A 144,179-nucleotide genomic window follows, 5' to 3' on the forward strand; every position below is an offset into this window, starting at 1 on the left:
CACCAGGCTGTATCTCATGAACCGTGATAGTTGAAATTTTCACAGATAAATATATTTCATGCAATAAATTTTCCTATTGTAAGGAATAAAATTGCATGTTTATGACATCAGATCAGCATTCCGCTTGTTTAACAATATATAATTTAAATTAACAATATACACGGTAGCTAGAAATAAGTGCATTCCCGTTTCCAGGGAGGTTTTGGGATTATACTGAGCAAGTTTTACTATGGAACCAACCCCGAAGTCGCGAAAAAAAATTTGGCTGTTTCATACATTTTGGGTGGTCCATTTTCTATGGGAGGGTAATTTTTTTCGCGATTTCGTGGTTGGTCCCATAATAAAAGTTACTCAGTATAGTCCCAAAACCTCCCTGGCAACGGGAATGCACTTATTTCACCTACATTTAGATTTAGATTCATTTATTTCTCAATAAGTATTACATGTTATGTAATTGTTAAAAAAGCGCTGATAGACATAAATATATAAAGACTCACTATAGCATGTAAAATATTTAATTAAAATTTAATAATGTAAGCAGGGGTTGCATCCCCATATCCCTTAGCCCATATAATCTTAAAAATATAAGATTGGAGCTAAGAATATTGTAATTCTTGTTCCTTATAAAAAATAAACAGTTCAAAATTTAAATTTAAATTTTATTTATGTTTCTATTACAATCGAATATAAAAATAAAAATAAATCATTTAAATTTAAATTAATTTAAAATAGATACAAATCGTTGCACTATAATCTCGCGTGCGTACCAACCCCGGTTCAAAGCGCGGCACTCCACAGTTCGCCGCGCCGCCGCGACCGCGACGCCCGTGCGACGTGCGTGCCAGTTACTCGCACCGCTACTCGACTCGCGACACTTATGCCATAAGTGAGTATAGTGACAAGTTGACAACCCTAGTGCGAGAAAAGTTGAAAATCGAAAACGGCCGCGAATTCGAAACAAATGCGCGTTCCAAATTTAAACCGTTGGATTTGAAATGATCTCGTGTAATAGAATTAGTCCGATTCCAGATAATCGAAATGGAATGCATTAGCGCAAAATACTAATAGGTTCCTCTAGTGTTTTCGTCAATCAAGCTTTTCGATAATTGTGTATTTAAATATTATCAAACAGTATTTGGATGACGTCCAGGTACGAAAATACAATACCTAACTGTCTCGGCGCTCGTCTGGGTTAAATAGTTCATCCGGGAGACCTAAGATTAGGATCTGAACAAGCTGGATGTCCTGTTGTCGTAAATATCACTTAAACCTAGGTCATTTTATCGTCCTAGATCTGTCTCGTTCTAGTCAGGTGAGTGTGAGAGGAATAAATTGGGGATAAGTGGGCTGCCAAGTGCTCTGCGAGAAATGTGTGGTATGTGTTCGCATTCTATCGCATAGTTGCATCCCTCTCGCTTGTCAAATTCGTGGTCGCATAATATTAGTATATCTGTCTATATGTAGGCAGGTACCAATGATTGATTGATTTAAGTAAATACATAAATGGAGAAAAAAGTATTTAGAACTTATACCGAGTGTAGCATGAAACAGGAACAAAAATTTTACTTCCTGCCTCACACTCGCACAGCTAAACTGTTGATGTTGCTGCGTCCCTGGGGGACGATAATCGCTTACCATGAGGCGGTTCGTCTAGGTACCAATGATTGACTGATTTAAGTAGGTAAGTATGTAAATACATAAACAGTGTAAAGCTTTGAACTATACAATAATCAACAAACTTCAATCATACTAGTACTTATATATCCCGCGCAGCGCACGCCTGCAGTATCCTGACATTTCGCTACAAAAGGGATAAGCCACAGCCTAGACCGTAAGAGAAGAGTTCTGGTTTTTTTTTTCAAAATGTAGCCTAAATACCCCGAGGACATTATTTTATTTTTTCCATATCGCTTTTCTTTTTCGAGAAATTGTCGATTTAGTGCGAAAGAACACCGAAAAAATGCGACATTTTTCAACATTCGTTTTTCGAAAAAAGTTTTAGACTTTCAAAAATGGACCATTCACGTAGCCCCATAACTCTCGAGACCAGGGCGATGTCTCACTGGCTGAAATTGGGGGGCTATACTGAAGCGATCAAAAAAAAATTTTCAATGTTAAAAAGCATTAAATTTAGAATAGAACTTATACCGAGTTACCCGAAACAGGAACAAAAATTTAACTTTCTGCCTCGCACAGGTAAACTGTGGATGGTGTTGCGAGTGTCCATAGGGAACGATAGACGGTTACGAGCGTTTCCTTTTTTTAGCCATTTTTTTTATGAAATAAAAAGAAATGTATTTATTTGTCAGAATATGGTACATTGATGTGATCTTAAGTTAGAGTTAATGCAAGTTCCATCATATTCTACCGTGAAGTCGGTGTACAAATATTTGTACTTATATCTATTTCTTACATCTATATCTTTGGTCTTTTGGTTTGGTCTTTGGTTTGGTTTGGTTTGGTGGTTATGTGACCTTTTTTGCCACTTTTGTATTATTTCTACTCAGAATCACGAGCTCTTTCGGTCCTAATGGGATAAAAATATGTCCCAAGGTTTTTTCCTATTGTGTTACCATTTCACCATATACTTTGTAAAATGTATAGAAATTTCGGGACACTTTTTTTCTCCTATAAGAATGAAAAGGGCTAGTGATTCTGACTAGAAATAACACAAAAGTGGCAAAAAAGGTAAAAAATGGCAAAAAAACTCTTAACCATCAGGCGATTTCCTCCTACATCATGAAAAAAAGTGTAACTCCTAGGATCATATGACCATCTTGTAATATTCTTAAAGTAAAATAAAATTCTTCAATACCCAAAACGGAGAATTAACATACACTTTTATCTACAAAGTTGAACCTTGACATTTTAATATCGTAGGTAACTTGTTTAAGATATGAAGTTCATTGAAAGAAGAAAGAAGAAAGAAAATACATTTATTTGACGCCACAACATAGTACATAAAAAAGAAGAGCATGCAGACAAAAAAAACATTTGGACGCCAAAAAGGATCCCCACTCAGCATAGTGCCGCGGTAAACCGTGGCGCTGGTTTTCTGTGGGGACCTGTCTTAATCTAAAACATTGGGCAGTGATAATTCGATTTTGTGTATTCACGTTTTAAGACGGTATTAACAAACAAGTATGGCAGAATAACTATAAAAATGTGATAATGATAATACGCAAATCAGTGCACTGAGCCAATGTCAGGAGGGGACGGGACTAATTTACAATATATGCCTACAAATTTTGTTCAATTAGGGGCTAGGAACCTAGGTGGATCGGATTATCCTTTAATAACAAAATTTTTTACAAGTTTTTTTTTTATAAGTTAGTAAGTATTATTAGTTGTAATTTCGCGCATCATGCACTTTACGCAGTTTCTATCTGTGGAAACTTGTAATTGGCTCACTGCTTCTATGTTATTACCTAACGTGTTACTTCAGCTGTAAGTTTTCCTAATAAATAAAATAAAATAAAATAAATAAATAAAATAACGGTTTATGTAGCTACCTTATATATCATAATCCGCTTACGTTATTTGCCGTCTTAAAAAAAAACTTTTAGCATGTGGCTTGTAATATTACGCAGCGTACTACGTAAGTGAACAACGCGCGAACGATGCGGTGCGGGGTGAAAATCCTTTGATACATAGAAATGTATCAAAGGATACATCAATACAAGGCGATCTCGTTGCGAACGCCGTGGGCCCGCCGCGCCGCGCCGCTTCGCTTCGCGTCCGCGAGTTGTTCGCATACGTAAGACGCAGCGTAAGGCCACACTGTATACCTGAGGATAGTATATTCAAGACTTGGCCCAGTTATTAGCGTTCAATGTTTGATCAAAACACTTCAATCGTACAGTGAAGCATGTAACTGCGGCATGGTATTAGTAGCAATATTATGATGTATTGCAACATTGATTAATATTGTTTACTTTGAGTTTGTACTCGTATATAACTGAAAGTTGGTGACTTGACTACTAGGGTTGCCACCCATAGTATCGTACTTTATATTAGTCACTTGTACTATATATTATACAAAAACAATATAGTACGAAAAATACTATATTTTCATCACTCAAGAATGGGGTATACAAATGTCACCGATATCGCCTCGTATGCGACTTGGATTTTTAATTCGCCTCAAATCGGCGTCCTATTTTTTTCAAATTTCCCACTAAATACTATATTTTTTCAATATTTTGACAAAAATACTATATGTGTATAGAAAAAAGGTGGCAACACTATTGACTACTCGCAATAGTTATGTATAAAAATACGCAACGTGGGAGGACTATAATCACGCATTAGGGGGTTTTAAGAGAAAATGGTAACATTTTCTTTTTTTTTTGAAAAACCATAAACTTTTGGGTTATTTAGACTCAGAATCACGAGTACTATTGAATGTGACAAAGAAAAAAAGTGTCCCCAGTTTTTCATACAAATTTTGGGTCAGTTTTGTACTGGTCTATAGCATAGTATAGTATAGTATAGAAAAAAAATTACAGTTTTGTAACGCATTTCCACTTACATTTTGTATAGACTCTATACAAAATGTAAGTGGAAATGCGTTACAAAACTGTAATTTTTTTTGGGACACATTTTATAATATTAACCCACGTATCTATTCGGAAAACGATCGATGCAATGTGTATTTTTCTTTCATAATTAAAATCTCAGGTAATTAAAAAACAATCTATAATTAAACTTTGACTTTGATAGAAATCTAACCGAAGTTCTCCAGAAGCCATTACAAACAGGCCAATTCCTGCTTTAGTTATTCAATCTGTTTCCGATATGATACTGATATGTCTGTGTCAAAACTGACGTTTTTGGTTGAAGAAATGTCGCTTTTGACACTGACGGATCAGTAATATCAGTATCATATCGGAAGTAGACCGAATAACTAATACTCGAATACGCCTGTTTAACTCGGAGGTTATTCACCTATATCCGTATAATTTGGGCCGTTAAGAGGCCGGTAACGATTTGAAAACGCGCGAGGGAACGACTTTTACACAATAACCGAACTCCGGCCCCTGCGTGAAACAACGTGACCTCCATAATAGTCATGCGTATTATGAAGCGCTTTTTACAAGCGCTCCCGCACTACTGAGGTCGCGAGCGTGCGCTGCCGGTAATATATGACGAGAAGGACAGTTTTTCAAAATTCATCAAAAAATTATAGTGGTAAAAAATGATGTACTTATAAGAACAGTTGCAGCAAATGTTGTAGATTATTTAAGTATCAAAATTACGTTGAAATTAAGTCGATTTTCAGAGAAATTGTCACTTGTTTTGAAGTAATTTTTGGAGAAAATTGATTTCGTCTAACTTTAATTTACACTACTTCAAAGTCGTAATAACTTAAATGTAGTATATTAAAGGTGGAGTAATACGTATTTACCAATTTCAGCAGTCCAAACTTTACGAAATTTACAAATAAGAGCTACAAAATCAGTGCTTTGCGCGAGTTTACCTAAACGTCCGTCAGAAAAAAAAACTACTAATTTAGCGAGTCTGTTTTCAAAAAATTGAGCTATTAAAAGGTAAGACAAGAAGACGTGCTAATAGAAACCAGTACTTGTAATTTTTATTAGGTAACAAAAGGTGTAAAATTTCACCGACTAAATCTATCTATTTTACATTTTTTGCGACTAAAATCGTTACCGGCCTCTTAATATTTTCTGGCAGCCAAGGCCTTTGGGTGACCTTGACTGAGACATTGAATTATTTAGGAAGAGTAATGTGAATAATGTGATTCTAGTGACATTTTGATTTCGCTGCCCCAATATTACAGGGTTCTATGTTACATTTTCAAGATAGTTGGAATTCGACAATGTCACAATGATAAAGTTCAAATTTCAGTTCGATAAAAGTGAAACATATAACCCTGTAATATTCAATTGGGCTAGCGATTAGTAAGAGGCCGACACACGTTTGGCCGGATTTTAGAGCGTTGTGATTGTGACCCGAAAGTTTTCCAAACAGTTTTATCCCAGGTTCGAATCCCGGTAAGGCCATTTATTTGTGAGTTTATCACGAATGTTCCTGAGTTATGGATATTATATGTGCCATTCTCAACCAAAAGGGTACTTATTGTCGCTTGTCAATAAGGTGCTATATCCATAAAGATTGAATTTGAAATCAACCTAACCGACAACCGGTCTGACCTAGTGGGTAGTGACCCTGCCTATGAAGCCGATGGTCCTGCCTTCCTGGGTTCGAATCCCGGTAAGGGCATTTATTCGTGTGATGAGTTAAAAAGCATATAACGATTCATATATACTTACATAACTATATATAGTTAGAATTTTTCAAGATGTCCTATTGTAGGAAGCTTAAAAATCTGTTGCATCTCTAGTTAATATACATCAAAATATGTTAAAACATTTTCCATAATATCAATGAGAGGAAAATGGGGACTACGATTGTATAAAAAGACGATTTCGTGCGGGTCCTCCACTTTCGTCTAGAAAGTAACATACGGTCACTTAAAAATATCCAAATACCTAAAAGCACTCTTTATTTTACTACCCATCATTCAACACATTAACGGACGGTATCGTCTTGGCGCTGGTAACTAATTAAAATAGACCGAATTACTTCGGCACAAGGTCGAAATTACAATAACCGCGATTGATGGCTCTCTTAAGCCATGTTTAATTGTTACGAGCTGACGAACTTTAACAGACGGCGATATAAAACGTTCTGAGAAGTTAGTTCGTGCGAGTTGAGAAACTTGATCTTGGTATTTAAACTGTTTACAATATGAACTTTGATGTCATGATATGACAATGCATTTAGGTACCTAATATAAGTCATGTACAGTGGAATCCGTTTATTATGACTCCGCTTATGCTCACCAACCGCTTATTATGACGTAATTACTGTGCGAAGTTTGGTTTTTATATATAATTCTTTGTGACAAAGTCGGATAACATGACTTCGCTTATAGTGACAAATCGCTTACTATGACCTATAAATACTATTTTCATGAAATTATATCCAGTTATGCTGACACATTGGCTGATTTTCGTGGCCGTCCCCACGTCTTTCCCTGCGGGGACGTTTGATGCGTGCGTGGCGTGTAGTTTTGTTTTAGTTTTGATTCTCAGTGACAAGTTGATAATTGCTACAAGGTTAATAAAAGTCATTTCTCACAAAGGAATTTGAGATTAATTTGGAAAAATTTACAAAAATAAGAAGTTAACCCACTATGCTTTTTATGACATCCGCTTAGTATGACGTGTTTGTCACTTCCCTTAGATGTCATTATATGCGGATTCTACTGTATCAATAAAATTTTCTAGATATCTGTAGTAAGACAAGATTGTACGATTCCATACACGATATATACGCCATCTACGATTGGCCTTTAACGGCAGTCAAATTCTATACAAGTTATATAACATCGTTGAGAGTGCCACCTACGTTTAGTTTTTACCAGCCTTCTTCATTATATTATTGACAATAACCATTTTAAAATAATAATTTATTGTTTTAAAATGGTTATCCGTAGTATAGTGGCTATACTTACTTCGAAAGTTAATCCAAATATGGTGACTTTTTTAGGATTCCGACTTCCGTACCCAAAGAATAAAAACGGGACCCTATCACTGACTCAGCTGTCGGTCCGTCTAGTCAAAAACAGAATAAAATAAATATTTAAGTGGGGGCTCCCATACAACAAACGTGATTTTTTGCCGTTTTTTGTGTAATGGTACGGAGTACGGAACCCTTCGTGCGCGAGTCCGACTCGCACTTGGCCGGTTTTTTGTCTGACTATCCCTGGGGATTAATACGTGGATCATATTATTATTATTTTAAACTTTATTGCACAATTAAAACATGTACAAATGGCGGACTTAATGCCTCAAGGCATTCTCTACCAGTCAATAGGGCAGAACATAAATTCTCGAATGAATAATTCATACTGAATAATTTTTACTATGGGGGACAAACCCCGAAAAATCTCAAACATTTCGGTGAATCATATATCAATGTTTCTATGGAATAGCAGTTCCTGTTTTCGCTATTTTGGGGTAGACTTCATAGTAAAAGGTGTTCTGTAGGACCTACACCTACACACTCAACCTAACACGAGCTAATTTATTATATTTAGTAACTTTATTGTTAAAAATAAAGTCTCACTGTAATTATACTCAAGTATAATTACAGTGAGACGCGTCATTCGGTTCCCGTATGTTTCTTTTCTCTTAATTATGTTAATTATACTTAAAATAAGGAAGATACATAAAATTAACAGCAAAAAAATTAGGCAAAATACCAGAGTAGTCGATGCTCTCACACAAGCTTTATCCCTAAAATGGCGCTGGGCTGGCCACATATCACGCTATACTGACAAGAGGTGGACCATAGAAACAACAAAATGGAGAGGACCACCAGGAGGGCGGCGCGCTGGCCGGCCGCAGCAGCGTTGGGCTGATGACCTATCCCAGGCTGTGGGAAAGCAATGGATGGCATTAGCTTCAAACAGAAGCAAATGGATTGAGTTGGAGGAGGCCTTCACCCAAAGAGGGGTTCACCACTAAGCAAATTAAGATAGATTCAACCTACAAATGTAACCTAAACTTAGTGTGAATAAACGGCTTTTTTATTTTTTATTTTATACAGAATTATTAATTATGACTCTTGGAGACCCTATACATCTCTGAGGATAATTTGATAACTAATCTTAGGTATACCTAGTTCTGACACTTACGAGAGTTACGAGACATTTACACCTCTAAAATAATTTGAATTTTTTTATGTATCTGTGTTTTTAAAATTATTATTATAGTTTTTTATGTAATTCGACATTAGGAGACCTACATCTATAAGTAATTGTAATGCGTTAGTTTATAATTGTTGATGTATTATTAATTATTATTTTGCTTATATGCGAAATTCAATGTTAACGTGTAAAAGTGCCCTTGTGGCCTATTTGCTCAATAAATGTTGATGTTTGATATGTTTGATGTTTGACACCTAAGAGTATGGTCAGACATAACAAAATAACCCAGTATTATCAATCTGTAAAACATTTATCATAGCTGGTTGTTACCTATATTTTCTCAATAGGTAGCAAAATATGAATTGTCTAAGCTTCCTACGCCACTTTCGAAACGAATCTGTTTCGGACATTGTTTCGTATGCCTACGCATTATTTTCGGATCTATAATCGCAATATTTCATAGCGTGTTTATTTTTCTTGCTGGTAACACATACGGCCGTAATTTCCCAAGAATTCGTGCTACTTACAACTCTTTCGCAAAAGAAATGGGGTATGGCTAGTCGATATATTTTACAAATAGTGTTAGCATAGATTTTACCTTACTACCCTATGAATAGTGTTTCAAATTCGTGTTTATTTTATTTTATGTTCTGGGTGGGCCAAATCTCATAGAACTATTATACAAGGGACATGAGCATGACGTAGTCAGAATTAATCTTACTGTTCTTAGTTCAGTTAGGCATTCGGATGACGACTGCAACGTGATTGCTGCAACGTTAACTGCAATAGCGTTAGAAGTTATAGTGTTATAATGATTTACTATCGTAGAGCGATACGATGATTCGAATTTGATTGACGTAGCCAAGATAGCTCAACCAGCCAAGTATGTTGCGTGCGTTGAATGAAAATACTTCAACCGCATTTGTTTTTCAGGTCAATAAACTTCAGCCATGGGGGACATGTTCAGGAGCGAAGAGATGGTGCTGTGCCAGCTTTTCGTACAACCGGAGTCCGCATACGTCTCCATGTACGAGCTAGGGGAGGCCGGCATCGCGCAGTTTAGAGACGTGAGTAATACTAATTCATCAGCTATGAATGCTCATGACTAAAGATGGTGCTATGCCAGCTCTTCGTACAACCCGAGGCCGCATACGTTTCCATGTACGAGCTAGGGGAGGCCGGCATCGCGCAGTTTAGAGACGTGAGTAATACTAATTCATCAGCTATGAATGTTCATGACTGAAGATGGTGCTATGCCAGCTCTTCGTACTACCCGAGGCCGCATACGTCTCCATGTACGAGCTAGGGGAGGCCGGCATCGCGCAGTTTAGAGACGTGAGTAATACTAATACATCAGCTACGAATGTTCATGACTGAAGATGGTGCTATGCCAGCTCTTCGTACAACCCGAGGCCGCATACGTCTCCATGTACGAGCTAGGGGAGGCCGGCATCGCGCAGTTTAGAGACGTGAGTAATACTAATACATCAGCTATGAATGTTCATGACTGAAGATGGTACTATGTCAGCTCTTCGTACAACCCGAGGCCGCATACGTCCCCATGTACGAGCTAGGTGAGGCCAACATCGCGCAGTTAAGAGACGTAAGTATTACTAATACAAAAGCTGTTGATGTTCAAAAGCGAAAAGATGGTGCTATGTCAGCTCTTCGTACAACCCGAGGCCGCATACGTTTCCATGTACGAGCTAGGGGAGGCCGGCATCGCACAGCTTCTCGCGTCGGCCACCGGTGGACTTGGTCACTTTTTCTTTAGTGTATGTATGTGTATTTCAGTTTATAATTTATATATAGTAGTGTGAGTGTGACTACCTAAAAAAACACTAATCTTATGATTATTTATAAAATGATTTAATTTGTTCCCTAGTTGAACAGCTGTTGATGTTCAGCGAAGAGATAGTGCTATGGCAAATGAGCCTCGTAATCAAAATCATCCTTTTTCAGCGTTTCTGCTACTTGGGTTCCCCAGCAAAGCTGCTCTGTGCCCTACATCTGACAATAATACTCATGACGTAAGCAACCTAATTGCCAGTTGCTCGAGAATATTTAATTTAAACTAAACGTCTTCAATAGCTTTCTTCGTCATATTTTATCTATTTAAAAATACGGACAGTTGAAAAGTCCACTCATTCGAATATCGGCTTTGAATTAAAAGATTGAAGGTTTATTTTTAGTTGTGTGGAAAGCGATAGACCGGTCGAATGGTATCAGTAGTGATGACCTTTACTCCCGATAGCAGTTAGTGTTTATCTGGATAAATATTAGGTTAAATAGTTATGTAAATGAATACTGATAGGCATTAAGTATATGCGTGGACTTTAGAAATGGGGTTTAAATACATTTGCATTTCACCTTTTTTTATGAAACTAAGAATTAGTATTAGAAATTAGAATTATCGAATGTCACTTACGATTGTTAAGCCTCATTAAGACGGTTCAAGAAGTTGCATGCAATAAGTATTCGATACATTGCTGACTACAGAGTTCAACTCAGTCGATTGATCGTCTAACTGGAACAATAATTCCATTTCATAATTAGAACAGATAGCTCAACATGAAACCTAAATGACCTTAAAAGCCCTAGTTTAGTGTTAGACCGCTGAAAGTGCCACAAAGGTCAAAGTACCATCGTTAGTGTTGTGAGGAGTTATCAATCAATCAATCAATCGTTTTTGTATTTTGTGCATGTCTCTAATAATGTAAGTAATATCTGGGAGACCGAGCTTTGCTCGGAAAACATATTAAAACTCAAAAATGCGCGTTTTCCCAGACATAAGACCTAGCTAGATCGATTTTTCGTCCCCGAAAACCCCCATATAGCAAATTTCGTCAAAATAGTTACAGCCGTTTCCGAGATCCCCGAAATATATACAATTACTCGTTTAAAGGTATAAGATAAACAGGTAACGCTTTCTGAATAAAAGTCAGTATTTACGCAATAACTCGTGTTGTTTACTTACTGCCCTACTTCCCGCTCCACATGTAACTCCTCACAGTGTCTAAACTCGGGTACAAACTGTGATTTGGACGTCTCGTCTGCAGTTGTGTTGTAGATAGTATTTATAAAATAGTTATTAGAAATCTTAGTAGTTGATTGAGCTTTTACCGGCTTTTTCCATTATATTGTTTTTTTAACTACCGGCAATATTTTGCGAGATGTACCTATATAGGTCATACTGAGCAACTTTTACTAGGACCAACCCCGAACCCCTTTTTTCGCGATTTCTGGGTGGTCCCATAGTAAGTTGCTTAGTATGACCTATACTTAAATTTACATCGCAAAATATTGCCGGTTATTAAAAAAACCGGACAAGTGCGAGTTGCACTCGCCCACCGAGGGTTCCGTTATTTTAAGTATTTGTTGTTATATCGGCAACAGATATACATCATCTGTGAAAATTTCAACTAGCTATCACGGTTCATGAGATACAGCCTGGTGACGGACAGACAGACAGACAGCGGAGTCTTAGTAATAGGGTCCCGTTTTTACCCTTCGGGTACGGAACCCTAAAAATTACAACATTAGTGCTTCGTGCTTGGGTGTGTTTGTGTGACCAACTGACCACCGACTAAACCTCAGCTTCGCTTTGCTACTTCGCAAAATGTGACGTTTTCAAGCAAAAGTTACCACATTGTCGCTTACCATAAGGACGAAATTGGATTGTATCTTTATACGAATAACATGTCAGAGCGTCCTTATGGCAAGCGACAATGTGGTACCTTTTGATTAAAATCGACACAAATGTTTTCCTTCTTAATTTAAGTTACAAGCAATGCATAAACCACAGACTAACCACAATAAACCACCGTCTCAAATTAGAGCTGCGGCCCCAAAATACGAAATATGCGTCAATCGATATGACAGGTCACGGCATGGACGCTCCCTGATGCACGCAACCGCGTAATGAGGTCTTGGCACTTTTGCAGATTGAGATATGACCTGGCTGAAATGTCGTGTGACAATGGCTAGCAAACTGTGCCGATAAAATTATGGTCGCACTTGCAGACAAGCGTAATGATGACAATGTTACGCCATGAACCCCTAGGCCTTCGAGGTCGTGGCGAGGTGGCCTACGGGTTCATGGCGTTAGCCGCGATAGCTAAAGACGCCAGTTTGAATCCGGCCTTCACCACTGGAGGGCTTCGTCACTTTTTCTTTAATATATGACATCTATTATAGTTTATAATCTAAATTATTGTCAAAAATTGCTAATTTGCTATATATGTTACTAGATTTTGTTATAAAATTCAACATGTGTTATCATCCTATAAAAGCCCTGTCAAAGTAAAATTAGCATTTGCATTCCCCCAGACACGCACTTGGCCCATTTTTCGTGGGACACGTGCGTGGATAAAAATAGATGAGGAAATGTCACGTTTTCGTGATTCGAAGGGTCAAAGGTTTGATTAAGAAAATACTGTTACAAAGTTACCGAACTTCTTTTTTTAATGAGTAAGATTTATTAAAATAGTTGTTATGTTATTTTATTAAAATAATATAAGTGGACAAAAAAAAATGTGATAAAATGAGGGACAGGGGATTTCGTCTTCGTGGAATCCAGTAATTAGCAAATGTAAGGGGGACAAAACATCCCACCACATACCATCGGATGTCGTGAGTGTTGTGTGTAGGCAAAGTGACAACCCTAGCAAGTGCGGGTAGTTCGCAAAACCCGCGCGGCAAGAAGATGTTGATACAATTCCTCGCCAGTCTGCCTGTGACCACGAACGTAACGTCACGCTCGTAACGTCAGGCCATAAATAAACGTAAGTTTGTACGCTATTAAGTCCCGTATTAGTTTTAAAATTAGCTTATTATAAAGTGCTTATTGCTACGAGTAGGACTAAGTACTTGAATAATAGTACATTTATACAACTAGGGCAGCATTTCACTACCCATTTCATCCGAGCTAATATTTTAGGTCATTTTACCGTATTTATTCAAGACTACGATTTAGTAAATAGTACTCGGGCCCGCGCGGCTGCCGAGTGCGTACCTAATGGCGTCATGGACTGATGCTTTGTGAAGTCGTTTCGTTTTTGTAAAAGATCAGTTTGATTTGATTACTGTACTCATAACTTCCGTGTAATATCGTAAAATTACAGTAGTTTTATAAACACACACAGTACAAAATACATTCTTACCTACACTACATCCACATATCAGCCCCACATATCCATATACGCACACTAATAACACAAATACACATAAAGTTATAAATATAGAGCTGTACCTAAGAAGGGTACATTATGATAGTAGCGACCGACCCCAACCGTCCCGGGACCAGTCTGAAAATCAGCGCGGAGCCCTCTGGCACCGCACATGCTGAGATTGGGACCCTTTGCCTCACCATAGATTTAAGTTAATAGTTATTATGTTATGTTAAGTTGATATTTAAGTTTAAGTTTAGTTTATATTGTATTTTTAAGCTATCCTTTCATAAATTTTAGATATTTTTTTCCTAAGGTGTGGCAATAAAGATTTTTTAATTTAATTTAATTTAAACAGTTTGAAGCAACCTGTGTCATGTGATGCGTGACGAGCGAAGATTACTGAGCTTTTTCATAATTAACGATACGACGGTGGCAATGCTTCAAGTGTCCTCGTTGAGACTTAGTTAACACGCTATCTGAACAAGTTTTAAAAATATTTGCTCGATTAGGTATTGTTTATATTTTTAATAAAATGGGTCATGTCTCCCATCCAGGTAAAACTCCTGCGGGCTTAGCACGGCAGCATTTTTGTCACCTGTCACCATGCCTGTCACGTTCTAACAAGTTTGTAAGTGCGAAAGTGAAGGACATAGTGACAGGCGATCAAAATGCGACCGTGCTACCACTGCTGGACACCCCTGTGCCTTTTTATAGTTACTCCAATTAAAAACTGTAATACATACAGTTTTTAATTTATATATAGTAGTGTGACTACCTAAAAAACACAAATCAAAATATTTAATAAAATAATTTGATTTGTTTTCAAACTTGTTGTTACTCCAATGTTATCATTAAAAATATAAAACCCTGAGTCTCAATCAAAAGTTCAGAACAAGCCCTTGGAGTCATCGATTGGCATTAAACGCCCACGTGCCCTTTCAGGGCCCATTCTGACCGAAACGCTGAATAAAAGATCACCTTGAATTACCTAGGCAGCCTTTAGTTGGTACTTGATTAAAATGGAATTAGTGAAATAGGTTTGTTGACAACTTTTGTAACAAGCTTGTAGTTCAGTTTTTTACCTGAGGGGAATTGCTAGCCACTTTAGGATTCATTAAATTGCCCCTTAGTACTTAATCCTAAACTTATTTTTTACCCTATTTCACCCCGTAAGGGGCCCACTGACTATCAGTCCGCCGGACGATATCTAGCTTACGATCTAGCTCTGATCTCACGCTTGCTATTCCTCATAATTAGACGCGAACGTATGCAAATTCTTACACTTGTGATATTTAGATATATTATAATACATACTTCTTCTTCAACTTCAAAAATCGTTGATTCAAGTAGGCTTAATAATAAATTAATAAGCACTTTTGACTGTTATACAAAATATAAGTAAATATTACAATCATTAATAATAATAAAAAAGAATAATAATAAAAAACAATACAATTGGTAACAATTAACAATAAATTAAAAAATAATGTCAAACATACATAAAAGGAATAGGAGTCAGCAGAGTATAATAAAATATAAATAAATATTAAAAGTGCAAAGTCAGGCATAAGTCAACTCGGTCAGTATATTTAGTATTGTATTGTATGCTAGTATGTATTTTAATCCATAATGTTATTTCTGTATTTTATGAGTAGACAAAATGTTAAATAGTTTACTTTTTTAAATATAAACTTGTACACCCCGTAAGTTTGTCTATCTGACCTGGCAAAAGCTTCCACTCATCTACTCGAAGGTTAGCTGGAAGAGATCCCTTATAGGGATAAGTTCGCCTTTGTACTTCCATTCCTGTAATTTATTTTTGTAAACCTGTGTTGTGTACAATAAAGTGATTACTACTACTACTAATAGTAATGTAGTATAAACTCATTTAAACCAATTTCACTCTACATCTACAACACGAATGTGGGGACGCACCTGCCCACTGCCCAGCCTTCCTCAAATATATTCGTACAAATATTATGCTACATTCACTGAACCCTTTTAGCCTAGTTGAGGAAATTTCCCGCCTTTCGGGCAATCTGGCCAAGTGACATGTTAATGTTTTTGTGTAACGTAACACATTTTGAGAACATTTTTAGGCCAGCAACCCATTTAAATAACGGGTGTTTTTCTAGTATCCCATTGTTAGAGACTACATCCATCGTTGACTGATTTCGTTTGGCTTAATATAATTATTTTAAGCTTGGGCAAAGTTGCTTTCGTATATCTGTACGGATGTTGCATTTTATCATCAATCAAGTCGCATTTCTCAATCTGTTCTCGTCAAAATTTGTATGCAGGATGGATATTAAAATTTTATCGTTTCAGTTTTTGGCGTTTTTTTTTTCAAATTTTACTTATAATATAAAGAAAGTTACTCACTTTCTCCGCTAATATTAAACGTAGACCGACGTCAGTCAAAATATTTCGTTATTTGGATTTAAAAAAAGTTTGTGGTGTAGTTACAGTTCGGTGGCTATAGCCTGGCCCCTCCATAAGGACAAACGCTCACACGACCCGACGCCGTATTTTAATCAATTTAAAACGTCAAGATAATTTATGAAGTGAGCACACGTTTGCACGTTAGGCAGCAGTTACACTTACATTATACATTCGGTATTGATTGTAATTTTCAATAACATCAAATAAAATGTATAACCTCGCGTTTATCTTTATAACGACTAACCGGGTATAACGACAAAATTTTGAGGTTCCTTATTGGTACAATATGAATTTTTAATCTTGATTAAAGCAAAACTATCGGTTATAATTATAACGATCATAATTCCTCGGTCTCTTCGAAGTCGTTAAAAACGGTTTTGACTATAGGTACTGGTCTTGTGACAATGGCAGTTAAACCAGGAAATGCCTAATTAAATTAAAATACTTGATTTATTAAAAATACTTGAAATATTAAAAAACTTGCCTAATGAAATTAAAATACTTGAACAATCTAACTTTGGACGTAAACTTTATAAATGGTGCTTAGACAAAGCTTAGTATAAGATAAGCGACCACCTTATGTCGTCGAGCAATAATTAGTACCTATGACACATTAATTATTAATTCATTTATTGTATTGACATAGCTAACCATTTTATTCGCATGACATCACATGTAATGGCATGATATTTGTATAACTATTTAGCTGTAAGATTAGATTTAGTATTTTTATTAATATTGTACGCCGTATCACGGTTGATTGTGATGATTCTACCCTGACATAATTTTAAGATCACTGTACTCAAAATATGACAATAAAGATTTCAATTTCAAAAAAAGGAACCAAGAGTAAGCGCAGCGGTGTAAATGGTCTGTATATTCCACGGCTGACAATTTTGATGATGATGCTATCAGATAGCTTAGATAGCTATTAGGTAGCCACGAAACAAGAAGATTCTTATCTTCTTGTTTCGTGGGCCCTTTATACTTACACTTAGATCCATCGGTATCTTTTGTGAAATTGCCCCCTCAAGAGCTATCTTATGCCTACTCAAGAGCTTTTTCAACCATCTTTGTGTGTCTGATGATAGAGCTAAAGCAGCGCTTTGAATTCCTTCGGTTCCAGATTGCCTGCTCCAAAGTCCTCCCTCTGGCGAGGGCGTGAAATTCACACACGCTAGATCAGCATTAGTACTTCATTACTTATATATTCGATTCGATATTATCATAATCATATCCCTCGACATGCCCGGCCCGTTAAGCATTTCCCAACTCCTCCGCAGAACTGCTCTCGCTGTATAGCAACTGTAGATTATTGGGGGCATTTTCTTCTGCGTTCTCCGGTGTGTGGTAATCGTCCATAAACTTTTCAGTCCCAGTGCCCGTCTTGGAACAGTATAAAACGCTTATACAAACATCGCCTTACCGCCTGTTCTCGCCTATGAAAATATTGTTTTAATTGAAATGACAATGGACCACGTCATCCAGTCACGAGGGCACTCATACACGGCCCATAATAACCTTACTGCCCATTCAAACAGTCACCAAATCTGCCTGAGCATACGTCGGTAAACCTTCCGAAATTAAACTTTAAACTGTTGAAAATAAGGACTTGGTCATCCGCATTTATAATTTTATGCTATGTTAAGTGGTATACTGAGTCACTGGATTTTGATCCTTAATAATTGTGGGATAAAGTCGTTCTCAAGCGTATTTAATAATGTCAATCTAATTTGATGTCACGTATGGTCAAGCTGTTGTAATTTGATCCTTAATCCATGACTGATAAGGTATTTGTTAACGTTGAAATTGTATGATGGTTCAGGTCAAGTGATCATGTTGGCGTAACTGATAGTCTGGAGTTAATGAATGGCGAATTCTTCATGTCAAAGGTTAAAATGTTATTGTTGAGGGGAATGTAATGAGTAAGTCCATTTTCAATATAAAACTGAAGGTATCCAGGGTAGCGGCGTACAATTTAATCTTGCTAGAGAAGTACCTTATAATGTGCCGTACGTAAGTTTACAAAAATGTGAAATTTTCTACATGGAAAAATTTCGGAGACTTCTCATATTTTGTAGGGGAATCGAAATTATCCATATTATGCACACTCTTCTAGAGATCCCGGTATATAACCAAAATGAATTATTCCTTTTCTTCTGTGTAATTTTCCTAAAATTTCTAAGAAGTTTTACAACTTTTTGGAAACTCCGTTGTGTTGTATTCCTTCCTTTTACTTTCTATCTGTCAATACGGGGAATATAACAGAGCCAACCGGACCCCTCTTCCTTAGCAAGCCGTGGCAAAAAGCTGAGTCAGCACTGAAACTGATATGACCAAAACATAGCAAGCAGATTCGGCATCAAAAGAGCATTAAATATCCTTAAATTTCGACCTCGTCCATGTCTCGCACCTTATTGGAGCCCGTCAAGGGGCCTAGCCAAGATACCAATCGTACATTGAAAATCGCTAGTAGTAGAAAAAATGTATCGCGATGACAGATGCTACGGAAAGTCACATGCGTCTTAATCATGATTAGAATTTCTTAAAACTATCTAGTGACTACCTGGAAGTCTGATCCTGGTTTTCGAAAAAACAAGCACTGGAATTCCACTAAGTACGTCATGTGTAGCATCAATATTTTTTATACCTATCGGTCTCCTAGCCCAGTCGGTAGTGGCCTTGCCTACGAAGTAGGAGGCCCCAGGTTTCAATCCTGGTTAGGACATATTTATCACATATATTTGTGCCTATAGTCTCAGGCTATCTGTTATCGTCTTCTAGTAACCACAACACAAGCACAGATTAATAAATAGTTACATTGAGTACTATGGAATAGTTTGATTTGTGTAAATGTGTACGATTATTCCATTTTTATAAGCCTCCTAGGGCTTACCGTGGGACTTAGTCAAGCTGTGTAGTGTCTTTTAATATGTATTAATTATTATTTATTTATATCCCTGATTATGACCGGATTACGATCGAGAGAAGAGCAATAAAACCGGAGGAGACTCAATAACAGCGTGACCAATTGATGAGAGCTAATTTTAGACGAGGTGCGGCTTGCAATAAAACATTCCATATTTATCGCTTTCCGCGCCTATCGATGAAATAACTTATGAGTGTTATGACAGGAGAAACCCATTTGTTCAAGGACGCCCCAACTAGCAAAATCAGTACTTATAGTATTGTCTACATTTGATGTACTTATAAGATACCTGTACTTTTCTGCAAAGCTGGATTTGGGCGCAGACCTATCGTCCCCTGCGGCCAGGGACCGGCCCGCTATCCCTTATCGGGGTTTTATAAGGGTATTGCATAAGGCTTAACTCACCATACCCTTTGCCAGACGAAACCCTTTGTTTTGCTTTTAAAAACCCTTATATAAAGCTACCACATTTGAGTAGTAATCTAATCTAGTACCTAATCGGTAGCCCAAATACCCTTACAAAACCCTTATCATCCGCTCACCAACACCTTGCATATTGCTTATAAGGGTTAGCCTTATAAAGGGCTTCCCTTTTAGCATATAAGCGTGCTAATTTAAGTCGTCTACCTCGTTCATAAAGCACACATTACTTCGAATCCGCGCGATCGTCGCTTCGGCGGCGACGGCGGTGTTCTTTGACTAGGCACGTATTTTCTTTCCTTTTCATACACTACCGTGGATATATACTAATCCTGTCTCTTTCACGCAAAGGGAAACCTTTATAAAAAGCGCTTAAAGATAAGGGTAACCCTTATTAAGAGCTAGCCTAATTTTTGGTTAGCTTTTCGGTAAGGGTTAGTCAAAGGTAAGGGTATGAATGGGCTTGCAGTTCAAAAGGAAAAGTCTTTCAATGTGTTAGCCGTGTTTAAATGTCGCCCATTGAAAGGGTTTTATCGCGGAAAGGGTTGTCCGGTCCCTCTGCCTACGGCCACATCTCAAAATTTTTAATTATTGGAAACTTAACTTTATTCCTTTTAGTTAAGATTAAATCTCCAATGATCATAAATTTTGAGATGTGGCTGTATAGCAGGCAGGGGACACTATATTATGTTATATGTTAATGATTACTGCATGTCGAACCAAAGTCAAAAAAACAGGTTTCGAATCGATGAAGTCACTTGAGGAAAACCTCAAGAATGCTAATTTTTTTGTCAACCGTATTGTGATCTAAAGGGGCCCACTGACTATCAGTCAACCGGACGATGTCGGCCTGTCAGTTGTTCAGAACTGTCAAATTTTTCTTCTAACTGACAGGACGATATCGTCTGGCGGACTGATAGTCAGTGGGCCCCTTATAACAATGACAGCGACCATTTATTAAAAGTCATTGTCGCATATACACCCTAATTTTAAGTTATACACTACCTTATTTCCAGAATCACGAGCTCTTTCAATTTACTTTCAAACATTTTTTAATTCTTCCATTCAATTTTCGTCATATAACTTAAGGGGCCCACTGACTATCAGTCTGCCGGACGATATCGGCCTGTCAGTTAAAACAAAAATTTGACAGATCCGAACAACTGATAGGCCGATATCGTCCGGCGGACTGATAGTCAGTGGGCCCCTTTAAAAAAGTGGTACGATTTTTCAAAAACTGCGCTCTCTGAACCTACTGATAATATTCGACTAGACTTCATTTCTTTTATTTCACTGTCCTGTGTTAACGTCGGCATAAATGCGTCTGGTGCTGCAAAACGGCGTTGCCCTGATGGCCGGCTCCGTTACAGATGTCAAATTAGCCGCATCCTGGATATGCTGACACGAATACACAATGACTTCAATAAACTACTGCTACACTAATAAACTACACATGTACTTTTAGATGCCTGTGATTTTAGACAGATAGAATACTTAATACTAATACTATCATCAGTTGGCGTGAATATACATTCATTTGAACTTATTGTACCTAATTAGGTTAATTGGCTGCTTAGTTTGTTCTCAAAATTAGATGCAGGTTGAAATTAGAAAGATCACAGATGACGAATTTCCACTTGCTATAATCGCGATACAACTCTTGACCTGTCTTTTCTTTAGTTTCTTAGATTTAATCTAAGTTGTCGGAGAAAAGAACCTTTTGTCTTTTCATGTTGCGTGTTAAATGTTTACTTCAGTAAACATTTCCAGAACTATTAATAGAAATAGAAACCACAAACTAGGACCAACATCATACAAGTATAGGTATGAAAATAAACATTCTTAAAGTAAAATACTTAACGCTGATAGTATTAAATTATGTCTACACAAGACGTGTTATTTTGCGTGTGTCCTTTCCACACAACTACCTAATACGCCAATTAACAGTATTTTTTTGTCCGCAGCTGAACCCCCACGTAAATGACTTCCAACGTCGCTACGTCACAGAAGTACGGCGTTGCAGTGAAATGGAACGGAAGCTGCGATGGGTCGGCTCCCAGCTACCAGAACCCCCTCCACCTCCTCAACCGGGGCCTACGAACTTGACTCCGAGGGAGATCAACATACTTGAGGTAACTGCATGGACTGTTCATTTTCAATTTCAACTAGCCTTAGGTGAAAGACTTCTGGCTACGGAACAGAAGAAAGGTGCTGCTGTGATATGGAACGCAGCTGCGATGGGTCGGCTCCCAGCTACCAGAACCGCCTCCACCTCCTAAACCGGGGCCTAGGAACTTGACTCCGAGGGAGATCAACATACTTGAGGTAACCGCATGGACTGTTCAGTTTCAACTAGCCTTAGGTGAAAGACTTCTGGCTACGGAACAGAAGTAAGGTGTTGCAGTGATATGGAACGTAAGCTGCGATGGGTCGGCTCCTAGCTACCAAAACCGCCTCCAACACCAAAACCGGGGTCTAGGAACTTGACTTCGAGGGACATTAACATACTTGAAATATCCATCTCTAATGCTGGATTATTTGTCACGTGAATGACTTTTGATATGTCACGTCGTTTGCAATGGTGATTCCTATTGCCAATATTTAAATGTGCAAAGTAGTCTTGGAAACGGTCACTATTACTATAGAATATGTCTCCTATCAGTGTTTTGAGCTCCTGATACGTCACTACGTTGATTTTCTCTTTGGCTTGGTCCAAAAACGAACGTCTCGGTCTTCCTCTGCCTCTTTTTCTTCTATTCTTCCTTCTATTATACTCAGTATCAGAAGCTCAAAACAGTGGCAGAAAGAAGAACGTGGCGGTTACTCCACCAACAAGAGCCAGGCTCTTAAGAGTTATGATGACTCCTATGGCGGTCAGCAAAATATTATCGGCGCGTGTCGATAACTTAGTATAGGTTAGAGCACGCGCTGATTGGATTAAGATAATGTCTGTACCGCCGTAGATTAGAGATGTATAAAACACTTGATTATGATTTAATAAATCAGTCTAAGTCTACCAGTCAACGGTACCTTTTACTCACCCAACTATGTTCCTCTAAAGTGGTGACCCCGAGTGGGGTCCCTACGGGGACCGACGTGCACGGGTGCCACTTCCCTACAGTGGTAACCCGCCGAAGGAACACGCACCTACTGAGATGTCTACACGAAGAGCTCCAGTGAAGAAGCCTCGGAAGTAAGTGACTGCGACATTCAATTGCTGGTCGAGAAGGACTGACAAAGTGATCTCGTCTCAATTTGATTTCGCCACCTTCCATCAAATGACATCACCGACACTACCAAATAACATCGCAGGAAAAAAGCGGCTACTCCCATTATATTCCGATTTCCGGATTCTTGGACCACAGAATATCTTCAGAAAGAAGAAGAGATAATTACAACGAGCCTGACATGACCTCACCATGACATCAGATATCCACCAACGCTTTGTGGCAAGAGGATCCTGATTAATCCTGATGTGGCACGCAGCAAACCTAGCGACCCGACTACTCTACTCAACGCTCCACTACTAGTCGTCGCCCTCAACGCTCGCCTTGTCGGCTCCGAGCACCCCGCTCGCCACAATGGCTCGAGATTCTCCGCTCGCCACCCTGGCTCGAGCATTTCCGCTCGCCACGCTGGCTCTGAGCACCCTGGCTGCACTCTTCATACGTCCGCCCAGACGTATTAGAAGACATAGGCACGTCTCCGTTTCTTCCAAGAACGACAAGTTTAAGGAAATGATGCAACGGGGAGGACTGTCACAACGCATCAGGAATATATTCAAGGGAATTCACGCCGAATTGCAAATTAATTAAATGAAGTCATGCCAGCTACATATTATAATTGTTTTGAAGCCGCACTCAAGAATGCAAGCAAGCACAATACGCGACACGCGCGAGGAAATTATTGTCAACGCAGCACGCGTCGAGACATGCCGCAGCAAATCATTTTCAAGTTCACGGTCGCGGAGCCGTGATTGAAGCTATAACGTCGTGGAAGTGAAATAATCGTATCGTAATTGTAGGCAATAATCGTATCCTGTTCAGGACAGCTCCTGCGAAGGACCTGGTCGTCAACCCTACCGGTTGACTAAGGGGGGAGTACTATGGCGGTCAGCAAAATATTATCGGCGCGTGTCGATAACTTAGTATAGGTTAGAGCACGCGCTGATTGGATTAAGATAATGTCTGTACCGCCGTAGATTAGAGATGTATAAAACACTTGATTATGATTTAATAAATCAGTCTAAGTCTACCAGTCAACGGTACCTTTTACTCACCCAACTATGTTCCTCTAAAACTCCTATATTCTATAGAAATAGTACCTAACCGTCTCCGTACACCCTTTGCTGGACTATGCGGAGGAATGAAATGGGTAAATTAACGACTAGTACAACCCCCATTAAAGCCTCCCCCGTTTTGTACACATATTTAGTGATTACAACGTCTAACGCGATATAATTTCATTATTTGTAATTTATCTGACGTTCCAGCTGGGTTGCACCAGCTATGGTCACAGGTGACGATAACGACGACGACGAAAGACGGATAACCACAACTGGTGCAATGCAACCCAGCTGAAACATCGGATAAGGTAAAAATAATGAAATTATATCGCATTAAACCCGTTAGTTATAATCACTAAATATGTATGATGCATGTTGACTATAAACATGTTTCTCTTCCAGGAAAGAATCGACTACATCGAATCAGAAATCCAAGAGATCACCCGCAACGCCCAAAACCTAAAAACCGACTACCTATCCCTCATCGAGCTGAAGATTCTCATCGAGAAAATGCAGACGTTCTTCCAAGACCACAGCGCCCAGAGGAAGATATCAGCATCAGTCCACATATATAATGGAGATGGGGTGTTGGCACATCTTGGGTTTATAGCGGGGGTGGTCGCGACGCACAGAGTGCACTCGTTTGAGAGGATGTTATGGAGGATCTCGCACGGAAATATTTTCTTTAAACAAGCACATATTGAGCAGCCGCTCAGGGACCAAGTGACGGTGAGTTGACTTTAGTGTTTGTAGTTTGTTTAGTTCACTTGACTGTAATGGTTAGAGTTAGACCAAGAAAAGTCTGCAACGATTTCTTGATAGTACACGCAGCGCAAGTGTTATTTTAAACGTCAAACTCTTATGAAATTATAACACTTTCACCGCGTGTGCTATCAAAATCGTTGCAGACTCTTCTCGGTCTAACTGTAACCTATTGCAATCTACCACACATGACAGCTGAAACAGGAAAGAGAATTTAACAGTTTTCTCGCATGGCTGTTATATGACTTCTTAATAGCAGTAACAACTGCTTACAGTATGCTGTTTATGCTTTGAAGGGTAGCAATCCGTAACCACAGGGGACCAACGCAATGCGACTAATTTAAAAAACCGGCCAAGTGCGAGTCGGACTCCCGTACCGAGGGTTCTGTACCTTTTAGTATTTGTTGTTATAGCGGCAACAGAAATACATCATCTGTGAAAATTTCAACTGTCTAGCTATCACGGTTCATGAGATACAACCTGGTGACAGACAGACGGACAGCGGAGTCTTAGTAATAGGGTCCCGTTTTTACCCTTAGGGTACGGAACCCTAAAAATACAAATATGCGTCGACGCCTTATGAAGCTTGTTTTTCTTATTCAATAACCACAACACTGTTTGAAAACTGTTTTGACTTGCTTGCCAACATACAAGTGACACTGGGGTCCCTTTGTTTGACATAATTATTGAAAGTCATAATATAATGATTGCCATAATTATCATTAGTCATAATTCTGAAACTGTTCTTTTCAGGATTTTCCTAAGCTTATCCTATAGATAGGTTAGGTTAGGTTCTCAGAAAAACTAAATTATGACTAACGAAAATGTGGATAAACAATACATTAAGACTTACAACTATTTATATGGGAAACAATAGACCCGTGACACATCACATGACCAAAACAAAAGACAATAACTCACTTTCTGTCATTCATATTAAAATTCCAACACGGCTATCTCGTCCGGTCTCGGTTGTCAAATTTTAAATGACATTAGTATGGGTTGTAAAGTTTTTTGAATAATGATCTCGTAAAAACTGTAATATATGACATCTATTACAGTTTTTAATTAATATATAGTAGTGTGACTACTTAAAAAAACACAAATCAAAATATTTAATAAAATAATTTGATTTGTTCCCAAACTTGTTAATGATCTCGTAGTTTTTTTGACCTTTACTGCCCTAAAATAAAAAATCGACCTCCTCGCAAAAACAATTGGGTCCTTCAAAGTATAACTCATTTCAAAATATTTAGATCATCGTACTGATCAAAATATTTTGAAATATGTCTCACGATAGTTTAAGTTCGATTACGACTCATTTATGAAGTTACTATGAAGGGGTATCTTCTAAAAATCAATACTTTTGTTTGACATGTAATTAACACACCTCTGCATTTTGGGCCGCGTGGCAATAATGGTAAAAGCAATATGAAATTTCGTGTTTTTTCGACATCAATGTCCGAGATTCGTATCTGATTCGAAACTACTGCCATTAAAACGTAATCAAAGTTCGTTAGAAAATGTGAACATGTCAAATGTGTTCCAGCTATACTAATAAGTAACTATACGTTTCGTTTTAATGTTTTACTGAAAAAGTACCTACATCAGAAAATCATCCCGATTCTAATAGGTATAAAATTATATAGAATGATAGCGGACGGGTTAACTGTCCCTACTTGTCGCACTGCGAGGGATTGGATTCTCCTGTCAGTGTTGTTTTGTTTATACTTAAGGTTGGTTATACCTACTAACCCCTTTGTAAGTTCTACTAATAAAATGTGTCCATGGTTACATGAAACAAGAATTATTCATTCGTTCATCTATACTCTGGCAAGCCAACATTTTCAGAAGGATTTGTGACGTATGTAAGAAACGGACGGGACGTAATCGAAGATATTTAGTTTTTGCCATTTTGGCTATTGAATTGATAACAACCTACATACCTAATCTATGGCCATTCACCGACGCGTAATTAAATTATGACGTACTGTAAAACCACCCAACTATACATACATACATGCATACAAATAATCACGCCTATTTCCCGGAGGGCATATGAATTTGACATACCTCGTTCGCTTCCTTCACTTTTATAACATTCCTCGTACACGCTCGCCGGTTTAGGGTGCTCTCGACCCAACAATACGTAGTCCAAAAGCCAACTATGGTCCTAAATTAACGAATATCTTCGTTCAAGTTTGACTATTATTTGAATATCGCAGTTTTAAGGTACAATATTTTCATAAATGGAAGAAAAAATTCAGAAAACACCAAAAAGAAGATGGGTATATTTTATTACAGCCTAAGCTTATAGACCATATATGTGTGGTTTTAATAACATATGTTGTGTTGTTATTATCACAAATTGCTGTGTATACACAACCAGAATAACCACCATCAGTTATAATGACGTAGAACTCAGGACGTTAACCTAAGCGTTTATTGATTTTTTGAGTTATATCGTTAGCTTTACAAGCATTAGAATCTTTTATGCCTTCAACTACTTGTAAAACGTTGCACTGTGCTATGAGTCACTGGGTTGTGCTCAAATGGGTTTAGGATGATAATTTGACGATAAAAATGAGACCATTGTTCGCTTTGATGTTCTACAGTATAGCTTGTTTCTTAAGTAGTCAGTTGTCTGTAAATATGTGGGTTATAAACAGACCATTTATTGTATTATGGCATTTTTGACAAAAAACCAGTGAAACGCTAGAATGATGATTGTATTATATTTCTTAAATAATTATGAAAGTAAGACCATACTATGGTCACAAGTCACAACACACAACAAATTAACCAATATGTAGGTACATAATAATATGGAAACAAAACTTCCTCCAATTGGAGAGAAAAATAAAGAAATACCATTAATAATATTATGTTTTGTGAACATAACTTCTTCTGAATTACTAAAAGAAATTCGACAAAAGTTGTAGATGCTCTTCGCGGCGTATTGTTGTTATAAAGCATAAACAAACTTAAATGCTTTAAGCAGAAAAAATATAGATACCTAGGGAAAAAAAAATTGAACAGAACTTGTCAAATAAATATCATTTTCAAATAAATATCATTTTTAATACATACAATTTGTTTGGAAATTATTTTAATTTCAATTCTTGTACTTTCTAACACTATATGGATCTATTATGATTTAAAAAAAAAAAATCAAATCATAATAGATCCATATACCTAGTATTAGTAAGTACAACAAATCTGTCTATTTAAAGTTGAATTTCAAATTATTTCAACCGTCCATTGATTTTAAATTCCCATCCCCAGGGTCACGACCTCCAAAAGACAGTGTTCGTGGTGTTCTTCCACGGCGAGCAGATCAAGCTGCGAGTGAAGAAAGTCTGCCACGGTTTCCAAGCGACGCTATACCCTTGCCCTGCCACGTACAAGGAGCAACTGGACATGTTAGCTGGAGTATCTACTAGGATACAGGACTTAGACTTGGTAAGATAATGATTACTCCAGTTGTGAGCCGAAACAGGTCAGCTCCGAGTGAGTCTGCCACGGCTTCCAAGCGACGCTCTACCCTTGCCCTGCCACTTACACTGGACATGTTAGCTGGAGTATCTACTAGGATACAGGACTTAGACTTGGTAAGATAATGATTACTCCAGTAGTGAGCCGAAACAGTTCAGCTCCGAGTAAAGGTCTGTTACGGCTTCCAAGCCACGCTCTAGCGTTGCCCTGCCACGTACAAGGAGCAACTGGACATGCTGGCTGGAGTATCCACTAGGATACAGGACTTAGACTTGGTAAGATAATGATTACTCCAGTAGTGAGCCAAAACGGTTCAGCTCCGAGTGAAGGTCTGTTACGGCTTCCAAGCCACGCTCTACCCTTGCCCTGCCACGTACAAGGAGCAACTGGATATGCTGGCTGGAGTAGCCACTAGGATACAGGACTTAGACTTGGTAAGAGAACATTTGTGCGTTTCTCTAGAGTCTAGTCTAGACAATTCCTGCTTCGCACAGCTAAACTGTGGAACTATCGCCCGCGGTATTTCCGGACCGATACGAGATACGACCTTTAAGAAAATAGCGTACTCCCATTTTAAAGACCGGCAACCTAACTACTCCTCCTTATATTATATAAGAGAATATTTGACTTAGATTTGGTAAGAGAACGTTTTAATTCGTTTTCATCTTAATTTGGGAAACATTAAGGTTACCTTAATCAATGCTTGTCTGATAAGATGTTCTATTTGCAGAACACAAGTTACCTACTGACTTACTTCAAACTTCAAACACAGCTTCAAAATGACGTTTCGCCACTGTGTAGTCTAACCAAACCATTACGAACAGCAACATAAAACATGTTGACTGGTACTACTGGTAGCACAGGGCGGACACGCTATACATACATCAAAAACCACTTGCGTTTCATGTGTGAACGGCACGTCTGTACACGCGGCATGCGTCATTGTGTAAGTTGCTAAAATAGTACTTAGCGGCCGGCAAACGGCCGTCAATCTGTTGTCGCGAGGCGAGGTAATTCGAATCGGGGCGGCGCGGTTCGTGTCCCTTCTGTATGATAACACTATTATTCTGTGCTTGTAGGCTAGAGAGTTTGGCAAGTGACCGAAGTGCGTCATACAAATATTATCAAAGTATGACTTTATATAATAGTTCGTTTGTCTCGGTCGACTTAGACAAAACAATTCATAATAGCAAATATAATATAACAATTCTGATAATCCGCACACTTATAATGTCGATAAAGAACAAACGTAAAACACGCGTACCTATTTATTATTGCTATAAAAAGTTGATTGGGTTAAAATAGTAAACTACCTACGTCAATATTATATACAATTTAGCAAGAGTAGCAAAACTCATGGATAAGAGTTATTATACTCTATATTATATGGCTATTATTTGTTATATCTGATTGTATAATAGATGCAAGATTCCAGTCTAGAAAGCAGTTGCATTTCGTCTAAAAATATAGATGCAATTCACACGTGATTCAAATAGCACCCCACTAGGCTAAGCACACATTCATTGAGTTGCTCTAGCGCAGAATTTAAGAGGATTTTTTATTATTATTATAAGAATAAAGAGCGAAAAATAAATTCCATACCTAATAAGTAATACTTAATTCGAAAATTCTAAAAAAAATCTAACGAAAGGGCATAGCAATGGTTGATATATGTACATCACCTGTCCAATATTTGATTAAATTTGTATATGCGTCTCACAATTTGCTTAATGAGAGAGTGAGACTCAATGCACATTTGTGTCGTTTTCAAGCAAAAGGTACCACATTGTCGCTTGCCATAAGGACGCTCTGACAGGATTTTTTTTTATACTACGTCGGTGGCAAACAAGCATACGGCCCGCCTGATGTTAAGCAGTCTCCATAGCCTATGTACGCCTGCAACTCCAGAGGAGTTACATGCGCGTTGCCGACCCTAACACTCCTCTCCCTCGAGCTCTGGCAACCTTAGAATTTTCGTATAAAGATACAAGCAATTTTCGTACTTATGTTAAGCGACAATGGAGGTACGTATAACAATTATTTCGGTTCGATTTTCATCGGAAAAAGGTAATCACATAACATTTAGTTTACCCGAGGCAGGCAACATACTAACTAACTTTACTGAAAATACCACGAATCACCCGAGGCATATGTTGTTCGCCTTAATAGGGAATATTACGTAAAACTGCGTAGAGGGCGTCACTAGCACAATCACAGAGCTTGCCGCGAAACACGAAAATCGAAAGTTCGATTTCTGCCTCTCTATCACTTGCATTTTCGATCGATAGAGAGGCAGATAACGAAATTTCGCGTTTCGCGATAGGACACCTGTAAACAAACCGTCTTTATGCATCAATGTCATAGCGAAAACTTGTCAAAAAACTGTTTACAATGCATGTGCTCGAAAAGTGCGTTTCCTACGGAGCCATATCATGCGGAAAGTACTACTTTTCCGCACTAGTGCTTTTTGTTTTCAATTTTTTTTTACAGTACACATGGTGCTACTTTCTCGCACTAGTGCGGAAAAGAGCACTTTTCGTGCATAAGTCGAAAGTTTAAAGGGCCATATGTACTGTAAAACGTTGTACGATACACGTGCGAATAGGTAATTCGCAACTCGTGTCGATTTAAAACACTCCTTTTAATAATTAAACTTATTTGCCATGATATGTTTTTTTATTTACTCGCACAATGCATAGTAAAACATTGTATGATACACGTGCGTAAAGATGATTTCCGCACTTGTTGCATAAATAGCTATTATTATATAGTATGTATAAGTTACTCTATGATTTAGGATGTGCAATTGTGCACTAGTGCTGCACTCTGGCGGCAGAACATTGCAGTAATATTCCCTGTTGGCAAAACATTAATCATTGACCAAACGAACACAAGGCATTGTACTCGTCTTTCTCTTATCTCAATGAAGAGTATCCAGTAAGTCTTATCGGCACTTTCGTAATAATCCTTCCATTGCTTCTGAGGAATTGCAATGTGGTTAGTCGATGTTATTTGAGGCATTGGCCGATTCTGTCATAACAATTTGATTTGGTTTTAATTTTTTCATAGCGATTTTGAGGCTGAACGTAGCAGTAAGCTGGACAGCGAGATGAAACTTAAGGCTCGGCCGCCAACCTCAATATCCAATATGACACCACTTACTCGAAGTACGACTCGGGTATCGTAGATTTGGAGATTACTGAGAACTCAAACTAGTATTTATATTTAACTAGTATTTATATTTATCCGCCATTTCAATATATACGGATATTGTCTATGTTGAAACGGTGTTGCCGTGATTATTTTATTGAAAATAACAATCAAATTAAGGCTTCTAAACGCGAACCCTAACACCTACAATGTTTAGGTGGTGTGATCACGTGCCCAAAATGCGCTCGAATATTTAGCAGGAAGATAGGGTACGCGAGCCACCTAAAGGGACAGTTAGACCAAAAATTTGACAGTTCCGAACAACTGACAGGCCGATATCGTCCGGCGGACTGGTAACCAGTGGGCCCCTTAAGAGTGGATCATCCTAATTAAAAATGCCATGCAGTTGCTGCGGCCAAAATCAGTCAAGAGTATCATCATAGTTTTCATGTCATTTTGAGTCATATCATCAAATGATACATTATTAGGAAAATAAACCTTGAAATCGAATAAAGACAAACTTGATTTTGAATACTTTCGTTAGTTTTTTTTTTCAGTATGTTGCACCAATCATAATCAATAGATTTTACGTATACTATTTTGTAATTTATATGATTTTTTTCGTAGGTGTACCTTCACTAATACTTGTTAGATTCATCAGAGACATATCACACGCACCAATAAGTGCGAACGAAATGCTTTATGGGACGATTCATAATGAATTTCGTTAGCAGGGGTATTCCATAAAAGTGTCGGGTGCTATTTTTTTAACACTGTTAAAGCTAAGAAGCCAATATTTGGCATGAAAACGTTTAATAACTAAGCTTTAAAAACTGTAATAGATGTCATATATTAAAGAAAAAGTGACGAAGCCCTCCAGTGGTGAAGGCCGGATTCGAACCGGCGTCTTTAGCTATCGCGGCTAACGCCATGAACCCCTAGGTTCGGTGGCGGGGTGGCCGTGTTCGAATCCGGCCTTCACCACTGGAGGGCTTCGTCACTTTTTCTTTAATATATGACATCTATTACAGTTTTTAATTTATATATAGTAGTGTGACTACTTAAAAAAAACACAAATCAAAATAATTAATAAAATAATTTGATTTCTACCCAAACTTGTTCAACTAAGCTTTAAATTCAAACGGTATGTAATAAAGATTTAGATACGCGTCACGTACCCGAATAAGTATAGACTAGTTTGTTGAATGCCTCAGCACTACTCAGCGAGTCGCTAACGTATCAAAATAAGAAACCCATATCTTATTAGTAAAACAGAATCAGCCTCTGTGTTGAGGGTTTATCACCGAGTTATCTTGAAATGCAACATGTCACGACATAGCATTTAAATGTCTTTATGATATTTACTTACCTGGAAATATAGTGTTGAAATGACGGTATTTAGATTTTATTTATGTTCATACAAAGTAAAAGTTAAAAATAAAAAACCATAGAAGTCTGACTAGAGCTCAAAAACCGGACAAGTGCGAGGCAGACTCGCCCACCGAGGGTTCCGTACTTTTTAGTATTTGTTGTTATAGCGGCAACAGAAATACATCATCTGTGAAAATTTCAAGTCTAGCTATCACGGTTCTGGCGACAAACAGACAGACGGACCGACAGATGACTCTTAGTAATAGGGTCCCGTTTTTAGGGTTCCATACCCAAAGGGTAAAAACGGGACCCTATTACTAAGACTCCGCTGTCTGTCTGTCTGTCTGTTTGTCTGTCTGTCTGTCTGTCCGTCTGTCTGTCTGCCACCAGGCTGCATCTCACGAACCGTGATAGCTAGTCGAAATTTTTATAGAATAAAATAAATTTTAAGTGGGGCTCCCATACAACAAACGTGATTTTTTTGGTAATGGTACGGAACACTTCGTGCGCGAGCCCGACTCGCACTTGGCCGGTTTTTACCCTTTGGGTACGGAACTCTAAAAATGACTCCACGGGAATTGTGCGCGAGCGACTTAACTGTACAGCCCGCATGCTGACAACTGCAAAATATTATAATGCCGCGCAAGAGGTTTGACATTTCATTTTATTTTAGCCAATCTGAACTGTTTATTGGCCAAGCACGTCATTTTTGTTTAGATCCATGTATTGGGCAATATTCTAAGCTGCGGCAGAGGTGCGAAACTCTTAGCTCCTTTCGGGTATTCTCGGCTTCGTTCGGCTCAGCATTGGTCCGAGCAATTATTAGGGTTGACACAACTTGACGTCCCTTTGCGTGCACGACCACAGAATAGATAAGATGATGACTTAAATTTTGACAACCCTAAATAGCCGAGAGGGATAGTGCCATACATCAGAAAGGGACAGCATAATTCGTCCCTGAACCGCTGTCAAGCTTCGGTTTTGTAGGAAGTTTCCTTTCTGTACGGTAATACCATTATTTATTCTGTGGCTGCGGGCGGGATACATTTATGGGGAAGGGATAACTTTTTTTAGTGATATATTTCAGATAAGCGTCATTCATATCGACCGTTTCTCGAAGTCAAAAATAGATTGAGAGCTATTCCGTAGCCAAAACCAAAATGACAATTGTTAATCGCCAAAATTCAAATATACTGAATTGGTTTCTGATTGGCGAATCGGAAAGCCAACTCAACCTATTTAAATTACAAATATGAACGAACAGTCACGTCATCATTTCCATATCGCCGCTATACTTACTCAACCTCGTATCTGCAACACTCATTTGATGACAAAAACACCCGTATTCCGAATGAAAGAAAAGCGACATTTCCATCAAATTGAGTAAGTATAGCGACGATATATTATTTAAGCTTCGATTAGCGTTTACCTAAACGATTTGTCATTTGGCTAGGTGCCCAGGCACTTGAAAAAGCACATTTGTGCTTGAACGCTCTTCATCTATGTACTAATGGACCGCGAGCCAGGCGCAAATTTCGTCAGTCATCGCCTCCCGGGCGAAAACTCGTATAGCGGTTAACGGCTATGTATGATGAACCCTCGTGAACGTCAGCTGCCGCTCCGTTGGTGGGTTGAGGAATGGCAGCTACCGAAACGCGTACCACGGTCTTTCCACCGCGATACGACCGGCTGACGATTTGTTTTATTAACAATAGCATCTAAACTATCATCTGACAATGTATCAAACTGGAGGCGATGACGCCGATGACTGAAAAGAATTTTCTTTTTTACATGTTCATGTGACCAGCTGACGGTCTTTCCACAGCGATACAATCGGCCGACTATTTTGTTTACTCACAATAGCATCTAAACTATCATCTGACAAAGTATCAAGCGGGAGGCGATGACAAAAAATTTTTTATAGACTTTATTTGCTGCCATTCCTCAACCCACCAACGGAGCGGCAGCTGACGTTCACGAGGGTTCATCATACATAGCCGCTAACCACTATACGAGTTTTCGCCCGGGAGGCGATTGGTCATGGAAATCTGTTCCTGGCCCGCGGTCTATAATATTATTAGGAATGCTTCTCAATTGAACAAACAAACAAAACAAACAAACAATAATTTATTTGCAAAAATGGGTAAATATTATTACGTTGAAGATTCAATGTCCTTAGTAATAAAGACGCGACGGATAACACCCAATAGCATTTAAATTTAGACTACTGTCTGCGCGCGAATTCCGTGCACGGCTGAGGTATGTTAGGAATGTTGGGCGTCATCAAGAGTTGTGTCATTTTGTACGTACGGGTGCGGCGCACACCCCCCCCCCCACTTCCTCGACCTCCGAATGCACGGAATTGGCGCGCAGTAGTGATGATCACGATCTACAGTAATGGATGAAAGACCTGCAGCGGTATCATAGTCGCGTTTTTATCAGTTGTCATGTCATGCGTCACTTTCGCACTTACATACTTGTTAGAACGTGACAGGCTCCCTCTGGACCGCATCCAGCGAAGAGCGACTCGAATTGTCGACTGCCAGCGTATTTCGGAAAGGCTTGACTCCTTGGCGCTGCGTAGATGTGGCCTCGCTCTGCATTTTCTATCGCGTGAATAAGGGGGAGTGCTCCGAGGAATTGTTCGGATTAATCCCTGCCGCTTCTTTTCGCCATCGCCCTACGCGACAACATTACCATCCTCACCACTTAGATGGTTGGCAGTCCTCAACTGTGCGTTTCTCTAGAAACTTCCTGCCTCGCACAGCTAAACTGTGGAATGAACTGTCGCCTGCGGTATTTCCGGACCGATATGACCTTCAAACCTTCAAGAAAAGAGCGTATTCCCATCTTAAAGGCCGGCAACGCACTTACAACCCCTCTGGTGTTGCGGGTGTCCATGGGCGGTGGTAATCGCTTACCATCAGGTGATCCGTCTGCTCGTTTGCCTCCTATTTCATAAAAAAAAAGGCATGGTGACAAATGATAAAGAGCCGGCCATCTTAGCCCTTCAGAAAGGGACAGGTATTTATTTAATGAAGTCGCTTAATATCTGTAAGGGGTAGAATTCCTTAAACACGTTGATGTTTTTCAGTTAATAGGAATGTCTGTACCTATATAAATGTACCATTCTCAACCAAAAGGGTACTTATTGTCAGTTGTCAATAAGGCGCTATTTCCATTTAGCTTTAATTTGAAATCAACCTTATCGACTAGCGACAATGTGGTACCTTTTGGTTGAAAACGTCACAAATAGCGGACTCGGTGTGGATTAGGGCCCGTGTATTTATATACGAGTAAAACAAAATTCCACGTGCCTAGTTCCATATTAACTCTGTTTAATTTTGTTCCGAAAAATTTTTACGTCTTATTATTAAATAATTTAATGTACATGCAAACAAAATGTACCTAAGTTAAAGAAATACTACTTACAAAATAAATCTAATATATAGCAAAACCTAACAAAAAATAAAGGTAACTAAAATCTACCCTCCAACCCTTGGCGTCTCGGCAAGGTGCCCATCACGCAGGCAGCATTCCCACGCTGTGTCGAGTGTAAATATCTTGATATTTACCGCTATTTTAGTTATTAAGACGGTGTAGTGATCCTTTAAAAACGGATAAATTGAGCATTTAAGCCATTTTCAATCAAAAGGGTACTTATTGTCGGTTGTCAATAAGGCGCTATTTCCATACAGCTTCAATTTGAAATCAACCTTATTGACAAGCGACAATGTGGTACCTTTTGGTTGAAAATGTCACATTGTAAAGACTAACAGTTGTAATAAAAGTTGCAAATTAGACAAACTTTATTAAACCCAACAAGAACAATTTCAAAAATTAAGTCAACATCGTATTTTTTCTAACATTTTTTTTAAATACTTCCAGGTGCTTCAGCAAACAGAAAACCACCGCCGCCTCGTCCTCCAGAATATCGCGCGTGACATCAGTACGTGGATGGTAGCAGTTCGCAGGGAGAAGGCCATATATCACACGCTGAACATGTTCAGTATGGATATCGTCAAGAAATGCCTCATAGCGGAGTGCTGGGTGCCAAGAACAGATCTTGGTATACTACAGAAAGCTCTGGATGATGGAGTGGTGAGTTTTTCACACACAACATAACAGTTTCACAATGCACTGGGTTTTAGTTTCTGGATGGTAGCAGTTCGCAAAGAGAAGGCCATGTATCACACGCTGAACATGTTCAGTATGGATATCGTCAAGAAATGCCTCATAGCGGAGTGCTGGGTGCCAAGAACAGATCTTGGTATACTACAGAAAGCTCTGGATGATGGAGTGGTGAGTTTTTCATAACATAACAGTTTCACAATGCACTGGGTTTTAGTTTCTGGATGGTAGCAGTTCGCAAAGAGAAGGCCATATATCACACGCTGAACATGTTCAGTATGAGTATCGTCAAGAAATGCCTTATAGCGTAGTGCTGGGTTCCAAGGAGAGATATTGGTATACTACAGAAAGCTTTACTATTAAAATTGTTGTATGGTTGTTTTGGGTTAAATAACTCTTAATTTCTTCTTCAGAGAGCCACGGGCAGCCTGATCCCCTCGATCATGCACCACGTGAACACACAAGAGATACCGCCTACTTACAACCGCACTAACAAGTTCACTGCCGGCTTCCAAGCCCTCATTGATTCCTATGGAATTGCGAGCTACAGAGAAGTCAACCCAGGTAATTTACCTATTTAAAACATATTCTTTTTCTATCTTTTTATTCGACAACGTCCAAAATACTTAAACTTTTACCCCATTTTTGCATTTTTTTCTAACCAAAATCAATTTAAAATTAGTACCAGGAGGTTTGAACTCACCACCCTATTTTTTTTTTGTCAAATTACTGGTTGAGGTTTTATGCATCATGTAGAAAGTAAATTAGATACCTAATCATATTTAAAAGCTTATTAATATATCGATCCCAATGTTGAAATAAGAACACTCCATAAATTTGTACTCTTTCGACGCCAACGAGGTATTTATACCAAGAGTTCCGAAAACTCATAAAAACGTAAAACCCCACGTAATTGTATCATTTTATCGAACGCTAACCCATTATCATTTATGCAAGTATAGGGTTTATGGCGTATACGTAACATTTTTGATATAATAAATGGCGTTGAAGATATAAAAGGTTTTTCTATTCTATGTCACCATCGTGTGCAATAAATTGTAGGTACAATAATTCCATTATGAATTTCTATTGAATAACAGAAGGTTTCAAATTCAGAATCTAAACAATTGCATCTGGAACTGGAGGTTAATCTTAAATAAGTTCATTTTCTTTCCAGCTCTATACACGATCATAACATTCCCTTTTCTCTTCGCCGTGATGTTCGGCGACTTCGGCCACGGAATTATCATGACCGCCTTCGCCGCCACCCTTGTCATCATGGAAAAGCGCTTCCTAAAAATGAAGAGTGACAACGAAATCTGGAACATCTTCTTCGCCGGCCGCTACATCATCCTCCTAATGGGGATATTCTCCATGTACACTGGCTTAATATACAACGATATGTTCTCTAAAAGTTTGAATATCTTTGGGAGTAGCTGGATAAATTTGTATGATCAACGGACGCTGAATACGTCTCATGCGTTTAATTTGGAGCCGGCGGAAGCGTATGTTCAAGTGCCGTATCCATTTGGGTTGGATCCAGTGTGGCAAGTAAGTTTGTAGATGTATTTGTTTCATTATTTAAGTTGTATTCTTAATTCGATGTGAATTTATCAGATTATTCTGAAATTCAAGTGTTCACTAGATAGTACGAGTAGTATTTGATTAAGATTGAATTGAAGGTTCAGGGTGTGGCAGATGGTGATATAAAAATTTAATATATTTTTATTGAGTAACATACTGTATTTGTCGAATTTAAACTGTTGTTAGATATACTAACAATAGATAATTTCACAGTTTAGACTCACTTGTTTTAGTCACTCGCGCGATATGTTTCGGAGAGCCTTGGTCTCCTTTCTCAAGCACTAATAGTGCGAGCAGCGTTCACGACGACCGTGTATTACGTACTGCCGCGCGCCGCGCTGCCAACATGTCGCGCAAGTGACTAAAACAAGTGAGTCTAAGCCGTGAAATTATCTATATTGTATTTGTGATGTTTTGAATAAAATTTAATCTGTTTTATTATTTTTCAGTTTGCAGAGAATAACATAATATTCCTAAACTCATTCAAGATGAAATTATCAATCATATTTGGAGTGATACATATGGCGTTCGGTGTAACAATGAGTGTGGTAAACTTCAAGTAATTACTGTATTCATAGAAAACTAGACCATGTATACTCGAAATTCTCTTAGAAGACCTATATATTGATATAATTCTTGAAGTCGGCATTGAAATAGCTGTTAAAATTCAACTTATTGAGTGCCAATGCAAACAAGTAAAAAATTAAACTATTTTTCTACTGATTGATTCGGATGTCATTAATAATCTTACTAATGTGATTACTGTAAATATGAAAATGGTATTCAAAGAGCATTTTGAGTGTAGTAAAAATGTAATTAATACTTTGAACATGACAGCAGTAGTAATAGATGTTTTCGTTCAACAGCTTCCTGAGGAAGAAGCAGATGATATACTTGCAGTACATACCGCAGATACTGTTCTTGTTGCTGCTGTTTTGGTATCTTTGTATACTGATGTTTATGAAGTGGACGATGTATTCGGCTATTTCACCAGGTATGTGAAAGCCTTTAAATAAATCATAATTATGATTATTTGTGAGAAACATAACAATGTGAATTCAAAAACGGAAATAAAATAAATTACTAGGTTTTAATTATATGTACTACCAAGAAAAAGGTAACCTTGAAAAAAAAAATATTATTTATATTATTCAAGCTCGCATAAAATCCTTATTTAACAGACCACCATTTCTGTACTTATTTAACTGATTTACATTTTGTACTGAGATGTTAAATTCGTTAATATTCTGAATTTCGACATTATTGTCATGGAACTACGAGTGACTTCCGAAATTATCCGACATTCTCAATTAACTAAAAGGTAACATTTGCATTCAGATGATACCACCATTACTGCTTTTTAGGATTGTTGCAATTCTGCCGTATGCATTGCTGCAGCAATGTTGATTCTTGGAATTTTGATATCGGAATCCTAATTAAATGTTACCTTAGTGCCTCAATGGCACTTTACCAATTTTTCAAATTTCTGTAACACTTATAACACTTTAAACTCTGCCGTTTTGTACACATAATTAATGTCATTAACGGCTCTAACGCGATTAAATTTAATATAGGTATATATATTTTTCTGTAACACTGCGATATTTTCAGACCCCGCCTACAACACGCACTGCGCGCCCTCCGTCCTCATCCTCTTCATCAACATGATGCTAATGACTGAGACAGTGGCAAAGCCGCCATGTAAAGCCTACATATTCCCAGGGCAGGGCGCGCTGCAGTCCACATGCATTGCGATTGCGTTGCTGTGTGTTCCCGTCATGTTGTTCGGGAAGCCGATATACCATATCATGGCGGAGAGGAAACGAAGGGTGAGTCACAGTACAGTAGATAAAAAGATAGATAAAAGATATTTATTCGTGACGATCACAACACAAGTACGAACATGTACAGACAACAACAGCAAGAAAAGAAGAAATCATCAACTCAGCATAATGCTAGCTATAAAGCCAGCGCTGGTCTTCCGTAGGGCCCATTCGGTGATGCCACGACAGATAACACACAAAGATACATATTAAAACATTACAAAAATACACACAAGGAATAATTACAAACATATTAACTACAGTAAGCTCTGCACTACAGAGATTACTGATCCCCCTGCAGCTTGCTATAAATGGTTAAATATTCCTCGTCATTAGACTTTCCCTAAATACTAATGATCGTGACATTCAAGTTCTTCTCTTATAGACTACGTTCCTTCTTCTTTGTCGTTATACTCTTTGCAGTGTCGTGGTCAACTGCTGACATCAGGCACAGATATTGATTGCTTGATTTCACGCCATTTTCCACCTTAGTCTCCTGTATCAACTGCAATTCTAATGGATGCACTTTCCTTAGCACTGCCTCTGACTTTAATTTAGGTATACATAATTCACATTATATTAATTAACAGGCTATACGGAGAACGTTATTAGACGAGAACAAGGAGGGGAAATGTTCAAAATTATGTAACAACGATGTGATTTGGTAATATGGTTAAGAAAACAAAATTTGTCAACCGGCCGCGACGTCGTGTCTTATCGCAAAAGTATCCATATTGTAGACATAATAGCCTTATAGATTACACTGTTAAATTAAAAACAACAACTTATACAACAATCGCTGAACTTTAAGTCTTTGCAATCAATTTTAAGAATTGTCATATCAGCTAAGTATTATTACTTACGTATAGAACCGGCAAAGAGAATCAGTATTTTGCGCCACGAGTTGATATTATTTTGACATAAAACCATAGAAGCGGAGCGTGAATCACGCGACCTAAATGCGTAAGCGCCATGATTTTGACAGCGCTTACGATTTTTTGATCGCGTGGTACACGTGTGATTAAGACAATTTCATTGTTCGAATTTAAACTGTTGTGAGACATACTAACAATAAATAATTTCACGGTTTAGACTCACTTGCTTTAGTCACTTGCGCGACGTGTTTCGGAGAGCCTAGGTCTCCTTTCTCAAGCACTAATAGTGTGACGCGGCGCGCGGCAATACGCAATACACAGTCGTCGTGAACGCTGCTCGCACTATTAGTGCTTGAGAAAGGAGACCTCGGCTCTCCGAAACATGTCGCGCGAGTGACTAAAACAAGTGAGTCTAAACCGTGAAATGATTTACAATTTCATTGTTTGGTATGGCTTCTCAATAGTAATAATAAGGCAATGGTTCAAGGTACCTACATGATTGTATTTCTGGCATTTGAAATCAACGTAAATGTTTTCAGAAATACCAGCAAGGTGTGGAAAGCGGTGAAGTTACAGAAAAGGACCCCCATGATGGAGGCATGGGCGAGATGTTGATCACGCAGGCCATACATACCATCGAGTACGTGCTGGGCACCGTCTCACACACGGCCTCGTATCTGCGGTTGTGGGCGCTCTCGCTCGCGCATGCACGTAAGTTTCCTGACGTTGAGATAGATTTGAAATTAGCTAGCTATATCTTGTTTATCAACTATCACTGGCAAAATAAAATTCTCTCTTTTGCAGAACTCTCAGCAGTTTTGTGGCAGCGAGTGCTAGTAAACGGGCTAGGAAATTTCCCCATGAAAGGGATCGTCATGTACTTCGTGTTCGCCATATGGGCGTTCTTCACGCTCGCCATCTTGGTGCTCATGGAGGGGCTTTCGGCGTTCCTACACACGCTACGGTTGCATTGGTAAAGGAGTATTTGTATTTTTATTTAGAGACTTGACATTTTCATCACACTTGCTCGTAAAAGGTGTTATAGTCCGATAAGAAATTGTAGAAAATTATTAAGGGCACCACTTCCTACGTAACTGTCACATTTTTGACGTGAAATACTTAAACATGGCAACAATTTAGTATGGAAATAACGTAAGCGTGAGCGAGATGTATGTGCGTGCTCGGGGCCGCGGATATCATCTTTGAAATTTAATTTGTTTTGTGTTTTAATAATAAAAAAAGTATTCGCCGAGTTCCCTCAAGCATAACATTGTTCGTATTTTTTTTTCTATCGAGAGAACTCAGGATTAGAAGCGCTGAAGTCCCTAGAGAAAGGCTTCAAGATTGCAAATAAAAATTTTGGCAACCGTATTGTGATCTAGAAAGCAACTTTTCAAAAACCGTTATCTGAACCTACTGTACCTTAATTATTTCCCTTTTTTCCTCACAAGTGTGATGAAAAACATTGTGTGTACCGCGGGCGGTATAGGAATTACGAACTCGTCTTAATTAAGCCCTCGACTTCAGCTTCGGGCTTTAATTCACACTCGGTCGTGAATTCTTATTTACCGCCTTTAATACACAATGCACAATACTCTTAATATATTGGATGCCTTAATATACTTGCAGCGATGTGGTCGTTAGAGTTAGACCAAGACAAAGTCTGCAACGACTTTGATGGCACACGCAGTGCAAGTGTTATTTTAAACGTCAAACTTCTATGACATCAGTTTCTTTTTTCGAACTGTCAAAACGATTTTGCTACTATGGAATTTTTATGAAACACTAGCATGTGACGTCACGATCAAATTACCTACTCTTTAAAGTTTTATAAGGGTTTTAAAATAGAAATTGTGTATAAATAACTGACGTCTACGTTTTTCTATGAATCTTCAGGTGCTTTATTTTATGCATGGTTTAAAATAATTTATTTTAAATACAGTCAAATACCCTATTATGACGTATAAATAACACTTGTACTGCGTGTGCTATCAAAGTCCTTGCAGACTTTTCATGGTCTAAGGGTCGGTTGCACCAAACTATTTGTCATCGTTAAAGAGTTCGCAAAATTTTATTGTATGGAAAGTTTCATAGTAAACCGCCGCGGTGCGCCGGGTGACGTTGATCAGTCTGTCAAGTGCGGATGGTGCCACTGGCACTAACTCTACAATGCTTTAAAGCAACGCTGCATCAGTAACGCAAGTGCACTGAATTTCGGATTTAGACTGGATCTGAATCATATCTGAATGTACTAGACTTATATTGACCGGGATATAGACCGTGATTACCTTTTGTATTATTTGTGAGCTCCCGATATTTCGACGCAGTTACATGCATCATGTTCACGGGTGACTGAAGATAGCGGGTGGGTGTCAAAGTTGTGTAGACAGCGCTCTGTCTACCCTCATTCTTGCGCGTCGGCTGCGTTCACTTTCAACGTTACCAACGGTCGCATTCACACTTGTTGGTCCGGTCGCGTTCACACTCGTTGGTCTGTCCAAACACACTACACTCACGGTGTCACTACGCGTGTTTGATTCGGATATCACTGGTTTTTGACACAAACAAATCACAGGATTCCACACATTTGACAGTTTAAACCCATCTTCACGATTGAAATTTATCTGAATGTAACTTTCAAAATGACGTTCCCTTTTTTGGGTCATACCCTTAATCTCTTTTTCTCTTTCCAGGGTCGAGTTCATGAGTAAATTCTACGAAGGGCAGGGCTACCCATTCATGCCTTTTTCCTTTTCCGCCATCTTGGAGAACGAAGATGACGAGATGGGGCAGGGGAACAGCGCGCCCCCGGAGACTCCCATCAGCTATTAGAGGCCCCAAGGGTGTGTAAGTCACCGGTCAGCTCAACTGGTTATGGACCACTGAATCAAATACTATGTAATTATCATGTTTGACAGGGAATTCACGTTATTCTTCTAACGTATGAGTCGCATGACGCGTTCTCCTTCACGATTGATTGATTGTTTCAGTGACAGCACTCGTCTGGACTTTCAAGTAAAATAAGGTGTATTGGAATAACTTCGAACGCGGGATATTTGGGATTTGAAAATCGCTAATTTTTACTAAACAAGAATCATTTTCTATTGTAGCAACAATTAGCAAGATGTTGATGTGAATGATGATGATAAGCGTTGCAGTAGTGTAATATATATACATTATATAGATAGAATATTCACGAAATAAAAATAATGAAAACGGATTATATCGCGTATATTGAATTTATAATACATCCCTACGTTTCGAACCCTTTACAGCGTTGGTGGTCAACGGGTGACTGTTAAATTTCTCGTATTTAGTTATATATTTCATAGGTTTAGCGTTGAGTGGTCCAACCAACATTTTCTTATATTAAAGACATGTGTTCACATATTTTGAGGTCTTTTTTGAGAAATTTGAAGCTGACCGGCTAGTATTAAGCATATCGCTTGTAAAAGACTTTCTTATATAATAAGTTCTTCAAAACACCGTCATCACACAACGAAATATCTGCATATTTTGGGTCACTATGCTCGATTTTGAAGTTTCACAAAATTAAATTTCAAAGAACAATCAGAACATACGATATTCTTACTAAAACTAAAAATACTTGAAATCATTGTTAATCATAATCATTATCAGGATAGGTTAGGATTCTAATGATATAAATGATGGTAAAAATTGAAAATTAAGTTACCTGCGCCAAATAAGGCCATCGTTATTTTTGTTTATTATTGTTCTTATTTTCAATATGAACTTGCAGTTTTTCTATGTTACCTACTAGCGGACATGGACGCAAAATTTGCACCCATTCACACTAATAAAAGTATGAAATTTTGGAAGTTAGCACGCTTAAGAACCGGGCCTTATTTGGTGAAGGTAAAATGCATTATGTGAATAATCATGGAGATTGAACAAAAATAAATGTTTGCGAGCATGTTAGTATGTATGACAATGTGTGACATGGTCAATAAACTCAAAAACATACAAAACAGATCCCAACATAATTTCACTCATATCCGAAGAACTTTTTATCATATCTCACTTCAGAAAAAGGAAAGTGTCATAGCCATAACCGAGAACCTCTTCGATTATTCGTCTATTAGCCTCTATGTTGCCTCGATTAAGTAAGAGTGATAGAGAGGCAAACAGACGAGCCACCGACTAGGTTAGCGTTAGACCCCAAACATGCAATTTAATGAGCTGTATAAAAATAAAAGCAGAGAGACGTGAGGTGTAGACAAGATTATATTTGGCCCTGAGATAGTGTTGCTACAAGCATGTGGCAATAGTATGTGTAATAATTATTGGAATGCATTCCTTTGTCCTTTAATTGATGTAAATGTTTTATTGTAACAAATATTTTTTCTTGCATCTTTGTGTTTATTGGCATTTTTGTGGTAAAATCGATTATAATTGCGAAATCTTGTCTTCTTACTTACATCACCGACATTGGACTTCCAACGTCTGCTGTCAAACAGTCTTCTTGCCAGTAAAATAAATAAGTGGGTGCCACCATGTGCCACTGAAAATCCGCAGCATGGCAAAGGCTCTAGGAGGATATAACCAAATGGAGTAGCCAATTAACAGGCGTTCCCCTCTGTCGAAAATAGTCGGCCAATGGTCATACACAATGTATGGACTGACGTTTATCTGACATGGCTATTTTTACGTTACGTATATATACATTTGACGTTCCCCTCCCCCGCAGAAATCGATAGACTTTTTGTCTCCGTCTCCGTTTGGTTATATCCTCCTAGCAAAGGCCAAATAAAATCTTGTCAGGGTTAGTACAATGATTTGAAAGATTTTTTGAACGGAAATCATGAAAGGACACCATTAATTTTAAACAAAGTTATTGTTGAAAAGACCTTTTTTACTTCTAGACTTAGTGTTTACACATTCGAACAAATATTGCGAGTTGATTATATCATTAATATATTTTAGTTGTAATATATTTTAATATATATCGACGATATAAGAAATATATGTTAAAATATCGTAAGTTAAGAAAGTTTGTTATTTTTGTTCAAATCTATTTATTGTTTGAAACCAAAGATTAATTGATTTTTTATTATTTTAAATTTTTCTATCTGTGCCTTTCGATAAAAACTATTTAAAATATAATATATGTTATGATGGTCGAGAATTCATTGGATAAGTATTCAGGGGCCTTATATTATATTACATTTGGATTGCTATGATCTATCATAAACTGTAATAATATATTTAAAAAATCCTAAAGTAGGTACTATAGAATCGTATCGTAAAATTTATTACTTGCCTTTTTTCCACTTTTTTTCGACTACGGCAAAAAAGTTTACCATTTTAGTTTGTGGTTGAGTTTGTGGCAAAAGTGACAAAGAATATTGAACCCTTTGACCGCCAAAGACGTCAACTGACGCGCGCAACTACCGCCCAATATCAACTAAAGATGCAACGGATAGTTATTTGGCCGGATACCGGATACACCATGGCTTGACCATCGGCCGCCGAATATTCGGCCGGCGGAACTACACCGACATTTTGGTTTTTCAGGTGCGCATTGTGCAGGTTTGATATGTTTTGTAGTGAACGTTCGCGCGGACTATTAATTTCTATGTTCGAAATGAGTGCGCGTGCAAGTGAGTGATATGTTTAAATTGTTTTAAAATAATAAATGAGTAGTATTATGACCGTGACTTTTTTAAATTCAATTTGTTTACTCCGACATTAACCAAAGTTAGTATCCGGTATCTGATGGCCGGATAGTATGTGACTATCCGGTATCCGACCGGATAGTAGGTGACTATCCGGTATCCGGTCGGATATTTAAAAAAGGGCCGGATAGGCCGGATACCGGATAGTAACCGAATATCCGATGCATCTCTAATATCGATCTTTGTGAATTCGGACAAGGTTCACGATGACGCGCCGGACACGACATGCGACGAGTTGGCGTTAAAAGGGTTACAGTTTGTAAACATTTTAACTTGTGATTATTGATTTGTAATAGCGTTATTTTTATTTTATTTTATTTGAAAAGTTTAAAGGAAGGTTATAAAGGAACGTTTAAGAGACGAGAACCCGCCGCCAAACAGCCATCCATACAATCGAAGTTATGCTCTCATTTTAAAACGAGATGCTGAAATAACATGAACTTGGCATAACATTAAAGTGCGCGGTTGTTTTGGTCGGGGAGCCCAAGAGGGGATTTTTGTAGTTACTCGAGCGCGTCAGATTAAGATATGAGTGATATCTTGCTACCCCGCGGAGTCTACCTTTACCACTTTTAGCCGTCTATGTTGAGCCGTTGGTTGGTGGGGGGTTTAACAAATCGTTAAGCAGATTGTGGATTTGGTCATTTTAGTCCAAATTAATGCTATAATTGTGCTATTACTAAATCTGACAATTATTTGTACGCATTTCCTTAATCTGACGATTACAATGTGAAAATCGGAAGTCGAACTGTGTGTGTATGTGTGGTCGTCAGATTAAGTAAATGCGTACAGATGTCATATTAAGTTATTGAAAATTTATAGCATTAACTTGCACCAAAACGACCAACTCTACAATCTACTTAACGATTTTTTAACCCTCCACCAACCCCCCGAAATTTAAAAAAATCTATAGACGCTTTCCTGCTCGCTGGGAAAAGAAAACTATGTAACCTTTTTTTCTTATCATCTAATCTTTCGATTCCAATAGGTCTCTACGACGCTCGAGTAACTACATATTTAGCATAGCCGGCTCCCCAGCTATTTTATGCGATAAACGCAGCGTTGAACGCATGCGATCAACGGAATGTAGTAGAAATAACAATGCGTTTACCGCTGCGTTCACCGCGTAAAATAGTGTCATTAGATTGTCTGATGTAAAATGGGTGTGCGGCAAACGCTATGCGTTTAACTCTGCGTTTATACACACATAATACACATTACATATGTAATACATTACGGTGTAGACACTTGTTTTGGCCCCAGCTGGCTTTCTCGGCGCGCGGCAGTACGCGATACACGGCCGTCGTGAACGCTGCTCGCACTATTAGTGCTTGAGAAAAGACCTAGGCTCTCCGAAACATGTCGCGCGAGTGACTAAAACAAGTGAGTCTAAACCGTAAAATGATTTAATGTGAATAGTACCTATATGTTGTCTCACAACAGTTTAAATTCGATGTAATACATTATAGCGATTTATCTATGAATTGGTATTCGTTTTTGTTGTAATGTAAAGAAAATAAAGTAGAATGTGTAACTTGTACTCGCTTGTATGGCGGCTAGTTTCTTATGACTCGTATCCTAAACTAGTATTTAAAATAAAAGCGATTTAAAGAAACAACAATTAGTACTCTTTGCGACTTTTATTTAAAGTTTCATCTACAGTTTAATAGCACATAACATGATACATCAAATTACGTTTACAGACGATATTCACTTATACATTTCACGAATCCATCAATAAACAAATTTATACATAAATTTTGTTTTATTTATTGACGTCACTTAGAAATAAGGCTTAACTTTTCAGTAACCAGGCATTTATATACATATACAATTATTTTTATACCGATATCATATGATGCCTATGTGCACCAAAGGGTTAAACCTTGTTTGGTTACATAAATAAATTTTCTAAATCCACTTCTTGAAACGAGTATACCAAAAAGACATGTGAATCATATACTAATAAATAAAGAATAATAATTATATCTACAGATAGTAGAAGTTGGCTTCTTCAAAAGTTAAAAAGGTTGGTCTTAGCTATTGTAGTCCCTCAACTACATACCGATACCTCAACTGACCATTGAATAAGTCAGAAAAAACAGCCTTAGGTAAAAACCGACTTTACACTGTATAATTAAAATATCAACTCTCATCTATAATTAAACTAGAGAAACGCTATCCAATACCGCGTTCATAGTACATTGGTTTTTTTAACATCCTATCCACAGTTATGGATGGTATATAGGTAGAAAGGATGCCAATCTCTTATGGCAGAATTGTTGCAAAAGTAACCGCTTTCAGCTTTAAATAATAGTTCCTAATCTCTCCGGTGGCGCTAGTTAGGCTCTGGGACCATATAATGATATAGGGCAACAAATAACCCGACCAAATTACGTAGGTTGTTTTTGGTAGTATTTCGGTGTATGGTGGCGCCGCCTAATTACTGTTTTTTGATGGACACTTTTCATACATAGAGAGATTTGGCTCCTTTATATAGTCTCCATGTCCACAGTTCTAATTTTAAAAGTCAAATTACCTATTTTAAATTAATGATCACACCCGATCGAATGATAGGGACATATTTTAAAAGACAAATGAATAATAAAAAGCATAGTGGTGTAAAATATCATAGGGTTAATTTTGTGAAGTTATACGGTAAATTATTTTCCAACCGACAATTTTCGGTATTCTGATATGTATCCGTATGGCCGTACGGTATGATGCCATTCAGCGTCCTCTCGTTTAAAAGTTATGACTCGTTTACAAAATTATGCATTATTTGCGTGTGCTTATTATTTCCTTGCGCATGCGATGGCTACTTAAATTCATATTTTTTCCGTAGTAGGTACGGCTATTGTAGAATGTGACAATATATTTGACGATTTCTATGCATTTGCTGCCTCCAAATCACGTTACTTTTGATCTTCCTCTAAATTTAGCCTTTAGCTCACTAACTTATAATATTGTTCATTTACATTCAGTCTAGCCTAGGCACCATCTGAGTATATTTACTACATATGTATTTAAATTAATTATTACCTAAATCAGATTCTGCCCGTAGCTAGTATATTTTAAATTACGATTTATCTATAAAATAAGACACCATATGTGTCAAGTATCAAACATGTTAATTCTAACGCTTACCGTTTAATTATCAACAAAACACATCAATTTTACAAACGTATTTATTTCAATAATGTAAAAAAACTACTAATATTTTCTTACAAGATCAACTGCTATTTAGTTAGGTATGAATATTTTATATAAATTTGACTTTTCTACAACGTTAGTTGCATCGTATTTCAATTTGTAAATTATTCTAAACATTGGAGTCTAAGGGCCACCCCACTACCAAAATGGCGTCGCTGCGCAAATGCGCCAATTTTGCATCGATCAGCTATCAAAGTTGACTAGACGCTGGCACACGACGCTAGTGTGGAGTGGCTCTAAAACCTGACAGGTAGACAGATGGTGCCTAAACCCTGAGTTTCATGAGCAGCGCGTGGAGCGCGCCAGCCCTATGCTAGGAGCATCCATGGCGTTGCATCCATCCAGTGTACCTAGCCACATCGGCCTGTGAGACCGTACGGCGGGTTTTCTCTGTGGCAGCTACTAGGTCTTCTTTGGAGACGGGGGCTTCGAGCTCGGAGCGTTTGAGGTGGCGGATCTGGTCGGGGGACTTTCCGGCGATCTTGCGGCGCATCGTCATCATGGCTGCGTCTCTGGAAATAGTATTGCTGCATAAGTGCCTGCGAGTCCCTAGATTGACGATTTAGAGGCGTTTACGGGTTATTTAAAAAGTTAAACTTATATTGGTAAATTAAATGGACCCGGTCGTTGTGGAGATCCCTGGGGGAGGTCTATGTTCAGCAGTGGACGTCTTTCGGCTGATATGATGATGATGATGACTGATTACCAGTCCGCCGGAAGACATCGGCCTGTCAGTTGTTCGGAACTGTAAATTTTTTGTTCTAACTGACAGGCTGATATCGTCCGGGGGACTGATAATCAGTGGGCCCCTTAAAACTTAACAAAAACATTGGCACAAGAATCAAGTATGAAAAAGGTCGAACGTAGCATCCCGTAAAAGACTAGTTTAAAAGTTCCGCGAGAAAATGATACGATTGAACGAAATTAATCGTGCATTCATCATCATTCACCCAAAATCAACTACATTTCACTCTGACTCCGATTCCATTCCACTTACAAGCTTATTAAGGAGCTCTCATCCTTTGGTGCTACGGTGCTAGTGAATACCCGGCTTAATTAGACAATACCTGCAGAGGTTGCAGATGTCCGATCCGCTGTAGCCCTCTAGCTTAGTAGCTAGCTCAGCGAGGTCTACGTTAGAATCTAGCGCCACTTCCCTTAAATTCAGCTTTAGTAGTTTCACGCGTGTGCTCTCTGAAAAAACAACGCATTTTATGAAAAAACTCTAATCTCTAGTCGAATCCACACAAAGTGGTCTGTTCCAATAACAGTTCGAATCCGAGGTCCAAGGAAGCGAAATGTTACCCCCACCTCACGCCACACACAGCAGCGCACACACTCCAGCTTCCTCAGGCTCCAAACCCACTGTTTTCTTATTCGAACTGTCTCGAGTACCTACTTCAAAATCATCACAATTATTTAAGTACTAATGCCCGCGTTTATCCCTTTGAACGCTTTACATTATAAAACTTATAAACAAAAACTTCACTGACACGCCAAGGTGCCGGTTGCGTGTTACATGAAAGTGTGAAGGAAGGTTACTTTGACAGCGTACGTCATAACACCTATAGTTGTCCATGGCTCGGTGGGCACGGCTAGTAACGACGACTTTAGGTGTTCTTGGCGTTCTGGCGTTCAAAAGGTTAAAATGATTTACGAGAATCTCCATTTTACAGAGGTGACAGACAGACAGATAGACAGAGTTACTTTCTTATTTATAAAATTTGTGGGGACTGAATTGTAAAAAAAAAGAAGACAAAGAAGGCAGCCATACCATCAGGCAGTCCAATGTAGATCCTCTTCTCGAACCTTCTGCGGAAAGCCTCGTCGATGTCCCATGGATGGTTCGTGGCTGCGAGAACCATGATTATCTTATCTCGGTGGCTGAAAAATACCAATACCTCGTAGCAAGCCACAGACAAAATGTACTGGTCTCAACTACATTTAATTAGTGTTGGTACAAAAGTTGAGAAAAGTATGGTATTTGTAGTAAAGTTGGTGTACTTCCTTTAATTTCACTTGGCAACCAACTTTTCGCCAAAGTTTCATTTGGCAAACCCCAACCCCATACTTGCGAAATGAAAATGACGTACTAGGTTGCGTTAGGTTACGTTGGATTATGTAAATTTGCGAAATGAAATTTCGCCCAACTAAAAATATGGGATAAATAGTTTGGGAACTGAAAGTTTGTCAAGTAATTTTCGCCGAAACATCAGTAAACCAGTAAAGTGAAGTAATTTAGCCTAGTAAGTAATCCTTATTTATAAAAGCAATGCCAAATTATTTTGATAATACTCGTTTAAATACTGTGTCCTTCAAGCTGGCTGAGAAAACGTGCCCCTTCCTTCTTATTCAACAGACGAAATTTCTCCTAAGTACAAAGCCGATTAGGTTAAAGTGATGGAAGACGTGGCCTGCTCATTGCCTTTGAATTCAGTATGCATGACTTTTATTTGATACCCAGTTTGATTGACTGACAGCTTTCTTTCTGTAAACAACACTTACAAGGCAGCAGCGAGTCCATCCATCTGTATCAGCAGTTCAGCTTTAAACCGACGTGAGGCCTCATGTTCTGAATCTGCACCCCGCACCGCGCATAGAGAGTCCACCTCGTCGAGGAATATTGTGCTTGGCGCGTGGAAAGCAGCCTGTATAGATTTTTGCAGCTTTAGAACGTATTTACAGCTTAAACATTTTTACCGCCTTTTGCAAATTCAACTCATTAGAAAATTATTCAATAAAACTATCTTTTTGGACACAAGTCGGACACAAGAAATTGCTTAGATCAACTGGAGTCGCGCAGGAGTCGGTCCAGCTTTTCACGAATCTCCACGATACTTGGACGTGAGAATGGCTAATGATGATCGTCTATTAGACCCACAACACTAGCCTTTTTGAGCTTACTTACATATTTATTTACTTTACTTATACTTCAAAGCATTTGACCCGGCATCGGTGGCCATCACCCGCGCTAGCAACTTTAATTTAGTACATTGCACAAGCTCTTAACAACATTCACGCTGATAAAACTAACCATGTCAAACAGTAGTCGAACCAGCTTTTCCGAATCTCCACGGTATTTTGAAGTAAGTGTAGCAGACGATACATTGAAGAAAGTAGTTCGGCATTCGGTGGCCACCGCCCTTGCGAGCAACGTTTTGCCGGTACCAGGTGGTCCAGTCAGCAGCACTCCTTTCCATGGTCGTCGAATACCCTGAAATAATTTCCAAGCTAATGTTGTCAATTGACATCATAATGATCATCCTAACCTACGGTGCACAAACTTGGTCATTAACTGAGGCTTTAAAATCGAAACTCAAGAGGTTTGCCAGCGAGTGATGGAGCGTAGTATATTAAGGTGTTCGTAGAACTGATCGAATCAGAAACACGGAACTACGCTCCAGAACTAGAGTTGTAGATGTAGGCGTCAAGACCGCTAAGCTGAAGTGGGACTGAGCTGGACATGTCTATCGCATGCACGTGGAAAGGTGGGCCAAAATGGTTACTAAGTGGGACCCACGGAACACCATAGACGGTGCAGGCCGGGGTCCAGGCAGACCAAAAAGGAGATGGCGGGACGACTTGGACGCATTCTACCCCAAATGGTGAGGAAATGCCGATGATAGGGTCGAATGGAGAAAACGAGGGGAGGCCTTTGCTTAGCAATGGGACACCAAAGTAGGCTAATAAAAAAAACAAATGAAACAACGATGTTGATCCATAAACAAACTGTTTAGTGGAGGTTGCAAAAGGTTATTAGAAAAAGGACTTAATTGTTTATTGCAGATTTATTGCAGGTGTTTTAAGTAGATTGATACATAATATTGTCTTCGGTTACCGCGATAGTTACTCATGAAATAAAACTATGAAAACGGATTATATCGCGTATATTGAATTTATAATACATCCCGACGTTTCGAACTCTTTAAAGCGTTCGTGGTCAACGGGTGACACACTTAAAACACATAAATTTCACGCCCTGCGCAACAGCGAGCTTATTTCCGCTCATCATAATATTGATGTTGAAATGTAGTTGTAGATATAGGTATATTTATTCTCAAGGCTATAAAACTGTTGCCTTTTTTTCCTGAACTAGCATTTTTTTATTAGAATAAGGCGCACAGTAATACATATTCACATGAATTAGAACCTTATAATCATAGAGCCAAGCTCTCAATAATAGCCAACAATTAAGTGACATTGAAAATATTATAGTCATGCAAACAACACCTACCGGGTTTAAAAAAACTGTATATTCTAAGTACATTCAAAGCCTGCAGCATCTAGTACTTATACAACTAAACCTATCCAGGTAGTATTCTTCCATCTAATAGCCAAAATAAATCAAGGTAGATAAAATAATGATTTACTTGAACATTTCCTACAATACGAAAATTTTGTATTAGCACTGTAAATCACTTGATTGTCATCCTATCAGCTCTAACCAACCATTTTTTAGTATTAGTAAATAAGAATATTGTGTAAGGGTGAATGGGTAAACTCGAGCCAACTCAGGCACGATACCATCTATCACGCAAATCTCCATTTACCGGAAAGTAGGCTAAGATTGCTGTTTCTTTGGGTCATTACATACAATTCGAGTGTGCCACTTTTTTACGACAAATTTAATGTATCAGATATTTTCTATTCGAACTACACTAAAATACAAAGTTATGGAGGGAACCAGTTGGGTTTAGTTTATTCAGCTGATAACTTGGAGAAACGGTTTAGACCTTGAACCGCATTCAATGCAAACAACTAAAATACAGCTTAGGTTAAAGTACAAGACAAGTAGCTTACCTTAAAGTAATCGGGCATCACAAGCGGCAGCACCATTGCCTCCTGCAGAACAGATTTCGCATCATCTAAGCCAATGACATCCCTCCAACGCACGTCAGGATTCTTCTGAAGTATATCCCTTTCCAATGTTTCTACAAGATGCAACTCATACCCCGTCGCATCGAAAACTTTCTCATCCTTCTCTAGAATCGTTACATCCCCCCCTTCATTTGGTACATCGTGTTTTCGGATCATAGGCTTGATGGGTACCAGCTGTCTTACTCTGGAGGTCTTCGGCATTCTTTCAACGGATCGTGTCTTCCGCCCGCTGCTTATAGATGACGCTGTGGATGTTTTTCTAGTAGTAATTATAGAGGGCAGTGTTGGTTGAAGGTCAGGGTCCCTTCGGCGTAATGTGCCAGCCCATCTCTCTGTGGTCGGGTCTACTGGTTTGGCCTGATCCATGGGCTGCTCTTGGAACGTGTTAACGTTCGTTGGTCTTACCACTGCAACAAAGTGCCAGATAAGTTGTCGTTAAAGCCAAAGCATGCATTCTTATGTTATAAATAGTCAAGGAATTTTTGCATCTTATCTATGTGAGAGTGGTAAGACCGTCAAAATTTTACGATTTGAAATCTAGGAGTCTAACATAATTAAATAAATAAAAAATGCTATAAATTTCTGCTGAGTCTAACGGGTCCACCGGGTCGCTTGAATTATTTAGGTCGAATTTCGCTCGATTTGTTTCAATCCATTTTGAGGATTCCTTACATCCAAAGCCAGGAGGTCACGTCAAGTGATTGTCGAGCGTTCTCGTAACAGATCTAAACATATCGAGCGAAATACGATATATTAATAAATAGTGTCATATAATTGTCCATCTATATTATACATTTTTAATAGAAAGTGGGTCAATTAGCTTAGAGAAACGTACCACTATCCTCGCTGACTAGAAGAATAGTTAGGTATTTGAATAAAGATAAATTGATTACTGTGAGGCGGGAAAGCGAGCGGATTGCAGCGATCGAAAAGGAAAATTCAGAAGAACAAACAGATAGAAGACAGTCCGTAAGAAGGCAAGCATTCTTGACCTATCGAACCCGAAGTGCAAGCATAACTTCTCCGTTTCAGCTTGGATGCTGCTGCAAATGCTTTCATTTTCGTATGTCTATCCAGCAGTCCGGCTGTTCTCCTCTACAGGTCGCATTTCTCAACTAGTTCTAATGAAATTTGTGAGCAGATTCCATAATTATATGGATTGCTTTCACCGATTTATGTTTTTGAAAGTTTTTAAAAATTGCAGAGCCATGGAGTTCACAATTTCTACAGCTCACAGAGCTAGTAAATACCTTGTGTCGGCGGATGCCTCGTCCCAGTAGCCGCGTGTGTATCAGACTGTCCAGCCCGCTGTCTACGCGTGTCACTCCTCTCAGTCCTAAGACCATCTCTAGGAGGTTCCTTGTCGCGTCTGGTGCTCATGCGGGCGAAGCCGAAGGGCTGGAGGCTCTCGTGCATCATGCGGTCCATCATGCGGGCCATGTGGTGGAAGCTTGAAGATGGGCTGGGAAGCAAATAAAATAATATTACTGGCTTGTAAAACTTGAATTTTTGAATTGGTATACTTCTACTTGACCGGCAGCAAATTATGCCTCAAAGGATAATTAAGGACAATCTTATGGCTAAACTAACAATTGAGGAGTGTCTTTTCAAAAGGGCTTATTTTGTATGGTGTTCATAGAGAAATAAGCCCTTTTGAAAAGACTCCTCAATTATTAACGGCGATATAACAGCAAAACGCGTCGCTAAATAAAAATGTAATACCATGGTTGCAACAAATAAATGAATATTCTAAGGTTACGGATGCTATACAATTTTCTCCATGCCAAATACCTACTGACCAATAGCAATATTAAAAATATGTGACGTTTTCAACCAAAAGGTACCACATTTTCGCTTGTCAATAAGGTTGATTTCAAATTGAAGCTGTATGGAAATAGCGCCTTATTGACAACCGACAATAAGTACCCTTTTGATTGAAAATGGCACACATATCTACACAAACCTCCGCTTTACGACACCAGAAGTAATTTACTTAGATCGAAGATAATTAACGTTATATTAGTAACCTATTTCACAAATTTGCAACGCAAACTTGAAAAATCATTCTTAGAAAATTATTTCTTTGCCTAGTTCAAATCTTGTATACCGCGTAGTTGTATTTAGCCGTCTAATTAATTCTTGATGTTAGTAATATTGTAACAGACCCCCTTACTTGTGTGGTTCATGTTCAAAGTACTGCCTCAACCCCCTAACATTGGGGTACAAGAAGTCACCAAAACCAAAATCCATCGCCGTTTTCCAAATCCTGCGGAAACTTGCTAAAATCATCGGAGAGACGTGAGAGCTACATTCAGTTTTATTGTCATGAAATCATTGCTTGGTCGACTTTGGTTATTGTAGGATTGCTGGGTGTTTGACAGTTTTGTTTGACGGCGGTTGCCTTGGCAACGTTGCGGAAATGTTCCTTGACGTTGACCGTTGCGTACAGCAATAATAACTTTACCGGTCTTTATGGCTTTTTTTAATGAATTTGTACTTTATTTCTATAGGCATAAGAATGATAGAAATAAGAATTGAAAATGAAAGTGGTTTTGTAGTAAGGAGGTCCTTGACTGGACTAGTTACGGAAAAGTAGGTGAGTATAGCATAATTTATCAGATCATCATTTCAATTCCTTTCATTACCGTTTGATTTCTTGTTCAGCTTTAGACTTCTACCATAACCTGCTTCGAGTCTGTTATATATTTTTATTAACAACATACTTCTACCTATGACTTCGTCTGGGTGGGATGATTGATTAAAACTAATCCTATGTACTTCCTCGGGCCTCAAACTATTTTCATACCAAATTTCATCTTAATCAGTTCAGCGGTTTAAGCGTGTACAGGTAACAGACACAGACAGTTGCTAGGCATTTAATTTGAATCTTTATTGTGTTTGTTTGTTTTTAGCCAGTATGCCTGTTTTTAACTGATAAGATGAAAGATATTACTTATAGGCCAGTCAAATTTGTTTTTTTCCAGAAATTAATTTCCAGCAAGCTGGAAATAGCCTTGACACCTTCATTTGGTTCTAAATTAGTGTAATCCGACTGCTTCATTCCAATAGGGAATATTACGCAAAACTGCGACCATTTGAGGGTCTATCCCGAAACAAGAAAATCGAAATTTCGTTATCTAACATCTCTGTCACTTCATATTCGAGCGATAAAGAGGCAGATAGCGAAATTTTGATTTCGCATTTCCCGGTCCTCTGTAAATAAACCGCCTTGATGCATCAATGTCATATTTTATTATCTCTGAAAACTTGTAAAAAACCTGTTAAAGGTACAGTATGTATTAGTTGCTCTATGGTTTACTAAAAAGGCTGCACTATGGATGGTATAGAAAGGATCGCAATCTCTTATGGCAGAATTGTTGTAAAAGTGACCGCGTTAAGCTTTAAATAATAGTTCCTAATATCTCCGGTGGCGCTAGTTAGGCTCTGGGACATGAGTATAACATGAACCATATAAGGCAACAAATAACCCGACCAAATTACGTAGGTTGTTTTTGGTAGTATTTCGGTGTATGGTGGCGCCGCCTAATTACTGTTTTTTGATGGACACTTTTCATACATAGAGATTTGGCTCCTTTATACAGTCTCCATGGGCTGCACTCTGGTGGCAGAACAATGCAGTAATACAGTATAGGTATATTAGTAGGGATTGACAGCCTTTGCAATAATATCCCCTATTATGTAATTTTCACTAGTTCTACCGAAATTCCAGAAGCCGCATATGTCCTTCCACCACACAGGCAACATTGCATTTAATTGTCGCTACGATCCATCAAAGGTAAACGAATATTGTCACTAAAAGCCTGAAATGAAAAAAAAATACTATTGAACACCTAACCTTTGAAGCCAACAAAGGGTAAATTCAAGGCTCACTTCTAGGTCAACTGTCCCATTCGGTCATTGTAATCCATGTGTGTCAAAGGTTGTCGAAATTTATTCGGGATGCCTTTGATTATCTTTGCTGACACGACACGGTTCCATAAAGGTATCGTAGGTAAAGCTGTGAGTCATTGAATGATCGAATCGATAAAAATTAAAATGATTGGAGTTAATGAATCTGGATTAAATTTAGTTCTACGACTTCTAGATAGCAGCAAACTCGGTTCTCCATACAAACGTAGTTACGCTCACATTTTAAAACGAGTTGCTAGATTGTTCTGAAACTTTGTACTTAGAATAGGATAAGGTATATCTATACCGGTAATTAGTTTATGTATCTTCAATTCTTCAGATACCATAGTTAAAAAATATAGCGAATTTAAGTTTTTATACAAAACTGACTGACTTTCAATCCGGACGTCGCGGTCGTCGCGGATTAAGATCCTGACTCGTACCAATGAGTTTTTCGGAAGTTATGTACGGAGTATCAGTATCATTTGACATTTACCACTAGCTTTTCGGTGAAGGCAAACATCGTGAGGAAACCTGCATACATCCGCGAAGAAATTCAAAGGTGTATGTGAAATTCCCAACCCGCATTAGGCCAGTGGGGACTATAGCCCAATCCCTCTCGTGCATGAGGCTTGTGTCCAGCAGTGGGACTTATATAGGCTTAAATATAATATTATTATCTCATGAAATCATAAGTAAATCATCAGCCTATTCTCGTCCACTGCTGGACATAGGCCTCTCCCATTGCATGCCATTGAGCACGATTTGCGGCAACTCTGATCCAGCTCTTGCAAGGTGGCTACCTTGCGAAGGTCATCGCTCCATCCTGTTTGAGGGCGTCCTACTCAGGGACGTACCTAGAGGATATGGCGCCCGGGGCAGTCACCAAATTTGCGCCCCCTGACGACTGACAAAAGTTTCCCTGCTGCTGCCTTTTGCCCATTTTGGCGTCCCTACTTGGATGGCACCCGGGGCACTTGCCCCCTCTGCCCCCCCCCCATCCTAGTTACGCCAGTGGTCCTACTACACTTACTATAGGGACAGCTTAAGCGTTGTCAGCATTCCGCGCGCCTACGGGAGGTCTAACGCGTAGCCTGTGCCTCATTCGTCTCCCGGTCGTGTTTGAACTAATACATACCAATAATTAAGTACTTTTGCATTTCATATTTATACTCCCAGATACCCCTAAACCTACGGCTACAACTTCGAGAAAGAGCCGAATAGAAGGATACAGCTGGGCTGGGCAGCATATAAGAAGCTGCGATCACGTCGTCAATCCCACAGTCTGAAGACAAAAGTCTTCAATCAGTGCGTCCTACCCGTGATGATGTACGGAGCCGAAACGTGGACACTCACTGGCATAAATTCAAAGTCCATAAGTAAATAATCGCCAGCAAAACAGTGCACTCTCATAAAAATGCACTAGACACTAAAAACCCTTCCATCCACTAAACACCATATGTAATCCTTCATCTCATACGTACTTACGACTCTTTGGCTTTTACATTGTATGTCCTTCCTTGAAGCCATCGATTGTATTAGCTATGAATGAACGGTGCAATGAACTCCGTACAACGACCTTTGGCACAGATATCGTGTAAACAGCCAGATGAGGTAATGGGCGATCAGTCTATGGGGTGTAAATTGGGGCGGAAATTTACGGCTTCAATTGAAGGGTACAAGGAAAGAACATGTCTAGTCACTTTTTTCAGAAAATTAGATAGATAGATAAAACGTTTATTTGGATGCTGCAAAACACACAATTTTATAAGTAGGTACATTGCAGTCAGAACAAAACTTATGTACTAAATTAAATTAACAAAAAAAATTTACTTAAACACGAAAAATTAGTTTTTAGTGGTTAGCTGTACGCTGTGTGCATTGCAGCAATAACAAAAGGGTTCCGACTCAGCTATACGCTCCACTCTATTGAGCGAAGCACTGATATTCTGCCGGAACCCAGATCACGTTACAGTTGGGTAAATATGACGGTGATAAGTATACGGTACTGTAAAAAGTGTGTAGTTGAGTGGTGTTAGAAAGTTCTGAAATAAAATACGTAAATAAAACAGAAAATAAGCATAAACATAGAAATAAAAATAGAAGTGGCCATAAAATAAGAGTGAAAAAAGGTTGAAGGTTCGGTACAAGATCTCTTAGCAATACCGATTAGATTAGATTTTCATTTCAAAATGTAGAGCTCTTAATGAACTATTAGTTATATCTTTTGCGACTACTGTATAATATATGTAACACTTTTTTTTTTGTTAAAAAAGACCTGGTCACGGAATTACCATACATTTTGACATGGTTCCATAAAACCGCGATTACTCAAAATGTTACTAAAGTGACTAGACATGTTCTTTCCGTGTACCCTTAAATTCTCAATAAAGTGTTAAAGCTGCTGGGCATACTTTAAACCCTTTTTTTTATTTTTCCCTAACCAGACTTTTGTGCGCTAAGGTGGCGGTCTTCCTTTTTAGGGTTCCGTACCCAAAGGGTAAAAACGGGACCCTATTGCTAAGACTCCCTGTCTGTCTGTCTGTCCGTCTGTCACCAGGCTGTATCTCATGAACCGTGAAAGCTAAACAGTTGAAATTCTCACAGATGATGTATTTCTGTTGTCGCTATAACGAAAAATACTAAAGACAGAATAAAATTAATATTTAAGTGAGGGCTCCCATACAACAAACGATGATGTTTAATAAAACAGTTGTTTATTTTAGCATATAAATATATTTATATTAAAAGCCTGACCAGTAATATATGATCATTGTCAAGAGGGCGCTGTTCATTCTCATGTATAGTGTGACAGTTCAGTATAGTATAAAAATTAGTTCCAGTGAAATTCCGCAACATGGCGCGTGATCATATATTCCTGGTCAGGCATTATAATCATGCGTAACGCATGAAACAGCTATAAAAATAACAGTTACAAAGCAGAAGTGTCAATCCACTAAAACAAGTGAATAACGAGGCAACGCAATTGTCAATGTCCATTAAACTTGACATCCATCCCACGGGACAATTATTCTAACGTTAAATTAAAAAGTCGTATGTTATTATGAATATCGTTTGTACATACGACCTTTTGAGACAGCAGACAGCATCACAGCATGGCCGTAAAAAGGCTGAAGACTATAACGTTTTGAACGACGCTTCAATGCAAACGAGACTCAATGTATCCGCCTTAAGGTTTATTTTTCTGGAGTCTGATCCTATTGTCTCAATGATGAAGCAGTGGGCGTAGAGGACGTCTGATGCTACGAATTAAAATGTGACCTAATTTCAAAACGTAAGGCATATATTTCTTTACCAGCCTATTGAGATGATTCCAACTAGGAGTTTTATAAGAAGCGTTATTGCCAATTTAATTTACCCGTGATATAATTTGCAGTGAAACAAAGGATAAAAGGATGTGCACTTAGCATGATTAAAGTTCTTGATTGCGTGAAATGACGTTTCTATTTTTATTTCCCTTGAGACAATGGGAAAAATTGCATTGTTTTGTTATTTATTTCTTATTTATTTAATGTAAATGCAGATATGAGATATACAACAGATATGCGAGAATGTAACAACAAAGGAGTAACACCTTCATAATCCGGTTCGGAGGACCAAAAACTTAATAAACCTTTGTTAAATTTTGTCTCTTTCTAACAAATACATATGTCAAAATGACAGAAGAAAGATAATGAATAACGCCATAGAATATGTCATAACCAAGCAGCTTTAGACGAGAATTACTCTCTACGTTTGCTAACTGTATTCCACTCTACATAACAGTAGGTAAAAACTTAGTAAAACCAAACTTCACCAGTTAGGTAAAAATGTTACGAAAATAACTTAATCAGTCATAACCTCGAGGTCTTAGCTGTCAAACTCATTTGTTTACAGAACCACGAAATTACCCTCAAGGCTAAACCACCCCGTATTTACACCCTGTATGATTCAGATCAGATACGTACGATGATATATGGACACCCCTTTACGTTTTCGACATTTCACATGAACGTACAAAAGTTAAAACCATTTCATTCTAGAACATAACGTGCGGCGCTAAGGGAATCACCATGTTAGTTTACTATGACAAAGTTCTAATCTTTTGTGGGGTATTTAGGTAACGTTGACTGGACGTCTAGACGGCTAATGGTAATAATTTTTTTTTTTTAATGGCTGTGGCCTGTGGTGTATCAACTATGTATGGTCAAGGAATAATTGACGCGATTGTAGTTCTTACGTCTCAAACAATAAGTTCTGATGTGTGCTGGACCTAAATTTGTAAAGATAACTTGGAAAGGATGTTTTTTATTGGATTACTTCTGTGAATTTTAGTGTGTCCAGTTAGGTAGGTCCAACTTCGAGAAAGAGGTCACTCGTCGAATCCGACTCGGTTGGGCAGCGTTCGGGAAGCTCCACAGTATCTTTTCGTCCAAATTGCCGCAGTGTCTTAAGTCAAAAGTCTTTGACCAGTGTGTGTTGCCAGTGATGACATACGGATCTGAGACGTGGGCGCTAACGATGGGCCTCATAAGAAGGCTCAAGGTCACGCAAAGGGCAATGGAGAGAGCTATGCTCGGGGTTTCTCTGCGTGATAGAGTCAGAAATGATGATATCCGCAGTAGAACTAGGGTCACCGATATAGCTCGCAGAATTGCAAACCTTAAGTGGCAGTGGGCGGGGCACATTGCTCGCAGAACTGATGGCCGGTGGGGCAGGAAGGTTCTGGAGTGGCGTCCGCGTACCGGAAGACGAACTGCCGGTAGGCCTCCAACGAGATGGAGCGACGACCTGGTGAAAGTCGCGGGAATTCGGTGGTTGCGAGCGGCACAGGATCGGTCGGAGTGGCGAGCCTTGGGGGAGGCCTATGTCCAGCAGTGGACGTCTATCGGCTGACATGATGATGATGATGACTTCTGTGAATTTTGGTGAGACATAGCCTTTTTTAGGGTTCCGCACCCAAAGGGACCCTATTACTAAGACACCGCTGTCCGTCTGTCTGTCAGCAGGCTGTATCTCATGAACCGTGATAACTAGACAGTTGAAATTTTCACAGATGATGTATTTCTGTTGCCGCTATAACAACAAATACTAAAAAGTACGGTACCCTCGGTGGGCGAGTCCGACTCGCACTTGGCCGGTTTTTTAATGTTGATTGTTACTTTCTAATCGAGATCGCTTTTTAGCGATAAGACCGCGTGTTGTTACCTAATTGTAATTTATGTTCTCTCTGTATTCTCCTTTTCAATGTGTGGTATAAAATTAATAATTTTTATTATTATTATTGAGAAATCGAAACTAAGTAGTTTCTTGTTTTTTGTATTAAAATATAATAATACGTGTATTTAAATATCTATAAAGACCTTTGATCGAGACAAAATAGCCTTACTAAAACTATTTAGATAATATGAAATGCATAAACATTTGACTTATACGACTAAACAAATGTATTTATTATATTCTTTATTTGTCTTAGCTCTTGATATATTGATTGCAGGGACCATTTTAATAGTAGATTGTTAACCAAGGGATGAAGGGCACTCATTCCTGGCGAGATATAATCCGAGGCTGAAATGATTCCTTTCACCCGAGTTAAACACTACTTTTCATTTCGAATACAAGGAAAGTAAAACGCATGTGTTTTTTTAAAACATAACTAAGTATACATTTTTATAGTATTTCTTGAGGGTACTACTCAATTAACAATTCAGACAAAAGTATCGTTATTAATGGAATGGAGAGTCAAATATCAGAATGGAAATTGTATAACAAATTTCAATTGCTTATCGTAAAAAAAATACAAAAATCGTACTTCGAACGTAAAACGCTCTAGTGCAGACACGTATCATTTTCTGCACACCTTTACGAACAACATGCTCTTCCAGGGCATGAGAAATTAAAAATAAGTACCTACATTATTTTACATACTTACATAAGTGGCACCTACAAATAATTTGGTCTACTTCCGTTTGGTATAATTACTCACGGGGCTTTCTTTGCGAACCCTTTGTCCAGTTTCCAGTAAGTTAACATTTTGAAGCTTATGCCAAGGAGGGAAGACTGCAAATTGCAAAGAAACTAACAATTTGCGCCTTACGACTTACGAGTAATTGGGGAAGGCTCACGCGATGCCCGAAGGAGGTCAAATCGAGCCCTGTAATTAAGTTTGTATTTAACAAATAGAAAGTTTGAAAAATTCTAACCTTAATAAACATATTTGGAAACTTTCAGATAAGTTGGTTGTTATAATGGTGATGAAAGAAAGACGAACTGACTTTATATAATTTATTCTAATTAAATATTTGTGGAGCTCAGTCTCGACACTTGTACAGCGACGCCATCTTGGGTAGAAGAGAGAGTTGCCATAGATAACACTAAATGTCAAACTAAACTAGTGATGTTATTACCAACCTAACATTGGTATCGGAGAGTCGAATGTAGTTTTAAGTAAAACCAAAGATTCTGTAGATGTGTTATATTATCGGTAGTCAAGTATAAAGAGAGAAGAATCTAAACATTAGTTATTTATAGACTATTATTGCTTACATTATTATTGGGTGAAGAGTTGCAGGAGATGGTAACTAGAATACATGGATCTTTTGAAAGGAATATGAAAATAAATGTAAGCAAGACGAAAGTAATGGTATTTGAAAAGGAAGAATATATGACAAATTGTGAAATTTTGATTGGTCAAGAAAGAGTAGAACAAGAGAAAGGCTAACAAAGAGAGTGTATAAGGGAGAGGTAGAAGCGGGAGTTGGAAGGGGCAGACCTCGGCGGACTTTCTATGATCAGATCGGGGAAATCCTGAAGAAAGGCCAGGTCAAGAGCACCCCAAACCGGCGAGCGTGTATGAGGAATGTTATGAAAGTGAAGGAAGCGAAAGAGGTGTGCCAGGATCGTAGCAATTGGAAATCCGTGATCTCTGCCTACCCCTCCGGGAAATAGGCGTGATTATAATGTATTGCTTACATGCTATTTATGCAATTCCGTGCGTCGCATAATTATGTTGCAGGCAGTAACGTATAATTACTAGTACAACTTCTCATATTTCAGTAAGGGAACCGAAATTTTCCATTCGCAAAATAGCTTGTGGTTTTATGGTAATAGATTTAATTTGGTTTATTTTATGAGTCACTAACTGTGATACCTATTGGAACTATATTTAGTGTTAGTAATGCATGCTGAACAAAGAACTATTTCTTTATGAAAGATGTTGTTACGACAAGCCTTGGAGGCTTAAGTAGAAAATTGCTCAATTCAAGTCATTCCTTATTTAAGTTAGCTACTCGTACGAGCATTTTGATGGTGATTTATTTCCAGTTAATCTGACTCATTTTGCAAGCTGAAAATAAATTACTGATTGTACAAAGAGCCTGTAAGTATCGTCTTTAATAAGTTTTTGGCAAAAATTTCATTTTTGGTAAAAGCTTTTATCACTGACTGTACTTTTCTTTCCACATGCAACTAATATTCATCGAGACAATTCTAAAAACCCCAAACACAATTTTGTTGCGTTGTTTTATCACAGTTCCTATGACCACCTCCTGTCTCCATCATCAGATCAGCTCGGTGGTACCATAATATTGCATTGTCACCCGACTTACATATGTATGCAAATTTTCAGCTTCATCGGAAACCGGGAAGTGGGACAAATTTAACTTGCAAAATTTGACCCTTACAAACATGTTACATACATATTACATACATAGGTACATTGCAAGTTAATAAAAAGCTTGTAATTAGAGAATTGAGGTTTACAAATCAACTGATGATAATGATTTTTATACAATTTTATTTTTAGATTAAGATTGTTTTGTATAATAACATGTGCATACAGATGTAGTGCATAATTATTTTCCATCGTATTTTCATGAAAATGTACGAACGTGTCTTCCTATTTACATGTACCTACATGTACATGTACAAAAAGTACTGAGGTTGACTGAAGTAGCAAATACGACCGTTTCCGAGCAAATACGATGGAAAAGGCTGTTATAAGTAAAATGTTATATAACATCGTGTTGAGGGACAACATGATTGTATTAAATAAATAAATAAATATTATAGGACATTCTTACACAGATTGACTAAGTCCCACAGTAAGCTCAAGAAGGCTTGTGTTGTGGGTACTTAGACAACGATATATAAACCTATAATATACAAATACATAAATACATATAAAACACCCAAGACTCAGGAACAAATATCTGTATTGCACTTATAAATGCTCTTACCGGGATTCGAACCCAGGACCATCGGCTTCACAGGCAGGGTCACTACCCACTAGGCCAGACCGGTCGGCAAATGTGGTGTATTGATAGTATTTTATTATGTTGTCCCTGTCACACAATGTTATATAACATTTAATAACAACTAATGTGGGAGCACCATTAAGAACAGACCTTCGATCATGATTTCAGGGGCACTTACCAGCAATTTTTAGGGTTCCGTAACCAAAGGGTAAAAACGGGACCCTATTACTAAGACTCCTCTGTCCGTCTGTCCATCTGTCCATCTGTCCATCTGTCTGTCTGTCCGTCTGTCTGTCACCAGGCTGTATCTCATAAACCGTGATAGCTAGACAGTTGAAATTTTCACAGATGATGTATTTCTGTTGCCGCTGTAACAACAAATACTAAAAAGTACGGAACCCTCGGTGGGCGAGTCCGACTCGCCCTTGTCCAAAGGGTAAAAACGGGACCCTATTACTAAGACTCCTCTGTCCGTCTGTCTGTCACCAGGCTGTATCTCATAAACCGTGATAGCTAGACAGTTGAAAATTTCACAGATGATGTATTTCTGTTGCCGCTATAACAACAGATAAGTACTAAACAGTGCGGTGGGCGAGTCGGTTTTTTTAAATCTTTAAACTAACCATGAACTTTGAAACTTACCATCCAATGTCCCAAGCTGAGTGAAAAGCCGGATGTGCTCCCATAGCTCCCAGCGGGACCCCGAACCCGAACTCAATCTTGACATCTTCAGACCTCCTCGGCCACGAGCCTCTTGACTCCTTCGCCTCGGACCCTTTGTCGTCGTTTGTCATTTCGTTGTCGCGATATGCTTTTGTTTTTTTCTACGGATTATTGAGACTAGTCGATTTTCATTTGTTTATCTTTGTTTGAAAAAGTGCAATTCTTTGTTTTTTTTATGATAGTTTTTAATGTGTAATTTTAATGATGTATTTGAAATGTATTACAAAGTATTTACACTTAGTCCATAAAATACGTAAAAAGCTGCTAGATTTGAAAAGATTTAAATTTTCAAAATCATTTTGGAGGTTTTTTTAACCAAATACGACTGAAATGCACAGCATTAGCTAGGAAATTTTTATAGCGTTACCAAAATAATAAAAATATTATTGTTTTTAATAACTGTATAAAATAATATTAACACGTAAAAATCTAAGCAAATAAATCAGTGTACAAATATGTTTATTTGTGTATTTTTTATCAATATTTTTATAGTTTATCGTTGCACTGTTGAAGCCTTCAAACCGTAGCGTGCTACGACGCTACGAGCGTGCTACGAGCTACGCGCGCCGACACCGACTGACGTTTGGACCGGACGATGACCGCTTGGCGGCGCCGTTGCGGTGCGGGTTGAAATGTAGGTTTTTAGCAAAGTTTCTAGACGTTTTCATACTATCTATAATTTGGCAAAGGCGGAAAATAAAAAAAACCGGCCAAGTGCGAGTCGGACTCGCGTACGAAGGGTTCCGTACCATTACGCAAAACTGGAATTGTTTTCAGTATTTGTTGTTATAGCGGCAACAGAAATACATCATGTGTAGAAAATGCACGTTATCGCATTATTTAATAATGAGAAATGTAATAGCAAAAATCTAACATCAATATAGGTATTATGTATAAATCGTTTTTCGTTAGCTGCTACACAAAAATGCTATGGTTTGCAATAGTAATCAAAATTGCTACTAGGTACAACTCCAAATTCGAATAGAATTCTGCAAAAACAATACACACACATTTGAAATCTAGCCATTTCCATAAATGTCCCATTCCACCAATTCCAACCACAAGCCCATTTCTATTTAACACTCGGCCCAATTTAGAAATAACTAAGATACCGCAACAAAACGATGCTAAACCTGGTTACATATTAAATTTCTCGCTCTTCACAAACAGACCAGAATACGTAATTATTGTAAATTGGTTACCTTATTTAAGAGTCCCCGGCAAGCTCGGTCTCCGTACAAACGTAGTTCCGCTCTCATTTTAAAACGACTAGCTAGATTGCTCTGAAACTTTGTACATACAATAGGATAAGGTATATCTATGTCTGTAATTAGTTTATATAGCTTCAGATACAGAGGTGTTCATCCTCACACCCTAGCACCTAAATGGTCGCGTACTGTGCGGTTTAAGTGGAATTTCCTCCCGCGTACGCTTCGGCTGTGGAATGAGCTCCCTGCCGAGGTTTTCCCGAGGGGCTACAGTATGGGGTTCTTCAAAAAAGGAGTGTACAGGTTTTTAAAGGGTCGGCAACGCGCGTGTAATATCTCCGGTGTTGCAGGCGTCCATAGGCTACGGTAACTGCTTACTATCAGGCGGGCCGTATGCTTGATTGCCACCGACGTGGTATAAAAAAAAAGATACCATAGTTAAAAAAATACAGCGAATTTAAGTTTTTCATAGAAAACTTGTTTTTGCTCTCTTTCGTTTGTTTTATAAACTCGAGCTATATAAACTGATATTAATAATAATAAATAAATAAATATTATAGGGACATTCTTACACAAATTGACTAAGTCCCACGGTAAGCTCAAGAAGGCTTGTGTTGTGGATAGAAAACATCCATGACTCAGGAACAAATATCTGTGTTCATCACACAAATAAATGCCCTTACCGGGCTTCGAACCCAGGACCATCGGCTTCACAGGCGGGGTCACTACCCATTAGACCTAGACCTTTCATTATAATCCAACACGTAGTTTTTAAATGAGAGCCGAACTACGTTTGTATGGGAAGGTGCAATTCGGCCGAGCTTGCCGGGGACTCTTAAGTGGCAGTGGCGTAATTATGCCTGCTTAAGTAAATTTGTCATGTGACGTATTATTAAATATCATGTGTTTTCCACAAGAACACACAACTCCAATAAAAATGGGTCACGGAAGCTAAACACATTGAATTATATATCGCTCATTCGTAACGCGATTTTTAGCGTCAGAGGGCCTACCGCGAACCACGTTCGACGTGTGGCCTCTCTGTCGCACTTGTAAATTCGTACGTAAGAGTGACAGGGAGGCAACACGTCGAACGTGGTTTTGTATGGAAAGGCTTGGAGCCCGATTCAAATTAAATTTGACTTGTTACAGTTGTTACGGTTTTGATTTTATTTTGAAACCCTTGAAGACCTCTAATGCTGACTGGTGCATGTGAAATGAAGTTAAAGTCGTGCGTGTGATGCGCGCCAATCATCAAAACGATCGTCAAGTTCGTATCAAAACCAGTTCAAAACCATAACAAATTGTTACATTTGAATTGACCTCATGGACTGTGTCAATGACCCTTCCGACTTTTTTAGTCACACAACACTATTTCAAAATTTTTATCAATGGTTAATATGAATAAAACAAATCAAAGATAATAACACGAGCTTTAAAAAAATATAGCAAATACAAATACAGTTTATAAATAATACAACGAATTACAAAACTTAGTCACAATATCTCACTGACAAATATAGGTTATTTCAACTAGGTATACAGCGATAAAACAGAATTAAAGAATTATATTTGAAAAAATCAACGTACTCTCGTAAGCGTTAAATGAACTGGGGGTATTCCACAAAAAGGTTTACTTAAAAAAAGACAAAAAAATCGTACTTTATCGGGGACGTGACGCGTATGGTAAGTATCTTAATAAACCGCAGAAATCTGTATTACATACCGTTGAATTCAAAGCTAAGCTATGAAACATTATCATGCCAAAAATCGGCTTCTTTAGCTATATGCTTGGCGTTATCCGAAGTGTCAAGAAATTGAGTAAGATGCCCAACACTTTTCTGGAATGCCCCTAAATCGATTTAAAGATGCTTATCTTAAACGGTAAAAAGATTGATGGACAAAATACAAACGACACCAATGGAAAGTTAATTACATTGTAGATTAAGAGGCCGGTGTCGATTTTAGTCGCAAAAATGTAAAATTGATAGATTTAGTCGGTGAAATTGTACACCTTTTGTTACCTAATTGAAATAACAAGTACTGGTTTCTATTAGCGCATCTTCTTATCTTACCTTTTACCAGATCAATTTGTTGAAAACAGACTCACTAAATTAGTAATGTTTGCTTTTCTGATGGACGTTTAGGTAAACGCGCGTAAAGCACTGATTTTGTCACTCTTATTTGTAAATTTCGTAAAGTTTGGACGGCTAAACATGGTAATTTTGTATTACACATATCCTGTACTTGACGTTTATCAGACTACATTTTTATTATTATGACTTTAAAGTAGTGTAAATGAAAGTTAGACGAAATCAATTTTCTCCAGAAATTACTTCAAAACAAGTGACAATTTCTATGAAAATCGACTTAATTTCAACGTAATTTTGATACTTAAACAATCTACAACATTTGTTGAAACTATTTTTATACATCAATTTGTATAGTTCACCACCATAAATTTTTGATGAATTTTTAAAAACTGTCCCTTCTTTTCATATATTACCGGTGACGCACGCTTGCGACCTCATTATTAAAAGGCAAGATGAGAAGACGTGCTAATAGAAACCAATACTTGTTATTTAGATATTACGTAACAAAACGTGTATAATTTCAACGACTAAATCTATCAATTTAAAATTTTTGCTCCAAAATCGACTACGGCCTCTTAAAGCAATCACATTTTATTTGTACACGAACCGGAGCTATGAGCCTTCGTTGTCTGAAAATAAATAATATTTGACCTGATTTTTGATTTATCGTACCTAGATGGACTCTAGTTAATTTATGTTTACAAACTGTGTGAAACTAAGAACCCTAACACCAACACTTCTAAACTAAGGGTGGTATTTGATGCATCGCTTCGTCTGAAAATGTTTTCATAGCTCTTTATCAACGGGGCGTATTTTGTCAGTATAGCCATGATTGGAGCTGAGTCGGGAGTGCCGATTTCTTTAAATTTTTGGGTTTGTGTTTGCTCTTTAGGAAGCTCTTTTTGTGGTACTGGCTCGTTCTCTCTTTGCTCTGGTGTATCTTTAAATTCTTTTGGTTGACGTAAATCCCGACGAACCTAAAATTATTAACTTAGCTAAGTCAAGTAGAGTAAAGTATCAATCTTTACTAACAAATAGAATAGGTGCTAGACAATTACAAAAAAAACAAATCATAGCGTGCCTAATGGCGCAATCCCATTGAGAATAGAGTCGTTATCTGTATGAATAATTGCACACAACTTACGTTTTGAAACATGATAATTATTTTGTGCGATAAATTGACAATATTCTATAAAGTAAAATGTGATCCGATAAATATCGTTTTATAATTTACCTTATTGGAAACTGGCGGTGATGCGAGAGCTTTCTCCATGTTTTCCAATGCTTCTTCCAGTTCTCGCGCCGTTTCGGCTGGAGAAAAGAAGAAACATTAAATAAAAATAAACATCTTAGTAAAAGTTACCACAGTCATATTTTACTAAATTATAATAGCAAGCACTTTTTAACTTCCAGCTACGTCCCACGTCCCACTGCTGGGTTGCAATTTTTTTTTGCTAGCATCAACCTTTTTAAACGATTACTCAGAAAGTTCTCCTGTTGTACCTTCCAGTAGGTACTTTATCAGCCAAATAAATAGAACGTCGTTTATATTTGCTGTAACATGATTCTTAGTTTCTTTCTTAATCTTATTATCGTTATCAACAATAGGCTTCATCAATTGTTTACAAATTCCACATTCATATATTTTTTACTTACGGTCTGACGGATTCTGGTCAGTTTTTTCACTTAAATCTAGCAGTCGTTTAAGCATATCATTTTGAACATAGGGTGTCGTCGCTTGGGTTTCAGCGTCTGGATAAACAGTGACATTATTTATTTCACTGTCATTTGAATAAGTAGCTACTGTTGAATCCGAAATGTATGTTGAAATCATTGAGCTTCTTGTTGATATTATAGTTTCTGTGACGCGTTCTGTAATTGAATTTTTTTATTTCATTTAAATTGTATTTTGTCAGTTTTAATATCTGACACATTATTTTCACGAACATTTTAAGTGGAGTGGCAATATTAACTGTTTTGCTATCAACATTACATTGTCATAAGAAAAACATACGGACCGATTACATCTGGAGGCGTTGCAGCTGTTACACTGCTTTCTCTCACAGTCGCAATATAATCCCGTTCATTTCTCTCTACAATGTCGTCATGATCATAATCATTGTAAATATTATCTTCTTTGACAGGCACTGAATTTGCTGTTCCATCTGCAACAATGGATTTTTCATCAATATTATCATATTCAATAATTTACAGATACATATGATTTCATTCATCATGTGACTTACTTTCATTATCCTTGTTTACCACATTGAGCTCCTCTATGTTATATGATTTCGGTCTTCCAACTGTACTAAATATGTTTTTGGTTACTAGTCCTGTAGATGATTCGTTTACTATTTCTGTTGTTACATTATCGTGGCTGTAATCAGTTATCGTACTATCGTCAGTAACATTTATAATGACTTCCTTGTAATCTGGAACTTCGGCTTCAACTCTATCATTTTTCTTTGTGAAATCAAGTTGATATTGCTGCTCAGTTGGATTATTTATACTTGCTGCCACCATTTTTGTCAAATATATTTGGTCCAAGCTACCATGATAGTTCAAAGATTCATTTCTCTCTATTTCCAGGATTGTATCCAAAACTAACTGTTCCTTTAATACTGTTGTATTACTGGCATCATACGTAAAGGTCGCGTCGTGATCTATAAAATATATATTTTTTTATAATTTTATGCTGCTCAGAATCTCCGCCTCCATTTGACCTTCTTCAATACTGTATACTTAGTAAAGTCATGATTATGATTTTGTGTGTACCTAAGTATTATCGATTTAGAGATTTGTCTCAGGTCAGAATGGTACAAACAAAATTAGTAAGAGCATACCCCGTATTTAGTATTAAGCAGTGGGCGCAGGCCGGGTACAGCCACAGATCACGTGCCAAATTTACCCCACGAGAAGTCAGCGCCGGATGCCCTGAGGAGGCCTTCACGTCTTCGATACTTTATATAGGTATATATATTTCTAATGACTCGCGAAAGACCAACGATCAAGCCAAGCTGATGGGGGGGTTCTCGGGTCCGCCTCACAGCTGGCCTGCAAAATCGCGAAGCAATTTAGTATAAGTATAACCAGAACTCACGAAAGGTACAAAGTCCAGAAAACACCGGGTCAGGCCCCGAACTAGCCGGGCAGGCGGATGCAGGCGCTCCTGGGACCCACAACGGGCCCTCCGGTCCGCGCGGTGCGAAGTTGCACACCAGCCGAGTTACTGTACGGAGGCGGCCATTTTGCTCTATCTGCACTCACGAAAAGAAATATATTAAAATACTTTTTAAATTATTGACTTCTTCTTCTTCCTGCCCTTATCCCAGCTTATTTGGGGTCGGGCCTCCTTGTGCATCGGCGCCAGGATATTCTATCCCGGGTTGTCGTTGGTGTAAGTTTACTATTTCAAATATTGACAAATCAAATATTTATTTATATTGCTAGTATATGTGATCTACTTCTGATAATGGTATGGAAGGTCGGGCTGAGGTCGGAAGACTGTTGGGCACGATCAGCTAACTATAAAAGTTCAGGTCTACTGCGATCTTCGAAAAGTGATAAAGACCGGATACAAAAACACTGTCGAAGATCTCGGTATATCCTCAGTACTCTGCGCTCACTAATTTTAGTAAAACTTACCATAAATCGGCTTCGAGCGCAGCCAACTAAGTACGTGTGCGCCCATAACATTTGCGCAAAGTCCATTGGATAGTTCTTGTCATCCCTAGTCAAACATGAGATGGTTAGAAAATCCTGTGTACAATACAAATTTGTAACGAGATGCATACTTGTATAAATAAATATAGTTTATTTCATATAATTAATCGATAACGTTACTAGTTTAAACTTAAAAGCTATGTTAATTACTAAAAAAAATAAAAATAAAAGAACGAATTAAAAATATCATATAAAAATAAAAACTAAGAGCTAGAAGCAGACATATTTACGTGCCACCTAATGGGAAATCAGTGTTATGTACGATTATAATTCCCACCGACCGGCTAGAGTCGAGCTGCGCCGGAGCGCATCTTCAATGTGCCTATACATTATAATGTATATGGCAGAAGCGATGGAGTCTGACCGGAGTCACAGGGCGGATACGCTATACATCAAAAATCACTTGCGTTTCTATGTGTGAATGGCACGTCTGTACACGCGGCATGCGTCATTGTGTGAGTAAGTTGCTTAAAAACAGTACTGAGTGGTCCGCAAAAGGTCGTCAATCAACCGTCTTGCGGTCGTACAAGGAATCGTACTTTATCCTCCTGGGTGATATACTCGTAACTAACATCAGAAAGGCCCTGAATATTCGCTACTTGCAGAACCAAATTTCGTAGCTGGGACTCACCACGTACCGTCCCGTAATGCCCACTGCTTCCAGATTCCTCAGGCCCTGAATCCACAAATATTGTGTGCTGTAGTAGTTGACTTACGTGGGGATGGTATTCTGCCGGCCTTGCAAGTACCACATGTCAACCATGGACTCGGGCCGGAGGCCGGGCGCTTCGCCCACCACTGATGCCACGCACTGTCCTACTGTTATTGAATCTGGAAAGTAAGATTAGAGCCATATTTACACATTAATAAGCATGTGTTAGTGAACTTGGGCACATAATGCGATCGCCGCACCACAGCCTCGAACGTGACATCATACTGGGGCAAGTTGAAGGCAAGCGCGCTAGAGGAAGAGCCCCGGCAAGATGGTCGGATTCCATTAGACAAGCATGTGGTTCCATGCAGAGGGCAGCCCACATAGCCCTTGATCGCGTTAAATGGAGGGATATAGTTCTTGGTCACGATCCTCAGTCATGAGGGAACGACGAAGAAGAGAAGAAGTTAGTGAACTATCCCCTCATATATTAATGTTATTAAGACAGGTATATTATCAGTTCAGTTCAGTTCCATTGGGACAATTTAGCCAGCGTCAAGGCTGTGAGAGCAGAATTTCAGTATCAGAACTTGATCCAGTCCGTGAAGATGCTTGATCGGTTGAAGAATCTAAACTTCTGTAGGAATAAAAATAGAAAAAAGGGGTGTCCAGAAAAACCAATATAGAAAGTAATAAGCCAACAACTGCCAGTATCAGGATATCTTTGTTTTTTGTAAAGGGAACCTTAGAGGAAAGTTTGAATAAACAAACAGGTAAAAACTTTTGAAAGCGGCTAGAGCTTGATATTAGAATATTTCATAAACTTAGCAAGGACATAAACAAAGGGAGTGTTAACCAAAGTAAGAATATGGTTTGTTAATAGGACGTTGAATATAGTCAGGAAGAAACTCATAAAAACTGGCATGAGTATTGGGACAGCTAAAGAAAAAGTGATTAGTGGGACAATTTAGGCTGATTTTAGTGTCACGCGGACCGTCCGCGCGGATCGCTCTGCACCGCCAAATTGCATGAGAAACCTGACGACCGTCCGCGCGGACCACTCTAAAACGCTCCCTGCACTTAATACATATTAGTCCGGTCCGGAGCAATCCGCGCGGACGGTTCGCGTGACACTAAAATCAGCCTAAACTGTCCCACTAATCACTTTTCGCTGATTAGCGAACTAGACTTCACACTCGCGTTCGCGGCTTCGCGCCGTGACTCGCGCATGAGTGTGGAGGGCCCTTTAGATTTGCCTTCTTTTTGCACTCGCTACACAAGGAAGCAAACTTACACAGATCCCTGCACGCGTCATGTCCCTCGGGATTGTTAGGCGGGGCGCATTGATCTGCCCATACCTGCGCTTCTCGAGCTAACTCTTCGACCCAACGCTACAAAAGAGAATAAAAAGATCAGTATCGGTCAGTTTGTAAAAAAATGTCCGGGAAAATTTGTAAGTCGAGGCCCATAGTGATTATAAATTAACAGTGGATCTTTTTCTGGCTAGCCGGGTCCACACATAGCGAGCATACGCGCGAGGCAATTTCCTCGCGCACAAAATGGCCACTAGACGTGCCTCGGCCGAGGCGCGCGTGCTGTATCGACATTTTAGAGTGCCTCGCACGCGCCGTCTCGGCCGAGGCACGTCTACACTGGCCGTTTTGTGAGCGTAAGCAATTGCTTAAAAAAAAGTGACTGTAATGGCAAGACTCCATTCCTCCATTCCACCAAGACTTTCACGTTCCAAAAGTGACATCAATTCATACTTACTTTATTTTACCTCCACAATATTACAAGATGATTACAAGTTTACTTCCATAAGGCCGCTCCAGACTACGCGGCGCGAAGCCGCGAACGCGAGTGTGGAGTCGATTTCACTGATTAGCGAACTAGACTCCACAACGTTCGCGCCTACGCGCCGCGATTCGCGCACGAGTGTGGAGGGAGCTATACGTAGGATTATCTAGTTTGAGCGTGTCATACCCAGCGATTGATAAGTCATAGGTACCAAACCTACCAGTTTAAGCATATTGCTAGCTGCAGGCAGTTGTAATTTGCCAAGAGCTGCCTCATTACGCCGACGGTTCATACGACCAATCAAACGCGTCTTCTCCTCGCCCGAGAGACGGTCATCTATATAACCGGTACATTTGGGCCCTGGACCCTCCTGTAAAGGATTATTGATGACATATAAAAGATGCTCATAGGTTAGGACTTTTACTGTCCGTGCATTACCTACATGTAATCAGTACCGTTTTTACCATAAGGGCACACGGGGCCCCGTACCCAGGGCCCCCTTTCTCAGGGGGCCCCGAAGGACAGACAGTGGCAGTGAGCAACCGAGTTTGGTATTTCGTTCGTTTTATAATTATACTAGTCATAAAAACTAATTTCATTACAATCCAAGACGTAGTTTTAAAATGAGAACGAAACGTTCTCCGTTTGTATGGGAAGGTTGCTGAATAAATGTTTGATGTTTGATGTTTGATGTTGGTGAAATTCGGCCGAGCTTGCCGAAGCCCGAGAACTTAATTAAATGGGTACTTGTGTACTGCACTGCAGCTGGCGCAAAGAAACCTGCAGAAGAGGAATGGCATCTTTCGCTGATTGCTTATTTGACTTCAGATATGATCCCATCATGAGCGTGCGAAATACTCACGGTATACTGACAAAACGTGTGAGCATTCGACATCCCACACATCGCAGCCTCACAATAGTTCACCGACGCGCCGGAGCAACAGATGAAAAGAGCAGCCAAAACAGCCGCTAGCTCGATCGCTAACATCTCATTCTAGACATGATGTGCAGAAATTTTAATGTAGATGTTGGTTTGGTAAGCTTTAAAATTAGACCAAAGAGCATATTAATCACTATTAGACAAATGTCAGTTTTAAGCGGGGCATAGTTTGAAAGGCGAAGCAAAAAGTCTTCTATCATGCTGATGTACATGTCGCAGGCATTTTGTAAGAATCCGCCGTTTACAAAGTAACGCGAAGCGGTATGCAATTTGCTGAAGGCAAATTGTTAGTGCGAGCGTCAACGTTGGTGTTTCGTGGGTAACCATGGTTTTAAAAATCTTAAAGGCATTAACATAGATTCATGGGCATTAAGTATTGAAGCGTACCATAGAAATAATCAAATTATTTGATGATTGGCTAGAACGTAGTGATTATATAAGTATGATTCTCTCTGTCTATGTTTGAAATGAGACAGTCCTTTGACAAACTATAGTGTTAAAGCGTAACACACCATCGCACCGCACCAAGGTATTTGTGCGACGCACCCATAAGTAAGAGCGAGAAAGCGATATCTTTTTCTCGCTTTAACTTATGGGTGCATCACACAATGACCTTGGTGCGGTGCGATGGTGTAACACACATTATTCATCAACAAATTATTAAACCAAGAAAAGACTGTAGAGATTTTGACAGCACACGCAGTGATCTAACTCTAGGATCCTGGGATCTAGCCAAGATCCCAGGATCCTAAAACTTGAGACTATGACAAGGACAAACAAGAATAGCGCTTTCTCTGCTACTCCTACGGAAAGATACATAAGACTATCCCGTTCTGTCAGAGTCCCCCACCAGTCATGCCTAATCCATACTAATACTATTTTATAGATTCATGACGATAAGCATAGATTAGTATATGTTATTACTGTAATAGATAAGAAACTCTCGGACATTTCACGTTCACGTCTCTACTAGTGCTGCCCCTAGCGGTCCTGCTCTCAACTAATGAGACTGTATATGCAGTAAACACGCACACATGTACACACACACACACACACACACACACACACACACACACACACACACACACACACACACACGTACTTATGGGTTCTTTACCTACATGTAACAACTTTAATATTGGAAACTGATTTATGTAGTAATCTTTGTCGTACCAATTTCCATTTGCTTAGAAAACTACATAAATCAGTTTTTCAGAATAAATAAATGAAAACTTATGTTGAATCAAGTACAATATATTATTTATAAGTACCTACTTATTTACATACGTTCCATTCCAAGTAACTAAGACACATGCAAATACAGCGACGCTTTAAGCGCACTTCCGTGAAAATAACTTAACAGCAAGTATGTAACAATTTATTTCCTGACTATGTTTTAAACAATAATTAGAGGCAACCTAATTCATTTCTTCTTCTTGATCCCAAAATAACTTGGAAAGCTTCAATAGTTTGATCCAACTTTTTTTGATTTAATTTAGATCCATTTTTGACGCATATTTCATAGTTTTGAGAACATTCAAGCTTTTTATCCACAATTTGTGGTGCGGTGATCTGGGTGTTACAGCGCATTAGATTAGGTAGATTTTCCTTTTTTAGGTTCACTGAAATTGCCATTGACAACATCGAAAAACTTATCGAAGAAAAGCACGATACCTGCCGTGTCGCAACTTTATTCTGAAAGCTTTTTAATACCTGAAAATATATTAACAGTTAAGATGTTATCAAAAGTATAAAAAGGTTATTTTACAGCGAAACAGGACAAGTGTTGAGCATGCATTTTAAGGGTGTGCTATTGTCACATTTAATGTTAGGTAACAAGAAATCAGTGAATCGGGATATTATTCATGTAAAATGTCGACAAAGGTAACGTATTGTGGTTGGATTTTATCAGTAGATGTATGTCTTTCTAATTTTGGCAGGTTGTAGTTGATTTATCAGATTAAGACCTAGGCACGGAAAATAGTATCTTAATTATGATAATCAGAGCAACGTGTATGACGGGCCTTACGGGCACTAAGAATGGTGCTAGTTCAACGGCTGTTATTTGAAATGTTACAATGTTCCATGTTCCATCGCCAACATTTCATAAATATGCTTTACCCGAAGCCTCTATCAAAGCTTTTGATAAAGATGAAATAATAAATAAATGTTCAGGAGGTATATATATATTATAAACTCGAAAATTTACTTACCTTGCCCTTATACCGATGTACATACAAGAAGGTACACAGATTCGGCGCGGCCCGGCCGGCATTGCTTTTCATCTTGCCTGCGTTGGTTTGGTTGAATGAGTAAGAGCACAACTCAACACAACTTACAAGGTTGGTTGTGATATAAAGAAACGCTGTTTGTTAATATCTTAACATAAATCTGACCAAAAATATGTTAAACGGAATTTATATTAAAAAACAACTTAGAAATAATTTCAAAATTTCCCGTCAAACCAAACGTCATTTGGTTTTTTTATTCGTCTAAATACGTCAGTCTGTCATTGTACGGTGTTTGCAATACATATTAAAAAAACTACTTTTACGTTTCAATTTTATTTTGTTTCCTAGTTCATTTGCAACGTAAGGTTAGTAACACTATCAAAACATTTTTTATTAAAATATATTCTTCTAGATTTAATTAAATACGATTAAGTTACCTGCTTAAATATTTGTTTTGGTATATTTTGTTTTCTACTATCTACACACAAGAATGATATCTAGCCACACTCAGCCCTCCTTATGCTAAAGGCGGTATCTCAAAAACGAATGAACTGGAAATGGAACGTTATGATTCAAATTTAAGGTACTTATTTGCATGCAATCTTCAATTGAGATACCGCTTTTTAGCTCAGCAGGGCACCACGGCTGAGGAATATATGTCCAGCATAACCCAGAGATGGCATTATTATCAGCATTACATTACTCCTCTTCAGAGATACTATACCATGACGATAAGTACCAAAGAATATAAATAAGTACAATCTACAATACGGACCTTTCCTTTCCCTTGTCAATCTTGTCATTGCATTGTCAGTGGAACGTCAAACGCATTAACGCAAAACGCAAACCGCCGATCAAGCTCGTCGTCGTAACATAACAAGAATAAAACTAAACAACTAACAAGTTAATCCAGCAAGTTTTGACAAAAATTAAATGAAAAAGTAATAGTGCATCGCGTTGATAGTTATAGAAAGACGGTTATGTGCTTGTATTAACAGTTATTTTAACATGGAGGGATCACAACACTTGCAAATTTTGTTATTGTTAGTGATGATTTCTCAAGCTCACTCCGTGTCGTATGATGGTATGGTATTATTGTACGATTCTTCACTTATATTAATGCTCGGCTTCTAATACTTAAAGACCTAGGTTAGATTTAGAGGTTATGTTTTTTATACAAGAAATTCCACGTTATTGAATAACATTTTGTAATTTCAAAAAAGTGTTGGAATTAACGGCCTCAAGAAGGTAGCCATCGGTAAACCTTATTACAAAAGGCATAAGGTTTACCAATGGACAGTTAAGTGTTGCTGTTTGTAACTGAACATTGGTAGACCTATTTCGTCACTATACTTACTCAACCTCATATCTGCAACAATCATTTGATGGAAATGTCGCTTTTCTTTCATTCGGAATACGGGTGTTTTTGTCATCAAATGAGTGTTGCAGATACGAGGTTGAGTAAGTATAGCGGCGATTTATTCTGTACTTTTATTACAGTGCATTGGCTGGGCGGCTCGCAGACTATAGACCGTGATATATCGTCTACAAAACAAAATATAGACATTTATTGTTACCGGGGCACATCCAAAAACATCTTGGCCCTGTGGCAAACAGCTAAGGTATGTTTGTTAAAATAAGGTACACAATTAGCCTTCTCTCTCTCCCCCTCTCTTTAGCCCTTTTCTACCCGTCGGGTGTAGGCCTCCTTCATTTTGCGTTCACTCGTTACGGTTCCGTGCAACCTGGAGGCACTTCTTTCCCGCAGTCCTTTTTGATGTTTTTATCCCAACGCATCTGGGGTCTACTTCGAGGATGCTCTTTCCCCAATGGTTGCCACTCAGTAGTCGTTTACTCCACAAATCGGTCTTTCGTGCTATATGACCAGCCTGAAAATGTGGCCCATCTACAGGCCCCTTTATACAGTACCGTATACTTATCACCGTCATATTTACCTAACTGTAACGTGATCTGGGTTCCGGCAGAATATCAGTGCTCCGCAAAAGTTGTTGCTGCAATGCACACAGCGTGCAGCTAACCACTAAAAACTAATTTTTCGTGTTTAAGTAAAAAAATTTTTGTTAATTTAATTTAGTACTTAAGTTTTGTTCTGACTGCAATGTACCTACTTATACTTTACACTAAAATTGTGTATTTTTGCAGCATCCAAATAAACGTTTTATCTATCATCTATCTATCTTTATGGATATCCATGTTTAAACATCTACAAACATCAACAAACATGTTTGTACATGTTTAAACATGGATATCCATAAGTAACAGCAAATATAAATATAACATATATATTTATGCACAACAAATATATATTTTGATGTCTATTATGGTATGGTATTTGTCAATTAGCAGTGAAAATTAGTATTTTGTAATTTAAACAATTTCCATTACCTATTGTTGGCAAAAAAAATATCTTACATCCATGTTTTCTTACAGTTCCACATAAGGATAAAGAATGATGAATTCGGCCAATACCTTGGCAGCAGCCCGGCCGAGGTGTACAAAGAGTACACGGAAGACAGCTACGGCTGGTCCGTGGTCAGCCCATTCAATAAGAGGACCTACAGGACGGTGGCTATAGATCTCTTCAATACTACATGTATGGCTATCAATACTAAACATAGGCACAGTATTGAGCTGCAGATTATTAGTAAGTACAATGTGTTTGATGTAGATGTTAAATCTAAACATGTTTTACAAGACTTTAAGATTGTCCTATTGACTGAACAATGTACATTAGAAATATGAGAATAGTACATTGTGCAACATGGGGTGTAAGTTAAATATTGCAATCGAGAGTATCGAGAGAGATTAAATTGATTCATAGACTCGAGTTTGCAATATTATTACGCCCCGAGTTACACACAATGTTTTTCATCACACTTGCGATACAAAAATGAAGTACAAAGACAAAAAACTGTTAATTATAATACTAGAAACTTCATAACTCCCTAGGGAAAACGTTTTTTCTATAGTTCCCGCTAAGCCTGCGTGCAATTCCACATATACGCGAGTGTGATGAAAATTAAATGAATCTACAGTGAAATAATCAATCAAATTAAAACTAAACTTATGAATAAAAAATGCACTATGTATTTGGGTTACACTTACAAACATTTTAGAGTTTTTGATACACATTGAAAATCCTAACTAAATAAGTGCCAAAAAATAACATTTGTCGATTCTAGAGTGAGTGTTGTGACAGAATTGAAGTTCCTACAGAATATGTAAATTAAAAAATTCGCTTGTAACAATATCTAAATAAATGCCTAAATATCCATTGTTTGCAGGGGTGGACATTTGGCGCGTGTTGCTAATGTTCCTAGGCATATGCACTGTGTTCTCATCACGCGCGCTCAGCGGGAACCCATTGTTCTTCTACTTGTGCGGGGTTCTTGTGGGCGTGTCAGCTTCATTCATGGTGCTGGTGTATTATATCAGCAGACTTCTACCTAGGGTAAGTAATCTTTTAGTAAACATAGAGATCGTCCTTCAGATGTAAATATCGGGCGCGTGCTGCAAATGTTCCTAGTAAAAAAGAAATGAGAATTGATGTAAGGAACTTGGGCTTCTTTTACATGTACTACTTTCTTGTTGGCGGCTCGGCATGTCTCAGTCACATACAGTCATTTATGGTATAAGTATGCCGTATAATTTTTTCGTACACAGCTGCACGTAATATTAATTAAAGCATGAAACTAATCTATGGACTGGAAAAGTATTGTGAGCGGAGTTCAGTCACACCAAATTAAAATACATTTTTTTTTACAATTAAATTCCGACCTCTAATGTAGTAACACAACTTAATAGCTACAGTAACAAAAGTAAACGTGATCGTGAGAGGGTAGCGTCAAAATCGCCAAATATCATCAAAATAATGGCTGTAGTGTGTGTACTAGTACTAACTATGCCTCACCCCCACATGTACGTAGCTGTAGTATATAATAGCATGTACGCGTTATTTTAAGTTGTATCATTGACGCCACAACTTACATGGCGATCCTGCCAGTGCCTTACATGGCAAAATTTCTTAATGAACCCTAACCCATAGTATTTCTTTGCAGAAAACCTTAACATATGGTGTGCTAATCGGCGGTTGGACTGTCGGCGTGTACATCTTCCAGCAAATATGGGAGAATATCCGTAACATCGTAATGTCTTACCAGACATATATGTTCTGGTATACGCTGGTCGTGGGATTCATCAGCTTTCTGGTGTGCTATAGGGTGGGACCGCCGAGGAATCAACGGAGCAAGAACCTTGTCATGTGGACACTGCAGGTACAATGCAACAATATTGTTCTCTCTCTTTCTCACGTCTTAGCATTTATACTGGTTACGACTGCTTCGAAACCCTGGGTCAGCTCTCCGACTTTTCTCCACTACGCCCGGCTTTTGTGACGTCACACCAGGGGGGGAGGGGTTTGTCAAATGTGACCAAGTGTGACAAGGAGGGGGAGGGGTAAAAAAACCTCGAAATTCGTGAGACGTAATTAATGGATGAACCCATACACGAACGCAATATAAGCGCTGGTGGCCTAGCGGTAAAGGGCGTGCGACTTTCAATCCGGAGGTCGCGGGTTCAAACCCCAGCACGTACCAATGAGTTTTTCGAAACTTATGTACGAAACATCAATTGATATTTACCAGTCGCTTTTCGGTGAAGGAAAGTATCGTGAGGAAACCGGACTTAATCCTAATAAGGCCTAGTTTACCCTCTGGGTTGGAAGGTTAGATGGCAGTCGCTTTCGTAAAAACTAGTAACTATGCCAATTCTTAAGATTAGTTGCCAAGCGGACCCCAGGCTCCCATGAGTCGTGGCAAAATGCCGGGACAACACGAGGAAGATGGATGACATCTGTCCTAGAATAAAAATGGTTTATTATTCAAGTAGGCATATTGCAATGCGCTTATGAACGTCAAATCTCCTCTCCTCTGGAAATCTCGTACAAGATGGGAGGGAGAACTCAAACTTACAGCAGGCCCGAACTGGAGAAGAGTGGCCCACGACAGACCTCAATGGAAAGAGCTAGAGGCCTTTGCCAAGCGGCACACTGAGCTACGAGACATATTCTAACTCAGAATAAAAGGGCTTAATAGATAGATAGATATGAACGTCAAATAAAGGTTTTGACGACCGGTTTGGCCTAGTGGGTAGTGACCCTGCCTGTGAAGCCGATGGTCCTGGGTTCGAATCCCGGTAAGGGATTTATTTGTGTGATGAGCACAGATATTTGTTCCTGAGTCATGGGTGTTTTCTATGTATTTAAGTATTTATATATTATATATATGTATCGTTGCCTGAGTACCCATAACACAAGCCTCCTTAGGCTTACCGTGGGACTTAGTCAATCTGTGTAAGAATGTGCTATAATATATATTTATTATTATTTGTATCTCGTATAAACTCACGGGTATATACATCCCGGTCATTTGATAGGCGTGCGTGGGGATACAGATCCAACACGTAGAGGCCCTTTGGAGAAGTTTGCTGTTATGTAATACACCTGCTAGAACCCATTCATTATTTTTATTATTATTATTATTTATTAAAGCTACGCTGACTCTAACCCTACACCTCTGCCTCGAGAAAATTTAAATCCCACATCAACAAACTCGGCGGGACACATCCATCTACTTCCAACCCTATTATTATACTCTCTCTTATTCCTCGCGTTATCCCGGCGTTTTTGCCACGGCTCATGGGACCCTGGGGTCCGCTTTGACAACTAATCCCAAGAATTGACGTAGGCACTAGTTTTTACCAAGATATGAATGCCAAGATAACCGATTTTGAGTCTGAGCGGCGCTTAGAGCTTGATGCCAAGCGCGATAGAATAAAAGCCAGACCACCCGCGGCAATACCCTATAACTTTGTTGATGGTGTGCTCACATGCCCGCAATGTTCGCGAAATTTTAGTAACAAGATCGGCTACATCAGCCACTTGCGAGCACACCAGCGACAGCAACGGAGTTGACAGCAGTTATTAGTTTTTACCCAGAGGGGAAACTAGGCCTTATTGGGATTAAGTCCGGTTTCCTCACGATGTTTTCCTTCACCTAAAAGCAACTGGTAAATATAATGATATTTCGTACATAAGTTCCGAAAAACGAGTACGAGCGGGGTTTGAACCCGCGACCTCCGTATTGAAAGACGCACGCTCTTACCGCTAGGCCACCAGCGCTTCTAAACCTATTATTTATTATACTATTTTTTTTAGAATTTAGTATAACACTATTACTAATTTTTTAAATGTAATTATCAGGGTATCGGCGTGCTAATGATGTTCTTCAGTAGCGAGTATCAAGAAGCGTCCACGGCCGTGGTGGCCGTCTGTCTCACCATTAAATACTTCCCGCAGTCCGTGCTCAACTCTATTTATGGATATTGGTAAGACTACTTTGTACAGTTGGTCAAGCAAATCTTGTCAGTAGAACAAGGCGGCAAATTAAAAAAAAAAAAAACTGAAGTAGTTCACCAGCAATGTCCCCGATTGTACACAGTAAAGCGCGCTAAAATTTCTGGCATAACAAGACCTTATTTGCACATCTCTAAAAATGGTGACTTATTTTTGCATGCTTTTTCATGTATTATTATAGCAGAAAGTACCAATGCAAAATGCTACGAAAAATTCAACATGGCCGGTTTAAAAATGCAGTCTTTGTCATGACCGCCATGCGATAAACAATATTCGACTCTGCTACCTCACCTTACGGTTCATTTTCAGGCGGCGCAAGTTCCCGCCGAAGCCGCGACTGCTCACGAGTGAAGAGTACTACGAAGAGGGAGCGAGAGAGACGAAAGAAGCTCTCGAGAGTTTGAGGAAGTACTGTTCGAGTCCGGATTGTGCGCAGTGGAGGATCATGCTCAAACTAAACGACTCTAAAAGGTATGGAATTGAATCTAGAGACTCTCGGACTAAAGAAAGGAGGCTTAGCACACCCGCCTGTCCCTGTCTCTCTCGCATGCGCGTGATTATATAACCGTCCCGCTCATGACGCCGGCGCGGCGGTCAACGGTACTGCGAGCGAGACAGCGATGTATTTATGCGCGTGCGATAGAGGTAGGAACAGGTGGGTCAGTGTACGACATTCCTCGATGCTAAGCGTCTTGTTTTTTTTGTACTACGTCGGTGGCAAACAAGCATGCGGTCCGTTGTAAGCGATCACCGTAGCCTATGGACGCCTACAACTCCAGAGGTGTTACATGCGCGTTGCCGACCCTAACACTCCTCTCCCTCGTTGAGCTCTGGCAACCTTACTCACCGGCAGGAACACAACACTATGAGTGGGGTCTAGTGTTATTTGGCTGCGGCTTTCTGTAAGGTAGAGGTACTTCCCCAGTTGGGGTCTGCTCTAGATGTGCCGTTCTCAACTGAAAGGGTACTTATTGTCGAATGTCAATAAGGCGCTATTTCCATATAGCTTCAATTTGAAATCGACAAGCGACAATGTGGTACCTTTTGGCTGAAATCGTCACAGATCTGGAATGACATCCGCTGTGCTGTGCCCTACGCGACACAACGCGATATGACATTTCGACGACCGGTCTGGCCAAGTTATGAAGTTTCTAGTATTATAATATAATTAACAGTTTTTTGTCTTTATACTTAATTTTTGTATCGCAAGTGTGATGAAAAACATTGTGTGTAACTCGGGGCGTAATAATATTGCGAACTCGAGTCTATAAATCGCTCCGGCACTCGTTTGCGATGTTTGACTTACGCTCCATGTTGCACAATGTACTATTGAGAAGAATTATACTATAAACAAAGATAGATATAACTCCGTAATAGATGGATACAGTCTAAGGAAAAAACGTGCCTCGAAAATCAAGAAAATTTGATTCTCGTTCAGAGGGCGCTACTAGTTTTGGCCTACAGTCGTATAGATGGCGTTGACGGATTCGTTTGTTATTTAACAATTTTAACGCATATCAGTGAAAGAACATGGGTCAAAATCATAAAAATAATTAATGCAAATAAAAAAAATCATTTATCTATATTTAAATACATTCTATCGTATTTTTATAAATCTTCATTTTTAGTTTTAAAGTGTGTCGACAGATGGCAGTGAATTTACTGGGGTTACAAAATTTACTATGACAGTACCGCTCTAGTATAAGTTACTCTATGCTATAAACAATAAATGTTTTCTGTTCTATCAAACACGGTGCATAGTTAGCTTAGCCTGACTGTATATTTTATTTTATTTTTAGGGAAAACAGATACAGGGCAATATATTGTAACAGGTTCGCATCGTTCGTGGAAGGCGACTCCCACCTGAGCGACGACGAGATCCTCGACTACGAGTCGTACGCGTTCTCGACGGACCGGAGGAAACCCGTCGCCAACTCCACCAGGATAGCCACGCTGGACATCTCGGACGACGATATCACGGACGACGAAATGTGAACTTTACGGTGTAAGTTATAAGACTGATTGTTTGTTAGCTAGAGTTGAACCTGTGTCGAAACTAGGGATGAAAATTCCGGAAAACTTCAAATGTTATTTTTTACAAAATTTTCCGATCTTTTCGGTTTTTTTCCAGCTCTATTCAGAATATGGATGGTATAGAAAGGATGCCAATCTCTTATGGCAGAATTGTTGCAAAAGTGACCGCTTTCAGCTTTAAATAATAGTTCCTAATCTCTCCAGTGGCGCTAGTTAGGCTCTGGGACATGAGTACATGAACCATATAAGGCAACAAATAACCTGACCAAATTACGTAGGTTGGTTTTGGTAGTATTTCGGTCTATAGTGGCGCCGCCTAATTACTGTTTTTTGATGGACACTTTTCATACATAGAGATTTGGCTCCTTTATATAGTCTCCATGATTCAGAAAAATTAAATATGTCACACACAATGCCAATGAGTGATGTGATGACAGTGTCAATGCCATAAACAAACACATTAGACATGCAACCTTAACCTACCTGTTTAAATTCCTAATTGAGTATATTGAAAAATACAGAAGTTTTGGAAAAAACTTGATTTTTTTCAGCTTTATTCTTTTTTTCGGAAGTAGTGTAACTGAAATTTGCATTGTTTTTTTCGAAAGAAACTTGAAAATAACGAGCCGTTTTGAAATTTTCCCGTAATTTTTCCGGTTTTTTCAACGCTAGTCGAAACGTCGGTAAATAAAGTAACAAAATAAATTCGCGATAGACCCGATTGTAAATGTGATTTAATATGTAGTTGAGTCTAGTCGTATTGTCGCAATTAATGCATTTAACGGTTCAGGGCGACTGTCCACAGTTCTATTTCGTCACCTTCTTAAGTTGTCCTCGTAGCCATACGGTCCACTGTCCTGTTTCGTCGACATTTTTATGTGGTCACCTTAATTCGCCATTCTTAACAACAACAACACACAACAACAAAAACACAACAACAACACAAACACACACAACAATAACAACAACAAGTAAGACTTTTTATACAGGCTGGCTAAAAAATAAGTGCATTCCCGTTGCCAGGGAAGTGTTGGGATTATACTGAGCAACTTTTACTATGGGACCAAACACGATATCGCGAAAAAAAATATTAGCCTCCCATAGAAAATGGACCTGCCAGAATATATAAAACAGCCATATTTTTTTCGCGATATCGTGGTTGGTCCAATAGTAAAAGTTGCTCAGTATAATCCCAAAACCTCCCTGGCAACGGGAATGAACTTATTTTTAAGCCACCGTGTATATTCCACGGTGCTAACTCGTCACCACACCTGTATCGAACACGGTAACTTGTCACCATTCCTATATCGCCTTAGAACTACGATAGGAGACATACAAATGGACCGAATGGTGACGAGTTAGCACTGTGGACCACCAGGAATATTGACATGATAAGAAATTGACCATATAAGAATGTGGACAAGTTAGAAAGGTGACGATTTAGGAATTGTATTCTGACGAAATGGCATTGTGGACGATTTAAAAAGATGACGGATCGTCCTGAGCCCATTTGACTTCAGCGTCCGTAGCACGGTCGCATTTTTATCACCTGTCAACATGCCTGTCACGTTCTAACAAGTATAGTTTTAGTAAGTGCGAAAGTGACAGGCATAGTGACGGGCGATAAAAATGGAACTATGCTGCCACCGCAGAACCGGTCAAGCTTTTAATTTTAAGATAACGTTTTTTTAGGGTTCTGTAAATCGGAACTCTTATAGTTTCATGTCGGTCTGTCTGTCCATCCGCATAGCTCTTATTTTACAGAAAAGAAACTATTAGGCATGAAATAAGGGATCTAGTTTGCCAGGGTTCATTTCTTAAAAAAACTATTTCCATTTGACCACACCAGTATATAACCTGTTTAAAAAAACCTTTGGCTTTTGATTAAAATATTTTCATATGTGCATAGATTAAAAAAAAAACTCTTTTCTTTTTTCTGTGATTGACTAGACCCTTGCGCTTAATGACATAAAGATCTTTTGTTTGTCTCGATTTTGTAAGTATTTTTGTAATTTTAGATATGCTAACTAATCTCATAGTCCCATTAAAATTAAATAATAAAACATATTACTTATATTCGTCCACAACTTTGGGAACAAAATAAATTATTTTATTAAATATTTTCATTTGTGTTTTTGCTAAAGACGCCGGTTCGAATCCGGCCTTCACCACTTGAGGGCTTCGTCACTTTTTTCTTTATATGACATCTATAACAGTTTATAATATTATATTAGTGTTTCTGCTCTTGTTCTTAGTTTTACATTATTTATAGTACTGTTTGTAGTGTTCCCTTTTTATTTTGTAGCTTTGTTGTCTTTGAACACTTTTATTCAAATCAGTAAACCTGCATCAATCCTGAGATTTTCGATTTTTTTTTGTTGATAGGCCTTAAAATTCATTAATTTTATCAAATTGTATATCATCAAACCCACTACGCTCAGGATTATATTTTAGAATCTCTCGCTACGCTCAGGATTCAATGAGTAACTCGCCGTAAATATGTATACATTTTGATCCCTTGTGACACAACTACTACTACTACTATTCTTTCCTTGTACTCGTTTTTATTTTTTTTATTATTCAGAGCCCACTGTGTCCCACTGCTGGGCAAAGGCCTCCCCCCTCTTTTTCCACTCGTCTCTGTTTAATGCTATATCCGGCCAGCCTGTCAAGAAGGAGTCCAAGTTATCCCGCCATCGCCGACGAGGTCTGCCGGATCCCCGGTTAGACTCGTGGGGCTCCCACTCCGTGGTTAACTTGGCCCACAAGTCATCCGGCATTCGGCAGACATGACCAGCCCAGTCCCGTTTCAACTTGCCCGCTTTCCGAGCTACGTCTATTATTTGAGTCTTAGAGCGCAGCGTGGTGTTTCGGACTCGATCTCTTAATTTTACACCTAATATGCTGCGCTCCATAGCTCTCTGACAAACCCCGAGTTTGGACTTCTGAGCTTCCGTCAAGGACCAGGTCTGAGCACCGTAGGTGAGAACTGGAAGTACGCACATGTCCATAAGCCTACGCTTGAGTGACAGAGGTAGGTCTCCCTTCATCAGGTGTTTCATTGGCCAATAGCTCTTCCAGGCGTTTTCGGTGCGTCTTTGGACTTCTTTGTCCTGCCGCGCCTGGAAAGAGACTATTTGGCCAAGATAAAGGTATTCTTGGACATATGCGATGTGTTCTCCGTTTATCTCAATCCTACGTTTTGTGCTGTTAGTCATGACCTTGGTTTTTGACATATTCATCTTCAGTCCAACCTCGAGGCTTGCGTTGCTAAGGTCTTCTAGCATGTGACTTAACTCGGATGAAGTTGAGTACTAGTTTTTTTTTCTTTGTTGTTTAATTTCATCCTTGTGTTTTGCCGAGTTTGGCCCCTACTCTCTGATGGCGCATGAAATCAAACACTCATGCTCATGCAATGAAAATAAAACGAACATAACTAATAGTTAGTAATAATTTAATTGTATAAAAAACTTGTTGATTTGTAAAATAATTGTGTCTTAGGCTAGCACCATTTAATTATAAGAATAATTCTATTAAATTTCTCTTAAAAATATCTCGTCAAGTGCACTTCAATTGATCTTCATTAATTAATATTATCTTGTGTGACATTGTTCAATTCGTTTTAAGATTTTGTATGTTTCATCCAGATGAATAAAGTTATATTTATTCAAATAAATTGTTTTAATTACATACAACACAACCAATACATAATATTCGTTAAAACTGTTAATACTTTTCAGTAATTATAATTAGTAAAATAAAATAAATAAATAAAAATAGTTTAAGATGTTATGGCACACAGATTTTTATCTTTTTAATTTTATGCTATGTCCTCACATACGTACAAATAACATACGCCGAACTTCATTAACTCTACCACGCACATCGCGCAAGTAGGGACATTGAGGTAATGTTCAGGTAGGAATCCCGTTTTTGACATAATTATTGAAAGTCATAATTTAATGATTGTCAGATTATCACTAGTCATAATTCTGAAACCGGTATCATTTCAGGATTTTCGTAAGGTTATCCTATAAATACGTTAGGTTTGAAAATATTTATCAGTACGGTTTTTACTCACTATTATTTTTAGTCGCTTTTGGCGACATGTTTCGGATTCTTTCACGACGCACGACGCACAACCGCCGCGGACACTCGTGCCTGAGGATGGATTCCCAAAGAATCCGAAACATGTCGCCAAAAGCGACTAAAAATAATAGTGAGTAAAAACCGTACTGATAAATATTTTGAAATATGTCACGATAGTTTAAGTACGTTGTTTGTTTTATGGCAACTCTGAAAAGTTGCGCGTTTCTGAGAAAAACTAAATTATAACTAACGAAAATTCGGACAAACAATACATTATGACTTAAAACTTTATGAGAAACAATAGAGACCCGTTTAGGTATTAAAAACAGTTAAAACCTATCGGCCTTGCTCTTTCAAGCAACTTTTAAAAATAGAAAGTATAATTTAGGAATTTGAACCTTTTGTACATTACTTTACAATTCATATTTAAGTGTCCCTTTGTTTGACATAATTATTGTAAGTCATAATGTAATGATTGTCATATTATCATTAGTCATAATTCTGAAACCGTTAACCTTTCAGGATTTTCCTCAGGTTATCCTGTAGATAGGTTAGGTTAGGTTTGTTTTATGGCAATCCTGAAAAGTTACGTTTCTGAGAAAAACCAAATTATGACTAACGAAAATTCGGACAAACAATACATTATGACTTAAAACTATATGGGAAACAATAGAGACCCATCACCGCGCCCTCGAGTCGTCCATTGGCCCTGCCATTTAAATATAGAACTTAACTATTGTACATAAAGTTCAAAGTCGTGTTAGAAACATTTCAAGACCTCGCACGGCTGGCCTTCTTGCTCTTATCCAGCGTCTGCGGCGGCGGCGGCGGGCGAGCCGACACGTGCCGGGAGTACAACACGCGGTAGGTTTCAGACTTCAGGTAGTCTAGGACGTGGCTGGGACCTAACTTAAGCTGGTCCTCGATCGGTGGCACCCAGAAGTTGCCCTCGAGACGCAGCACAGATTTGTTGCTTGCTAGGTCCATGCTTCCTGTGGATAGTAAGTTTTGTAGTATTGATACTTTCACGATTGTGTTTTTATTTACTAAGCCAGAACTTGATTGCCTTTATAAAGCTGAATTACCTTCGACGTTTCGAATAGTTTTTCTATAGACTTTCGAATCATGATGACTAGAATATTTTGTAGTTAGGTTTTTTAGAAATTTGAGAGAAACTTAAGTCTTCTACAGAAAAGTCTTTTTTAGACAAGATTCCAAGTTTTTACATAAACTTTCAAGCAAAGGGAATTAAAAACCTAAAATGTGTTCAAGGGATCTCACAGCAAGTCAATAAAACATCGCATCGGATCGCTTGTGTCACTCCCGACCTTCCGAGCATACCAAATAAGGAATTCTTATATTTTGTTGCTAAAAGACGTTATATATGTCATCATCATCGGGTCTCTATATTGTTTGACATAATTATTGAAAGTCATAATGTAATGATTGTCATATTATTATTAGTCATAATTTGGTTTTTCTCAGAAACGCTTAACTTTACAGGATAGCCATAAAACAAACCTAACCTATCTATAGGATAATCTGAGGAAAATCCTGAGTGAACGGCTTCAGAATTATGACTAATGATAATATGACTTTCAATAATTATGTCAAACAAAGGGACCCCCATCATCATCATATCAGCCGAAAGACGTCCACTGCTGAACATAGGCCTCCCCAGGGATCCTCACAACGACCGGTCTTGCGCCGCTCTCATCCATCGGCTCCCCGCGACCAACCAGGTCGTCGCTATGTATGTAAACTTACCTATTTCGGGTGGTAATACGACGAGGCGGTTGCCCTGCAGATGTAACTCACGAAGGCGCGCCAGTTGTCCCAACTCACGAGGCACTTCGATGAGATCATTCTCACGCATCGATAGCTGGAACACGACGAATACGTCATCACTCATGATCAATTACTCTGATATCACGCCTGGCTCCAGAATAATGGGATCCGACCTCCCTAGACGAGACTGGTGCAAACTTAAGACTACGTACTGGTCATGGTCGATGCGCCTACTACAAACACCGCTGTGGGTGGGTGGATTCCTCGGCCTGCAGTTGCGGTGCGGAAGCACAAACCATCCAGCACATCATTCATGACTGTCCTATAACGCGTTATGTCACCGGCCCTCCCGAAGACCTGATCACCCTGAGCCACGAAGCCATAAAGTGGCTGACTGGTCTATGTGTAGATCTTTAATTACTTACAACACTTACACTGTTTCTATTTCACAATTATTAACATATGCCATACGATTAAATAAATAAAATTACTCAGGTGCACTTTCAAAATCAACAATATCATGCTCCCGGGAATTTCCGAGACAGATTTTTTTCGAGAATTCCCGGGAACGGGCACTTTCATTCAGTACCGGAACTGGTGAACAATTCCCGGAAAATAACGAAATTTCGGGAAATTTATATGTTATGTTATATCGATTTGTCTAATTGCGAATTGGGTATGAGGCCGAAATTATGTTGTATATCTTTTTTTTTATAATGCCTTCTTCAACAGGGTAAGACTACATTGTGTGCCTGCTGATCAAAGGGGAAGACTGACAAAAATAAGTCACTATGTAAATTCTTTACCAAAATATAAGTTCACTTTGTGTACTTATATTAAGTATTTAGCAAGGTGTTAATTGTAATATTAAATTAAAGAACTTACAATCTGTAGATTCTTGAGATTCCCAATTTCAGCTGGAAGTAGCTCAAAGTCATTATCTCCCAAATACAGAGCCCTGAGGCTCTCCATCATGAAAAAATTCCCCGGCAATGTCTTCTCATTCAAGTTATTGTACGTAAGATCCAATATCTCCAGCACTGGAAACGCTCCGAAGCCTCTCGGCAAAGTATACAGCCTGTTAAGCGATACATTGAGGATCCTGAGCTTGGGTAATGAAGATAGGCTGACAGGTAGTTCTTCGATGTAGTTGTTGGCAAGATTCAGGATCTCCAAGTTCATCAAGTTGGCGAGACCAGCCGGTACGGTTGAGATCTTGTTGTGGCTCAGGGATAGACGGGTGATGTTGGCAAGTGTGACTGAAATTAAATATTAATTTTCATTCACCTGGCCCTAAAGTCACTGCAAGGTTTATTTAGGCAATTTCATCTAAATACAGCTTATGTTCTCTTTCTTTATTACGAATTTTAAGGAACCAAGCAGTTTATTGTGTAACAAAGAGTTTTTGTTAAGTATATTATTATTATCAAGTTAAAACTGTCTACAGTTTGGCGAAACTTTTTTATACTTAGACATAAGTATATTTTTTGAAAAAAATAAAAAAAGTAACCCAAGCTGGTCAGCTTGTACGAGAGGGTTCCCTATTGTGTTGCAGTTTTTTTTGACATATTTTTGTATTGCATAATGTTACTTGGCAGAAATTTCGTTTGGCAGAATTACCTTTCACATACTGCTTTTCGCATAATATTACTTTGCAGAATTTATTTTTGCATAATATTATTTGGCAGAAAACCCTAATCTAACCCACTTAGAATATTCTGCGAAATAAATATTATGCGAAATGACTATTATGGCAAGTATATATTAATGCGAAAGTATCATTACTAAGTTTTCTGCGATATGTGTTATGCGAAGTGTATTTCTGACAAATAATAATCTGCCAGATGAGGGGAACCCGTACGAGAGAAAGACTTTTTCACTATGTTAAGCTTTGTCATAAGGAGTTTACACAGCACTTCAATTTATTTATTGTTGGTTATATCTATCTATGTATCTTAATCCATTTATTTAATTAAACTAAAAATAATACTTTTATGACTGTGTATTCTGCAATACCACCAAATAGGCAATTATCAATAGGACAACTTATAACTTATGATTAATTAAATATCCAATGTTTTCTTTATGGAAAAGCAAGTGGTAAAAAACAAATGATAGTTTTTACCTAGCACCTACTTTATTTTTGTTACAGACTCAAGTAAGAAACACTCAGATTGTAACATTATGAGCATCTTATAAGAATATTTTTCTAACTTATTACCTAAATCTAAGATGATGACCTAACTAGATGAATGAATATCAAATCATGATCATTAAGTAAAAAGATATAAATGCTTAGCATATTTTGTTTTGATTTCTGTTTGATGTAATTGTTCCTAATTAATCAGTCATTCATATTTGTTAGTATTTAGTTTGGAGTGGGCGAGCTGTAGGTGCCAAACACACACACCCGAATGTCAAAAATACAGCACAACCAAAACGAATGAAAGCAAAAGTGCCCAAACTGGTTCCATAAAAGGATATATAACTGTACTTACACAACCCAGGTATCTCCTCCAGGTTCGAGATCCCTTTATCCACTAAATCTATCTCGGGATTGTTTATCTCCCGCGCTTCTTCAATAACTTTCTTAGCTTTCGACATCTTCGTGGTGTTTGGAATACAGGAAACTGGAGGATGGTGACTCATTGTAATATTTTCCTCCTACACCTTAGAATACGTTCCGAGCAAACTAATTTCATAACTTTTTGATCATGAACGGTTAAAACTAGCGAATCAAAAAGAAACCGTAATATGTTGATATAAAGTTTATTTTACTGTGCACTTTTTTCACCTTATAATAGCCATCTGTGTAATTTGCGTGGGCAGCTAGCAGTCCTTTTCAGAATTTTATATTCTATGGCATTCAATTAAAAGCGAAATTCGATTGCCTTAAAATCGATTTGTATTTTACATTTATTTTAAGTAGCGTAACTGTCAATGTCAGAATTTCCAGATATTATTTCATTTATTTCTGAACGAACTATAAAATTTATGATTATAAAGCCCCTCCACTTTCGTGCGTGAATCACGGCGCGAAGCCGCGAACGCGAGTGTGGAGTCTAGTTTGCTAATCAGCGAAATCGACTCCACATTCGCGTTCGCGTTCGCGACAAACCAAATTGTCAGTAAATAAGAACAAAAATAAACTACTCATCCTTTTCTTTTGGCTGCTAGTACTAGCGTAAGACAAATTAGACAAATATAGTATGAATATATTATGAATAGTATGATTATCTCTGTGTATGTTTACAATATAATTATAAATTACTTACTTATGTTTGAAATGAGACAGTCCTTTGACAAACTATTCTTTTCCGTTTCTCGACGAAACACGCACGACGAAAGGAACTTTGAAGTTGACGTCGAACGTCGATGACTGATGAGTGAGACTAATTTCTGCAAGCATTATATAAGGTAAAAGAAACCGTATCTATTGCAGTTTAGGTCGAAAATATATTTACAATTATTACAAGGCAAGTAAACAATCTAGCATCTTGCGTATTTCTCAAATCGTCATTCATATTCATTTCCGTTTATTGTTTTAATTAAAAATACTTAACGTATCTTTGTGTACTTTGCAGTTGTTTGTATCGTGCTAAGCAAATAGTAATAATCTTAATTATCCGTAATATCATTTAGATGTAGATAAGCAGTCGTCGAGTGAACTGATTGCGAGATAGCGGCTTGGGATAATTTTAGTGATAAGAATTTATTTAAATTAATACAGGTAAGTACGATGAGCCTATTTGATAATAATTGACATTATAGTCTCTAATAAATTATTTTATAAAAAGGATATGATAAATAATCGGCTTCGTTGGTGGCCGCTTTGAAGAATCAACTTAGTTTTACTATCGAAAGTTGAGTTTGAAATAACTGTATCAAAGATTTGCTACGTACGTTTAAGAACCTCTTTAGCCAGGTAATCATGCCTTTAAACATTGCCTTTGAAGAGGGGGCATTTCACGTCAAGCGGGCAGCAAAAAAATTGTCAGGTTCTGGATTTTGTTCATAGTTGGATTAATTGGACCTATATGTGAATTAAAAAATTTGGCATCATTACTTTTTTAATATATTGCTTCGTTAAAAATTTATACGCATTTGAAAAAACTACAAAATTTGAGGAACGGATTTTTTAAAAATTATTATTGCAATTCTTTCAGTGGATTTAATTATAACTAAATAGTGATTATTTGAGAATATTAGTTGATTTCTTTGAAAATTTATAAAAAAAGTTTTTTTTATCTTTTTTTCATATAACAAACCGGAAGTTAGTATTAAATATCTTTTTTTTTCCAACTTCGCATTTTTTTATATTTTTTATTTTTACACAATAATGTAGCTTATGGTGTACTAATGTCCTATAAAAAATTTTATAATGGCATCTCGATTGGTTTTGAAGATTCATGAAGTAATTCGAAAGTACTGCGCGACGCTCCGTACTGAGAGGTAGTTCTATGTGGCAGTCTTTAATGGCCAATTACGGGTTTTTTTACTTTTGCGTAACAGAATTAAAGCAATTAACAATATTTCATCGGTTAAGATGTAGAAAAGCTAATGATGTATTATTCAATCGTGCCTTGTAGCGCTATCACTGATCAACCATATCTTGGAACTGAAAACAAAACGTTTATGTTTTAACAAAACGCTAGAGGTAACTTAATAACTATAGCTAGGTTTAGGCGGGGTATGTCACATGCTTAAGAGGTCACTTTCGAGTTAGGTCACGTTCTGAGGACGTCACTTTCTGTACGTCACATTCTGAGTTTGTCGCATTCCGAGCTCGTCACATTCTGAGTACGTTACTTTCTGAGAACGGCACTTTCTGAGGACGTCACTTTCTGTGAACGCCACTTTCTGAAGCCCTCGCTTTCTGAGTACGTCACTTTTATAGCCTAGTAAGATTAAAGCGTATACCTGCATGAACAATGGATACCAGCAATCATAACAGCTGTACGGAATACGGCCGTTTTTATGCCGTACAGCTAATATGATTGCTGGTATCCATTGTTAATGCAGGTATACGCTTAAATATTACTTTGCTATAAAAGTGACGTACTCAGAAAGTGACGAACTCAGAAAGCGAGGGCCTCAGAAAGTGGTGTTCTCAGAAAGTGACGTACTCAGAATGTGACGAACTCAGAATGTGACGTACAGAAAGTGACGTCCTCAGAACGTGACCTAACTCGAAAGTGACCTCTTAAGCATGTGACATACCCCGCCTAAACCTAGCTATAGTTATTAAGTTACCTCTAGCGTTTTGTTAAAACATAAACGTTTTGTTTTCAGTTCCAAGATATGGTTGATCAGTGATAGCGCTACAAGGCACGATTGAATAATACATCATTAGCTTTTCTACATCTTAACCGATGAAATATTGTTTATTGCTTTAATTCCGTTACGCAAAATTAAAAAAACCCGTAATTGGCCATTAAAGACTGCCACATAGAACTACCTCTCAGTACGGAGCGTCGCGCAGTACTTTCGAATTACTTCATGAATCTTCAAAACCAATCGAGATGCCATTATAAAAATTTTTATAGGACATTAGTACACCATAAGCTACATTATTGTGTAAAAATAAAAAATATAAAAAAATGCGAAGTTGGAAAAAAAAAGATATTTAATACTAACTTCCGGTTTGTTATATGAAAAAAAGATAAAAAAAACTTTTTTTATAAATTTTCAAAGAAATCAACTAATATTCTCAAATAATCACTATTTAGTTATAATTAAATCCACTGAAAGAATTGCAATAATAATTTTTAAAAAATCCGTTCCTCAAATTTTGTAGTTTTTTCAAATGCGTATAAATTGTTAACGAAGCAATATATTAAAAAAGTAATGATGCCAAATTTTTTAATTCACATATAGGTCCAATTAATCCAACTATGAACAAAATCCAGAACCTGACAATTTTTTTGCTGCCCGCTTGACGTGAAATGCCCCAGAGGACAAAAGTATTAAAAGTTAAAATATGTTAAAGATAACAAGGTATCTTTGCAACCAGTCTATTAACAATTGCATTGTTTTATGCTAGTAGTAACTGACAGTTCTTATGATAAGTATGTTGGTATTCATAGTGTCATTAGCCTCCTTTTGTTTCTTGAATTTCTAAATATTGTACAAACCAATACATATTGTTCACAACGGCACAACTTAATCACGTAAAATAAGTTGTCCACGGGGACAATGCTGTCCTTCCAGCCATTGTGAATAATAATGAGTAAGAAATTTAAAATTAGTGCAATACATATTGTGTTAAATTGTTCTCATAAAAAAAATTAGGACAATTCTAACTCTAATCATAATTCTAGTCATAATTTGGTTTTTCTCAGAAATAATGTTTCAGGATTGAGAAAACAAACCTAACCTAACCTATCTATAGGATAACCCTTACGAAAATCCTTAAAAGTTAACGGTTTCAATTAGTTTGTAAGCATTATCGTGTACTTTTATTATGTACCTATGTTACAACTTCTTGAATAAACGTCTTTTATTATTATTATTATTAATTAGGACTAATGATAATCTGACAATGATTTCATTATGACTTTCAATAATTCTGTCAAACAAAGGGACCCCTATTTTTCTACGTATTGGTTGAAACTTTGGAACAATAGAAAAAGTAATATAAATGAATATTTTTTTAGACATGAGTGAGCGACCACAGCCACTGAAGGCCATAAACAGGCTGTTTGAGGGCCGGGAGCCATGGCAGATAGTCACCATGACTGCCTCCTCGGTGCTCGCTCTAGTTTGGGCACACAGTCTCTACAACGCACAAGAACGTAAGTTACAGAGGACATTGACATAAACATAAATCTTGTCTCTTTTCATTATTTGACCCTGGGTTAACGGTTTAACCGCTTAACCCCGGGTTAGTGGGATGATGCAAGTGGCCCTTAGTATTTTAGTTTGTTAATTACCTGATCCCCTCTTCTTTTTCGTTATCTTTTTTTTTTCGAAGGATATTTCTTTATTTATGGACCGCCGAATAAAGATGAGCTGGAAAAAATACTGGTCCCTGAAAGAAATAACAAAAGGTGACTATCCACTCCACCTAAAAAAAACAGTAATGGATACATGTATTCTACCGACCCTTATGGCTGTCAAACGTTGACCTACAACAACAGTATAAAAACAAAACTAGTGAACTGCCAGAAAGCGATGGAGAGAAGCCTTCTAAAAATAAGGAAAATTCACAAAATAAGAAGCGAATCCATACGGAAGAAGACAAAATTAATTGACGCCCTACACTACTGTCTACGCTTAAAATGGCGATGGGCTGGCCATGTAGCACGCTACAACGATAAGCGATGGACAGCAGAAGTAACTAGATGGAAAGGTCCCAGTGGAAAAAGACGACAAGCACGACCTGCTAAGCGATGGAGCGATGACATCATAGCTACAGCTGGAAAAGAGTGGATAAACCAAGCAAAAGACAGAGAAAACTGGATAAAACTGGAGGAGGCCTATACCCAGACAGGGGTTCCTATCCAAAAAAATGATAATGAAACAAATAAACAGTAAAGCAAATAACCTGAGATGGGAAACGAAATGGCTTAATAATAATAATAATAATATTCTTTACAATAGCCCAGTCTCATTGCCCACCCAAACTTCAATCCATAGACCGGTATACTGTTCACTTTTTCTGCAATAGTCCCAATGCCTGCTGCGACCGGTTCATGGGTGTCTATTGTTGCGCCTGTGAACGGGTTCCAGCAGGCGTTCTACATGACATTAAAGCTCTCCAAGGGGCCTCTACGTGTTGGATCTATATCCCCACGCAAGCCTATCAAAAGACCGGGATTTATAGGCCCGTGATATCCAAGGAGATAATAATAATAATAATTACCTGATCAACACTTAACCTAGTTTAGTTTCTAAAAGACATTATATCCATAAGGGCAGCGGTCAGGTCAAACTTCAACTTCAAAGGTTGCTGTCAATGTTGTTCATACATAAATGTGGGTTTGACCTGACCGCTGACCGCAGAACGCATCTATTGTGGCAAATCCTTAAGTGTGTAGAATTGTAGGTTGTAGACCGGTATAGTATTGCAGTAAAGGAAAATGAATTTTTTACTTGATTTTTAGGGTTCCGTACCCAAAGGGTAAAAACGGGACCCTAAAAAAGCACATTTATTATTGCCATATCCATTTTTGATGAGTAAATGTTAAACGTACAATGTATGACATAACACAAAAAGTGTTGGATATGTCAGACTTTTGTGATAACCTTCTGTTAACAGAGTATAATTATCCTATAGTAAAATGCGGATATGGCACATTTTCATTGGCTACAATAACAGCCTGTCACCTAACCAATTTGGCTTTAGACAAAATAGATCCACCGAACAAGCGATTGACCTACTTGTTGGTAAAATAGTAGATTCTTTAGATAAAGGCGAAAAGTGCGTAGGAATATTCTTAGATCTTGCCAAGGCCTTCGATACTGTTTCTATTCCGATCCTATTGGCTAAACTCGAGAGCCTTGGCATCAGGGGACTCGCACTTAAGTGGTTCGAATCTTATTTACGAGATCGTAGGCAGTGTGTCCGGGTGGGAGAACATACCAGCGCCTTTGCTAACGTAGATTTTGGGGTCCCCCAGGGAAGTGTACTCGGCCCAACTCTGTTTTTGGCTTATATCAACGGCCTCTGCAACCTTAAACTAAAAAATGCTATAACAATATCATTTGCCGATGATACAGCTATTCTGGTACGCGGAAAAAGCTGGCCAGAAGTCCAAAGTACCGCGGAGCTTAACTTAAAACTAGTTGTAGAATGGCTCGACTCCAACTTGCTAACATTAAACGTCCAGAAGACCAAATATCTATGTTTCTCGATCGATTCCAGAGGTCAACCTCACGATGGATTTTATATTACGGTTAGACATCGGAATGACGTGCTGTCCGGGTCCTCCAATTTCAGCAGCGCTAGCTTCTTAGAGCGTTCAAACACCATGCGATACCTTGGTGTAATGGTCGATATTCACCTGACTTGGCGGCAGCACATCGAGTCAATTAAAAGCCGTGTTCGTAAGCTCATGTTTGTCTTTCGCACGTTAAGAAATATTGCATATCCTGAACTGTTGAGGACAGTTTACTTCGCTCTTTGTGAATCCGTGCTATGTTACTGCAATTCAGTGTGGGGAGGGGCGGCAAAGACGCACCTCATTACTTTAGAAAGAGCTCAAAGGTCCCTTCTCAAAGTGATTTACCGGAAACCATCACGGTACAGTACTAAAGAACTATACACGCTCGCCAATGTTCTTTCGGTTCGCCAATTATACCTTAGGAAAATCATGTATAATTATGGAAAACTGCATGACAAGATTTTTGAAGCAGATACAAGACGCCGTCAGCGCTGGAAAACCACAAAAACGCGTACAAAATTTGCCCAAAGATTTCACCCCTTCATTTCAGCTTTAGTTATGAAATCATTCTGTAAACTACATCCAATAAAGAAACCTAGCAAACGGTATCTAACTAAGTGGCTTAGTCAACTGGATTACCACGACACTGAATTCCTCCTAAACGTGTTAAAATAATTAAATATTTATATATTACATTCACATCACATATGTTAAATTTTTTATACATTTTTATAACACACACACGCGCACACACACACACACACACACACACACACACACACACACACACACACACACACACACACACACACACACACACACAAATACACATACATACAAACAAACACTCGCTCACACGCAGCAACATATATGTTAAAGTATGCACAGCTATCTGTAAGTTTCAAAGTAACTCTCTGTACAATTTGTACCAATATATACCTAGATTAAGAAACTAGTATAACGAAACTGGGTCCTGTAACACAGGGTTTCCTAGCTCAGGACACAGGGTCGTGATTTATTGTATACTCAAATTTGCACAATAAACTTTTTTCATTTTCATTTTTTCATTTTCACAATAATCCTCATAGACTCTTCTTTAGCAACAGAGTGGTCAACGCTTGGAACAAACTCCCAGAGGATGTAGTAGCGGCCCAAAGTGTCAATGAGTTTAAGAATAAATTAGATAAGCACAAAGCAAATTCTACTCAACACTGAGAACTCGGTTTATGACTCTGGATACAGGCACTATCAGTTGTTTAAACTGCCTGCCTGCATTACAAATAATAATTTTTTGAAAAATATTTTTGTTATGTTAGGAGTCGTTAAAAAACTGCTTTGCTCTAAAATGGATATGGCACAAACGGATGGATATTCTCAGCCAATGATTAGTCAAAGTTTTTGGTCGTACAGCACAGACCGCTGTATATTTGTAGTCTTACTTATTTATATAACCATTTCCAGCGGTCACAAGCAGACTCCGCAAGGAGTTCTTCAGATGGCTGCGATCAGTTCCGTTCGTGCGGCGCAAGATAGACGACAAGATGGCAGAAATCAACAGGGACTTCCGCGCCGACGTTACCAAGAGGCTTGCAGGTTTGTTAGTTAACTTTCACTAAAAGTGTTTAATATCTAGGATAATTAGCATAAAAGCGGTTCGATAACTTGCATGTTACGAGCAAGCGTGTTGAAAATTAACTTATGTGAGAACTCAACTCATGCTAGTAGAGTTGTGCATGCTCGTTCACTGAAACCTACAATCTCACAACTGTACTAATTCGGTATTTTAGTTCATTTAGTACAGTAGTACACCGAGAGAAACTGAGCATAATAAGCGGCTATCTGCTATCTCGCTCATACTAGCCAGCCGGGCGGGAGCCGTTCGGCCATCTTGCTCGCACGCGCTCGGCGAGCGGCGAGCCGGCGGGACGACTACAATAAAGAATAAAGAATACAAAGAATACAATAAAGAATAAAGACTTTAAGTTCGGTCGGATCACTCGGATCGCTTTGCTGTCATTGTCACTTCTCAGTCCTCGCTCCCATTCTGTTTCGTTTGCGTGTAGTGTACTAAAACGTACTAAGAGAACGTATTAGGGAATAGTTCGGTCTAGTACAGTGGCAGGGAATCGTGTCTTTTTGATTTTAGTACATGTACTACGCAAGCCTACATGCTAGCTAGACGGTGAGAATTTTAAATTAAATATACGCGATATAATCCGTTTTCATAGTTTTATTAGACGGTGAGAGTTAAATGCAAGATTTGAATTATATGTTATTAACAGAATGAGTTGTATTTTGCAGGCTTGACCGTCAGAAGGCAGTTGCCAGAGAAGGGTCTGACTGCAGAGGAGGTGGCTGAAGAAGTCAGGGATCACCTCACACTAGGTAAGTTAACGGTCACATTTCTCTACCGATTCTCGTGAAATTTTGTGAGTGTCATGTGAGAAATCACATGGAGCTTTTTATCGATTTGTTTTTTTTTATGGCTGGTCTTTGATAATTATCCCAGGTATGGATGGAGCTATATTTATTTTCTTTGAATTCTTTGATAGTAAAAAATAATTATTGGGGCGTTTTTTGCTATAAATAAAAACTGACCTAATATTGATTAGTATTTTAGGGTTCTGTACTCAAAGGGTAAAAACTGGACCCTATTACTAAGACTCCGCTGTCTGTCTGTCTGTCCGTCTGTCACCAGGCTGTATCTCATGAACCGCGATAGCTAGACAGTTGAAATTTTCACAGTTGATGTTTTTCTGTTGCCGCTATAACAAAAAATACTAAAAACAGAATAAAATAAATATTTAAGTGGGGCTCCCATACAACAAACCTGATTTTTTTGCCGTTTTCTGCGTTATGGTATTAGTTAACTTGGTCTAAACTAAACTCTTATCACTCTGGGACCCATTATCAAAATGAAGACGTAATTTTAATGTGACTACTTTTTGCCGTATCGCTGTCCTATTTTTAGGACATAGGGCCGGCCTTTAATTTAATAATAGATTTTTATTTGTTGCAGGTGCTTATGACTGGAAGAGTGGTACAGTCTCTGGTGCTGTATACCACCTAAGTCAAGAGATAGCCAAGGTAAGTCCAGTTAAGAGCCCACTTATTGCTACTACAGTGGAATCCGTTTATTATAACTCCGCTTATACTGACCAACCGCTTACGTAATTACTGTGCGAAGTTTGATTTTCATATAAAATTCTTTGTGACAAAGTCCGATAAGATGAATTCGCTTATAGTGATAAATCACTGACCTATAAATCTGTTTTCATGAAACTATGTCCGGTTATACCGAGATATTCGCTGGTTTTCGTGGCCGTCCCCACGTCTTTCCCTGCGAGGACGTTTGGTGCATGGTGCATGCGGTGTTTTAGTTTTACTTTTGAATGCTTTTGATTCTCAGTGACAAGTTGATAATTGGTACAAGGTTAATTTCAATTTCAATTATTTAATTCAGACTAAGGCCCATATAATTTGTTAGTAATACAATAAAATTAATCTTAATATGCTAATGTTAGTAAAGATACATTAAATTAGAAATAAAAATATACATAAGATTTAATTATTTACACAATGAAGACCGCCACATTCAGTACCGCTGCATAAAATTCAACTCTGATAGAGGTATTTGACATTAATTTGGAAAAAATGACAAAAATAAGAATTAATCATTTATGCTTTATATGACATCCGCTTAGTATGACGTGTTTGTCACTTCCCTTCGACGTCATTATATGGGGCATTTTCTATGAAAAGGGACCTTATTGTCGATGGCGCTTACGCCGCACAGCGTCGCGCGGCATTGTATTCATATCGGAGCATCGTTTATAATGGCGTAAGCGCCATCGACAATAAGGTCCCTTTTTATAGAAAATACCACATATGCGGATTCTACTGTATGTCACTTATATCTAGATAGTACCCAGTAGTAATTAAATTAAATTAATTAAATAATCATTTATTGCAGATCATAACAATCCATAGATTTTGTTAGTTTGTCTTAAGCTAAGTACCTAATACTAGTGTTAGTAATTAAATAAGTTATTCTACAACTAAAAAGAACTAAACACCATACAGGTCAACATACAGGTCGCCCAGTTAAGACCACCAGGTGCCTCCATATTCGACAGTCGTACCTGTCGGATAATACTTTCAGAAAGCTGTTGGGACTGCTTCTTGCTCTTTGCATTAAGGAGGCTGAGCGCTTACGCAAGATAGCATGGAAACCGTCTGTGCGCGCCTCTGCAAACATCGTCGAGGCGCTGCAGAACCTTGACAGCCCCATCAGCATTCTGAAAGCATTATTATACTGAACTCGGAGAGCGTTTGCGGATCGCTGGGTGTACCTAACCCACAGGCTGCTCGTGTAAAAAGTCTGACTATAGGCTTTAAAAAGCGTTATTTTAACCTTGTCTGTACAGCGAGCGAACCTGCGTGCAAGCATGTTCCCACGAACCGCCAACGCTCTCCTTTCTCTCTCCATGTCCATGTCATCTCTTAGGTCATCGGTGACAATGTGACCGAGATACTTAAAATGATACACTCTTTTCATGTCTTTACCATCTAGCCTTACAGTAGGAATTTCATCAGAAATTTTTCTGCCCGCTTTAAAAATCATTAGCTCGCTCTTGGAGGGGTTATACTTCAGCCCATGATCTTTGGCATACCTCTCACATATCCCAATTAGTTTTCTTAACGCACTGATCGATGGCGCCAGCAGCACCATATCGTCTGCGTAACTTATATTGTTCATGAACACTCCATCAATAGAGCAACCGACATGATAGCTGCTAAGCTAATAGTTTTCCTGGCTGTACAATATATAAAGTAAATTTTAAATTTTAGGTGGCAACCGACGCATACTCCCTGACAGCATACACCAACCCTCTCCACTCCGACGTGTTCCCCGGCATCAACAAGATGGAAGCGGAGGTCGTGCGCATGGCCGCCAACCTGTTCCACGGGGGGGACGAGTGCTGCGGCACTGTGAGTATTTCCAGCTAAATTTAGCTTAGAATCCTTGCTGCGCTCGGTATTCTTTGAAAATCTCGCATCACTCATTCACTCATTATTCTTTTGTTCATTCGTTATTTATTCATTAAATCATTCATTCATTCAAATGTATTTATCGTTCACTCTTTCATTCATTCATTTATACAGACTTATTGATCCATTAATTCATTCAATTATTAATTTACTCGTTCATTCATTTATTAATGCAAGTTTGAAAACGCTTTACCCCCATTGACTCAAGATCAAGACAAAATCCGCTACCCGTGAGTATATGGGTCTAGGCCGGAGGCCGTGAGTTCAAGTCTCACCCAAGGCAGTATTAATATGTTTTCAGGTAACCACAGGCGGCACAGAATCCATAATGATGGCCTGCAAAGCGTTCCGCGACCTCGCCTATAGTAAAGGCATCACCAACCCTCAGATAGTTGTACCTTCTACGGTACACTCGGCGTTCGATAAGGCCGCGCAGTACCTAGGCCTGGGCGTGGTCACGGTCAAAGTTGACCAGAACACTATGACGGTCAATGTGGATGATGTGAGGAAGGCGATTGGCAGGAGGACTTGTCTGGTAAATATTTATATTACATTAACCTTTTCGACGCCGTGTCAAACACAAAAGCTGATGTCAAAACTGAAATTGAACTTTATGCACATGCACGTAGGTCTGTTGCTCTGTGGTTTTTTAACCGATTAATCCGTCTTTGGCGTTGGACCTGCGGTGCGGATATATCCGTCATTGGCGTCCAAAAGGTTAATATTTCAAACCCTCGATTTATTAAGGATTCTTCTTAAAAACACTCATTTCAATGTGTATTTTGTTGCAACTTTCAATTCGGTCTGTATTTTTAGAAGCACTTGTTTCGCTCAGTAGTTCTTACTACTTCTAAGGCCAGAATTACACTCGTAAGTTTTATTTACGTAAATAGGGACACAGCTATACTACAGAATGAGATATGAATATCGTTATCTCATTCTAGCATATAGCGTTGTCCCTACTTACGTAAGTAAAACTTACATGTGTAATCCTGGCCTTACTAGTTCTTTTTTTATCACAAAAAAACTTAAATGGTATTTACATAATTATATTCCGCCAAACAGAGGACAGTTTGTTGGCGGATAAAGCGCTCTTAGAGACGCTAAGTATTCTAAGTTTGAGGTAAATAAGGGATTTTAATTAAATCTTAAAGATTGACTTAAACCAATTGTACCAACGTCACTCAGTAATGAACTATGAAAATTCCGATACAAAAAATGTTGCGAACTTTTTAACGATAACAGGTTTGTAATATTGTCTTCGGTTACCGCGATAGTTACTCATGAAATAAAACTATGAAAACGGATTATATCGCGTATATTGAATTTATAATACATCCCGACGTTTCGAACCCTTTACAGCGTTCGTGGTCAACGGGTGACTGAGGAAAAATTACAAAGTGCAAAAATACCCACATACTATAACATTATAACTAGCCTTATGAACCGATTTTGCATGTACAAGCAGCCTTAAAGTTTGTAGTCTATGATTTTTCATTATTTTAGTATGTGGGTATTTTTGCACTTTGTAATTTTTCCTCAGTCACCCGTTGACCACGAACGCTGTAAAGGGTTCGAAACGTCGGGATGTTTTATAAATTCAATATACGCGATATAATCCGTTTTCATAGTTTTATTTCATGATAACAGGTTTGGTTCAACCCACACATAATCATCCATTTCCCGGCAAACTTAAAATCAAAATGACAACAAACTTAAAACCACAATACAATACTCTTTATTGCACACCTCAATACAGGAAACAATATGTTGAATACAGCAACTCAAGAAAAGGTAAACAACAGGCGGTTTTATCGCTGAAAAGCGATCTCTTCCAGACAACCTTTAGGTAGCGGAATTTTGTCAACAGATAGTCGGCTCAGCGCCCAACTTCCCCTACGGCACCATGGACGACATCAACGCCCTCTCCAACCTGGCCCTGGAGTACGACGTCCCCCTCCACGTGGACGCGTGCCTGGGGGGCTTCGTGGCCGCCTTCATGCCGGACGCCGGACATCCGGTGCCCGTGTTCGACTTCCGGCTGCCGGGGGTCGCTAGCATGTCCGCTGATACGCATAAAGTGAGTAGATTAATTATGCTGCCACACATTCAATCGTTCATTCACTCATTCATAATTTTTTCAATCACTCATCCATTCAATCATTCATGCGCTCATATATTCACTAATTCATTTACACATCCGTTTACTCTTTCATTTATTCATACACTCACTCATTCATTTGCTCAATCATTCACTTATTCGTGAGTATGAGTATTCATTCACTTATATATTCACACATTCAGTCATTCATTTAGTCCCTCAGTTAAGCTGTGACAAGTTATTCAGAAAAAAATCTATTACCTAGTTATATTTTCAAACAGTTCCATCTAGCGACCGACTGAGTTATAGTATGTATCAAAGCCCTCCAACCTATACGCTGATAAGCATAAATCAAGAATCTTATATACAAACTGGATGTTGCGTGCCGAACTATTGAGTTCAAGCCAGGGTCAATCACCTTTGCTCCTATGATCTATCTCTTTTCGACACTGTGATGTATTGCTAGGTTATTTATAAAAAAAAACCTTATTTTTTATAGAAATACGAATTATCCGGCATCAACTAATTAATTTACTTTAAGCTAATTTCCACAGAAATATATATTTTTCTTATAAAACTTTCTGCATTCAAATTTACTTAGTTTTCTTTGTATTATACAAAAAAAGAACCAATCAAAATTTTCATTTCACCGGTATGCACCTTCTGCGTACTATGGCAACACTAATAATAAATAAATATGGCCGATATGTCAGAATCACGTCAGAATTGTCAGAAGTCCAATTTAGAGGATTTTTTTCGTGAAATAATAGTTTATCGTATGTTTTTCGTCGATTTACTAGGGTTATGCGCTATGTATTGCATAGTAAAGCATTGTAGGAGTCATTGGAGGCCGAGATCCGACACCCTAAAGAGAGAGAGAAAAGAGATAAGAGATGCAAGATCGGCGTGACGTAATTCAAGGTCATTTTTTCTGGCTTCAAAGGAATGTTCAGCACGCAATATCCAGTTTGTATTTAAGATTATTGGCATAAAGTAAGTAGATTAATCATGCTGCCACACATTCATTCATTCAATCGTTCATTCACTGCTACTTCTATAGGAACTGCACGCCGACGAGTTGGCGTGTAGTTCCCACGTTCGAACTAATATGTTCTTTGTTTCAGTATGGGTTCGCGCCTAAAGGAACATCAGTGGTGTTATACCGTAAACTAGAATACCGGCATTGCCAGTACACTGTCACCACGGAATGGCCAGGAGGAGTATATGGCTCGCCTACTGTCAACGGTAAGTTATCACTGCATCTTATAAAATCCGCGTCTGTATGTCTGAATGTTCGCGATAAACTCAAAAACTACTGAACGGATTTTCATGCGGTTTTCACCTATCAATAGTGTGATTCGTGGGGAAGGTTTATCTACGTGTATAATAGGGAATATTACGGGAAACTCTGCGTAGGGGTACTACCACAATCTAAGGGTCTATCGCGAAACAAGAAAATCGAAATGTCGTTATCTAACATCTCTGTCACTCTTGCATATTCGAGCGATAAAGAGGCAGATAGAGAAATTTCGGTCAAAAAATCAATGACATATTTTATTATCTCTGAAAACTTGTCAAAAACTTGTTAATGGTACAATATGCATAAGTTACTCTATGGTTTACTAAAAAGGCTAGTCCTGCACTCTGGTGCGCAGTATTATCCCCTATTTGTTAAGGGTTTGTGTAACCCGTGCGAAGGCGGGGCGGGTAGCTAGTACATGGAACAATGGAACTTGGTTCTTGGTTAACAGGGACTTGGACAAATGAAAAAAAAAACTTCACTAATTGCATCTAGCCGGTCCCGGTGATCCCGGACCCTTTGCACTTTTAATAATCTAAAACTAAACTCGTTGATAAAGCAGAGACGCTTTCGAGATAGATTTTCGTACATTCACCCGCCTGTTGCTATCTCTATCGCACGCGCATAATTATATAGCTGTCCCGCCCATAATGCCGGTTGTCAATGTCACATTGCGAGATTAACAGCAATATAATTATGCGAGTGCAATAGAGCTAGCAACAGGCGGGTGGAAAGCGTCTCTTTTTTTTAGAAGAAAGGGATTATGGGAAAGGAAATATTAGTTTCAAATGTTTTAATAAAGTTGTAATAGCGACATAATATTATTATGCGGTAAAGTATTTTTCCAGAAACTTGAGTTTAATTCACCGTCTTTTTCTTTTAACAGGCAGTAGAGCAGGAGGGCTGATCGCGGCTTGCTGGGCTACCATGATGTTCGTGGGACACGCTCGATACGTTACGATGACGGATGAGATCCTCCGCGTCACTAAATATATCGAGGCTGAGTAAGTAATATTTTTGTAAATGATACTTAATAGTAATTTAGGCAACTGCTAAATTGAAATTGGTACTTTGTCCTGAGTTGATAATTTAAATATGTGTTGATGTATGTCAAAATAACTATAGTCAGACAAAATAGTGTCAGATTTGATCTCTGTTCGTACACAACGGGACAAATGTACTCAGTTGACTAAATTTAAAGGACTTTGGTGCGCGTCAAAACAAAATGGTCTTAATGTTTTGAGATCCGACCCACAGATCTCTAAATAAAAACGTTTTATTTAAAGTAATAAAATGAATACTTTTTCATTCAGATTACGCACAGTGGAAGGCATATTCATCTTCGGCAAACCGGCGACGACGGTTGTCGCGTTCGGCTCGGACAAGTTCGACATTTTCAAGATGGCGGAGCTGATGCACAAGAAGGGGTGGAGTCTTAACGCCCTGCAGTTTCCTTCCGGGTGAGAATTTAATGAAAAATCCTATTTATTCAAATTATGGACAGTATGAGGAAGGAAAAAAGTGAAGCAGCGTTTCTTATTGGCGGAGGAATGTTATTCCAGCATCGCGTGGCAACATACCGGAAGCTGCCACGAAAGCTAGTCGAACTGTGTCGCGGGCAGATGAGGCGGGAGGCTTGTCTTTCGTGCATTCTAGAAACTTAACTCTGCATACACAACTTTGGGAAGAAATCAAATTATTTTATAAAATATTTTTGTTTTGTGTTTTGCAGCTTACTGTACAAAATCGGATTCAGATCGTGACTGAAATAAGCTGTCACGCTCCCTTATTAAATTAGAGCACCTGTGTGTTCATCGCTAATTTCTGTAATTCAATTTAATATGGCATTCAAAATGTTTAGATCACTACGGTTACACTCACTAGTATTTTTAATCGCTTAACGACTCCCGACGAGTCAGAAACATGTCGTCAAAAGCGACTAAAAATACAAGTGAGTGTAAACATTTTGAAACATGTCTTACGATAGTTTAATTTCGATAATATGGCATTCTTCAAACAAGAACTTGTACAAAAATCAACCTTATGTACTTATTTAGGATCCACATTTGCGTGACGCACGCGCACACGCAGGCCGGCGTGGCGGAGCGTTTCGTAAGCGACGTGCGCGAGGCCGCGGGCGCGTGCCTGCAGGCCTCCGCCGGCCCCGTGCAGGGAAAGGTAAGGCCGACTGCAACGTTTACACGAGACCAACGACCGAGATCTATCTATCTAAGACAATGTTATCCATACTAATATTATAAATGCGAAAGTCTGTCTGTCTGTCTGTGTGTTCCCTCTTCACGCTTAAACCGCTGAATCGATTTAGATGTGGCATAGAGATAGGTTGAGTCCCTGAGAAGGACATAGGCTAGTTTTTATCCCGAAAATCATCCCTTAATAAAGTAAAAAGCGAGGTGGAATTGAGATAATTAATGAAGTGTCTGCTAATTTCTTCTTCTTCCTACCCTTATCCCACGTTATGTGGGGTCGGCACAACATGTTTTTCTCTTCCATTCTCCTCTATCTTTCGTCACCTCAGCACTCACTCCTTTCTTTCTCATATCCTCTTTTACACAATCCATCCATCGCTTTTTGGGTCTACCATACGCTCTCCGTCCATCAACATTCATCCCTAACATTCTTTTGCCTATATGGCATTCATCCCTCCTCATCACATGCCCATACCACGCTAACCTACTACTTCTTATCTTCTCCGTTACTGGTGCTACTTTCAAACTTCCCCTAATATACTCATTCTTAATCCGATCCTTCCTCGTCACTCCACACATCCATCTCAACATTCTCATTTCCGCTGCGTGCACTCTTCTTTCATCCGTCACTTTCGTCGCCCAGCATTCTGATCCATACATTACAACAGGTCTCACGATCGTCCTGTAAATTTTCCCCTTAAGTTTAAGAGGCATTCGTGGATCGCAAGTTGTTCCAGAGACCTGTCGCCATTTCATCCATCCCGCATTTATTCTATTTTTCACGTCACGGTCGATGCGTCCGTCGCTCTGGATCAATGACCCAAGGTACCGGAAGTCGGAGCAGACTGGTAGGGATACACCATCTAAGGCAATATGGGAAAAACTGGTTAGACCACCGAAATCGCAGAACATGTGCTCCGTTTTGGTTCTGCTTATTTTCAGTCCCACACTTTCCAGCTTTTCTTGCCATTTTACCAGCCTGCTCTGGACCTCAAGTGCATTATCTCCGACAAGAACAATGTCATCGGCAAACAGCATACACCAGGGTGCCTCCTCCTGTATGTTCGATGTCAGAGCATCCATAACCAGGAGGAACAAATACGGACTTAAAGCCGATCCCTGGTGTAAACCTACCGCCACATTGAACTTGTCGGTTACTCCAGCTTCGGACCTGACGTGAGTACTGGCTCTATCATACATCGCCTGAACAAGCCGCACATACTTCTCTGGCATTCCTTTCTCTCTCATAGACCACCACAGAACCTTACGGGGGACTCTATCGTATGCCTTTTCCAGGTCCACGAACACCATGTGCAAGTTCTTTTGCGCAAGTCTGTATTTTTCGCACAGTTGGCGAAGTGCAAATATGGCGTCCGTAGCTCCCCGTCCCGGCATAAACCCAAATTGGTTCTGTGTTACCTCACTTTCTTCTCTCATTCGTCTTGCTACCACTTTTTCCCATATCTTCATACTATGTGACATGAGCTTTATTCCTCGATAGTTGTTGCAATCCTGTACATCACCCTTATTCTTAAAAACGGGCACCAGTGAACTGTTGCACCATTCCTCAGGGATTGCCTCTTCTTGCAACAACTTATTAAAGAATAAAGTCAGCCACTTCCATCCATCCGCTTTCAGAAACTTCCATACTTCCACAGGTATACCATCTGGCCCAACCGCTTTCCCATTCTTCATACCTTGCACTGCCATTTTTACTTCTTCTATAGTGATCTCTTTCACCATACCAATGTTATTTCTAGCATTTTCTAGCACTCCACTCCAATTATTCTCTTCGTTCATTAGTTTACTGAAGTAGTTCTTCCAGCGTTCTTGTATGCTCTTGTTATCCGTCAAAATCTTTCCTGCTTCGTCTCTCATACATTTCATATGATTTATATCTCTTGCATTCCTCTCTCTCTCTCTTGCTATTCTGTAGAGGTCTTTTTGGCCTTGTGGGCTCTCAAGAAAATCGTACAATTTATCTTGTATCTTGGCCCTTGCTATTGCAACTGCTTTTTTAGCCTTCTTCTTACTTGTTAGGTAAGCTGACCTCTTGATTTCTTTCTCTCTATCGTTACCCTCTTCCACACTTTTCCATTCTTTAAAAGCATTCTTCTTTTCTGTCTGCTAATTTGTGTGCATAATATGCTCAAATTGAATAATTGCTATAAGACTTTCTCCAGGCGCTATTCTTACTCTAGCTGGGGTTACTAAGTCCACACAGACGAAGTAGCGGGCAAAGCTAGTATTTAAATATAGAGCATTTTATTTTCGCGAAAAAGCAAGCGTCGCAACTACGAACTTATTAAAAACCGGACAAGTGCGAGTCGGACTCGCCCACCAAGGGTTCCGTACTTTTTAGTATTTGTTGTTGTAGCGGCAACAGAAATACATCATGTGTGAAAATTTCAACTGTCTAGCTATCACGGTTCATGAGATACAGGCTGGTGACAGACAGACGGACAGCGGAGTCTTGGTAATAGGGTACCGTTTTTACCCTTTGGGTACGGAACCCTCGGTGGGCGAGTCCGACTCGCCCTTGTACGGTTTTTTTGGAATTGTCTCGATGAGTATTAATACAGACACATCGAGACAATTCTAAATGAGTATTAATACTCAATACTCATCGAGACTATTCTGAAAAAAACCGAACAAGGGCGAATCGGAGTCGCCCACCGAGGGTTCCGTACAATTTATTTTTTAGTATTTGTTGGTCGCAACACAGGCAAAAAAAAACCTGTTGAAAAAAAAAGTACAGTCAGCGATAAAAGCTTGTATCAAAACTGTTTTTTTTTTTGTAACAAAAACGTTATTTGTAAACAGATGGCAATCTACGGCGTGGCGCAGGAAATCTCCGACCGCAGCCTGGTCTCCGACATCACGAAGTACTTCATAGATTCCATGTATTATCTACCCACGGCGGAGGACAAACTATAACAAGTTTATATATATTGACGTGATAATGTCTTATAAATCGATGAACACCGGTAGCATGCACGAAAAAGTGTCACGTTGTGGACAGATCTCCATGTCCGGGTAGCAAAGTGACGTCAGCGACGTCTTAATGACGAAACGATGACGTCATTCTGACGTCATAAAGACGTCGCTGACGTCATAGTGACGTATAAATGCTACCTGGGTGGTAACGTTACGGCCTTTTCATCAATGTTTTCTTATGACGTTATCACGCAAAATTGTGCCATTTTCAACCAAAAGGGTACTTATTGTCGCTTGTCAGTAAGGCGCTATTTCCATATAGCTTAAATTAGAAATCGACCTTATCGACAAGCGACAATGTGGTACCTTTTGGTTGAAAACGTCACAATTATCGTCCGTAAACCGACTTTACAGAGAACCATTTTTTTTAAACCACTGGAGTTACCATTACTGAGTTCCAAGATTCGAGAATTGTTCGCTGTATTTATGATCAAACAGATTCCAAACTTAACTTACTTAATTTTATGTCATTTTACTAAGACTAGGTGTCTTTGACCAACTCTAAGGGCGAGCAGTACGCCTTGCACCTCCTATACGAATTCCTTACGGAATTACGATAGAGCGAGAGAGAGTTGGTGCTGCCATCTATACACAGCTTTGGGAACAAGTCAAATAATGTTTTATTAAAAAAATTTTTATATGATCTATTTCAGTTTATAATTTATTTATAGTAGTGTGACTATTAAAAAAAAAACGAAAAATTTAATAGAAAATAATTTAATTTGTTCCCAAAGTTGTGTTACTTAAATTTGTTAACTAATTTTCATAACTAAGGTGTTTGACTGGCAAGTTAAATCAGGTCCTTTTTTTCGAACGGTCAAAACCAGAAATGTGACGTCACGGTCTACTCTTTCCGACCATTGAAATAGTATCAAAAAAATTATCCGATCTTTATTTCGTGCGTGGTGTGAAATAATTTATTTTTTAAACAGTTAACATTCCTGTTAAAAAGTAATACTTTTGTATCCATTAGTTTCTCTTTTTTTTTACAAATATTTTAGTGAAAAAATGCCTTAAGCGCTTTTTTTTTATCAATGGGCGGTCGGTTGACTTAATGTTGTGTTGCCATATAAAAAGGGAAGACTAAACTTTTTAATATTTTATAGCACAAAGTCTAAGGATAAATTATAAATTCTATTTATAATACTGTTTTTATATGTGTATTGACTTTTTGTAAACATTCCTATTTGCCATTTTTTTGTCTGTCAGTCCAAGACGCATAGAATTTAGTTGAATATAAAGGATAATGTGTACTTGTTTATATATTTCACCTTAAGTGACATTATTCGTATCTAAATGTAATCTGTACTTAAGTTTCCTTTTATTAACAATAACAGGGTCAATATTGACAGTTTATTAGTTGTTGTTAAGGCTAAGCTTCGCCTCCCCATAAAGATAACCAATTATGATGCATTTTAGATTCCTTATCTTAGTTTGCAAATGCCGGCCGTCACAAAGACAATGGCAATAAACTTTACCTGAGCTAATCTTTTTCAACACCCACATTTTTAAGTGCCATACTATTGGTTATCCCTTATGATATCGCCTGTCCGTCTCCAAGACGTTTAAACGATTTTTGCCCTTAACCTTTTGTCAAACACAAAAGCTGTCACACGGACGCCACGTTACCGAAGTGTCAAAACTGAAATTGAACTTTATGCACATGCACGAAGGTCTATGTTGCTCTGTGGTCTGTGACAGATTAATCCGCCTTTGGCGTTGGACTTTCGGTGCCGATATATCCGTCATTGGCGTCCAAAAGGTTAAGGTGGTTTACCGCGAATGTCCCCGATTGTACCTAGCATATGTACTAATTCCATTGCCCACCGATGTCCAGTTAAGAAGGGCCTTTCACACATTGATTAGTGTTAAGTGCATGCGTACATTTGTTGCTAAATAAACGCAAGCACAAAATGTATGAACACTAAAGGATTTGCCACACTGGATGCGTTCTGCGGACAGCGGTCAGGTCAAACTTCAACTTCAAAGGTTGCTGTCAATGTTGTTCATACATAATGCGGGTTTGACCTGACCGCTGACCGCAGAACGCATCCAAATGTGTGGCAAATCCTTAAAAGGTAAAGGCATGGAGACTGTATAAAGGAGCCAAATCTCTATGTATGAAAAGTGTCCATCAAAAAACAGTAATTAGGCGGCGCCACCATGCACCGAAATACTACCAAAAACAACCTACGTAATTTGGTCGGGTTATTTGTTGCCTTATATGGTTCATGTTATACTCATATTCCAGAGCCTAACTAGCGCCACCGGAGAGATTAGGAACTATTATTTAAAGCTTAACGCGGTCACTTTTACAACAATTCTGCCATAAGAGATTGCGATCCTTTCTATACCATCCATAGGTAAAGGTAAATAAGCCCTTACAGCTGCTGTCAGTTGGAAAAGTGTGACAAGTCAAGGATTGTGCCAATAATGTCTATCATAACTGTAGTTGTCAGTCTGCGTGCCAAAAACTAAAGTTTCGCAATGTAACAAATTACAATTTTTAACTTTTTGACCGCCAAATACGTTCGCCTTCCGCACACGATAGTCGCGGTGTTCAAAGTTTAAGTTGACATTGCAAAATCAGATTATATTTTATTAGTAGCCTTCATACCTACTTAAGGGTCCCCGGCAAGCTCGGTTCTCCATACAAACGTAGTAACGCTCTCATTTTAAAACGATTAGCTAGTTTGCTGTGAAACTTTGTACTTACAATAGGATAAGGTATATCTATGTCTGTAATTAGTTTATGTAGCTTCTGATGTCATAGTTAATAAAATACAGCGAATTTAAGTTTTTCATACAAAACTTGTTTTTGCTCTGTTTCGTTTGTTTTATAAACTGGAGCTATATAAATTAATTACAGACCTAGATATACCTCATGTCATTGTATGTGCAAAGTTTCATTACAATCCAACACGTAGTTTTTAAATGATAACGAAACTCCGTTTGTATGGGAAGGTGAAATTCGGCTGAGCTTTCCGGGGACTCTTAAGGTTTATTTTATTTGACTTTAACGTTATAAATGACCTGAATTTTCAAAAGAAACGTAGGCACGTAGTTTTTTTTATATTTAAGTAAACAAGGTTTTAGAAATAAATGTTTAAAATATTTATTTTAATCAGTTTTATTCTGTCCTCATAAATAAGGCCGCCAAGCAAAAGTATTGTCAGTAATTTGAAAATTGGTTTGTACGGTATAGTAGGTACCCGTCGGTACTAGTAGGTAAAATGCCTACTATTTAACTCAGGGTTAGCAGGGGCAGTTGCACGTTTTTTAAAGCATTAATGGCGTCAATTATACTTATTATGTGCAATAAAGTTTAAATAAAGATTATCTATTTTTTACTGTCTTACTGAAGACAAGCCAATCAGTCAACCGTAATACCCAGGTAGCATTTAGACGTCATTATGACGTCCTTTACGTCATTATGACGTATAAATGACGTCATTATGAGGTCACTTGTACGTCACTGACGTCACTGCTACCTGGGTAACTTATCGCGAACCGTCTAATCTAAGTGATAGACTTAATGGTAGAAAGGGTTGAACCCTTTAATCCTAATCACAACGAATAACCTGCACGTGTTCTTGAAATCACAATTTTTTACTTTGTAACATATGTACCTAATGTTTCTTTTTATGGCTGTTGTTATTGTGTTTATTATGTGATAAAAATATAGAGAAATGTTGTGTAACAATAGTTTTATTTAAACTATATATATCATAATATTGCTTAAAAGAGCCGGACCAAGCTAACTCTGCACATACTTTTGCATTATCATGAAATTTTTATAAAAATATGACGTTAATTGTGGCACTGCCAGACTTTGTAACGTCAAAGTGCGTGCAGAGTTAGCTTAGTCCGACCATATCTAATAAATATCTATACACGGTGGCTAAAAAAAAATAATCCATTCCCGTTGCCAGGGAGGTTTTGGGATTATACTGAGCAACTTTTACTATGGGACCAACCACGAAATCGCGAAATTTGGCTGTTGCATACTTTTTAGCTGGTCCATTTTCTATGGGAGGGTGATTTTTTTTTTCGCGATTTCGTGATTGGTCCCATAGTAAAAATTGCTCAGTATAATTCCAAAACCTCCCTGGCAACGGGAATGCACCTATTTTTTAGGCACCCTGTATGGCCTTCGAATACGAATTATCTTTCCACCATGATACCAAGTATTACTAGCTAAATATTTATAAAATCCGGATCCCGTCATCGTCATTATTACCTATTCTGTTCTGTTCTTTAGTTATTCACCAGTTAAGTTATGTATATTTGTATATATATATATATATATATATATATATATATATATATATAAATTCGATGTATATATTTATATTAGTAGTACTCTATGTTATTATGTCACGTTGTCCACAACGTGTCCCGTCCCGAACTATGCTGTCCCGCACACTCCGCTGGCTCCACAGAAAACCAGCGCCGTTGACCACGCTAGTCGTGCCAGCTGCATTGCTGAGTGGAGACCATTTCGGCTTCACATCTCTATTTCTACTGTTTCGTTTATCTTTGTCTTGTATTTGCTATATATGTGTTGTATTGATGTGTTGTCTGAATAAATGATTTCTATTCTATTCTATTCTATTATTTCGTTAGTAACTGGCAAAGTTAGGCACCATACTCTTATTCCCTAAAAATCTTTTAGAACAATTTTACTAATTCATGATGTGATTACTACTTTTTAGGGATTAGGGTTCCGTACCCAAAGGGTAAAAACGGGACCCTATTACTTTGACTCCGCTGTCCGTCTGTCCGTCTGTCTGTCTGTCTGTCACCAGGTTGTATCTCATGAACCGTGATAGCTAGACAGTTGAAATTTTCACAGAATATGATGTATTTCTGTTGCCGCTATAAATAACAACAAATACTAAAAACTTACTTTTTTTTGCTGTGTTTTTCCGTAATGGTACGGAACCCTTCGTGCGCGAGTGCGACTCGCACGGCCGGTTTTTTCAGTCTGATATTGTTCTTGAAAGATTTTTGCTGGGTGCTCCAGGGCATCTTAGCCGTAGGTACAGTCAACCAATTTGAATCCTATGACACTATAGAACCTTGTCGCTACTACACATTACTCAATGAGCACTGTCGTAGGGGATAAACAAATTATGACAGGGTTCTACAGTGGCCTAGGAATCAAATTTGTTACTGTACCTACTAAAATACTGGATACCATAAAATGATTCGATATAGCTGGTCAAGCAAATCTTGTCAGTAGAAAAAGGCGCGAAATTCAAATTTTCTATTGGACGATATCTCTTCGCGCCTACTTTTTTTAAATTTGCCGCCACCAGCTATATCTAAAGAGCGATGGAAAGTAAATATGGCTCGGTTAATGAGAAGCGAGTGTCGCCGAGCGTGTAAACGAGACCGGATAATTGCGGACGGGTTAAAAGGGTGCGGCGAGGTGACTATGGTATTAGGATTGTCAAGACATGTCTGTGAAGTTGGCATATCAAAGTCTAGCAAATCACGTTTCTATCGTCTGTGTGTTGTTCAATGACATCAGCATAGCATGTGTGAACTTAGCATATCATATAATTACAATAATAGATAAAAAAAATTAGTGAATGTTCTCAGAGATGCCTTTTTTGTGTCAAAAACTCTTTTTTACCATGTGTAGAGGCTAGGATATTTTTTTTATCCCATTTGTAACAAAATGATATGCAAGTGGTGTGAACTTAGCATATCATTTTGTGAAATTCCATAGTGTTGCTTTTTACGATAAAAACGCCAGAACTATTGTTAAAACGTATCAGGAACTCTAGAACTATGGTTCATGCTAATAGAACTCCAATAAAAACGTGATTTTTAGACTTTGATATGCCAACTTCACAGACATTGTCAAGACTGCGTTTATCAAAACTAAAAATACGAAAACCTGAAACTAAGGGATACTATAGTTCGTTTTTTTTAGCATTATACCACGTTGGTGACAAACAAGCATATGGCTAGCCTGATGGTAAGCAGTCACCGTAGTCTATGAACGCCTGCAACACCAGATACATGCGCGTTGCCTGCCCTTTAAAAACCTGTACACTCCTTTTTTGAAGAACCCCATATTGTATCCGCTCGGGAAAATCTCGGCAGGGAGCGCAGCATTAGAAAAAAGGTAATCAATCTTTGACAGGTATCCTTTTATTGAAAAAGTTTTTTTTTTAATCAGAAACAATTATGAAAGCAGAAGAATGACAATGATTTACAATTGTTACATATTTGCCGTGACCGTGACATGCCGTGACTTAATCATTTTTCAAATGTTTTTCATTAAAATGACGTCAAAAATTTGCTTTCTAATGCAAAAAAACGAACTATAAAATTAGTTAATAGTAATCACGAAAAAATTTAACACTGCATTCAAAGATATGTAAAATAACATTTAGGTATACTAAACGCCGTAGGCCGGACGATTCTGTAAAAAAAAGCAGTTTTTTGTGTAAAACATTTTGTGGCAAAAATATTTTGTTATGGAACCATGTATATTATTATCGCGGAATAATTTTATGAGTAGGTATACCTATTTCGTAATTTTATTTACGGAAAGGTATTATTCACGGAATAATTGGAATTAAAATCTTAATGAATAAGATAAATTAAGTAAAGCCAAACTCATACTGTGTGGTCACTGCACGGCCCAACCACTGAAAGTTAGCATTTCTGCTCAATAAAGAGCAGGAATCGCGGCGTCAGCACGCTGCTAAAAATCGCTAAAACGCTCAAACACCCTCCAATGGGAAGGGCGGGAATTATTTACATTCCGGCAGTTTGAGCGGATTATCGTTGGGTTTGTTTATGATTATTGCGATTTTTATGAAAAATTAACTATTAGATAACCCTGACAACATTTATACGTCATTATGACGTCAGCGACGTCATTATGACGCCATAATTACGTCATTATTACGACATTATGACGTCGCTGACGTCACTTTGTTACCTGGGAAGAGAAGTAAGCATGTTGGTAGCGCCGCGCTACATTGCGGTTATTAGCCACACGAACCGCGCCGCTAAAGCCGCTCCCATACAATAGTAGTTAGTAGTTACACTCTCATTTTAAATTAACATGCTTTAATTAGGGACATAAAGCTTAATGTCTATGGTAGGTAGGTACTAAGTTTTCATGGATTAATATTGTAATTCAAAGAAAATAGAGCAAGTAGACGTTTTGTATTGTATGTAATAACTTCTAGTCGTTTTAATAATTTCTTTTCACCACACCAGCTCGGAAAGACTCTCTTTGTACTTCAAAAACTGATAAGATAATTGCATTTTATCCACATGTGAGGCAAAGTAATCTGATGCAAATTTTGAGTTGTTTGCTCATGTTGGCTGATAGAATTTACTTTTAAATGATGGTTTTGAATGATAAATCACTACATATTATAAAACAAAGTCGCTTCCTGCTGTCTGCATGGATGTCTGTCCCAATGTATGCTTAGATCTTTAAAACTACGTAACGGATTTTGATGCGGGTTTTTTTAATAGATAGAGTGATTCAAGAGGAAGGTTTATATGTATAATACATCAGAATTGCACCCGCGCGAAGCCGGGGTGGGTCGCTAGTATTTAATAACGTTCATTTGGATAATTTGATTTGGTTTCATTATGTTTGATATTTTTACAGTTGGCATTTTCCTCGCGTTGGAGTGGTGAAAATTTTTATGTTTCACTCGGTGGCAAAATTTGTTTAACCCTCGTACCTCGAAACCCTCGCAAAGCTCAATATTCCACTTTTCGAACCACTCGCTACGCTCGTGGTTCAATTTTGCAATCTTTCGCTTGCTCGGACAACTGTGCTCCCTTGTAAAACAAATAACTATTGTATTACAAAATCTAGTACCTAGTGTACCTAGTACCTTCCTACTTAACGAAAACTAGTACCAGACATTAAATATACTTACATAATATGTTACTAGAATGTTCATGTCAAATAACATGTTATTTCAGAGAGAACAGAGAACTTCGATTGTACCTATGGGAGAGGATTTTTGGCGGAGGGTTCGTTCGGTAACAAATCATTTCATACAACCACTCTGTTGCAAAAAAATTGTTTTTATTCAGTTGTTTCTGTCAGCACTGGCAGATATTTCTTATTCTTCTTTTTCTCAACTTCTGCGTACTTCTCCACTGCTGCTCGGAATTCACGGGCTTCCTCAAGCTGCTTAGTCTCCTTCTTTCCCCAGAATGTCTTCTTTGAGTACCATTTCAAGTATTGTTCGTAGTCCTGCCAGTTGAATTGAAATGTAATCTACATCTCGACTAACACTTACTAATATTATAAATGTGATGCTGATGAGTAGAGATAAGCTAACAGCATTTATACGTCATTATGACGTCAGCGACGTTATTATGACGCCATAATTACGTCATTATGACGTCGCTGACGTCACTTTGCTGCCTGGGAGACGTGCGGATATCAACCAATTCTTCTCTCCGTTGGATTGCACATCATTTCTCCACCTCAGGGGAAAGGCCTTAAGAAAAACATATGACATGTAGACTATCCGTATTACTAATATTATAAAATAAATATTAATATTATAAATGCGAAAGTGTGTCTGTCTGTCGTTTACCTCTTCACGCTTAAACTGCTGAACCGATTTAGTTGAAATTTGCTATAGAGGTAGTTTGAGTCCCGGGGAAGGATATAGGGTAGTTTTTATCCCCGAAGTCATCATTTAAGGGGGTGAAAAGGAGGGTTGGAAGTTTGTATGGAGAATCGATTAAAAGCAGATTGGATAAAAAATAGCTACCCAAGCTAGTATTATATAAAGACAACTCACATGCTCACGTCCAAGTCCCTTGGAAGGCAGCGGTTACTGAAACAGAAGACTCTTGTGTTGTCATCATTCGCTTGCCCTTGTCCCATTCACTTGGGGTCGGCGCAGAATGTCTTTTTCTTCCATACCTCTCTGTCACCCGTCATCTCATCATTCACTTGCGTTAGTTTCATATCATCTTTCACACAGTCCACCTACCTTTTCCTCAGTTTTCCTCTCCTCGTACCTCCCTCCACATTTATTCTTAATACCTTTCTCGTCACAAGACTTTTATCCCTCCGCATCACATGCCCGCTGTAAGACTTCTGTTTTATTGTTATAAAAATACTCAACCTGAGTTGATTATCAAACTTAACTTACCTGATTACCCAATTGTTTAACAATTGAACGACCACTGAGTAAGTGGTGTCAGGAAGCAGGAGTACATCCGGGAACTGCTTCAGGAGTTTCCCGGTTGTTAGCCAAGGTTCGGAGCAGCTGGCTGAAACAGAAGTTAAGAACCTAGTTAAAAGGTACTTACGATTTCTTCATCATAAACAATTTTTGCATCTAGACGATAATTATACAGGTAATATCTACAAAAAATATCGAAATGAAAAGTTATCATCCTAGCACCTGTCTGCTAGCGTTAATAATGAAAGTTAGCCTAATAGTCGAGATGTAAAGTTTCATTTGGCTCGTTCCATTTATCTAATAAGGTATTTGATTCCACTGAATATACATATGCATAGATAACTTACCAATAATAGTAATATAATCATGTTTGTTAAACCGTTTCAAAAGCTTCTTAATAAGATATCGTTTTATCAGTTCTGCATTCGGAAAACCTCCGATAGATTTCTTTTTCTGAAATTAAAATTAGCAATGAAATTATTCTTGTGTCCACTCTCTTATGGGTCCGCGTTCGAGCCGAAGCGTTCGACACATCGTTTTATAGAAACACTAGCTTTTGCCCGCGACTTCGTCTGCGTGGAATTAGTAATTTGGGTACCTTAATTCTTAAAGAAATCTGCTTTTTAATCGACCCTTTTTCACCCCCAAATTGGTCCACACTATACATTTCCACCCCATTTTTTTACACCCTTAAGGGATGATTTCGGGGATAAAAGTTATTCTATATCCTTTCCCACAGCTCAAACTATCCCCATACCAAGTTTCATCTAAATCGGTTCAGCGGTTATTGATTCCCCATACAAATTTCCACCCCCCTTTTCACCCCCTTGAGGGGTGAGTTCTGGGATAAAAAGTATCCTATGTCCTTCCCCGGGACTCAAACTATCTGTATACCAAATTTCAACTAAATCGGTTCAGCGGTTTAAGCGTGAAGAGGTAACACACAGACAGACAGACAGACTTTCGCATTTATAATATTAGTATGGATCACGCGACCACCGAACGAAGTGTCAGACGCCTCTGCCCGGGTCCGGAGTATCCGGACCTTTCTAGCGTATGTCATTCGTTAGAGATCAGAATCTCAAAACAAATGAATAGAATTCTGCATTCCGCAATTGTATACTACAGTTGTAAAAACATGTGGCCAGAGATTTACCTTCCTATAAAATAATAAGTGCACATTTTTCATGTAAATAACTGCGGGCTGCACAACACGAGCACAGACGGCTAGCGCATTTATTAGGTTTTGCAAGTATTCTGGTGTCACCAAATCCACGTCCAAAGCCAAAGGGTTGACTTCCAAGAGTGTTGCGTCTACAGAAAATGATAAGTAAACAGTTAAATAATTTAATTTTTTATACAAGCTTTTATCAGTGACTGTACTTTTCCTTCAACTGGCAATTACTCATCGAGAGATTCTAACAATTAACAAATCTAAACACACTTGCGTTGTTTTATCACAGAGCTAAGGCCTCCTTCAGTGTCTATTATCGGATAAGCTGGATGGAACTACAGTATTGCATGGTCACCCAACCCAGGTAGCATTTATACGTCATTGTGACGTCGGTTACGTCATTATGACGTATAAATGACGTCATTATGACGTCTCTGACGTCACTTTGCTACTAGGGAACTAACCCAACTTACATAATATATAAGGTATGTGATGCTTCAGCTCAATCGAATTATGGGAAGTTGGTTTTATTTAGCTGGCAAAATTTGACCCGAACATACAACATTGTTTTAATAAAAGCTTGTAACATACCGTTGACAGAAGCCAGCGCGTACACCAGCGTCGATCGACCGCTGCCAGCCGGACCCACGACCAGGATTCTGTGAAATCCATGGCTAACTTCTCGGCAACGCTCCCACCAGAGGCTTCTTATTTCACCGGCGCATGGATGCGCCTCTCTGCAACGCATGGAAGTTAGGAAAAAGATATGGGGCAATCTTACACAAATCGACCTACAGTAAGCTCAATAACGCTTATGTTGTGGGTACTAGACGACGATATATATGTGACGTTTTCAACCAAAAGGTACCACATTGTCGCTTGTCGATAAGGTTGATTTTGAATTGAAACTATATGGAAATAGCGCCTTATTGACAACCGACAACCGAAAATGGCACATATAATAGATAGATACTGCAAGTCCCGGCAAGTATTTTGGTAAATTCAATTCATAATACATTTAAAGACAACGGCTAGTGCAAGTTTAGTTAAATAAATGCTTAAATTTTATTTTGGTATACTAGAATACGTAGAAAACATCAAAAACTCAGGAACCAATATCTGTGATAAACACACAAATAATTTCCCGTACCAGGATTCAAACCCTTGCTTCGTAGGCTGGGTCACTACCGAAGAATGTGGTTCAGATTGAGAGTGATACAATCATTATATTTAGTAAACGGAACAAAATAGAGAAAAAGAGAGATTTAATGAGCATGGTGGTGATGATGATGATGCTAACAGATGATTTGAATGAATGAAAGAAACAAAAGGCTACAGTGCCAAGCAAGAAAAGACAAGTAGCTACAATGAATGGATGGGAATGGGAAGACCCCTTACCTAGTTGCATAAAAAAGTTAGATTCATAGAAAACCACCAACCACTAAGCAATGAGTATGTAGGTATGAAAGTGAACAAATCAGCGGGCGTAGTAAATCGGGAAATAGGTGGGTTTTAAAAATAATTGCTAGATAATACAAAAACTTACACGTCTAAGCAGCGACAGTCGTCACCGACCATATTGTGATCTCCAAGGAAGTCTTCTAACTTCGTCTGAGAATACTCTTTCAGAAAACCATTTTCCAACAAATACTAAGAAAAGATACATTACTAAATATTCAATGAGAAATTATGAGAACCTTGTTGTTAGGTGTTTACTACTAATAAATAATTATCATACCTACATATGTATTATTTAATTAGCTTTAGTTTAAGTAGAATTCACTGTTTAGTCAAAATAAAATAAACGAAGATTATAATATTACCTCCATTTTTTCTGCAACAACCTCATAGTCAGAATTTTTGCTTTTCTTGATTTTTTTCTTCTTTGCGCGCCTGGTCTTTCCTTTCGGCATTGATTCTGGCATTTGTTTTTGTGCATTTTCATAATCTTTCTTTAAAGCTTTTTTAAGTTTCTTCAGTTCTTGCCTGTAGAACACCATTGAAATCAGAAAAAAATCTTCTGATTAATTATTTCCAATTGAATGTTAAAAATAATGGTTAGTTTAGTAAGTAAATTGACTAATAGCAGAGCCACATTTTTCTTAATAAAAAAGGGCATGTAGATCAAATTGCATAAAAATTACAATAATAAGTATCTAAAGAGGAAGATTGGGGATTTTGTTTATATACAGAAGCCGTCACATGACGTCTTAAAAGAGTAAATTACTTCATATCGTCATCGACTTCAGTGGCGATTTCTAGTTTCACTTCTGCAATTAAATTTTCTTCGTCTACTTGTTTGACATTTCCTTGTTTTACTTCCATAGACTCGTCTGCATCCAGTTGGTCCCATAATTCGTGGTAATGGTCTAAAGCCTAAATCAGTGCAGAAAATAGATACTCCATTAATATTTACTTACAGGGAGACGTTGCTACATTTTCTTATACTTCACCAGAGAAACTGCTTATACCTATACAAACTTAAACATATCTAAATATCGAACCTCTATTAATTTATGAAACTTTTTGGATTCCGGGTAGTTATATCCTGGATGCATATTAGGATTTTTCATCATCTTCCGTTTTAACTGTTCTTCAAGTTTCATTTTCCTTTTCTCTTCCGATTTCAACCTTTTCTGTTCCATTAAAGCAGCCTTCTTTTCTAACTTTGCCTAAAAAAATAAGCAGGTTATGAAAAACACAAAAAGCAATAGATTAAGTTCTTGATTAAAAAAAATGACAGCTTTGGATTTTGTTTATTTACACTGTAAATAGTCTATCTAGTATACCTCTCGGGTCAAATAATGGTCTCTAGTTCCTATGTAAAGTTACTTCAAGTGTCTTTTCGTTAGACTTATATTGACCGGGATATAGACCGTGATTACCTTTTGTATTATTTGTGAGCTCCCGATATGTCTTTTCGTTGGGATTAATTTAAAAAATAATCGTCAAATTAAATTATTGTGGTAAATATTACTACAAAATTTTTATGTGACAGCTGTCGGATCTCATGTCTTGTGTTTTTCTTGATGTAAAACGTACACTACAATATAAAATACATACTACTTAATAAAAACTCAATAGTTTATCCTTAACTACTGATTTTTGTACCTCTTGTGCCGATTTACTTTTGTTTTGTCGTTTTGCAGCAATATACTCTTTATATTGCTCGTACCAGTCTTCAGGTGATGGTATTTCTCCCCGCCAAATAGCAACTGACCCACCTTTATTAATCTTTGGTATATTATGGAAAAGACCGATTTTTTCGTACCTAGAAAAAGTTTCTGTTATCAGCTTACATTTTTTCTACCGTTAAAAAACCTTTACTTATTGGCCAGTGTATGGAATACATCCGATTCGGTAAAAATATAATTGTTAAGAAAAGTTTACCAATCTCGAAACCAATCTCTGGTGCTATCTCGATAATGTTCTTTAATTTCCTCATGTTTTCTCTTATAAAAGTCTTCTTTCATTTGCACGCATTGATGCTTCCAGTTTTTGTCCATTTGTTTATATATTTCTACCCGTCGATCCTTCACCTTAATAATTTGTTAAACTTATATTAAATAAGAATCAATTATAATTGCATTCTTCAAGTAACCTATTAATAATTATTACCTCTTTTACTTTGTCTCTTTCGCTGTAGCTAAATTCACCGCAAGGTTTGATTCCCAATACTTCATTTGTTTTACATTCTCTTACTTTCTTTCTTTTCAATTCCATGTATACTCTGAAATCTTTCTTGTTATTAACATCGAACAATTTATGTTCATCATAATGTTAAATGTTATTAAATTACCCGCAAACTTTTTGTATTAGTTTTGCAGCTCGTGTTTTGAGTTCTTCTCTTGCCTGGGGTGCTAAAGTTCCTAGTAACTCCTTTTCCCACAACTCTCTTTTTTGCATCCTTTGCAAGTTCAATTGAGTCACTCGCCTAGAAATTATCCATAGCTTGAACACACATATTTTTAAATAATAAAAAATAAGCAAAGTTTACTATTAATAACTCGTTCTAATTTTCTACCTACCTAGTTTTGTCGTGCGCCTGTATCAAAGCCACCATTTCTCGTCTCTTAAGTGCTTCTTCGGAAAGTTCCTCAACTTTGTCATACCGAATGAATTTGTCCCCGGTTGTCTCGTCATCTTTTTTGTCAACATCATCGTCCCACCACGCATCTATCGATTCCTTTACTGGAATTTCTTCTTCTTTCGCTGCAATATTGCAATTAATGTTACAAAGTTAAACTCATTATTTTAATTCAGCATTTACAGAAAAATTAAAAGCTTAATAATAAATTTAAGACGCCCAAATTTTTAGGTGTCGTGTTGATGTGCCTGAAAAGTACCTTACCTAGCTCTAATTCATTTTGAAGTATTTTCTCTTTAACTGCATCAAAGGCATCAGTTATCATCTCTTTGGCATTTTCATCCCTGTCTACTCTGACCGGGATATCGCGGAATTCTGCATCATCGACGGTTAAATGATGACGGATCACACCTTTACTCAGGAATTGGGCCTGACATCCTTCTAGTTTTCGCAACTGGTGCTTTAGTTCAAGAATGCTGCCAAATTTAATCGAAATTAGTATACCCTGTTTTCAAAAATTCATTTATTAGTTTACTCTTCCCCTCACTATCACTATCATTATCACTACATAGTATAAAACTAAGTCGCTTTCCGCTGTCTGTCCGTCTGTCCCTGTGTATGCTTAGATCTTTAAAACTACGCAACGGATTTTGATGAGGTTTTTTTTAATAGATAGTGATTCAAGAGGAAGGTTTATATGTATAAAGGTTTTGTGTAAATTAGTTGAACTACCCGTGCGAAGCTGGGGCGGGTCGCTAGTCATCTATATATCAGTCGAAAGGCGTCTACTGCTTGACATAAACTTCACCAATTAGGATCGCCCAACAGTACGATGTGTATTGCCCTCACCCAACGCTTCCCTGAGATTTTGACTTGATCCAGATCTGAGATCATTGTTAGTCGACATTGCTTTGATTCGTAGTTGACAGTCAAGAAGCTTTCTGTCCTAGCAACAGTAGCAACTATCTTCGGAATGCCTATTTTAACGTAGTAATGACTAGAAGCTTAGAGTTATTTAGACGTTTTGACTTTACGTAGTGATCTTCTGATAACCGAGAAATTATCTCTTAGCTGCGTTTATAGCATCAGTACCTATGCTTATATTTTTAAGAACTTTTCCTTTTAGCCTATCTAAAAAGTTTTCGGTGAAAAGGAAGAGATCTCACCGGTCCACTACTGCATACAAAACAGCATAGATATCCTTCGTCTTCTGCACCTGCAAGTTCTGTTGCGAGCATTCCAGCACTTCGTTGTAAATGCTGATGTAAGCTGCTAGCATCCCGGTCAGGCGCTCGACGGCCTGGCAACGTCGCTTGTCGTGTGCTTTGGTAATCTGATAATGAGCAAAGGATTTTTGAGCAAATCACCTTAATGATGATTCACGTTAGACCAGTGGAGCCCGAGGCCGGGCCGGGACGTCCGACACTTCGTTTTCTACGTTTTCTATGACGGATGATTGGTGATCACGTGATGCTTTCTATAAAAACCGGCCAAGTGCGAGTCGGACTCGCGTTCCAAGGGCGCGTTCGCGTACATTACACAATTTTTAACAATGTTCCTATATTTTATGTGAAACGTAAGATGTCTTTAAAAAATCCGTAGGGGTCGGATCAAAAACTAAGTCATTAAGTCCGACTCACGCATGACTGCACATTTCTAATAGGTTTTCATGTGATCTATAGGTATAGAGCTATTTAGATCCAGTAGTTTCGGAGATAAAGGGGGGGGGGAATGGTAATTTTTTGGCTATTTTCTTAAATAACTTCTAAAACGAAGGGTCGGACGCCCCGGCCCGTCCCCAGGTTAGTCTAACGTGAGTTATCCTTTATACACAAATTTGGCAGGACAATAGGGACATAGTTTGAGACTCAGTTACGGACATAGGATTTAGCAATCATCATCATGATTCCACTAAAACAAAGTCACAGGCAGAAGCTAGTAATTCTATAGAACTCTCAACCAGACCAGCATTTTCACTTAAAAGTGTACCATTTACTTTTTCCAATCCATCAACTTTTGGGTTATATATACTCAGAATCACGTGGACTATCGATTTAATAAGAAAAACTTTTTTTCTTTGTCTCATTCAATAGTACTCGTGATTCTGAGTCTAAATAACCCAAAAGTTGATGGTTTTTCGAAAAAAAGTAAATGGTAGGTACCATTTTTTCTGAAAACCCCTAAGACACATTAATGTTAAGTACCTGATATTCTTGATCAATTTGTACTAATGATTTTAACTGCTTAAGTACCGTCTTCCATTTTTCGAAATAAAAATTACTAGACATTTTTGATATAAATAACAATTCTACATAATATTGTATATGAAATCGGCTTAAATTGTTGACTTCATTTCTAGTTGGCCTTGCTTAAGCAAGATTTCAATCTCATATCAATGGATTTGCACTTCACTAATATCCATCCAACTATAGTACAGCACTACAAATCAAGCATCCCAGGTAGCAAAATGACGTCAGCGACGTCATAATGACGGCATTGTTACGTCATAATGACGTCGCTGACGTCATAATGACGTATAAATGCTACTGGGGATGGTCCATAAGTTCAACACATAATTAAATATTAATATCAATCTTCTCTTTTTGATTGTCTTAGTTTTTTCTTGCTTTTATAAAAATATTTTGCCTCAGACCTGCGACATTCAAATAATATTAACACTTGAACGATATTTGATTCCATTTTGCAACATAGCTGGGAGCTTTTGGACTAAAATTGGATTATTATTGTAGATGACGGCCTCTTTTGGATACTTATTTGTATACTTTTTCTATTTTTACCTGTCACAATTTTTCTCTATTTGTCACTTATGTCTATTCAATAAAATTACACGTTATTTTGCAAGATTTTTAAGTTTTATTACCGAACCAGCTCACAAGATCTTCAATTATTTTTATATTATATTATAAGTCCATGATTCATATTGAGCAGTGGTTACAGGATGATTCTGAAATGGTGTAAAACTGAATTGTAATATGGAAATTCCCTGGCTTTATTATTAAGTGAAGCGTAATATCCAAATACAAAAATATCAAAAATTTTATTGGCAAAGTAGCATCACCATTCGATCAATTCTCAAGAGTAGCCTTGAACGTATTTGAAAACAAAAACTGTAAAAACAATGTGTAATTTAAATACCTAATCAATTTCAAATAACCTGTCAGCAACGACCCAAGATAATTTCAAGTCAAATCGCATTGATCTCACATCTACGAATTTTAAGTTTTATTACCGAACCAGCTCACAAGATCTTCAATTATTTTTATATTATATTATAAGTCCATGATTCATATTGAGCAGTGGTTACAGGATGATTCTGAAATGGTGTAAAACTGAATTGTAATATGGAAATTCCCTGGCTTTATTATTAAGTGAAGCGTAATATCCAAATACAAAAATATCAAAAATTTTATTGGCAAAGTAGCATCACCATTCGATCAATTCTCAAGAGTAGCCTTGAACGTATTTGAAAACAAAAACTGTAAAAACAATGTGTAATTTAAATACCTAATCAATTTCAAATAACCTGTCAGCAACGACCCAAGATAATTTCAAGTCAAATCGCATTGATCTCACATCTACGAAATATTCCAAAACATTTACATCTCTCCTTGATCTAAAAGTAGGTAGTACAATTTTAAACTATAAGAGGTAGATTATATGACATAAAATCGCTTGAAAATTTTATCAAGTGAAAATGTACGCTAATATCATCTGTCACGTATCAAGTCTACTCTCTGATGTAAAACAGTATTTTTTTACTTATTTTCTTTTGTGTCACCCCTGAGATGTATCGAATTTTTATAAGATACCTTATGAGTTCGACAGTTCCATTAGAACGTTAGTGTCGGTTACGCCCGCGGGATTGGGGAGAATTTTAAAATTTTTCAGTGACATGTAACCTGAGTGTAATGAAAAGTGCTCAAGTCAACATTTATGACGGTAATATGTTGGTGCGTAGTTTCAAATTGAAATGTTATCGCAGATATATTTTATTAGTTTGAATTCTAATATAACGGGAGACGATAGTGATAAATTGATAATGATTAGTGATATATTGAAAGTAATAGATGGCCTTATTTTGATTAACGTAAAACACCCTGATCACAGTGTGACGCTACGTAATCCATACTAATATTATGAATGCGAAAGTCTGTCTGTCTGTCTGTCTTTCTGTCTGTGTGTTCCCTCTTCACGCTTAAACCGCTGAATCGATCTAGATGAAATTTGGCATAGAGGTAGGTTGAATCCCTGAGAAGGACATAGGATAGTTTTTATCCCGAAAATCATCCCTTAAGAAAGTAAAAAGCGGGGTGGAATTAAGATAATTAATGAAGTGCCTGCTGATTTGTGCGCATAATATGCTCAAATTGAATAATTGCTATGAGAATTTTTCCAGGCGCTATACTTATTTTAGCTGCTGTTACTAAGTCCACGAAGAAAAAGTCGCGGGCAAAAGCTAGTGTTAGAATTGAGCTTTCAATCTTGATTAGGAATACTAGATAAAACTAAATGTATTAAGGATGACTCACGCTAAAACGGTCCGGGTCCGAACCGAGTTGTAAACTTTTTTTTTATAGAAATCATCACGTGATCAGATCACCCATCATAAATGTAATTATTTAGGTTGGTTGTCTACGAAGGCGATTTACAAAACAACATGTTATCAAAATATAGAGCAGTATCACTAACTAAAGGGGCCCACTAAGGTTTGCAATCCGGATCCGAAATGTATGAAATTATCCGGATCCGGATCTTCCCATACATTTGAAATCCGTCGTGCAAAACCGTCAGTTGTTGGGAACTGTGAAATTCTTGTCCTAACTGATATCGTCCGGCGGACTGGTAATCAGCCCCTTAAATAGCACATATAACGCAGACTTCACAAAGGAAAACCAGAAATAACCGTCAATTTTAAGCACCAAACTTAATCACATTCACATCACAACGCCCGTAAAGATAGCTAACAGCAGATTTAAAAGCATTCATTATGCAGTGAAAGGGCAAACGACCCCCATTCCCCGTTATCAGTCGGAAAACTTTACATCATACTCAATGAGGGAAATAACCTATCTGTGACAGGAATGCTCACTCTATTTCTTTCCTTTGACGCTTCCAACGCCCTTCTGTGCCATGGTTTCCCGATGAAAATTGAACCCTAACCTCTCAGTTTTAAGGTTGTTTACCATTTATAATGCCGACGGACGCAAGCGCAATTTGGCTAGGTGTTTTATCGTGCAGCGCCACAGTTTCCGGACGCGCTGAATGCCGCCTTGTCAGCGGAAGTAGTAAAGCCTTCCGCAGACAGCGAAATGTGTCGCTGCGCCTTTTTATTTTGCTTTTCTTGTTTAGATTTTTTGTCGTTGGTTTGAACGTTTGGTGTTTTAAGTCTGCATTTAAATTTAGTAGGTAATAAATTTTTCCCCTCACTAGCTCGGAAAGTTGTCTTTTATCCTTTAAAACAAGCGGGGAAAAACGCATTTTATCCACTCGTGGGAAAAGTAATTTGACCTTGGATGGAGCGTGTTTAAGTAGCTTGACAGATAGCAAAACGTAAAACGCTCATAATAATGGTTAGTTCGATATTAATTATCATTAAACAAATGGTTTGAGAATCTAATAAAAAAATACCAAATTTAGCTTTATTTAATGATTTTATGTCATAAACTTAAAGTTCCATTAGAAACGTTTGTTTTTTAATAATGATGTTAAATATAATTCGGAACGCACAAGTTGGGTCGATGCAATTTCAAAACGCATCATTGACATTTCATACGTCAGAAATGTCAACATTGTCAACAAAATTTTTACTTAAAAACTTCTCACGTAAAAATACAGAATTTCCAGTTTTTTGTTATAATATCGTAAAAAAATGAGTGATTCCAGTGATGAAGATGATCTAACGCCTGTGGATGTCGCACTTTCCTCGCTATAGTGAGGTGAAAAGTTTTGTGTTACACACGGGTGCAAATGTATTTTACTTCTTGTGTGTTGAAACACTCGCGGGTAAAACACAACTTTGCACCCTTGTATAAAAAATAACTATTAAAGAGGCAGCGAAAAACGAGTTTCATAAATTGTGTACAGATCTTACATTAGGTGTATTGTCACTCTGTATGATAAGATATTAAAAGCTTAACACATATATAATATTAACTACTTACATATATAAATGTTTGCATATGATCACGATCCAGAGACATAAACGGAACGAATAGAAAGAAGAATACATATATACCTACTTAATTACCTTATATACTTAATATTATACGTCTTCGGTAGAAAATGGCTCATGATCTCAATTCTGTATATGAAATGTTTCTACTTGGCAATATACAGGGTGGCAAAAAAATAAGTAAAGAGGTTTTGGGATTATTATACTGAGCAACACGAAACCGCGAAAAAAAATGTACCCTCCCATAGAAACTGGACTAGCCAAAATCTATATGAAACAGCCAAATTTATTTTCGCGATTTCGTGGTTGGTCCCATAGTATATAAAAGTTGTTCAGTATAATCCCAAAACCTCCATGGCAACTGAAATGCACTTATTTTTTAGCCTAGCCACCGTGTATATTTGAAAACTGCAATTGTTCAGCATAAAGCATAACACAAATAAATATCCGGAATAATTAATTTTATCCACACGCACGAAAAAATACTAACATCTAGTTTTGAACATAAAATATAATCAGCTGTCACAAAAAAAACCGTTAAAAACCGAGTCTAGTTTCAAGCGGTGTAGACGTCGAGCAGAGTTGTATCGAGTTGCCGATAGATGTCTCTAGGGGTCTCATAATGCCGCGCCGAAATGTGCCCACAATATAATGCTACATGAACAGCATTGTAACTCTTAGTTTTAACAGGTGTTAGTTTTAAATTCATAGACACGTAGCATAGCTATATTGCGCCCACCACGATTTAATTGTATGGTTCGGATACACCAGCATTAGGTACTGCGCAAATAAATATCAAAAATCCGGCAGAAACATCGAATTTGACATTTGCGGCAGCAATACTGCTGCACTAATGCTAGTGCAGACAGCAGTCCGAAATAGTCCGAATCGGAACGGTACTTTTAGTTTTATTGCATACCGGTACAAGACCGGTACTGACAGTCTATCATGCACATGTAACGGCTACTTTAAAGTATGGGATAATGTTTTGGGGAAATGCCACTGATCGTGAAGCGGTTTTAATGAGTCAAAAGAAATGTCTACGATCAGTATGCGGTATTACAACCATGGATTCATGTAAACCTCATTTTATAGAATTAAAAATACTGACAGTCCCTTGTTTAAATGTGTATGAAATAGCAACCTATGTCAAATGTAATATGAATAAATTTACAAAATACAATAGCCTGCGTCATCAGGAAAAAATTAATTATAAGTCATCCAGAACCGCCTTTGTGTCTAAAAGCATAATTGGTATGACGCCCCGAATATTTAATAACTTACCATTAAGCATCCTAAAACTAGAAAACATTAAAGAATTTAAAACTGCATTGTATACCTTTTTAGCCTCTAAGGCATATTATACTATTCAAGAATATCTCAATGATATACATTTGTAATAGAGTAGGTATAAGTAATTTGAGCATGCAATACACATGACATTTTAAATATTTGCATTTCTTTGTGACAAAACATGTATAGTATAGTAGTTTTGATATCGCAAGTTAAAAATATTTGTGAAAGATGTATATAATATAATATAATATGATGCATGGTCATTATAAGCAATGTATTAGGGATAGCTTTAAGCCATAGTAATTAAGTTAGATTTAAGTTATATTGCATTGCCCTACAGGGTTTCATAGCTGAACCAATAAATGTACCAACTTGTATACCTATGACAGCAATAAACACACTGATTACTGATTACTGAAGACGTCGCCTTTGAACGTTTTTATTACTTTTTATATGATACCTACAAAAAGTTTTTTATAACGAATGAGAGAAATAAAATGAAAGTCCTTATTAGCGGAAAAAGAGAAGCCAGGCCAGTCACTTCTTGCTTTTGGCAGCTAAATTAGCAATGGACCTAGGCGATTAAAAAATTTAAGCTTGCTTTATTAGTGGTTATCCTAGCTTCGAGTATTATCATGGGAATGATCCAGATGGCAACCGATGGCACATTATTAAACTGAGGCGATTTAATACTGAAAAATAATCTTAACTGTGACGTCGCTTTGCATGTCCTACTGAATGGCTCCGTAGAGATTACACCTACCGCGTTATGAGCTTAATTATTTATCTGCTGTATTCCTCTAGGAGCCGCAGGAAACGTACAATTAAAAAATATGGAAATTTTGTTTTTGAAACAACCTGGTGTCCAAAGCCATCATGTATGATGTAAAAGGACTTAAATTCATTAAGATGCATGTACAGATCCAAAAAAAATTACACCAATCTCATATATCCACAATTCAATATGTCACACAGTATACTATTAGGCAGATGGATGCAGGCATCAACGGAAGACTCACGAAGTAGCTGCTTTAACTGGGTCGGGTCCGATTGAAGATGGTAACCAGTGTCATAACAGGCCATGGACCGTTTAACAAACATCCTTTTAACACATCCACTGCCCCCAACGCACATCTGCGTTCACCGTCATACAAGTTTGTTCCTAGGCCACGCCCCCTGGCAGTGAATGCGTTAATGCAGGTGATATAGAATAGGAGAAAAATTTAAGAGGTAACCTAAAGGTTAGAATACCACTTCGTCGAAACCACCAGTGGTCGCAGAACAAAGAAAACAAACTAACCCCCCGTTTTAAAACTCACATTAGGAGCAGTGGCGCTGGGAGCTAATAAAAGAGATAACGGCGGTAGATCACATTTTAGCGCAAAGTATCGCGGCCGACAAATCGGCCGAAATGAGCCATTCGGAGCTGGAAGTACTGCCATTTATAAAGAGCGCGCACTTATGACTTGTGCCGCAAGGGACGAGAGAGACAGAAAAAAATTATGTAATCTTGGCTATACTACACTGTATGTACTTGTAAGTGTGTATTATGGACTCCAGTTTTGTATCAAAAGACCTTCCGCACCCTAAGATCTCGATTTCCAACTCACCCCCTCCTAAAACGCTCAGTTTCCTGAGTATGGATGGTATAGAAAGGATGCCAATCTCTTATGTCAGAATTATTGCAAAAGTGACCGCTTTCAGCTTTAAATAATAGTTCCTAATCCCTCCGGTGGCGCTAGTTAGGCTCTGGGACATGAGTATATCATGAACCATATAAGGCAACAAATAACCCGACCAAATTATGTAGGTTGTTTTTGGTAGTATTTCGGTGTATAGTGGCGCCGCCAAATTACTGTTTTTTGATGGACACTTTTCATACATAGAGATTTGGCTCCTTTATATAGTCTCCATGTTCCTGAGACTCACCACCATTGACAAGACAACGGTCCACTTTATGTGTGCTAATTCCTACCTACGCTATGGCCACGCGTACTTTCTTGCAAACTAGTTGACCAGTATTCGATTAAATCGCTTTTGAGCTTTTTAGCTCCATAAATTAACCCCTCGATCGATCCTGCTGCTCATGTAAGAATAGGGAATATTACGCGAAACTGCACAAATAAACTATTCTATTCTATTATATTCTGCGTAGGTGCGCCAGCGCCACTACCACAATCTGAGGGTCTATCGCGAAACAAGAAAATAGAAATTTCGTTATCTAACATCTCTGTCACTCTTGCATATTCGAGCGATGAAGAGGCAGATAGCGAAATTTCAGATTCGCGTTTCCCGGTAGGTCCTCTGTAAACAAACCGCCTTGATGCATCAATGTCTGTTTATTATCTCTGAAAACTTGTTAAACCTGTTAAAGGCACAGTATGTATAAGTTACTCTATGGTTTACTAAAAAGGCTAGTGCTGCACTCTGGTGGCAGAACATTGCAGTAATATCCCCTATTGGATAAGAGATGCGCCCACTGCACAGAATCGTAACGCTCCGCTCATAACCTAGGCCACGCCGCCAACAACTATATTTCAAGGCGGCGGACATTTTTATAGGTATTTAGCGAAAACGTCGCTCCTACAGGCCAATTTGCAAGTTGTTAGTGCGATAAATCGCCGCGAGCGCACTTTGTAGCAAAAAGTGCAATTTCTATTACCCATAAATATATTTATACATTTAAATGATTATTTTGCACCTAAACCGTGGCAAATAAGCGCATGGCTTGTATGCTGGTAAGCAGACGCCGCAGCATATATTATGAACGCTTGCAAATCCAGATGTGTCACGGATTCGGAGATATGATGCTTCCGAATCCGTTATGGTTCACCCTGTAACCCAAAAGACAAAAGATGTCCAAGTGATTTGGCCCAAGTCTAAATGGACGTACCTATAACTATGTACTTGGGACATTCAAAACATATCTTTTTTTTTCTTTTTTCCCTTGTCAAATGGCAAATAGCACACAATCTTATGTTTACAGTCCGTCTGAAATTACTCAATTTATAAAATTGTCTAAATCGGTGTTCACAACATTCTCCTAACCCTATAACAACAAAGTTCTGGACACCATAGCCGCTCACATGCCGCTCAGCTACTTCCTCTGTTGCTTGTAAGTTGTACTTAACTGTAGGTACACGTAAATAGTTATTTGTTATACAAGGGTGCAAAGTTGTATTTTACCCGCGAGTGTCGAATTGAAACACGAGCAAGCGAAAGGATTCTATAGTTGAACCACGAGCGAAGCGAGTGGTTCTAAAATAGAATCCTGAGCGTAGCGAGTGCTTCAACACACGAGAAGTAAAATACATTTGCACCCGTGTGTAACCAAAACTTTTCCCCTCACTATAGCGAGGAAAGTGCAACATCCACAGGCGTTAGATCATCTTCATCACTGGAATCACTCATTTTTTTTACGATATTATAACAGAAAACTCTGGAAGTTGTGTATTTTTACGGAGTCGAGTCGGTGAGAAATTTTTTTAAGTAAAAAATTGTTGACAATGTTGACATTTCTGACGTATGAAATGTCAACGATGCGTTTTGAAATTGCATCGACTCAACTTGTGCGTTCAGAATTATATTTAACATCATTATAAAAAAACAAACGGTTCTTATGGAATTTTAAGGTTTATGACTTAAAATCATTAAATAAAGCTAAATTTGATATTTTTTATTAGATTCTCAAACCATTTATTTAATGACAATTAATATCGAACGAACCATTATCATGAGCGTTTTACGTTTTGTTATCTGCAAATATCTGTCAAGCTACTTAAACACGCTCCATCCAAGGTCATATTACTTTCCCCACTAGTGGATAAAACGCGTTTTTCCCCGCTTGTTTTAAAGGTTAAAAGACAACTTTCCGAGCTAGTGAGGGGAAAAGTATTTTGTTTTATACTAATCATACTCATAGATCATGTTATTCAAGAGATGAGCTCACAATGAGTCACAATGCTTTATGAATTAAGATCGTAGCAATATTTCACCACAAGATGGCGCCAGTTTCAACGCCCGCAACTTAGTAGGATAAAGTTTGGAGATAATGTGCAAAAACTGCTTCTGGATGATTTAAAGCACTGAGTAAATCAAGTTTATTTTGCATGAGCATCTTTGTGTGTTGTGATCTCATAACAGGTTTATTTTGTAAGTAGTCCTTATGCTCCATTTGGATTGTCTATGGTAGCAGAAATCTACTTATAGCTGGTCAAACAAGTTAGTCAGTAGCAAAAGGCGCGAAATTCATATTTTTTTATGGGACGATTACCCTTCGCGCCTACATTTTTTAAATTTGCCGCTCTTTTCTACAGACGGAAATGGCTTGACAGCCTTAAAATTGACAAATTTCCTTGACCATAGTCTAAATCCTGAAATCTGTCAGCACTATCTGAGAGACTGAGCTGACATATGTTAGAACGATTTTCACATGGAGACTATATAAAGGAGCCAAATCTCTATGTATGAAAAGTGTCCATCAAAAAACAGTAATTAGGCGGCGCCACCATACACCGAAATACTACCAAAAACAACGTACATAATTTGGTCGGGTTATTTGTTGCCTTATATGGTTCATGATATACTCATGTCCCAGAGCCTAACTAGCGCCACCGGAGGGATTAGGAACTATTATTTAAAGCTGAAAGCGGTCACTTTTGCAATAATTCTGCCATAAGAGATTGGCATCCTTTCTATACCATCCATAGATTTTCAGAGACTAAAGATAATCCAACTCTGAACTTAAATGTGTATGTGATGGCCCTTCTAGAAGACAATTTGACCAAAAACTTTCCCAATCGCTCCATAAAATCTCTAACTCCTACTTCGTACATATTCCAACT

General features: G+C 38.2%; 8 protein-coding genes across 11 annotated transcripts; 3 read left to right on the forward strand and 5 right to left on the reverse strand.

Moving 5' to 3' along the window:
* Window positions 1–1,000: 1,000 nt before the first annotated feature.
* On the forward strand, window positions 1,001–48,617 carry LOC134743715 (V-type proton ATPase 116 kDa subunit a 1-like). The gene is made up of 14 exons (XM_063677319.1): window positions 1,001–1,150; window positions 9,671–9,804; window positions 21,664–21,831; window positions 24,387–24,713; window positions 28,032–28,208; window positions 36,651–36,863; window positions 37,307–37,457; window positions 38,071–38,444; window positions 38,927–39,036; window positions 39,344–39,471; window positions 40,089–40,306; window positions 41,715–41,886; window positions 41,980–42,148; window positions 43,869–48,617. Exons 2-14 carry the CDS (start codon window positions 9,688–9,690, stop codon window positions 44,005–44,007), a joined length of 2,463 nt encoding a protein of 820 aa, XP_063533389.1. The 5' UTR covers window positions 1,001–1,150; window positions 9,671–9,687; the 3' UTR covers window positions 44,008–48,617.
* A 1,674-nt stretch (window positions 48,618–50,291) lies between these two features.
* Window positions 50,292–67,963, reverse strand: LOC134743712 (katanin p60 ATPase-containing subunit A1-like). Of its 4 annotated transcripts, none has more exons than XM_063677316.1 (8): window positions 67,769–67,963; window positions 56,213–56,424; window positions 54,885–55,207; window positions 53,119–53,298; window positions 52,590–52,732; window positions 51,859–51,968; window positions 51,152–51,278; window positions 50,292–50,596 (listed from the first exon to the last, which is right to left on the reverse strand). In XM_063677316.1, exons 1-8 carry the CDS (start codon window positions 67,918–67,920, stop codon window positions 50,398–50,400), a joined length of 1,446 nt encoding a protein of 481 aa, XP_063533386.1. In that variant the 5' UTR covers window positions 67,921–67,963; the 3' UTR covers window positions 50,292–50,397. The 4 variants fall into 4 exon arrangements, with proteins under 4 accessions (XP_063533386.1, XP_063533387.1, XP_063533384.1 ...); XM_063677314.1 differs by having other exon boundaries at window positions 50,295–50,596; window positions 54,885–55,369; window positions 67,769–67,961; XM_063677315.1 differs by lacking the exon at window positions 67,769–67,963 and adding an exon at window positions 57,136–57,335 and having other exon boundaries at window positions 50,296–50,596; window positions 54,885–55,369.
* Window positions 67,964–71,833: 3,870 nt separating this feature from the next.
* LOC134743401 (uncharacterized) lies at window positions 71,834–73,013 on the reverse strand. Its single transcript, XM_063676791.1, has 3 exons — window positions 72,807–73,013; window positions 72,385–72,461; window positions 71,834–72,127 (listed from the first exon to the last, which is right to left on the reverse strand). Exons 1-3 carry the CDS (start codon window positions 72,982–72,984, stop codon window positions 71,849–71,851), a joined length of 534 nt encoding a protein of 177 aa, XP_063532861.1. The 5' UTR covers window positions 72,985–73,013; the 3' UTR covers window positions 71,834–71,848.
* Window positions 73,014–73,139: 126 nt separating this feature from the next.
* LOC134743362 (uncharacterized) lies at window positions 73,140–78,349 on the reverse strand. Its single transcript, XM_063676754.1, has 8 exons — window positions 78,188–78,349; window positions 77,546–77,695; window positions 76,823–76,919; window positions 75,593–75,707; window positions 74,799–74,883; window positions 74,254–74,410; window positions 73,397–73,816; window positions 73,140–73,315 (listed from the first exon to the last, which is right to left on the reverse strand). The coding sequence occupies exons 1-8, from the start codon at window positions 78,311–78,313 to the stop codon at window positions 73,140–73,142; spliced, it is 1,326 nt and encodes a 441-aa protein (XP_063532824.1). The 5' UTR covers window positions 78,314–78,349.
* Window positions 78,350–81,331: 2,982 nt separating this feature from the next.
* Window positions 81,332–89,424, forward strand: LOC134743714 (nuclear envelope integral membrane protein). The gene is made up of 8 exons (XM_063677318.1): window positions 81,332–81,580; window positions 81,997–82,118; window positions 82,948–83,161; window positions 83,802–83,968; window positions 84,576–84,791; window positions 86,777–86,901; window positions 87,239–87,400; window positions 88,762–89,424. The coding sequence occupies exons 1-8, from the start codon at window positions 81,505–81,507 to the stop codon at window positions 88,922–88,924; spliced, it is 1,245 nt and encodes a 414-aa protein (XP_063533388.1). The 5' UTR covers window positions 81,332–81,504; the 3' UTR covers window positions 88,925–89,424.
* Window positions 89,425–92,403: 2,979 nt separating this feature from the next.
* On the reverse strand, window positions 92,404–97,510 carry LOC134743716 (ras suppressor protein 1). The gene is made up of 4 exons (XM_063677321.1): window positions 97,339–97,510; window positions 95,726–96,099; window positions 94,820–94,934; window positions 92,404–94,044 (listed from the first exon to the last, which is right to left on the reverse strand). The coding sequence occupies exons 1-4, from the start codon at window positions 97,487–97,489 to the stop codon at window positions 93,824–93,826; spliced, it is 861 nt and encodes a 286-aa protein (XP_063533391.1). The 5' UTR covers window positions 97,490–97,510; the 3' UTR covers window positions 92,404–93,823.
* An 875-nt stretch (window positions 97,511–98,385) lies between these two features.
* On the forward strand, window positions 98,386–117,368 carry LOC134743745 (sphingosine-1-phosphate lyase). Its single transcript, XM_063677380.1, has 13 exons — window positions 98,386–98,570; window positions 101,497–101,634; window positions 105,187–105,318; window positions 106,027–106,110; window positions 106,745–106,812; window positions 108,577–108,717; window positions 109,079–109,312; window positions 110,648–110,857; window positions 112,003–112,123; window positions 113,065–113,182; window positions 113,492–113,638; window positions 114,236–114,356; window positions 117,212–117,368. Exons 2-13 carry the CDS (start codon window positions 101,499–101,501, stop codon window positions 117,323–117,325), a joined length of 1,626 nt encoding a protein of 541 aa, XP_063533450.1. The 5' UTR covers window positions 98,386–98,570; window positions 101,497–101,498; the 3' UTR covers window positions 117,326–117,368.
* An 8,097-nt stretch (window positions 117,369–125,465) lies between these two features.
* On the reverse strand, window positions 125,466–134,204 carry LOC134743412 (dynein regulatory complex protein 11-like). Its single transcript, XM_063676802.1, has 18 exons — window positions 134,051–134,204; window positions 133,013–133,179; window positions 132,111–132,322; window positions 131,788–131,971; window positions 131,559–131,693; window positions 131,378–131,489; window positions 131,150–131,298; window positions 130,871–131,030; window positions 130,264–130,431; window positions 129,987–130,135; window positions 129,583–129,745; window positions 129,306–129,409; window positions 128,351–128,496; window positions 127,742–127,899; window positions 126,933–127,038; window positions 126,553–126,673; window positions 126,204–126,231; window positions 125,466–125,636 (listed from the first exon to the last, which is right to left on the reverse strand). The coding sequence occupies exons 1-18, from the start codon at window positions 134,132–134,134 to the stop codon at window positions 125,466–125,468; spliced, it is 2,517 nt and encodes an 838-aa protein (XP_063532872.1). The 5' UTR covers window positions 134,135–134,204.
* Window positions 134,205–144,179: the final 9,975 nt, after the last annotated feature.

The sequence above is a fragment of the Cydia strobilella genome, chromosome 8 (genome assembly GCF_947568885.1).
Source record: "Cydia strobilella chromosome 8, ilCydStro3.1, whole genome shotgun sequence".
Taxonomy (NCBI): Eukaryota; Metazoa; Arthropoda; class Insecta; order Lepidoptera; family Tortricidae; genus Cydia; species Cydia strobilella.

Bases quoted from the DNA above. Each gene is read 5' to 3' on its own strand.
- LOC134743715 (XM_063677319.1), top strand. From the start codon at position 9,688: ATGGGGGACATGTTCAGGAGCGAAGAGATGGTGCTGTGCCAGCTTTTC. The intron at 21,832-24,386 runs GTAACTGCATGG...TTTCTCTTCCAG, and splicing joins GGGAGATCAACATACTTGAG to GAAAGAATCGACTACATCGA. The intron at 37,458-38,070 runs GTAATTTACCTA...TTTTCTTTCCAG, and splicing joins CTACAGAGAAGTCAACCCAG to CTCTATACACGATCATAACA.
- LOC134743712 (XM_063677314.1), bottom strand. From the start codon at position 67,920: ATGACAAACGACGACAAAGGGTCCGAGGCGAAGGAGTCAAGAGGCTCG. The intron at 53,299-54,884 runs GTAAGCTACTTG...AAATTATTTCAG, and splicing joins TGATGCCCGATTACTTTAAG to GGTATTCGACGACCATGGAA. The intron at 51,279-51,858 runs GTATGGCTGCCT...TTGTTTTTTCAG, and splicing joins CTACATTGGACTGCCTGATG to AGAGCACACGCGTGAAACTA.
- LOC134743401 (XM_063676791.1), bottom strand. From the start codon at position 72,984: ATGATTTCAACATACATTTCGGATTCAACAGTAGCTACTTATTCAAAT. The intron at 72,462-72,806 runs GTAAGTAAAAAA...TCTTTTCTCCAG, and splicing joins TGACCAGAATCCGTCAGACC to CCGAAACGGCGCGAGAACTG. The intron at 72,128-72,384 runs GTAAATTATAAA...TAATAATTTTAG, and splicing joins CACCGCCAGTTTCCAATAAG to GTTCGTCGGGATTTACGTCA.
- LOC134743362 (XM_063676754.1), bottom strand. From the start codon at position 78,313: ATGTTAGCGATCGAGCTAGCGGCTGTTTTGGCTGCTCTTTTCATCTGT. The intron at 76,920-77,545 runs GTAGGTTTGGTA...TCTCTTTTGTAG, and splicing joins CTAGCAATATGCTTAAACTG to CGTTGGGTCGAAGAGTTAGC. The intron at 74,884-75,592 runs GTAAGTCAACTA...ATGTTTGACTAG, and splicing joins CGGCAGAATACCATCCCCAC to GGATGACAAGAACTATCCAA.
- LOC134743714 (XM_063677318.1), top strand. From the start codon at position 81,505: ATGGAGGGATCACAACACTTGCAAATTTTGTTATTGTTAGTGATGATT. The intron at 83,162-83,801 runs GTAAGTACAATG...CATTGTTTGCAG, and splicing joins TATTGAGCTGCAGATTATTA to GGGTGGACATTTGGCGCGTG. The intron at 86,902-87,238 runs GTAAGACTACTT...GTTCATTTTCAG, and splicing joins AACTCTATTTATGGATATTG to GCGGCGCAAGTTCCCGCCGA.
- LOC134743716 (XM_063677321.1), bottom strand. From the start codon at position 97,489: ATGAGTCACCATCCTCCAGTTTCCTGTATTCCAAACACCACGAAGATG. The intron at 96,100-97,338 runs GTAAGTACAGTT...ATTTAATTTCAG, and splicing joins GGAGGAGATACCTGGGTTGT to TCACACTTGCCAACATCACC. The intron at 94,935-95,725 runs GTAAGTTCTTTA...GTCGTGTTCCAG, and splicing joins ATCTCAAGAATCTACAGATT to CTATCGATGCGTGAGAATGA.
- LOC134743745 (XM_063677380.1), top strand. From the start codon at position 101,499: ATGAGTGAGCGACCACAGCCACTGAAGGCCATAAACAGGCTGTTTGAG. The intron at 101,635-105,186 runs GTAAGTTACAGA...AACCATTTCCAG, and splicing joins TCTCTACAACGCACAAGAAC to CGGTCACAAGCAGACTCCGC. The intron at 106,111-106,744 runs GTAAGTTAACGG...TATTTGTTGCAG, and splicing joins CAGGGATCACCTCACACTAG to GTGCTTATGACTGGAAGAGT.
- LOC134743412 (XM_063676802.1), bottom strand. From the start codon at position 134,134: ATGTCTAGTAATTTTTATTTCGAAAAATGGAAGACGGTACTTAAGCAG. The intron at 131,031-131,149 runs GTAAACTTTTCT...AACTTTTTCTAG, and splicing joins AGAGATTGGTTTCGAGATTG to GTACGAAAAAATCGGTCTTT. The intron at 127,039-127,741 runs GTAAATCTCTGG...TTTTAATTTCAG, and splicing joins ACTTATTATTTTATAGGAAG to AAAAAGAAATCTATCGGAGG.